General features: G+C 39.5%; 2 protein-coding genes across 7 annotated transcripts; both read right to left on the bottom strand.

Annotated features, from left to right (window-relative positions):
* Positions 1-4,996: 4,996 nt before the first annotated feature.
* On the bottom strand, positions 4,997-116,051 carry TBC1D1 (TBC1 domain family member 1). Of its 6 annotated transcripts, none has more exons than XM_071556647.1 (22): positions 115,825-116,051; positions 107,263-107,778; positions 57,896-58,429; positions 55,109-55,198; positions 52,165-52,269; positions 51,411-51,543; positions 49,457-49,548; positions 47,760-47,870; positions 45,092-45,220; positions 42,970-43,056; positions 40,986-41,275; positions 39,142-39,270; positions 36,708-36,827; positions 35,425-35,564; positions 26,315-26,500; positions 22,848-23,009; positions 20,909-21,067; positions 15,882-16,126; positions 15,279-15,438; positions 11,089-11,258; positions 8,256-8,426; positions 4,997-7,089 (listed from the first exon to the last, which is right to left on the bottom strand). In XM_071556647.1, exons 2-22 carry the CDS (start codon positions 107,677-107,679, stop codon positions 6,889-6,891), a joined length of 3,831 nt encoding a protein of 1,276 aa, XP_071412748.1. In that variant the 5' UTR covers positions 107,680-107,778; positions 115,825-116,051; the 3' UTR covers positions 4,997-6,888. The 6 variants fall into 6 exon arrangements, with proteins under 6 accessions (XP_071412748.1, XP_071412749.1, XP_071412751.1 ...); XM_071556648.1 differs by having other exon boundaries at positions 4,998-7,089; positions 41,025-41,275; XM_071556650.1 differs by lacking the exon at positions 36,708-36,827 and having other exon boundaries at positions 4,998-7,089; positions 115,825-116,050.
* Positions 116,052-123,750: 7,699 nt separating this feature from the next.
* PGM2 (phosphoglucomutase 2) lies at positions 123,751-141,752 on the bottom strand. The gene is made up of 14 exons (XM_071556654.1): positions 141,581-141,752; positions 137,070-137,237; positions 136,201-136,307; positions 135,838-135,922; positions 134,822-134,905; positions 133,864-134,057; positions 132,966-133,155; positions 132,193-132,290; positions 129,552-129,732; positions 129,340-129,433; positions 128,270-128,399; positions 125,654-125,843; positions 124,916-125,049; positions 123,751-124,163 (listed from the first exon to the last, which is right to left on the bottom strand). The coding sequence occupies exons 1-14, from the start codon at positions 141,650-141,652 to the stop codon at positions 124,061-124,063; spliced, it is 1,830 nt and encodes a 609-aa protein (XP_071412755.1). The 5' UTR covers positions 141,653-141,752; the 3' UTR covers positions 123,751-124,060.
* Positions 141,753-144,179: the final 2,427 nt, after the last annotated feature.

The following is a 144,179-nucleotide window of genomic DNA, read 5'->3' on the forward strand; positions in this document are numbered from 1 at the left end:
AGAGTATGGATAATGGCTTAGTATTTGTAATACTAAAAATGGCTATGGCACCTTTTACACCAACAAGCGTATCTAAACTAGCATGCACTAACATTAAAGTCAGTAGTTATATATGACACTCTCACTCTATCCTAATAAATCCTACAGGAGTCGAGTGAGCCACCTGCAGTTTCTGCAGTTATAATTTCTGTACAAGCAGGGTAAAACATCTACGTATGTTCTGTCTTGCCATCCTTGTTTTCCTGCAAAGTCAGTGCATTAAAGCAATCTGTCTACTTTATTGATGTAGTTTAGCAGTTTAATGCCAAATAATGAAATTTAGATCAAACTTGTCAGTCAGACAATAAAATCCAAATTTCTTGAGCAAATAACTTTCTCTTGGTAAAAGTAAGGTAAAGTGGCAGGAATCACCAAAAATGTTCCCAGCAGGAGCCTTATAATAATAGACCAGCATCATGGACTGCCTTCATTTCAGAGTCAGCCAGGTTACATATTGTGAGTGTCTGTGACTGGAAGTGGCTATTTAAATTGTTATTTGATTGACATTTTTAGGTACTACTGGAACTAAAGCTTATTCTTAGCATGATGAAGATGTTAGTGCATCCCAGAGATATGTCAGAAGTTCTTGGAGGACAATTTTGTATTAAAAAGTCTTGCTTTATTTTCCATTCTAGTAGGAAGGAACCTTTTTTGACAAGATGACTTTGAAATCAGGTCTTACTTGACTTTCTCCACTGTTTGAAAAGAACAGTATATTTTCTTTGTCAGAGAAACCTTGTTTGCACTGAACCCTGCCTTTATGAACTCCATCAGGAACCACAAAAAAGTGAGGGTTTTCTGAGGCTTATCGAGATTATTTCACTACACTCAGATTTGTGTTGCCTCGCAGTTAGATGGATATTTGCACTCACATCTCTTCATGGTATGTCAGACTTCTTACTGCAGGCCTTGAAAATGTCATGGCTTTCTCCTGTCTGGCCCTACATATTATCTTCTTAACTTTCCATCTCTCTCCATTTTTAATAAGCATCTTGGTTTTTCCTTCTCTCAAAACAAGCATAATGTCTATTAACGACTTGCTTGACAAGTTTACTGTACAGAATGCACTTCAAAGAGTCTAGAAATATTCCTTACTTACTTACTAATTATGTTGCTATTTGACCAGTTGCAAGGTTCACTGCTCCTCCATATCTGCCTGTTACCTCAGTTTCTAACCACTGAAACCACTATTTGAGATTTCTTACCAAAAAAATACGAGACACAATTGGTGTACCAGGCCATTAGATACTAAACAACCACATTTCAGGTTTTGCAATTTGTTTGTTTTGCAATCAGTTTTTTTGTGATATGCCCTAAGAGAAAACTACAAGTAATGAGCTGGGAAGACATACATGTACCACTAATCCCGTCAAGAACCTATGGCTTCATGAGCTCAAAGTCCCAGACAGTGGCTGACTCTTCAACCTTTTCAGCTCATCCTAACTAGTACATGGAACAAATGCTCTTTAAGTCAACCATTGCCTCAGCAATTCCAAATCCTTGGCATCGTAAGACATTTCACTATCTACGGAACCAACATCCTAAACATCAGATGTTGGAAACAAGGAAAAAAGACAGTATACAAGTGTGGTTTTAGTATTTGCTCATCTTGTAACAGCTAATGAAAAAAAGTAACAAAACAGAACTTGAAACTTCTTATTGCTGTTTAAACAGTCAACCCCTGTCCCCCTGCCCCCACTTCAAGAGAAGTAGAAGGAACAAAATTGTACCAAGAAGACTTTTTTCCTGAGTACCATCTTGATTAGGCTGACTGTTGAGAAAGGGAAACTCACTGTCTCATTAGTAATAGAGAAACAGACAGACACAAAAGGTAATTATCATATTCTGGTTTTAGCTAGAAAATGAAAAATGTATTTCTATGTCCTTTGTGAACAAGCAGTCTAGTGTGAAATGTTAACAAAAGGAAAGGTATTACAGAAGAGTGCTAAAGAGCAACAGAAAGAAGTAGGGTTCTGGTTGAGCCTAGGACCAATGGCTGTCGTCAGAACATCTTTGTCAGTCATTTCATTTCTAATCAAAAGAGAAACAACCTGAAATTTTCCTAAAATCACTTTGGTTCACAAATGGTACATAAGAAAAGTCAGGGATGGGGAGCTAGCACAAGCTTTTCTAGAAACCCTGTTTTAATCATCCTTGTTCTCTCTGCAAGAAGAGTTTCATCATCTTTCAGCATCTATAGCCTCAAAACTTTTCTAACACCATGGAAATATACGAAATAATCAGACAAAAGGAAAAATCTGTTTATCCTAAAGTCTTGTACATAATGAAGCATTAGATTTGCTTTGGGTTATGCTGCAAAGGCTACTGTAAGGCATTGAATTCTTGCAGCCTCAGGTCTGTCTAGATGAAAGGAACATTTTCTGGCAGCTGCATGAGCAAATGAGTACCCAGTGATCCACCCTAATTTAGGTTATGTAAAACTTAGTCGGTGTAAGCCACACATCTGCCTTCTGAAGGCAATGCCTGGGTTGCACCCTGATGGTTAGCCTGGCTGCCAGCATTCTTCTCCCTCCCACACACCTGTTCTTGTACAGCTCTGCTGAAGAAAACTTACTTCACAATACAGGGTGTGACACCATACAAATATTGTGCAATGATTCAAGGTGCCTCAAGCAACCATGGCATGCATCCAGTTGTAGTCAAAATGTATTCTTTTCAGGTGCTTTTTTGGTGTCATCCACACCAAAATTTTGTTTGCAAATATGGTGCACTGTTTGAAGTGGAAAAAAATGTGAATTCATATTTTGAAATAGATGGGAGACTAGTAAGGGTTGCGTTATACAGGGTGACCATCGTGCTAAAGGTCCCTAAGCAAGTGCTAAGAGAACCAGTTGCTTGTTCAGGAAGAGCAGTGGCATGCAGAGACACCTAAACAAGCTCTGACCAGCCCAGCATTGGAATTAGAAGCAGTGTAGACACGTAACCTGAGCTGAACTATGGGGCTGTATGTTGGGGAGCAGCAAGGGCTGGCGCTGCTTCTAAAGAGGACAGTGAGCCAGCAGCTGAGGGTGATAGGCCCCCAGGCAAGGGAGCCAACTTACAGACAGGGCATGTCCCACAACACCCAGAAGAGATGAGCAAGGCAGGTCAACAGTTCAGGTCACCAGTCAAGGCTGAGCTCAAGCCAGAAAGCCACACTCATATGTCCGGATCAACAAGGGTACATGGCCAGATGCAAGTGGGGCTGCAACCCTGCAGGCAAGGACCAAACACAAGAGGCTCAGCTTAAATGCATCTCCTAAAAGATGGTGGCAGGGTGAGAAGCAGCTGGCTTCCTCCAACTTTTCGGTGAGTGGCTGCAAGGCCATCAGGCATTGAGGCCCAAAGCTACTGGAGGCCTGAAGTGCCTCAAAAGTAGATGCATTATCTAATTAAGCAGCCAAATCTCCAGGAGAAGAATGCATTGAGAGCACTGACACTATCCCACCTGATTTGGCTAAGAAGTAGTATGCTCTGCCATGTTGATACACCAAGCTGTTTTACTACAGTGGAATTGCAGCACGTATTGTGGTGGACTTGAAGCAAAAAAAAGTGGATTCAACTCCTTGCTCTGCTGAATGGTGGACTACTAGCTGCAGTTTTGTGACTTAGTCCTAAGTAATGATAACTCTTACCATATTACTACATTTGAAAAAATATCCCAAGAATATTGATTGACTAGTGATGCCATACTGCAGTCCTTGCTTCTCAGTGCTGGCAGTGCATCTACTCCAGCATATCAAGCAAGAGCTGTTGGTTGCAAGGTACCTGCAGAGGAGGTACCTGGTAAGGACATAACATGCTTTAGTAGGACTGTGTGAGTTTCTCTTGGGAGGGAGGAACAGCTGTCAGAAAGGACAAGGTTTCAGTGGCTGCATTTCCCATTTAATATGGCTTCAGCAGAGCATTGCCTGACATACTAAGTACATGTTACAGGCCTTCTGGAGCAATCTATCAGGCAACCACTAAGACAGTTTGACATGACTTAGAAGATCTGAATTTCAGCAATCAGTGAGAAACTGAAATATTTGGTGCAAGTCATTACATCTCTTTGTGACTCAATTCTCACTCTAAACAAGGGAATTTGAGCCTTTACAAAAGCACTTTGATCTTCTTCCCACAATATGCACTGTGTCATCATTCTCAGATTCTGTAATAAGTAACAATTTCTGAAAATAGACAACAGGGCAAAATATAGAAGTACATCAAACATTCAGGACAGGGAGTCACAGGTACCTACCATAAACTACCACTTGCACTGGTTCGAAGAAAACCAAACCAGAACCAGGTGACCACAGGACACCTCATCAGGTCCACCAGCTATGAAGTGCTGTTCACTGCTATGGTTTTCGAGGAGCTGCCTTTTTCTTGTTACACGTTCCAAAATTAGTTCTTTCCACATTTCAGGCTAACCTCTTTGGACTGCTGCATCCATGTCATTCACCAGCACGCTCACACTGCACACCTTGCTGCCTTTGCCATGCACCTTTGGAAGCCTAGTTTGCACATACCAGTGAACTCCTCCTTTCTTCACTACCTTTTCTTTTCTTCAGACTAAACATTACTGCTGGGGATTTTTATCTGCAGAAGTGATACGGAGAAAATGTTGATTATTTCAATTTCAATCTTCCAGGAGTTCATTTGTGATTTATGCTGAGGTATCCAGTGCATGGATTTGGAAGCTTTTTTAAAAAATATTCTCTGAATCAGAAATTACTGTTCAAACAGAAAATGGTATGTAATGACAATTCCTGTACTCAGGCAATAGCAAATCTAATTTTACACATTCTTAAGGATGCTTAGCTATAGTATAATTGGGGTATCAAGTATCTGGGAGTAGCTCTGGGCTCTATTACTTCTTTTTCCTACTTCTGGAGGGGCAAGCCCCAAGCTTTTCCAAAGTTGGGAATGGGGTAAGTGACATTACCTTTCTCCAACACCAAGTCTGAAGCCTTTTATTGAGAATTCGTGTAATTCCAGAAATAAGTGCACTTAGATGAGAACTAGAGTCTCTGTCCTCACAATGCACGGTTTTGTGACTATATAGAAGCAACTGTTTCATTGTGCCGGGGTGTTAAATTTTCTGTTGGTACAAGTGAATTTTCTATCCGTACATATGAAAATTAACAACCACCGTAGATGGTACCACACTTGCAGGGAAAGTTTTATTTTACACAATTCTGAACTCTCACCCCACCAACGGTGCTTTTGGTTTAAAATGTCAAAAAATGTACAAACATAGATGTAGGCATAGATTATTATTTTTTTTATTGCTCTTGTTAAGAAGTCAGTGTATGAATTATGGCACTATGCTGTAAAAATGCAACATTACTCAGTGCTCTAACAGTATGAGGTCCATTATAACAAGATTTTAAACATGAAGCATGAGCTTCAATATGGATTTCCAAATAATAAAACAAGTTTAGGAGTTAAGTGTATTAATAATAACTGATTTATGTGGAATTTCAATACTAAGTGAATACAAAGTTGATTTGCAAGAACCAAACATATAAAAATCACGTTCTGGGTCAATCTCCATGATAACAAAACACTGATACCTATTAAACTCTGTGCTTGGGGACTGAACACAACTATGGCTCTATTCTTAATTCTGAAGCAAACCCAAACAACTGGGTATTCATGGATATTACTGTACAGTGGTGCTTTAACTGGCTTGCAAACTACATTCATTGTATTAAGAAAAGTGAGAATTATTTTTTAATATATGCAATCTTACTTGAAAGATGCATTGCAAAAAAGAATGGTGTCCCAATCAGAAAAACCCTTTATAAAACAGTTTGAGCATATGTGGCACAGCATGAACCTCTTGAAATGCCTCCACTTCTTTAGAAAAAGTCTTAAAGAACATTTCTCAGAGGATGAGTGGGCACAGAGTACCAAATAAATGGAAGAAAAAACAAGTGGGCGTTAGTTTCCCTGCAAAAAAGATGACTTACATCACACAGCAGATCAGAAATAAATAAGATGAAACTTGAAGAGTCTGAATATAAATCCTCAGATGATGCTGCAAGAGTCACAAGCTTCATCAACTCAATGTCAGTATATTTTGTTAAGGATAATGCAGTTACTATATACAGTATGTTTCTCAGATAATGCCAATCAACAATACACTAAATTATTTGTTGTTAAACAAAAAATATACTAAACCAACATACTTATAAAAACAGATGGCAACCCCCCCTGTTATGCATAGTTACATATGATAAAGGTCCAGCTCCCTGGAATCCAATAGATTGACACCTTCAAGCATAAGAAAGCAGTTTTCTGAAGCATAAACAACATCATTAACAGAACTCAGTCAAAGTGTAGGGGAATTACACTGTCAAAAAAATCAAGTCCAATCACAAAACTCTCTGTAAATATTTCCACTGCATAGCTGCAATGGGGCAGTCATCCATTCACAGGTTTTACACTGCCATATTTCTTCAAAGGACCTACTAAAGGATGTATTATATAACACGGTTGTGATTCAGACACAAACAAAAAATGGGACAAACCCAAAGCACTTAGGTTTAGAAGCACTTAAATGAAGAATCCATATTTACAGTGTATTGAGTATGACTGTAAACAATAAAGTTTCTCCTGCTTATTATTTATTACGTGGCATCTTACTCTTCATAGTATTTCTACATACTAAGAAGAAAAGAGTCTTCACCCCAGGGAACCGGCTTCTGTGATACAGGAAGCCACCAAGCCTGTATCTTGCTTTGCTACAGTAAGGCATGTACAATGAACATGACAATCGAATCCCCATGGATCATGACAAAAAGACTCTGTTCTTCCCTTTATTTCTTGCTCATCTTCTCTGCTCCATTACAACTGTGCATATCAGTCAGCATCCATATGCTCTTGTCTAGTGAGTGGAGGCTTTCCATCTGTATCACCAATCTTTTTTTGCATCTCTTCCACTGCTTTCAGCAAAGTTGCTCGCTCCTGCTCAAGAGTGAGAATGGACTGCTTCAGTTTTCCTTCATTGGTCAATAAAAGCTCTACTGTAGCTTCAAGGTTTTGGATTTTCCCATTAGCCACCTTTTGAAGTAAAAGATAGGAGGAGGGGAAGGAAGGATGGGACAGGGGAAAAAAAGTAAATTCATTAATGACTGAAACCATCTTTAAACTATTTTTTGAGTTATGTGAATACTTATAAAATACTTTAGAAATTACAAAAACCTGCAAAGTTAAATGAAAGTATGGAAGTTATTAAATCTGTGAATTTTAAACTACAACTATGATTTTGTCTATAACAAGATACCTTCCTCTCTCAACTTGATTGCTTTGGTTAGTTCACAATTAAATTCAGTAATGAAATTAGAAAGTTACTGAATCTGCAAATTTTATACGAAAGACCTGCAGGTTAAGATAAGCTTCTGTCTGGGTCGGTTGACAGACATTTTTGGACAGTCACATTTGTTGCTTTGCAAAGCAAAGACAACTCAGCCTGTAAGCTGCATTCTCATGGGGAAATAAACTATGAGACAGTTCAAACTCATCACATGTGATCTGTAGCTGAGGTACTTTGAAAACATCATATATCTGTTTAGAAGTTTTAGCACTGGATAACATTTGGAGACAAATGTCCTCTTATAAAACAGCCAGAAAGCTGACTTCTTGCAGAGAAGCAAAGAATAGCCCCTACAGAGAGGAAGTGTACCGCCTCTGAAAAAGCTGCAGACTGAACACATATTGAGCATATATTAGAAATTATCCAGATTGTTTAAACAATTTGTGAAATAGTAACAGTTAAAAAATGGTAGTAAAAAGTATGTCTTTGTAGACAACATATCCTATGTCTAATATATATCTAAATTGTGTCTCTGGAATCAATTTTCCCATTTTTGATAGACTAGTATCCTTGCAGTACAATAAAGCAGTGACTGAAAATGTAAAAATGAAGTTGAAAAAGCACTTGATATATTTTTTGTTATCTTCTGCAGCTCTTATTTTAGTTACAAGAGAAGAGACAGTGTGATGAAGTCAACTTTCCACTACCTACAAGCACATGTTCTATGCATCCCCCTCTTAGAATTTCTTCTGCACATAATCTTTAAGGGCTAAACTAAATAAAACTTTAAAGTGGCTGTGCTTTAAAGTCACTAGACCAAACACTGGTCTTTCCTGTAATGTGGTGTAGAATGGTCTGTTCTGAAAAGGTGTATAAATGAGAATGTTAATTAAAAATGAAATATAAATTGTACCTGCAGTTCTTCCAGGAGATCAAAGTTTTGTTTGCGCAAGCTACTGTTTGCTTTTTCTAATTTATCCAGTCTCTGATTGTCATTCAAAGATGAATCTATAAGCTCATCCTGAAGCACATGATATTCAACTTCATAAGCTTGCAACTGTTTGGCAATATCCATTTCAAACACCTGTTGGATATAAAAATATTATTAGGTGCTGTGCAGATCAAAACCATAGCTCTTTCTGTGCTTTAAAATCTATGGGTCTAAATCTAGACTTAGCTATCTAATCACTGCATACAAAAAAAGGATTTACTTTTTGGCATTCACATTTCCTGCTCTGGAAAGGGCAGGACTGAGGTAGTAGAGTGCAATACATTGGCATTGGATCTACTGGAAAACTTTGCTACTGATTTGCTGCCTGACTTCAGAAAAACTACTACCACTAAAGTTTTCAGGAAGTGTAGATTTTGTAGGGTATTCCCCTTTTCAAATTTAATGTATCTCAGTTTGACATAAGCCCTCCTAGACATACTTGAAATTACTTATCACTTTAGAAAAAGTGTGGCCCAGATCCACGTGCTCAGGTACAAGTGTAAGGCTAATTAGAATAAAAGCTTTAAATGAAAAACAGTAAACTTTGCGAGCTTTATTTATGATTCCACAGTACCTTTACAAACTGAAAGAAAATGAAATTATGTACCCTTACACTAATACTTTTCGTGGAAACATTACTTGATGTCAAAGTAGATTTCTATTATCAACTGCAAATCACTAAAATGAAGGCTCAGTCTTATAAATGACTATTAAATAAACTTTTTATTTTAAAAGCAGATAAATAAATTGACGTGCAGAGTAACCCAGAGGAAAAAAAAATACTATTGTATTTTCCTTTTTCTAAGTTTTGGCAAGCATCTACCTTCAAATAATTCATAATTATGATTCCAATGTATCTGAAGAATTTAACCCCTCTGAAAGCAGTGAAGAAGGTGGTGAATTAAAAGGACAAGTGTGCCAATCACAGAACACAGAAGAAATAAAAGTTGATTTAAAAATGCATCTGAAAAAAAGATGTTCAAGAGTTACTCTTTATTTTTAAACTTCTTGTACTTCATTCTTTTTGGAAATGAGTCAAATGTCAAATCCTATTTTAAATACCTTGAAATAATGATTTCCTATTTAATTTATCTGCTCTGTCAACAAAACTTTACTGTTGGTTAAAGAAAGAATCAGCTTATGCAATGTTTCTGTCACATGTTAGATATGCTATAAAAATTATCTCATAGTTGTATAACGGCAGAAACACATATCCTGAGCATCTAAGCATAGACATATTTCAGCCTTCTGAAATACAGAAAGAAGGCTGAAATACAATTTTAATTTCAGTTTGATTACACATATGGAACTTTCATTTTCTGAAGACACCCTGATGAAATTTCAATAAAACAAGCAGTGCAATTCAGCAGGGCAGAATGCTAGTTCCTCTCATGATCTCTGCCTCTTCTAACCTCTGTGCCCCTGAGGAGGGAGGGAAATCCCTGCTGTCATAACCAGAGTATCAAACCTGAAAGGGGGGAAACATGAGGAAAATCAAGTTTGATTTGAAAACTACCTAACTGAAGGCATATTAAGGCATGTAAAACCAAAGGCCGTGCTACAGAAGGCATGAGGAACATGGGGATTAGCCCAGGAGCTGTGTATGGACTGCAGGGCTGGTCAAACAGCTGCTCTCTTTAGGGGAACTGTTCTACCTTCAACTCTCTTCTACCCATCCACTTTAAATTTAGAGCAGTTAGAGCTGCCTAACAGAGCACCTCTCCTTCCTGCTCAAAACACGTTTTTTTGCAGGTCACCTAAGCACTGCAAGTCTTTCAGTCTGGCAGGTAACATGAGGCCACTGGAAATTGCTTGCTTTCCTTGCCCTCACAGAGGCTTTCTAGTTCTCCCCTCCTTCCTAAGCACTAGGACCAATTTTTCTGATCCTCATGTAAGCATGTGTCCCCTGGAAGCTTTGCTGCCCAGGCTCAGGGGGGAGCCCCTTGCAAGCCTCCTGCGGTGACTGTGCTGCTGCCTGCTTTCTTTGTACAGCCACAGGCTTTGATCTGCCGCAGCCCTGGGTGAGTTGTAGGCATTTGCAGTTCTGCACTGTACAGCCCCTATGTTTTGGACCACAGAAGGTCTTCAGAAAAACAGGCTAAAGCCCATCTTCTATTTGTCTACTGCAGTTCAGATGTCAAGTGTGACAACATTTAGGGTTTTTAAACAAGCAAGTCTTAACTGCAATAATTTGTGATTTTTTTCAAATTCCATAGTTACTGTCTGGAGTATTCTGCTAGCTTGGCAATATTGCATATTTTTCCTTGTCTGCCATAGTAAAAGGATTCCCAATTTTTGCTCTCTAGAGTCACTGCTCACTGCAAGAACCTGCACCTGCCCCATGTACTCCTGGCAGAATTACAAAGGTGCTGTTGTTACACACTGAACCAGCACCATAAAAGCCAGTATAGACAAAGTCAGTGTAGGGAGGCTTCTAATTTCATTAAGTAAGCTCAACATTTATAAGGCTCTTTCAAATCAGTTTTTGCTTCTGAAATGAGACTTGGAGGGCAAGACTCTTTGGTGAAAAAAAATGAAACTAATTTTCATTAAAGGCTTCATAAGTGACCATAACCAGACATAGGAATATAAAGCTACGATACAAGTATTTTGCTTCCAAAAGTTTTCAACATCTTTGTAACTACAATAACAGAATTCCCAGCTAGAAGAAGCAGAGTGTGGTTCTTTTCTGTCAAGCACTTGTTAAAAAGAGCATTCCTTTGCATACCTCTCATATGTTCAGAATATTTCATACCTGACTAATGGTCTTTTCCATCTGTACCAAACCCAAGTTGGGGAGAGTGCTTTTAATAAAGTCAACAATAGTTTCTAGGTTCTCATGCTGCAGAATCAAGGGCTTGTGACTTCCCAAAAGGCTTAGAGAAACTTTAAATATAGCCTCTGATCCTTGAAGAAAGAGCATATCTATGAAAACAAAGAAAAAAAGATTATATCAAGCAAGCACATCTTTTGACAAGAACTTCTCATAGGAGCAACCTGGATGTTAGATACACTGTGCCAGACACATGCTTTGGGCTATGGCTTTAGAAATTTTATAGGATCAAGATTATTACTATGAATAGCACACTTGAATAACACAATCACTTACTAATTTGTTCAGTTAGTTTCCACCAAAAAAATAAATCAAATTCAAATTTAAGCTAAGTACACAATAAACTAGGTAGTCAAGTTTGTCAGTGTTGCACTTTCTGAGCATGCAATAGTTTAGTGGGCTTTTCTGATGTTCACAGGACTATGAATTTGAATAGAAATCTAATCCAAATGCTCTTTAAAAATCCTAATACAACAGGCAAAGCCTATATCTGAAGACATAACTGAAGATCTGAAATTCTTTTCTCATCTGGTGGAGAAAGTCACAAAACCTCAGTTAACACAACACTGAGCACCTGAGACTCAATGCACACTTTCCAGCAGCATCAAGTTTTAGATGTGTTTGGTTTTAGTGTGTGTCTCAACCACTTCTGTTAATATTCTAATAACTATAATAATGGGTACCCTGAAATCTTAGTAATACAGCTTAAGTGTAAATATTGCAGGTGGCCCTGAAATGACAGCACTTGGCATACATTCAAGCACACTGAAACCACAGTATACAGTGACCTTTCAAGGCAACACCATTTCTTTCCTTGTTCTTTATAAAGTGCCTATGTATTTAGAGAGTAAAAAACCAGAAGGCTGCAATGAAAGCATCAGACAAGAAACCTATCTTCACAAAACCAGTGTGTATAAACAGCATTGCCCTCCATTTGACTTTCCTGCTACTGTAATGCAGAATCAGCTCCTGATTTTATTGAGGGACTCACTACAGGCAGAAGCATCTAAAATACAAAACAATACTGATGGAGGTGAAAATAGAAAAGAAGATAATATGGGGTTTTATCATATTTTCTAAATATTTATTTATTTTAAAAAGGGCTTTTCTCCTTTTCTTTCTCTGCTTGCTATTTGAAGCTGTGAATGAAGTCACAATCACATAGAAAGTGGCACAATGACATCAAAAAACCAGTACGTCTTCATGATTGAAAAAAAAGGAAAGAAAGGGAGAGGAAAAAAAATCACCACACAGTAGGGGAAACAGCTTCTAGCAAAACTACAGGTATCTCTTATGTAGTGAAGAACTTATGAAAACGCTGGTTAACTACCTTTTTAAGTAAATGCAAATTCTCTTTCCAAATTTGTATCACAATGAATTCCCCCTTGCACTCTTTGCTTGTAATGTTGAAGTCATAACTCATTTCATTCTCTTTCTCCTCAAGAAAGAAAAGCACAAGTAATAACTAACCATAAATCTTGCATTTTGCTGCTGTTTATTCTCAAAGTAGTGTAACATTTTTCAGCTCTGTGCTGACATGAATGTGAACTCCAAGTGCAGGAATGATTAAAAAGTGGTAACAGTGCAGGCATCTGCCTCAGTTCTCTATTGAAACTCAAAAACTATGGGAAAATGGTTCATAGGAAAGCTCTGTATTAGGACAGGGAATGCTGAAGAACAGCTAGGAAACACAAAGTGAAAAAATCAGAGCTGAAAATAATGTGTATTTATGATTCAGCACCTGCCCCATAATGACATGCAGATTAACTCAAGGTGACCTAAAAGTTGTTAATGAATGTCTGTATGAGCTGAGCTGCTAATACATGGCTGAAATCCCTCTCTCATTAAAACTAGCTAGTACTTAACAAAGACCTGTTTGTTATCCACTCCCCACACTTCCTGTTAAGTGGGCTCCCTGCCAACAACAATACAGTGAAGGTACCCAAACTAATGTCAGCATGACTGGCAGCCTACAGGATTAAAAAAATTAAGTTTTATCTACAATTTTGAAATAAAATAAATACTACTCTATCAAATCTCCTCTATTAATAACTAAGCAAGGGTACTAAAGAATCCATCTTTCTTAACACTGTATTTTCATCAGATCCTGCTGAGAAGTGTTGAAAGTTTGGACAGATAATTAAAAAGTTAAAAGGAGTTTTGCTATTTGACTCTTAAAACAGTCTAACCCACTTCTTTTACATATTGCCTGTAAGATGCTTACAAAAAGAACATTCTAGGGAAATCTAAGGGAAGTGGTCTGTAACAACTGTATTATTAAATAGCAGTGGGCTACCTTCAAATACCAAGGGTTCAGAGAAATACTAGAAAGTGGCAGTGCAATCTTACAGTCTTAGTAACCTATAAATCAGTTACTTCAGCATCAACATTCTTTCATCCCAAGGATCTAATAAGTGAGCAATGAAAATGGATGTTATGTTCTGCAAAAGTGTATGAACACATAGGTTAGAAACAACTGGATCCTAATTTGCCCTGCTGTTAATGACAGCCACTAGTGAAGGGACAGCTTTAGCCTTTTTTAGGTTTAAAGTTACATTTCACAGTCTTTAGCATAGATGAAGATGAGATTTTATTTTGTAATGTAAGAAAATGTCCAATGTTCTCAACCTACACAGTGCCAGCAATCGCTGTTTTAGGGAAATTACTAAATACTTTGAGACATTAAAAACTGCAAGTGCTGGTCATGCTGAACTTTTCCTCCAAAAAATCTGAGTTTTTTAAGAGGCAGCAGTTTCCATCACACATGCTTTTCTCTTCTTGATCTAAAATAAGACCTGTGAAGATCATGTATCTATGCCTTCTATTCTAATGCAAACTCTTTGTTTTCTAAACCCCTACAATCTTCCGATGACAGATAAAATACTAATCTGCATATTAAGGCAGAAATTCAAATATACTGAATACACAAGGCACTTTTATACCCTTACTGCATTCCGTTGTCCAATTCAAAGACTCTTCTTACCATGTACAATACTATGAACGATTAAGAATAATTGAAAGATGAACTGATTATAAACTCAGTGTATCACACTCACATACAGCACTTCATTTAACTCCTACAGATTACTACTGTCAGTTTGTTGATGTATACTAGCTTGCTTTGAACACTTCCAGGAAAAAAACCACGCTGCTTTCCCTGGAGTTCAGATGCTAATCAGAGGATATGTAGTTCTACTTAGATATAAACACCATCCTTTTCACTGTGAGTTTTTCTACTGTAGGGGTGAGTGTAAGTGCATCAGAGTTCTACCTTAAAGAGAAGAGAGCTATCTGGAGTTTGTGTGGGGTCTTGTGACCAATGAAAGGCTTTGGTGTATGTGAGGTGAATCGGTTAACCAATTATGTCATGGCATGTTGGATGTGAGAGGATATAAAAGGTGTGGATGTTACTGAGTGAGAACTAGATCTGACTGGAACTACTAGGTACTACTTCTACTACTACTACTATGAGCTATGAGGAACTGTGTGTGAATCTATCTTGAATAAACTCTTGTAAGCCTTCTGATCAAGCCTTCTGACGGCTGCTGTGACTGAGCCCTTCTGACCGTCATTCATGCTGCCCCCTTGCTGGGAACTAAGGGGCTACCCCTACATTCCAGCACTTTTAGCATGCCCTTAAACAAAAGCACAACAGGCTTCTTGTTGGTTCTTCTTGGGTTCTACATGGTAGGTAAGACTATGCTTTTCTTAAGTCAAGAAATTGTCAATACGTATACCCTAATAGATAAATTCTTCATTGAATCTCTTAAATAAGGCTGACTAAGGAAAATGAAAACAGCCTCTCTTTAGACAAGAGGAACTGGGGAGAAAGCTCCAATCCACCCTGTTCATCATGGACAATCCAGTACTACATAATGAAGTTGAAAAACAAACAACTGAAAAGGAAATCAAACATCTTCTCAAACACCAAACAATCTTTTACTGAAACACTGCACACTCCATAGGATGACCTCTGTTGCCTTTCTTCTGTTCATAGTAAGCAAAATATATCTGGGTGTCTGAAACAGGCTGGATAATAACACTATTCCTAATAACAAGATTCCAAAAGTAAGAGTTCAAAAAGAACAGAAAGAAGTTTTATGAAGAATTACCAAACACTCTGGATACGAATCCAAGGGGAAACTGGGAGGCAAACATGGTGAGAAACCAAGGAGCAGCATAAAGGCTGGGGCCAATCTCGTGCTCCTCTAGGTGGTTATAGAGGTCTCTATGGTAGTCATGAAGAAGTCGAGACAGTTGGTACATCTGTATCTGCATGGAATAAGAACAAAGAGACTAAAGATAAGCACGTTTTAACACTCATAGTAGCAAAGTCAGTGCTTCATATTATTAAAAGCAGAGAAATGTATTTTTCAATTGATGTTTGGACAGCATTGTGTGAAGACAAGAAATACTCAAAGTCACCTAAAAGACACAGGCAGGATGAGTCACTTGTGAGCCTATGACAGGCTCATTTGCAGGGTTATTTGAACCTCATACAACACATCAGAATTCTTCCTATTTATGGTTTCCACAGTTTCCCCTGAAGTCTTTTGATTTGAAACTAGTGCATTTAAGATGATGTATTGTTTTCCCAGATTATCCTTCCCTATTTTTGAGAACTCAATTTAAGTTCATGTTTTGACAATGCTATCTATATTGCATTACTATGGTTTAATATAAGCATCTTTTACTCAAAAAAACTGAAATCATACCTGTAAAATTGTCATATCAGGACGATATTGTTTTCTCAGGCCCACATCAAACATGAGAAACTTTAGCATTTTAAAAGCATCTTCTTCACTCATATGAAGTAGTAGAACTCCTGCTACAAAACTAAGACCCTGGCAATATCCTACTTCCTGGTCCAGAAGTGAATAAGCCTTCAAAATATTGTAGAGTGACAGCTGCCCAGCTCCCAGCTGTGCTGAGAAGTATGGATGTGTTGGAAATGTGCGCCCTGTGAACACAGCTGAAGTTAGCGACTTAAACTGAAAAATAAAAACACACAGCCCCCCCCCAGCCTTGTCATGTTATCAAATTAAACAGTCTTTCAAAAATGTAGATTCTGTTGAAAAGCGGATTCTGAGTCAGCCCACAGGAAGACTGTAAGAAACACAGTAACAATACAAAACAATTGATTCTTATGCGCTACCACTGTTATGTTACAGTCATTGCAAAATTAATTTTGAAATTGTTAGGGGGATGGTGACAATCTGTTGTTTGGAACAGCTGAATACCTGGTTCTTAAGCCTGGCCCTGATCAGTTTGTTAGAGGGCTTATGGAGCCTGATTGCCTGTAATAGTGGGAGCCTTGAAGCAGTGGCTTGATGAGTAACCCAGTTCCACTTTCTTGATTAAAAAGTGTCAGCTTTTAAATGACTTTCAGGACCCAGGCACAGACTTAGAACATCTGAGCTATCTGGGCTGGGGGGGTCTTTCCCTTTCTCTTTTTTTCTTGTCTTTTTCTTGTAAATGTGTCTGTTGTCACATCCCTCCTTGTCTTGGTCCCTCCCAGTCTTATGGGCCAGCCCTTCCTCCCTTCCTGTACCATGAAGCTCAGGCTCTTGCATGGGCTGATCTAGTTCACCAACATGGCAGAAAAATCCCCTTTTAAGTGGGGTTATTTGTTGTGCCCATGAACACCAACACAAGTGATAATTGCTTGGAGAGTGGAAGTCAGATGGCAGAGCAAAACTTTCTCTTGGTAGCAATGGGCTTTGGCTCTACTCCTCATGTCTCTATATCCTAGCCTAAGGCAGATGCCAGACTGGCTTATCAGTAAACTTTCATACAGCACTTGGTGTCCTTAAGCCAAACCAATCCAAACAAGGTAACTTATACAATCCGTTTGATCCACAATATTTACTCCATGAGTAAAAACTCAATTTGTCTTTTTTCTTTTTTTTTTTCTGCAGCCCTTACAATATCAAGAATTGTGTGCTATGATATATGTGCTACGATATGCTATATACATATTATGTGGAGCACAGCTAATGCAGGCAGCCAACAGATAGGGCATTTTGTGCAGCCATTTCTGAGTTTTGTTTCCTTGAGGTCTTGAGCATCTGGATATTTTGTCCAGGATCACCAGGGGCCTCGTGGAAACGTGAGGGTACTGCTGCTGGCAGGTAAGGCTGATGCTGTGGAAAAGTTTCTAACCAACCCTTGTCAGCTGCCCTTGATGACAGGGTGCCTGTAGCCTTTCTTCTACCTGATCCCTGATTAGGGAGGGTCATTAATGACTTGGACAATAGGGCAGAGCCCACTCTCAGCAGGTTTGCAGATGATAGAAAACTGGTTGGAGTGACAGATATACTGCTGCAATTCAGAGGGCAGACAGGAACTTTACAAAGTTCAAAAAATGTAAGTGCAAAAATCCTGCACCTGGGGAGGAACAACCTCATGCACCAGTGTTCTGTGGAGGCTGCCCATCTGGAAAACAGCTTTGCAGAAAAGGACCCGAGGGTCCTGGTGGTCGCCAAGTTGAACAGGAGCCAGCAATCTGCTCTTGCAGCAAAGAAGGTTAATGGCATCCTGGGCTTCATTAGGAGTATTGCCAGCAGTTGGAGGCAGGTGATCCACCCCTTCTGCTCAGCACTGGAGAGAGCACATCTGGAATTCTGTGTCCAATTCTGAGCTACGCAGTACAAGAGAGATATGGCTGTACTGGAGACAGTCCAGCAAAAGGCCACTAAGATGATGAACTGCAGCACTTCTCCTATGAAGAAAGGCTTAGAGAACTGGGACTGTTCAGTCTGAAGGAGAAAAGGCTCAGGGGGATGTTATCAGTGTGCACATACTCAGTGGGAGGGAATGAAGAAGGAACCAAGCTCTTCCTAGTAGTGCTCACTGACAGAACATGAGGCAATGGGCACAAATTGAAATACAGGGCATTCCACCTATCATTACAAAACACTTTTTTTAATTTTAAGGGTGGCCAGACACAGGCTGCCCAAAGAGGTTGTGGAGTCTCAATCTATAGACATATTTAAAGTCTGAGGAAACATGATATTGGGCAGCCTGAGCAGACCTTGGTTTGAGCAGGGGGGTCTGGACTAGATGATCTCAAAAGCTTCCTTCCAATCTCAACCACTCCATGATTCTGTGAACAAAGACATTAAGGACTTCACCTTTATAAAACTTTATAAAGCTTTTCCAAAAGGGAATTTTTCACTTTTAGGAGAAAACCCTCCACCTATCAGACTTTCTCTGTGAAATACCACAACAGAGAAAAATCTGAATACCTCTTTTGTTCTAGTATTAAGTGGAGCTTGATTTTTGTCTGCCCACTTATTAAGTATCACCCCACCCTTTAGCTTCTGGAATGCTGTTGTGCTGCCAGATAATATCAGAGCTCCTGTTTCAAGAAGACAAAGCCTGGGGCAGAGTCCTTCTGCCATTTGGTAGCTGCTTTAGCCTGTCACATGGGACATGGCCTTCAGTTCTGAGGTCTGCCTGGCCAGGGTGTTACAGAAATATTTCTAGCTTTCAAACAAGGAGCTTGTGTTCCTTTGCTTGAATGACAAGTTACTACAGCACAGTCTAAAGGCAGACCTGCCTCACTCACACAGCAAGGCTTCTTTCATATAAGTCATGAAGAAAAGTTACAAGCTGAGCAGGAATAAAAACGTGAAGGAGTTCTAAAAACCAGAAAATGGAGGAGAAGCAGAACTGATTTGTTCCTGAGTGCCCTCGTGTTGACCTAACTAAGAATTTTAGCTTTTATTTTGGAGTAAAATCTCTGTCCTTGCTTAAAAGAGACTCTAAATGAACAGTGATACCTCCAGACTGCAGAATGAGAAAATAAGTACCTAGTACTTTATTTTTTAAAATGTAATAAAACAAAACATTATTTTCTACAGTGTTCAGCAAATACCCAATGATGGGTGGTTTCCTATAGTGATAGTATTTAGAAGTCAGTTTACCATATTGAGAGCAGAAATCATTTACTGAATGTGACTTCAGGACCTGAAATTCCCTGTGACCGCAGTGGTTGTGCAGGTGGGCTCGCAAAATAAATACATATAAAAGTCTTTAGGGAATTGTGGCTTTTTTCTTGGTCCATGTGATGGAATAGCACCATGACATGTAAACTGGGCAGCTGTATCTTACCTCTGCATCCTCAAGCACAGTGCTGGCCTCATTCTCAGGATGCACTACTTACAGCTGAAGATGCAACAGTTCAACTAAGTGTGAGCAACACTATTACAACTTCGGCTCATACTGTGTTAGCAAGACCTGTTTAGCCTAATTTGGCAAAGGTTTTCAAACATGACAATCTTAAAAGATCTAAGAGAAAATGCTTCTGATAGCCTGAAGGAACACAAGTCATAACATGCAAATTCCTTCTGGCTGCCTATATAGTTATGGTGTCTGTTAACATGCAGCACAGCTCTATTTCAATGTGAATCAAAGGGCAGTCCTCAGTTTCCTAACTTCATCTTGCTGTAATGACAGGGCTCAGTCTTTCCCTCAGCTCATGAGGGGCTGGCAAATAGCACGCTGGCAAATTCACTTGCATGAAAACCACCGTGAAGTTACCAATTTGCCGACACATGCACTCATTTGTTTCTACAAGAAGAGCACACGGCTAAGATAGGAAAGTATTTGTGTGCACAGCCAGGGAGAAAATATGAACAGCTTGTTGAGCCAGTAAGCCACAGTTTGCTGTGTGAGACAACCAAGCTCAGACTGACTGTGCCCCTTACTGTTCAGGAGTCATCCCACCCTCTTCTCCTCTGCTGAAGGTGTTCAATTCACCAACCCAGCACAGAACTGTTCACCCCTTACTGAACAATTCAGAACAAAATCCCAACCTTCTGTGGCAGGGCTATCAACACCAGGTATGCTGGACCGATAGGTACTTGCTAGTGAATGATCTCTGGTTGCATATAAATGTCTCTCTCAAAACCAAAAGATTTCACCTGGCACTTGGTATTTTGACTCACTTTACCAAGTGTTGCAAAAAAGGAGAAAACACTCTTTTTACTATATAAATCTTAGGTCCCCATCTAAACTTGACAAATCTTCTCACAGTTCCAGTACCTCCTCAAAACAGCCTGCAGACTAAGTAATTTTTAGCAATTGGGTGCTCCCAGACAGCTCTGGGGATAGGTGATCCCTCAACAGGCAAGAAAGGGGTAGAGTCATTTGCAATGAAAAATGCTCAAATATTGTTTGAGTAGTTATAAAAAGCAGAATTATGATGGGAAAACTCTGTACTACTGGTTTACAGAAAAAACAAAGGTTAAAAAATGCAGTAAGTATTAAGCATTCAGATCAGGCTAAGCACAGTTTTTCCCAAAAACTTTTATCCTTCTATCATGTGAGATTTGGCTACTTGCAGTGCATAACTTCTCTTGATGGAGTTTTTCATGGCAAATTCATTTAATCAAACTTAGTGATTAAAGACTTCTGAAATTGCCCCTCACAACTTTGCAGACCCAAACCACAAACAGTTCTACCATGCTCTGCAAGGCATTATTTATTTTTTGTCTTTATTTGGGAAGAGCATAATGAACACTGAGTTTAGTGTGGAATTATCTCACACACAAGAGCTGGGATCTTCTTGGAAAAACATCAGCTCCTGGTTTCTCAGTTACACCAGATGAAAACCAGATCTTATCAACAACCAATTATTAAATGGTGAAAGGCTTTTTATGTGTTAGCTTCTTTAATTTAAATAGTTTCCAGAGATCTTAAACCCCCTGTTTTAATTTCAGACCATCACTGTACTTACCTAGGTCAATAAGTATTGCATGCTGTTGGGAAGTTAATTGTTTTAGGAGTTCTTTATAAGGTGTGTCCTTTGGTTGTTGTTTACTTGGAAAGTGATGTTTAAGATGGTATTGCTCTGCTAGAAACTTCCATATCTCCCCACGGTGGTGACGGGGTACTCCTACGGGAAGAAAGTAATTAAACCAGTAATTTGTACTCTTACTGTGTTCAGCTATAGTTGAGCTAACAGGATCGAGGAACTGAAGATCCATATCTGCTAGATAGGCAAGCAGATGCCTATCTGCTACCTCCAGTGAACCACAGAAGCAGATCAAACTACAGTGCTTACATTTCTTCAACCAATAAAAGACATCAGCACCTTAACAGGAGAGATTTAAGACAGAGACATTATGAGTTACCTGAGAAGTATTAGAAGAGGCATCAAGAATTGCAACACTTGCCCCTAAAAAGTTATATGCTATTTTCCCATGTAAAGTACACAATAAAGCACTGCAATAGAACTAACTCCCGCTTTTCACTAATACAGCACTGACTCTGTTGTTAGGAGCAAGCTTTAGAAAGGTGGGATGCAGACATACCAAAAGTATAAACAGGGTTAAAGGAGATGTGATCTAGAGACTACAACACAAGGGAGATAATCAGATATCAAGTATTGTACTTCTACTTTTGCTATTGGTTTGCTCAATGACTGGTATGTATAAAAATATTTTAAAGCTGGAATTTATTTCTCCACAAAAAGGGATAATGCTACATAACTTTCATACAGGTAATGATAGCCTTCATTTTTATCTGTATGTAAAGCTCTGAGAGTATAGTTAATTCAGCACAAGACTGGCACTATTAAATAAACTACACAAGGAATCAATACATTGTTCTTCGGCTAAGCATTCTGTCTAATCCATGATATGCTGAAACCAGATATTACAGTTTGAAGTATCTTATGGCTTGAAGGGTTTTGGACTGCTTTTTTCTTTTGGCATACATGTAACATATGGAGGACAGTAAGAATAGGAAAAATCAAAACTCAAGCATATAACTTACATGGAAAGAAAACAAAACATATTCGGATTTAATATTAGAAACAGACTTACCTAGTCATCTTAAATGGACAACTTGGTTTAACTTGCTTGTATAATAGCATATAGTCAGGTGCAATATTTAAGATACTAAACTTCTGATAGTGGTTAATTCTTGACACTTCCTTTACATGTTGGAAAGCTTTGTATAGAACTATAAAAAGCTCCTTGGAGTAGCCATCTTCACCATCAGCTACACACAGTGCTCAGCTATGGTCGTTTGGGACTAACCATGGCACAAATAACAGTGAGCAATAATCCAATTTCTTAGAATATTTAAAAAATATCCTTAGGTTTTATTACTTTTGATGCAGTGGAGAAAGGGGCTGGTTGCTGAGCTCTGCAGTTATGAGGAAGACTGTAAGTGGTGCTTGCTGTTAACAAGTGTTGTTAAACTCAGAGAAAAGGCAGTTCCTCAGAGATACCCATGTATGCTGTTTGTATGCAGACATGGTATCCAGAATGGTACACAGAATTTCCAGATAATAGTGCAGAGAGCTTCTTTGGTTATTCACACAGTCATTTCTTTGGCATTATCCAGGCTTTTTTTTCTTTAACAATAACTTGTTATTTATAAAATCAGACTGCAACAATTGTAATACATTGAGGTACTGTACAACTCTCCTGTAAGGACAAATATTATTAAAAAATGAATATTACAGCTCCAGTAATACAACTGCAGCTACCCTTGGAAGGGATTGGTACTTGCATTCACATAACCGTGATGGTTACCTGTTTAGTCAGCAGCCTGAGGAACAGCATTATTGAGACTCTGGTTATAAGGAGGGGTTAAGTGGTCACCCTGTTCTTTTCTAATGCAATTTACATGCATTTCAACAACTCAGAATAACAAACAGTGCTTACCTTGTGCAACAGCAGAGTGTATTTTTTCCACATCAAATTTAATTTTTGACCTTCCAGGTGTACTCAACATTTTTTCCCAAATCAAAGTTACATCTTTTAAGCATGGTGTGATTTCTTCATAGTCAAGTTTCAGACGTCTATTCTGCAAATTGTTTTCTGAAGCTGGGAAGTGATATCATGAATGTAGCAGTAAGTATTATTTACTATTTGTAAAATGGATTAATTTAACTTACAACTTCTTATGAATATGGTAAAGCTTTTATGTTTTGTTTCTATGGGGGCATTTTAGTACTAAAATGTACCTAGAAAAAATGGCTTAGTAATGGTATTCATGTAAACTAAATAATAAAGCATCTTTTGTGACAGTGGATGAATTTGTGCAGGACATAAGACTGAAAAAAGAGAAGAGGAGAAAAAAAAGTGGAATTCAAATGCAATGAAATAAGTCGGTCATCTATTCCTAAAAGCATAAAATGCTGAAAGAAAATGTTACAAGGAAACTAAGATGAAGCCACAAGGAGAGCACTACAGAGTGACATAAACTGTGGGAAATTTATGGAGAATTTAATAAAATATGTATTTTAATTTTTTAACTAGGCTGTAATGTAGCTGAGGAGTCAACACACAAGACAGGAAAAGAACAGCTCTCAACTTGCAAAAATGAGTAGAACAAAAGTTCAAAAAAGTCTGAAAAGGTTCTAATACTTCAACAAATAACACAATTTGAAACTTTATGAAATAGCATATAATAAAATGATCATATTTTTAAATTAATTTGCCATGATTCATTCACAGCATTTCTTTGTTGTGACAATGCATTACTATAATGCTGACAATATACTCTTATTTTGAGGACATTCAGCCATACATCATAAGCCTGCTGCTACTTTTGATGATTTCACAGTACAAACTCACAAAATGACACTCCTATGCATTTCGCTCTTTAGACAACCTAGGTTAAAATGATGGTATATTATCTTTTGTAAATTTAACTCTCCATTGTTTGCACATTCAACTCCTTTAATATAAATTTACTAAATAGTTAAAGATCACCTGAAATTTACATTGTGCATAATAACGCTATCAACGCACTAAACACAACTTGTTCTGAGATCCAGATCTGCAATTAAGGTTTTTTAGATCATTGAATTCTGAGAGTCACAGAGGGTTATTTTGTCCTGTACTCCTACTGGCTAAACAAGCGTCTAGATTTTAAAAACTGAAAAAGGAAAGAACTGTTTATATTTGGAACTGTATGTCCTCATCCTGTAGTTGCTTTAACATGCAAATGACTTCATTCACTGAGGGCACTCATATGAATTATGAGATTATTTAAGTGTTTGCAAATTCTGGACCTCATACTGTTTCATTTTGAATTCAGTGAGATCCGTGTACGTACAAGCACTCAATGTTATTATAGCTGTGTGTCCACACTGCAAGTGATTCTGTCTATCTAAACTATTTGTTGACTTCACATTTTTGTCAGGTCAAATACAATGTAATTATAAATCAGAATATTAAAAAAAACTTAAAACACAGGTGGTATTATATGAAGATAATTAAAAATTTTACTTAAATTTCATCTTGTATGAAGATAATTAAAAATTGTATTTAAATATAGGAAAAACTCAGATAAATCTTTCAATTTTCATCTTATGCAAACAAGTGTCTTTTGGTTCTTGGCAACTTTGCAGTGTTTTCAAGACTTTTCCGCTTTATTCAATCTTCTTATGCCTTATGCTATATGCAAAAATGTGATAGTGGGAGTGACACATGAGGACTGAGGTGAGAATACACCTTTATCAACAAGATTATTTAGATTATGACACTGAATTCCTCATATCAGACATAAGTCCTACCAGTAAAGATGCTGTGCTCACTGAAGCACAGTCATCTGTTGTTTTCAAGTACTGTCTCACCATCTGAGCTCTTCATGCAGCAGCTACATAGGACAACTTCCTCACTCCACAGGGCGTACTGCCCAGTCTGGGTCTTCAGTCGTGCCAATGCCTCCCTCATTCATTCATTAACTAGCTTTTTAGACATGCTCATCTTTATGTTTCTATGATGGTTTTAATTTTTTTTCTTTTAGGCAGACAAAATTGGAGCAGCTAGTTAAACTTGTTAAAGTGTATGTAGATATTAATGGATATTAATTGACAAAAACTTGACTGTAGGCTGTATGTTCAGATAATTTGAATACAAGAGAAATTAAAAACAATCAGGAGTATAAATACACAAAACAGAGAAAATTTATTTCTACATGCCAGAAAAAAAGCTACAGAAAGTAGTATATTTCCTGGGAACACCTGTGGGGTTCTTAGGAAGCTCAGGTGTCAGGTGTTCTTCAGATAGCAGAGTTGAAACAAGAGCTATACTGCCAGGCTAAGTGTTTTGACAGGCCATATCCAATGTCCGAGAGGGGTTTTCTCTTTCCAGCTAGGAGTCTTAGCCCAAGCGTAAAGTAGGATTTCATGTTTAGTGTACTGACCTTTTCATGCAGCTGGGCCCTCTCTCTACATAGTTGTTCTTGAAAGTCAATCCTTCCTCAAGTTTACACAAAGGCAAAGAAAAATTGGCATTTTCATGCCAGGTACCTTGCACGCTGAGCCTCACCTAAAATCCACTGTGCAGGCTGGAAGGGCACACCCACGTGGGGACAGCCCTTCCCAAATCTTCGTTCGCGAAGCCGAGCCACACACACACATACACACCTCCCCTTCTGAGGGTCCAGGTGCCCACTCTTCCTGAACATCTAAAATCAGCCAGATAAACATTTCTGTCCTCATCATGCATCTCTTCAAAACAGAAGATCTCAAGGGCAATCACTTGTGATTCTGTATGCAGCTGCTTTTATGTGTAAAAACTGCCACCAAAACAGATTTGTTGCAGCTAATTCATCTACAGAAAACTTGTGGTTAAGAACAACTGCAAATTATGGTTTCTAAAATGCTTTTTCCCTGCCCTTTGGACTGATCTAAGTCAGAACTACTCTATGCAAACGTTGCCTGCACAGTGCGGGCACTACTGTAAGCACCCACAGGTTCAAGTCCACAGCCTGAACTTCCATTCAGCCTCAAGACTGGCTACACACAACATCACAAGGATGTTGTACTTAACAAGGACCTATGGACATGAATGTAGAAAAGAATTCAGTTCATGATAGTGATTGTGCTGAATTCCTTGTGAGATCTGCTAGATACCAGCCTAAAAGCCCTCAGCCATGACAAAAAAAAGAGTATCACTTTAAGATCAAGTAAACAAGTAATATGGTGCAGTGATAAAAACCAGTAAGTGTCAATTTTCACCTACATTAATGAGTGCCAAGGGAGATGTTGCTGATCTGATTTACTCGGATGCTCCTAAAATGTTTCATTAAAGTTTGGTGCAGTCCACTGCCAAGGCCACAGAGCAAACCAAAAGGTGAACTTGTATTGCAGTAGAGTGTAATCAAGAACTTCACCAACCTTGTAACTTTTGGTTTTCTTTCTCCATTCTGAGGAGCAGTATCTGCTGAATAATCGCTTTCTTCCAGAGCTCACGAAGCTCGTGGGGTGTCCGTTTCCTTTCTTCTTTCACTGGCCCAAAGGGGCCATCTTCACACACTGGTTCCAATGGGGATCTTGGTGGAAGTTCTCCCAGTTCACAATAATCTTTAAAAAAGAGAAGCTGTTGTGAACTATGTGAACTACTTAGTTGTCATGACCAGGTGAATGAAAGGACACAATATGAAAGACTGAATACATCTACATATATACATAAACTCATACACACACACACACACACACACACACACACATATATAACAGGTAGCAATACCAAGCAAGGTTACCCAAGAGACAGTTTCAAGCAGATTTAAAAGAATTATATGGGCCAAAGCCTAGAAAAGTTTTTCTATAACTTGATAAATCATTGATAAACTACATACCATGACCACAGCAAACAGTTTTCAAGCAGAAAACCAAAAGAAAAAGGCAAGTCTGAGAAATTACAAAAACTTAACCTACAGCTGAAACCTGGCATGACTCAATTAGCAGACAAAAATCAAATCTAACACCCACATAATTTGAAGAATAATCTCTAAAATGTGTTTAACAAAGAAAGCACACACCCTTAGCTGCACAAACACACCACCACCTACAGCCATACAATGGAATGATTACCAGTTCTTAAAGTAAATAGGTGGAAAGGGAGACAGGCACTTAAGACATATTTGTTTTCACTTCTCCTTTTAACCATATCATAACCTTCTGTACTTTTTCTTTTAGCATCAGCTGGTCTACCACAAAATGTATAGTTTTGTCAAGCGTGCAAGGGAACTTTAAAAAGACTGAAAACACTACTAAAGAAAGTGAATATTAAATAAATTTCAGGCAAATTGAAAAATAATTTCTTTATAGGGAAAGGGTATACAACATTGTTTTAAATCAAGTAATCAATGTAAGAAGCATAAGGTGTTATACTTTGTTTTTTTAATACCTGCTGTAGCATCACTTACTTTTATTGTTTTATACAATTTCTCTGAAAGCTAAGTAATCTTTGATATAACCTACATCTATAAAAAAAATTACTTAATTCACCAACTCTAAAATGAATGGTCAAAACAACTGATCTCTTCCTACCAAATCCCAAATGGAAGGGCATTGCAACAGCACTTCTTCACCCAAATAGAGTGGCTGTGAAACAGTTCCCTGAGGTATATATGTAAGGAAAGACTTTAAAGTTAGTGCAACAAAAACCATTCCCCAGCCTCTCGAGCCAAGGACAAGTACATCTGTGTGCGCTATTTCAAACAGCTCCTAAAGAGGAGGAATCCCTGAAGCAATTATTCTGATGGTAGCTTAGTACTCCATTTCTTTACCACTGCACAGCATAGTGATAAAGATTTTGAAATAAAGACACACACATTATCTCACCTATTCAGAACTAAGAAAATAGGAAGACTTTCACCTCTTCAAATTCTGCTCAGAATGACACTATATATTGACTCACATGGTTCATATGCAGCTATTCTTTTCTTGTTTGTTTGAAGGCACTCACACTGAGCTCAGATGACTAAGAATGGAAATGTTCACAGCTGTCGGCTTCTGCATTTTTATGTTTTGTCACTGTCAATCTTTTCCTCTCAAAGAGTTACAGAGAAGTAGGGTGGGTCCACATACCATCTGTTTCCTTATACAACCTTTATTTGCTTGTCACCACAGTAAAGTCAAGAGCTAAAACATATATATATATATAAATAAATGCAACATTTTCAACTAGCAGAACAATTTAAACATTTACAAATTTGCACTCTGGATATAAGTGTGGATACTTATACTTCTTGTATCTATAGCATTTCAAAGAACATCATGTGAATGAGAATTAGGCAAAGGTCAAATATTTGACACTTCAGTGGTGATCACCATTTGTTGTAAAGAAAGTAGGAAAACCTGACAGATGCACTCAGAAATACAGCTGGTTATGAACAATATCAATACAATGAGGAACTGGATTATATCCCTTAAGAGAAATGGGGAAACAAATCTTTTTCTTTACAGGTAAATTGAAAGACTTCTCTGGGTTAAGATCTGCAATTATAAAAGAGATTTAGGTAAAGGTCAGCAGGTAGAGAAGGTACACACACTCAGTAATTCTCAACTTTTATTGACAATGAAAGGAAAATTATTTTGATTTGATTGCTGGTTTTGATGCACATATTATACTGTCAACAATGTTCGGTACATTTTTATGTAGAATTTCTACATATAGTAGCTTTGATCCCAATTTTCCTTAGTGCATATTAAGTAACATTATAAGGGAAATGCTTTTAAAGATAATGCTGGTAGAACTCCCTTAATTTGCTTGAATAAAATAATAAGCATAAAGAAATCAAAAGACAGTCCTTGAGCAAATTTTCATTTCCTCTAAGGCTGCATAAAATAATGATGCCATAAGAAAGAGCAATCAACAAAAATAGTCACCAAACATCAGTGCAAAACCTAAAAGTGATCCAGATAGGAAAACCCTTATCTATTGTAGACTATCCATGGTCTATTCGTGCCTTATATTCATATTCTCATAACATCCAATATAGAAAGCATGTATATCTTGGGGGGGGGGGGGAGGGGGGGAACAAATCTTTTCTCATCCTCACACATCTAGATATCGCTGAGAGGATGTGATTCTTTTTTTATGTATATGTTAGAAAATAACAGACTATGTAAAGATATAGTTTATGGCTATTTACATGCAAAAAAAAAAAAAGACCCAAACTCCAAAAAAACTGGCTGGCAAAACACATGCATGGAAAGGGATTAAACACACCTAAAATATTTCTGCCTTTAATGGATGCATCCTGCTTCCTCAGTACCAATTTTATGGAATGGTCTCAAAGTACCAAATTAAGAAGTTTATCAGTGATGTTACTCACTTATCGTCCTGCAGTGATCAACCAGTGGCAACACCTGAACTGCTGTAAAGCATTAATTACTGAAGACTATGGTTCGGCTTCCATTTAGGCTGAAAATTTCTCATCTGTTACTGACTAATCTGATAAGATCAGTATTCAATAAAAGAAATAATAATTAAGGCTACAAAAGAAAACAGAGAAGTCACAAAATTCTATAACCCGAACAATTATGATTACCAACGCTACCTCTGATTCCTCTGTGAAGAGTATTACGCTTGATTTTGCTTTCCAAATGGCAGCTCCTTTTCTATCTTTTCTTCTTCTTCTCACATGTGGACATTTAACAGGAAGTCTAAAGTCTACTCTGATAAAGTGCAACCCACTGAAAACCTGCCTTCCCTCCTGTCTGCAGGCAGCAAGAGGCAGGATTTACAGAGTGCAGAATGAACCTGTTTAACTGCTCAGGTGGCCTGTAGGAAGTCTGCAGAGTTGCATCAGCTGTTTGGCCAGTAGAGGAGGGGGAGAAGGTGGAATGTGAAGGTAATCCCTCAAAGCAAAGTAAAACAATTTGGTAAGTCAACACTAATGCATGTCCATGAATACACTCAGCTTCCAGATCCAGAACAGAGAAGAGCAGAACCACTGTAACAACAAACTGAATATTACATTGTTATGCACAAGTGATCTGGAGGATAGCAGAGAAGGCAAAGATAAATAGCAGAGCAATTCAACTGAACCTAACTAGGAGCTCACATTCCACTGAACCAAACAGCCACGTGTTAAAATCCAAGCAATGCGCAGCCTTCAGAACTTTCATGAGATTAGTAAGTGCACTTAAACAGGATCTGAACACTTCAGCGCACACTGAAAGACTGATTCTCTGCTCATCTGCCAGCCTAGTCAGCATTTGTTGCCTCCTATTCCATGTTTGACCTGTACCTCTTTCAAATATATTACCTCCTTTCCTGCAGCTTTCATATAAAATTCTACTATTGTAGGTACTCCTATACAAGCCACCACACTTATTCTTTATGGTTCAGGATTTGGCAAGTTGACTCTATAACTATTAATATATTTTATCAATATGCAGGTTATTTTCCACTTGAGGTTCATACTTGGACTACCATTCAGAACTCCTCTTCTGCACAATGCAATTCTACAAGTCTGCAGGTCCAAACTAATATTCCTTAAGAAATACTTATTTGGAAGAGTCACCAGCTTTCCTGGGCTTGTGAGAACTTCTCCAAGATAATGAACAGCAGATGACACTGCTCATGAACCAGGTGGAAACATTGCACAAATACCTCAGAAGCACTCCTCTTATGCTTCAACCGCTTATAATACCCCCAAAAATTAACAAGGCCAATAGGAACAATGGACTGAGATGTAATTTTGACAGGAGATTCATTCATTTATATCCAATCATTTATTTATGAAGCTGTTGGCTTCCATGCCAGTGCTTCAATCCTAAGGTCCAGAGTACCCCAACACTCCACTAGGATCAACAAATGCATTATACAAAACTCTTATGTGCAAAGATAACACACAAAACAAAGTACAAAAGGTTAGGAAGAAAGTGTATTACTACCAGGGACCACACTAAAGCAGGTTGGTACATGGAAAATTGATGACTGATTGCAGTAGGAATTAAAAGAGATATCTGACCAGTAGTCATATGAATAGGGAAATTTCATTTGTAATTTACTAGGGAAAAATAATTTATCAATTTATTTTCAACCTCAGTATTAAACAAGGCTTTCCAAAAACAAGAAAGAAAAAAGGAAACCCACTAAGAGAAACCACACACACAAAGTAAAAAAATAACAGAAGTGACAAACCCACCTAAAAGCCTGAATTTTAAAAACATTCTTTCAGAAGTGCTTAGTCTAACCAACCTCAACTACCAAAAGTTAGATAATAAGAATCATCTTTGACGAGAAACTGCAGGACTTCAAATAGAAAGGACAGGCTAATAGGGAGGAGGCTCAATAGTGATGCATTACCACCACCCTCACTATAGAGTTGTTTACACATGGCTCTCTGCATGCTGGGCTTACGAGTCACATCTGCTCTTCACAGTTAAGAAACCAGACAAGATATGGTAAGAGTGTGGACAGAAGAATTCATTAACCATTTTATTTACTGCATTAAATTATTTTCCTTTGTTGCATTTCAAACCTTACACCATTCAGCTTGGTAAACTAACAAGAGAATCCTCACAGTCATGTAAGATGCAACTGCCAAAAGAAAAGACATCAACATCCTTAGTTCTCTTCAGATCTTCCATTTAGGTAGTGCAAAGCCTTATTTCATACATGGTACAGAATTAGAGAGGAACTGCAAACTTCTACAACCAATGATATAATAGTCCTATTATTTTACACAGATGTCTGAAATATTTAACTTCATAACCAAATGTGGTAATACGACCAGGAGCCTTCTATTACCAGAAAGCTTCAAATACAGAATCACAAGAAGCAACAAGTTCTTCTAGTCTGACGTACAACTTAAAGCAATGACTGAATGAGGAATTCTTGAAAAACTGTGTATTTCAATACTGTTGATTAAAACCAGCTCTGAAAGATGGACTTCTTAAAAAGTTATCACTACCTCCAAATTAATCTCATTTACTAACATTATCAAGGCCTGAGAAACAAATGTCCTGATATCAAATGGGCACAGAGGCCATCAAACATGAAATGTATACTTACTAGTTATAGCCAAGCTCCTGTTCTGCAAATCAAGATTATGAGCACATATTTGCTTTGAAAGGAACAGAACTGAGTAATCAATTCTAACCAACGTGATTTATTACGGGATTAGAAAAACTAGTAATTAGTTAATTAATAATTATTTTGTTGCTTAAAAAGCACTATTAAAACAGTATTGGCAAATACATTACAAATAATTTACACACCATAAATATTCTAAGCACAGAATGCTAAAGCAACAGTTACAATACTTGCAACTCTATTACAAAATTATTTTTTAAAAATTTGCCTGAAGAACCAATAGATAAGACCCTCACCATAAGCACATAATCAGACAGGTAGGTGCTAACTACAGCTGGTTTCAAGAATAAGAGTTCTTCAAATCCACACTTTCCTTAGGCACTTAGGATTTAACGGCTTGCTACCCCTATCTGTCAGAGACCGAAACCCAATTAATTTTAATTAATGAATCAAGTTCATTTTCCTGCACAGAGATACTTGTATGCTATAAAAGTATTTTTTTTTCTGCTGTGAAATACTATGTAGTTCTTTTGGCTAAAGTTCCTTTTTTTTTTTTTTTTGTCTGAATCTATTTTCGGAGTACTGCTCTAAGTAATGCCAAGCATCTCATTCTTCTGAACTGCAATTTCTTTCCCTGTTCAACAGGTAACTCCTACACACAGCAGCCCACCTCAAAACAAATCATCCATTCTCCAATCTAAAACTGGCACCGCTGCTACACATATCTTGCTGCCTACTTCCAACACACATCCCTCAACAAGAAAGCTCCACCATTTACTTTACAAACTATTCACACACACCCTCTTCAAATGTAGCACGTGACTACTGGGAGTTTCTGACAATCTGCAAAACAGTTCTCCTACTATGACCAATTCTAAACAGTCAGTATGTGAAAACTGTAGTGAAAATTGTCCACTACACAGAAATTTGTAAATGCCGAATAAACGTATGTGAATATCTTGCTGCACTGCAGTGCAAGGTGAAGTTTCCTAATCAGTCTACAGTGATTTAAGTGTGTCCTGTTCTCAAGCAGGGTAAGAGCACTCACCTTCTTCCAGACACCTGCCCCTTCCTGCTTGTGTAATACTCTGAGTAGGGCTAGAAAATTCAATCCAATTGAAAATCATGGGGCTTGAGTGTGTCTGCTTTAGCTGGTTTAAAATGATGACTGAGCTGTTCTCTTCACCTTTTTAGCAGTGAACAAAGAACTAAAAAGTCTTAGACCCTTTTCATAGCCAAAGAACGTGGCTCTTGTTAAAGTGATGCTACAGAAGCAGGAACATCTGCCTGAAAGTGGAGTGGGGAGGTATAAAGGCAAAAATCAAATAACTGAAGAAACACGTTCATTAGTTAGAATGTTTAAGACAGTGAGAAAGAGAGACAGAGATTTAGAAAAAGAGAATAACAAAAATCTTATTTCAAAAGAAATGTAATATTGTAACAGATCGAAGTGTGATTCATTTTGTGAGTGAACTCTGCTCCCCTTTTTCCATCTTTCCACTCTGCAGGACTAAACAGTCATTATACAATATATACAAAAGAAAAATATCCGACGACGAGACACTGTGCCTCGAGGTTGCGGTGGGAGAAACTGCTGCCCCCTGGTGCTCCACACCACCCGCAGCATCACAGCCATTCCACGGGAGTGGCTAACGGCAGAAGAGGTTGGGTAATGTGAGCTGTGGCTTGCCGCAATAGAGTTAGCATAATTTAGCACTCCATTCTCCAGCTTCCGGCTGTAAAGAATTAAAAGTCTCTACAGACCATCTCACCCATGCAGAAAATCCTTTTCAGATCTTCAAACTGGAGATCAGCCTCACCTTCAGGCTCACCAGAAATCACCTGGCTGTCCTGCCAGGCAGCAAATTGTGTAATAGCTCTCTGATGGGCTTAATTTTAAAGTTATATACAGAAGCAGAGAAAAACAGTGGGGGAAGGAAAAGTGGCAGCACCAACAAGAAGGAGGTGGACAGAGAAGGGCCTGTACATGGGACAGTATTTGTTATAATTTGAAAAAGCCCAACATCCTAACACTGAGTTTTTTCCTTCTGTTCATAAATTGAATATGTGTACTGAAACGAACACAGAAAAAGAAAATAACTGAAGAAAAAGACCGAATGTTTTAAATTACTCCTCCTATTTATAGCACATCCTGTTTTCCATTTTGGACACACTTGTTTCTCTAACTATTCTGCTTACCCAGCTGTAGGTTGTTAAGATTTTATCTTGCTGCTATTATGTCCCAGAGGAAATGCTTGGATAGGCAATTTAGGTGTGTTTTTTTTTCCTATTTAATATGGGAAGGTTTTGTGGCTTTCAAAAATAAGTAAGGCTATTTCCAGTCACAAAGGGATGCATCAAACCTGTAAAAACAGTAGTTTCAGCCAGTAGCTGAGGTTGAACAGGCCCTTCACATGCCTGTAAGTACATGAGAGCATTTCACATGTAAGTTTACACACCAAGCTCTTGAAATCACTTCACTTTGAAGTACACTGAATTTGAGAGGCACCTGTGTCCATATACAGCTTACCTCACTGTCAGTCAAACTCTTTTGCAAGCAGTGCATTAATAACAGAAACAATTCTGTTATGTGCTGTGTCCAGTTAAGCAACGTCTCACTTGAAGATGCAAGAAGAGCATCTCAGTGAAATTAGGATGGCTACGTTTTACTGCATTTACTATAATGTACTATTCCTTCCTGTTCAGTTACACTTTTTATTTCTTACACAATGACCTTAGAGATCAGTCAGAAGTTAGAGCTTGCAGAGCTCATGCTATGAAATTCAAACTTCAGTGGGACAGATGTCATTACCTACAAGCTTTTCTCAGGCAATCTTGGTCTCAGCATATGATGTACTATCTGTCTTACATGAAGTGGGATGCATAAAATGATGCATCTGCATGCTCATGTGCAGTGATTTTCCTCTAGTCTGTGATTCTTCATCACTATAGAATTTCAGGAAATAAATATGAGAACAGTGGATAACTATGACTCACGTGGCCAGTGTCATAGACTGGAGCAGCACACATGAGGACAAATTCAGTCTGCAATACAGAACTCAGTGGAGGTCATAAAAGAAATCTAATTCCTTCTGTGAGGCTTAGGTTTTTCTACTACATAGTTCTATACTCCAGCATGGAAAGATGAAATAGAAGCATCATCTTTTCTTCACAGCAGTACTGGTGATACATTTTCTTTCCCATATCTCATTAAAATAGTACACATAAAAACTTCTCCGGCTAGTTAATGTGACACAATAGGAACAATGTTACATATGAAGCTGAAAAGTAAAGAGCTGATGAGGTTGACATGACAAAAAAGCAAGTGGGAAACTGCAGTGACAGTTCAGACAGGACACCAGGCAAATACGTCCATTCAGTAGACAAAATGATTCCCCCTTCACAGACTACATACACTAACAAGTTCATGGAAGCAAATAAATATAGACTTTACCATCATATCGGCTGGGAGAATCACATGCTTTCTGAGGGGTTGCCACTCGCAGGAATATCTGCTGCCTCCACGAATGCCTTCGAGTCCTTACAGGGCTGTCTGCATCAATGGCCTGCTGGCTGTGTTTGGATTCATAGTCACTAAAATTGCAGAACATAGGGCAGCTTGTGAGTAGGTTACCTGAATCTGGTAGTAATAGTGATACAGCTTTCAGTGAAAACAGTAAGAGGAACCACCAGCTAAGGAGTGCAGTGTGCTGTGCACATGCTGGGGCAAGCTCTTGGTGTTAAGTAGGTGAAGCCTGCTTTGTGGCAACAAGCTTATACAAGGCTGCAAACATCAATGAGGTTCATAAATGGGCTGGCAGCTCTGTGCAATTTGCTTTCTGCAGTTTTAATTAATTTTCACTTTTCTTTGCAGCATTGTAGTAATCACAGCATATTAAAGACATACAAAATGATGTGGCTTTACTGCTATACTATTTATGTGCCATCCACAAAATCTATCAAATATTCACAGGAAACACAAAGACTTGCAGATGACTTTTATCAGCACACATGAAGGAGCTTTATAAACACGAACTATACTTCCAACCTTCTGTGAACTGGGTATGCAATGCATTTCTTCCCAACACAGATTTGGACCAAAACTTTTAACCTCTGTGTTCACAAGTCTACCTCTGAAATACTCAACAAACTTGTTAACAGTGTTCAGGAGCCTTGGATATTACTCCTTTGATGTAATTCACAAACTCCATACAGAGGTTTTTATTCAGAAGGTTAAATGAAATAGTGAAGAGCAATGTTGTTTACCTATTAAAAATCCTACTAATAACTTTCACCTGTTACAACTCTAAGCTATTCATTGCTTTATTCCAGTCATTGGCTAAATGGTTGTGTGAGTCTTTGATGAAGCTGAAAGGGAAAAATGAAATTCAAATAGCTCTGGCAGGCAACAGGCAGGAGCATCTTACAGGTCATCCTCTCCACCCAGTTTGAGGACACTAACATTGCTCAGGATGAATCCTGTATATTCTCTTAACTGAAAACTGTCCTTTGTCAGGAATAATCACAGGAGTACATAGGTGGAAGTTGCATGGCCATTGCAACATCAAAAATGGCTAAGTTCTGCTTCATCCTTTTGACAGCAATTACATGCAGAATACACACAAGTGAACAGTTGCATACATCACATTTACAAATGCAAGAAGCATTTGAAATATTTCAGACAAAGAAACCTTTGAAAATACAGTTTTACCTCCAGGCTTTAAGAAAGAACCCTACCTTGTTGTGCTCCTAAAGTCAGAGGTGTTATTTTCATCTACAGGAGCCAGAAATTTTAAGAAATTTGGCACAGAAGAGGAAGAATGAAGCTTTTTCCTTAAGGCAGTACGGTAGGAGATGCTGAGAGTGCAGTTGGGAAAAGTATAGTTTAGAATAAAGAAGTGTAAAATCCACAGAATAAAAATAATACACATTTCTAAGTTTCAAATAAAAAGCAGCTAAATTCCTGATGGCCTGAATATCAGCCAAAGTAAAAACTGAAACTGGTAACAAAGTGCTACTTTGAAATACATATTTGTTTGGGCAAACTAAAATGTTCCAATATATATAATGTACTTCCAGTTAAGTAATTATTCTTTGCTATATCCCAAGATTTTTAGTGCATGTTTCAAATAAATTCCTTTAATCTAATAATAACTGATGCCAACTTTACCATTGCACATTTACTTAAATATCAGTTCCCATTACTTTCCATGAAGTTTGGTGGAAAAGGTTAGTAAAAGCTGACACTAATTACCTTTTGCTGGCAAATGAGAGATAAGACTTTGGCAAAAAAAAATTTGTAAAGCATTAACAGGGTTTTATTCAGACAAGCTTGGAACTTTTCAGTTAAAAGCTGAGGCTTCTGACTAATCATTCAAGATTGTGGCTTTATTTATGCAACAGACAGGAGCGCTAATCAAATTTCACCAACCGTCTTCTGGTCTTTTAAAATAACAAGTCGCAAACATATTCAGAAGAAGGTTAATAGAAGGAAATAAGAACAACTCAGATAGTGAAAAGTTTTTGTATGGAATGAAAATACAGAAAACTATTTGGTTGATAATACTAGAAGACCTTTCCTCCGAAGAGTACACAAAACCATGCAAGTAGGAGAATTTACTCCTGAAAAAGTAAGTTTAAGAAACAATTGCTTCTGATAAACCATAACAATATATCTGGATGGCATTTAGATCTGTTTCCTGAATATGTGAATCGGATGGTGGGGGGATACTCTGGGATAATCACCAGTACAAAGTGAAGTAGGTTCTTTAGTAGCTGGTATGGAGATAAAGAAGTTAAAGCTGTAGCATGGGGTGCCCTGCAAAAGGGTTCACTTACAATCACATTGTAGATCCATCACAATTACATGGTAATTCCATGTGCAGAATACAGTCAACTTGGGAACCTTGACTTTATTGATTTAAGCTCATTAACCCATTTGATATCCCTATCGATTTCCATTTTCAGTCTTGTTGCTTAGATATTCAATATGATATATCCTTAAAGAACAGGGAAAGGGAAGGAGAAGGTACAACTGTGTGTACAGAATCATTAGCCAATCTACCTGGAAAAATTTACTTTTGAGAAGTAAACCTTTAGGATTCAAGTAGGTCTTAATAAACTGAAGAGTGAAGAAGACACTGTAGAGTTATATATCCTGGCCTGACCTACGCCACACTCCTGAGGTGAAGTTAAAGTAAGGGATGCTAGTTAGTACTCAGCAAATACAACTGAAGAAACTAGTGATACAAGGTTCTTAATTGACTATTTTCTCAAGTTGAGAAAAATCAGCATCTTGGAGAAACAGGAAACTTTCACCCAAGAGAACAATAAAGAACAATAAACAGCAAGAGCAGTAAAAATTGTTTGCCAATGGCCAGTGACTCTTGACTTCCAAGGACATTTGGTTTCATTAGCCTTTTCAGCTAAAATAAGCAGCTTAAGCTCAAGGGGTTAAGAAGGGGGTTCACAGTTCAAGATTTTTAGGCAGCTACTTTCAGTTTCAGATTCTCAGGGAAAAAAAGAGTTAATGTCCTTTTCTCAATGTTCTCTTCATATATTTAGTTCTAGGAAAGGAGTTATGTAAAAGTATAATTTGATATTGCTGAAAGTAACCAAGACAAACACATAAGCTGATGGGTTAGGAATTTTTGGTTGTTCTTGGGTTTTTGTTTTGTGAGGAGTGGGGTGGGAGGGGGTGTTGTTTGGGCGGGGTGGTTTGTATGGCTCTCCATAGTCCTGCTACTTCTTGCCTCAGTTAACTTGGTCAACTTGCCTTTAGTTTCAGGCACTAAAGAATATTCATACATTGCTGTGTTACCATGAACAAAGCAGAATAGAAGCAAATGATTCAGGAAGGACAGAGTGATCTCAGGTTTTTGGCAACTTATCCTTCACACAACTTAAGAAGTGCTGCTGTCTGCTGCATAATAACAAATTGCTTTGGAGCAACTGGCACTAGAGAAAGAGCCAGTGTTTGGAAGAATTTTATTGATTAAAACAACAAATTATGTAATTAGCTACTACATTCAGTTAAAGACTTCCCTCTCCCATAAAAATCTATCACTTTTGGTCTATATTAAATTATTTTAATTATTTACACTATAGAGCTTCATATTTACGACATGGTGAAAGAAAGCCTACTCCAAACCATTTGCAGGTGCTAGCTCACCTTTTTTGTGCAAAATGCCCACTTTGTTCTCCACTTGAATTATGCCTTAGATATTTAAAAAAGTTGGGTGAAGAGGCTGAGGGATTAAGATGAGCTAGAGTAGGAGAATGTCCAAGTTGACCAGAAGAACTTTTAGGTTCGCCAACAGGTTCATTCAAACCATAGAGTGGGATTCCAACCAGAGTGATGGAGTTGAGACAGCACAAAGAGCAAAAGAGTAAGAACAGAAAGAAGGAGAAAAAAAATTAAATTCCTTCTCTAATCTTTGAAAAAGACCTGGCATATATAAATGAGACATTTCCCATGTTTTTCACAGTTAATGCAGTAACTTAAGAACATGAACTTTTAACCCAATCAGCAAATCCCAAATACATATTTACAGGCTTCAGCAAGGCATTTCAGCACATAACTAAATTAAAACTCACAAAAAATGGCAGTAACACCCCCATTTCTTTTTCCTTATATATGCTTCCCCTTGGTTTCTCTGATAAAGTCAGGCTTATGATCAAGAGTTCCGATGGATAAGAAGTGAAATGTTACAGGAAGAACCAAATTTATATCTACTTTAAAAAAACATTTGAATTGAGGTAAGCTGTTCAAAAACACTCATAAAGCAGTCAAGACTTCTTAGAAATCTATAATTCCAGTGATTTTTTGAGAACTTTAAGCATACTTGTCTTGTAAGTTTACCATTTTCTCTGTTTCTGTATATTTGCTGTGAAATGGAAGCAATAGGGATTTCTTTTGGGTTTAAGTTATGTGAGGGAGCAGGCACACTCAGGTCTTACCAAAAATCACATGACCAAACCCAAATAGAAATAACCAAGGAAATGAAAAATATATTTAATTTCTAGCTGCATTCTTATAATAAGTTTATCACTGACTGAACAAGCAGCTACAAGCATCAGGGCAGCTCTTGTGAAGATAACAGACCAACATGAAGTCCTAAACTGCACTATAAAAATACTCTATTACTTTAGAATTATAAAGGTTCAAAAAAGGGACACAGAGGCAACCCAGGTTATGTTTTCTTTCAAATACTGTCAGTCTGGTTTTTTCACTGTCATCACCCATTTCATGCATGTTCATTTACTGCCCTGCCTTCTGCAGGAAAAAAATGAGGTGGAACACACAGAGGATTTCCTACTAACTTGTGTAAATGAGCAGTGTGGGCAGTAAAACAGAAGCCTACAGATTGAAATGTTTCCACAGTAATTGGAAAAGGCAGAGAGAAGGATGGGAGAAAACTGACATGAAGTTAAGAGCAGACTAAGAGACGCAGGGGCATCCATTGAAGAACAGCTTGAAGAACATTAGCATTAAGGCAAGCAGTAGCTTATTTTTGTGAGTACACTCTATATAGTGAGTACGCTCATTGAAAAGCCAGACAGGAACCTCATCTCTAATAATAACTAGGCAATTTATGTCAGTTTTGTGTGCTATCTCAAAGTCACATATGAATTCACTAATTAGTAAGGTTTTCAGGAACACAAAAGGCTGCTGGATTTTTCTCTCTAAATAGATCACTAGAAGTAGCACTTATATATACTGTTCACAGCTCAAACCCCCAAAAATTAATGCTTGCATGAATGTAACCAAACCGCTTAGGAGCAATCCTGTGTTGAGCTTACAAGTAGTTTTGTGACATGTACTGTGGAACCCCACATTTCATGTCTTCTCTCGGGGCTAAAATTGTGTTTAAATAGAATGCCTCCAAACCTCCAAAGAGGGTCACACCACTCTGACACGTCTTATCCATTAAGAGGACATACCTGGTATGAAATTATCATCCCCAAATATGTCCTCAACAAATGAAATCATAGCCTGATTTTAATAAGTCTTACTTTCTTTTGTGAGGAGTCTCTGTGCTCACTGAGTGATACCTCATAAGTTTCCTCTGAGGAACAGATGGCGATGTTTCAACAGGTCCCAGAGACTCCTGGCTTTCTGTTGGCAAATGACTTAGTGTGTTTGCTCGCCTCCGAAAGCTTTGCTGTGGCAACGTAACATACTGTTCAACAGGAGAATCATCTGTGTTGTTGGAGAGGTCACCCACTGATCCACTGGTCTTGACAGCTCTTTCAGTAGGAAGTGTAGGAAGTCTCTCTTTCTCCTTTTCACACAATGGTGCTTCCTAGCAGTGCAAGAAATAAGGTTGTCAATATGTGGGTATACAATCCAGCTTGGGCATTGCAGTACCATGTCACTATAACATCCCACAGAGACCTGCTTCAAACATGCACATTTTTTATCAACATAGCTCAAAGAAAGATGCTTGATGTTTTATGTCTCTGTAATTCATCACTTAGGTCAACAAAGAGTCTTTATTTTGCATAGAAAAAGTAATTTTGAGAGTAATTGTATTTTATAGTATGTTGAATACAACTCAGAAGAAATGAGGTCAGAACAAAAGGGACAGGTCTGGGTTACAGTGAAAAGGGTGGCATGGCAGAGTACTGTATATTTAGCATCCCACCTAACAATTCCTATTGTTTATCTGAAGATTCACACAAAGAACTTAATCCTAACACTAGATGCTTGTTTCAGTCTGAAACCAAGTATTTTCTTCATTCTCCATTTTGAGTGTTTCTGGCAATCATCCATCATTCAAAAACATAAGCAGAAAGAGCAGACTCTTGACTACACGAAGTCAGGAGTCTGGAGGTGGTCAGGCATCACAGGAGAATCAATAGCTGTGTATCCCCAGGTCTGCTATCTAGAGGGCTATGCTGCCTCCAGAGAAGACAACTGGCTTCTTCTATGCTGTTTGCTTATAGTGTTTCATACTGACTAAAAGCTTTCTAACCACACAAAAGGGAAAAGTACTCCACTTCTTATGTTTCTTATGAATGCAATCCTGCATTCACAGTATGTATTTCAGGGCTAAACCCAGCCAGATTAGGATCAGCAGGATGGTAATGATAGCATTTGTTTTGATGCAGATTGTTGCAATATCCAGATGATGTTATACAATATTTTATTTCATATATATCGACTCACACATTCATACAAAATATATATTATACACAGTACTACGCATTTCTAATTCAAGTGAAAACTCAGTTGCACCTTGTTTACAGCCTGGGGAACAGAATGAAAAGCCCAAAAGCAACTTGAAACCATTGGAAAACAGAAACAGATTTATTATGAGTCCTATCTTGCCAGAAAGTATGGAAATCTCCAGTGAAACTCTACAGATACCAGCATATTACACATTGCTATTGTACTGACATGTGACTACTATTTTTAGCCTGAATCTCTGTTATCAAAGTGGTAATTCATTCAAGTTGTTCCTCAAGAGGACTCAGACACACTCTAACATTACATATATGGAAAATTATTTGAGTAACCAACTTGCAAATTCTAAAAAACTTGAATATTGCTTCAGGCTGGGGGAAAAACAAACAGAGAAAAGAAAGGAAGGGCAGTGGCTGATCCAAGAAGCTGCCTGCAATGAATGCAGCCCTGTCATTCTCAGAGGGATTCAGCACAGGTATAAGTGTGTGTAAAGATACACACTTTGGATCAGCAAGCAGAAGCAGGATTCTTACAGATAGGAAGAACAGGACATACCTATCCTCCCTACTCTGTGACATTGTTTTTATCATACTGCTTGGCTATCTGGGGTTTATTTCTTTTCATACACAATCAGGTAACTTGTCTACTGGGAAAACTCAATTGAAACAAAATGCAAGATGTTAGAAGAAAACACCTATATGAGCATTTCCCATCTAATCAATTGTTTCAGCACAACTAATATTATAGATTATTATTTAGATTATTATCTGAAGTTTCTAAATACGTACAATTACCCCAGGCTTTACTTACTTTATTTGTGGTGCTTAAGGTACTGGACATGGAGCTGTCCAAATCCACAGAACCAGAACTGTCCAGTGGGCCTCTGGCTTTACTGCCCTGAAGAGATAAAGCACACCAGCAGTTAAGATTATGATATATGGGGCATACCAAAAAGAGATTTGTGTAGCAGTCAGAATCTGTAATGTTTAAAGACAGTATGAAAATTAATTTTCTCAAATGCCTAAGAATATTCTTTGCCCTTATGGGAAACAGAAGTTTCATTCAGGACAGTCTTTGACAATTTAAAGGATGCTGTGGAATTAAGGAATTCTCTCTCATTGGGAATTATGTGTTTTCCATGATATGTATGTAATCACATATTGCACACACATATTATAACTATTGTTAAAGTACCTTCTGTATTATGTACTTCTTACACAGATACAAAGAAATAAAAAGGACATCTAGTATGAAGGACTAACCCCATATGAATTCAATACACAGCAAAGCATAGTTTCTGGTATTATCATTTCAGTGCCTACAATCAGAAAGCATAAATATTTCTGTGTAGTATGTTCAACAATATTTTTGAAAAATTTATTTGGCTAATGCTTTCAAGGTAACCAAGAGAAACATCAAGAAACCTACTGAAGGATTCTTATGTGCTGACACAATTATGGAACTTGCATCTGCCTAACCTTAAATGGTATAATTTCTTAATGTTCTGAAGTTAGGGCTTATGTTCTCTGTGAACTGTTATTCCAGGTAAAACATAAAATGTTATTATTATTCACAACAGTGACTATTTTCTCTTCGAAGTTCAGTCAAAACTTCTGGCTTCAAATCTGGTAATAATCAAGAATTTTCATCAAAAACAGCAACAAGAGTGAAAATGCAACCAACATAAAGCCATGCTTATGTGCAGACAGCTTATGCCAGTCAGGACAAACTGGCAAAATTTAGAATGGTACAGTTAAAGTGACAGCACTAACATTATGTTTCATGATGGAACACACCTGCAACAGGGTTTTGTGGGTGTGAATTCTAGAAATGCTGTCTGGGAAGTAATGAGGGGAGATAATAAACAAAAAATCCTCTCTATATGCATAATTATGATAGGGAGACCACGCTTTTGCCATTATGTGTTTTAAGGGAACAGGTTAGAGATGTCTGAAATAAGCTTTGAAAACCTCATTTCTTCACTACAAGTTACAGGTCTATGAGCCAATAAATTGTACTTCAATGTAACTTTTTCCTGATTACAAAAGAGAATGTCCAGTTTCTGTTCCTGAATATTTCTTGTTTGGCATTCCATCACAATTTTTTTTTAAAGGAAAAGATCTGATTTTTTTAATCCTTTGTCAGGCAGAAGTCTTTCCAAGTCTCCTATTATCTGCCTCAGACTTTTCCCATGAGGTGCAAAACAAAGAATATTTGAATGAGAAGACATTCTTAGGTTTATAAAGTGTTTGAACAGGACATCTAATTTAATTTCATAACTGCTGCCATGTACTTTCAGCAGATAATTTCAGTGATCTGTTTATGATTAGTATTTTCCCAACAGGATTTCTTGGGAATCACAATCATACAGAAGCTCAAGTTTTTCCCATGCATTAGCATTTCCAGACACTGTTTACACAGAGTTTTAGCTGATGCAATATTTTGCAAATGCCTTCATATTCTCAATGCCATCTTAAGTTCTTTACATTCCTTGCCTTCAAATAATCTATGGCATTTAACTGTGTCATTAAATACTATCTCATTAGGAATGCTCAGCCAGTTGCTTAATAATTTCCTTCTATATAAAGAATAATGTACAATTGTAATTATTTTTTAAATTTCCTAAATCCAAAAGAGAAATAAAACACTCACTGTTTTTTGGTAAGTCCTCATGTTCAACTTTATATTAATTTTTTAAATGCCTATATACACTATTTCTTATCTAAGAATTAGTTTGCTTCATCCAGGACTTGGTATTCTCTCCATCAAAGCCCTGCTTTGTTTTGCCTTCTGAAATATACACTCAGATAATTTTTGCCTTTAATAACTTCTGTGCTATAGCCTGGAAGAATAACAACTATAACTTCTCTATCATTCAAATAAATGAAGCAATAACATTATGTTCAAAGACAATAAACATGAAGATACTTACACGTGATAAAATACTTTCAAATGATTCTGTCAGAGACCTTTTTGCTTTGTTCTTTAACATATCTAATCTGAATCTTGGAGCACTGCTGGACACCTCATTTACAGCATTCTCAGCAGGAAGTTGTGAGGTCTGCAAACAGAAATGCAAAAGGCTCAACAGCATGGAGCACCATCTCAGTGAACAGTCTGAAGACTTGGATAACATGAAGCAATACTTTCTCCTGGTGTCGTTGGCTTTTCATGTCTTTTTCTCTATTGATGCTTGTACTATAGTTTAACAAACTATCCTAACATAAGACCAGGAAATCCCTTAAAGGAAATGCATTGAGTGCACTAGCATGCTTCAGAACTGGCATTTTGATAGGAATTTATGGCTCTTGACAAATATTCTTTAATGTCAATGTACAGTTGGACAAATTCTAACTGTTCAAATGTCACAGATTAGAGATGGATTTCCTTTTCTCCAACCAAGAAATTAATCAGAATTGATGAAGCTCATAATTAATTGGAACCCTCAATCATCTCCATTATATTAAAATGGCGCTTTCTAAGCACGGGGAAGATGTGCAACAATCTAACTCTTCTATATATTTCACTGGTACAAACATTTTCACCTCAAAGCCAACAATCAATTGAGAGTTTTACTTCTTATTCTTAAATAAATATTTCAGTTAATGTTTAGTTCTGGTGAAGTTCTAATGTAGCAAATAGAAAAATGATACTATATTGCAAACATTACCATCCAGACTCAACACGTGTAGTAGAAAATCAGAGCTCGATTTTCAGTGATATTTTTGGGCAGTCATCTTCAGGCTGCCAGGCACTGTAGCTCTCTCTACTTGTCTCTAATTTCAGAGATCTGAGTGCCTGATCTATGCAATTACTTGTACTAGGGCAGCTGAATAGCATGTTATCACCATCACCAAATAGTCCTGCTTACGTAAAATTTTAAAGCATCCTATTTCCAGTATGACAGTTATAGGTTTCTGTATTTTCTTTTTAACTTTTCTCATCTTATCCTCAAAGGGTAAATCAGATGCTGCTTGCAATTATGTTCTTATGAAAAAACACTTATTTTGAAACATTTTTGTAAAACAAGACCCATGTACTAGCATAATTTATTTTCTTCTCTCCTGATTTAAATATCAAAAACAAATAAAAAAGTGATTATGAAAAGAATGAAAGTAAATACCTATGAAGAAAAGAAGGGGACAGGGACAGCAGAGTGTGATGGGTTAATGATTGCTGAGACAAGTAACATGCCAGAGTATGCGTTCAAAGGTATGTGCTACTACATAGCTCTGGAGATAAATTTTCAGAGTAAATATAAAATGTTATGCTGAGACAAATGATGGACTGATGGCAAGTCAACTCTGTTCTGAGAACACGGGCATCTTTGTAAGTGTCAGATTAACTGATTTTGGTTACAGGAACTGAACAAACAGACTGCAGCAGGCCTTGGGAATTTTCAAATCACACTGAAGACACACTAAGATCTTATCTTCCTCTGCATATCCCTAGTTACAAGCTGGTTGTGTGACAACTATGTAATAATTAGCTGTCATTAGATGAAATAAAAATATTTCAGGTATGATGATGGAGGACCTCAGGCAATGTTTCTTCCTCTTATGCCATAACTGCAATGGTTTTTTCTTAAAAGCTTATTTCTGGTAAGATGCTCAAGGCAATAAATCAGAGAATGAAACATGCAAAATTTTCTTCCTGTTTACTCGGGGAGGTCAATAATTAAGCCAGTAAAACATAAAAGAAGAAGAGCTTAACAAAGTGAACAAATAGTAAATGAAGATCTGCTGCTAATTCCCTAATTTCCTCACACATATAATTACTCTCCATATATTAATTTGCTGGTTTATATCACAAATGGCCAACAGCAGTCATCACAATAGAATTACCAGCCAGCAGTAGAGGGACAGCCAATATTTTTAAAAGGGTCAAAGAGTGGCAAGTTAAAGTTTTCATAGAATGGATGTCAATCCTTTTTTTAAATAGAGACCACTCTGAGGTGTCTCAAGTCAGTTAGTCACAAACCAATGCACCTAAAATGACTAATCCTTTTTGGAAAATCTTAACTGTACTGTCTAAATAGCCTTAAACAGCACTGATGGAACCTGATGCAGAATAAGAGGCAGCTCAGCTTTTTGGAAATGAATGAGAATCTTTCCTGCAGTTTTTGCAGCAATCCTCCTCAGCTACTCCTCCTTGAGGCCACTTCGTTAGCTTCTAGCTCTTGAGTAAATGTAATAGGCTTTTTATCCAATATGTTGTCAGTACACTGATTCACATTGACAGTGGGATGGTAAATGCTACAGATCAGCTCAGAGCAATTACTAATTCCTTATATGTTCTCTCAGATATGTTGAATTTTCATTGCAGTGAGAAGAAAGAAACAAATTCGTAGGCTATCTTGTCTGCATCTCTCTCTCCTAGGCCTGAAATCAGACTGTACCAGGGACCTCAAAATGTGAGATATCTTTTTTGGTGCATGACAACAGCCTTTGAATCATAAGCAAACTCAGTGTTCACGACTGCTTACACTTTTCAGTTTCAAAATGCCAGTGATGGAAATTTACTTTTGAAAATACAAAGATGAAATGGAAAGGTTTTTTCTGCCCCCTCCGTATATGAACTCAACCCAAATGTTTACTCACCTGTTTTGCTTCTCCAACATGAACATGGTCCTTCTGTTTTTCTTCATACATATTTCTCAAAACAGAGATAACCAACTCATTCTCTTTTTGATCATTTCTTGGTCTTAATTTCTGTAATTGAAAACACCGCAAGCACAGTAATTACATATTTGTGTAACAGTAAATATTTAGTCTTTTCATTTTATCACTATCTATACATCATCAATGTAAGAACAAGTTTGGTCTGGTTAATGCTACTACTCCAGTCCACCAGAGGACACCAGCGTCCCAGGCAAAGCACTAATACAGCCAGAGAAACACTTCACTTCATACATGACAAGATTTACATGTAAGACAAAAGACAACTGTAGATGTATCAAATGGCCACAGGCAAATAAAGGCTTAAAAAATGTTTTTGACAATTTGTTTTTGATACGAAGAAAACCAGATCACTGTAATCCTGAGTTTGTAGCACATATGAAGTACTGTCCTAGAGTTAGGAGGCACAACTCTCCTAGAAATCACTCTCATTGGACATTTAAATTTGGGGCAATGACATAGCTATTTTAAAAATTAGTGCTCAAGGTAAAAATATTTGTCTCTGCTGCATTCTATTTAGACCAAATTATTCTGAGAGAAAATGTTTTTAAAACAATTTATTAAAGAATTTAGTCCCAGAAACCTAACTTTGAAAAGCATAAGCTGTTTTAAGCCTATTGATGTAATGCAGAGGATACCGTGTGAATTAGCTGCTGCCAAGCACGTTAGATTAATAAAAACACCATGGGAAGACAGTTATCTAGAAATGCAAACCATGGTTACAATATATGGATCTGTAAGAATGCAAAAACTACAATATCAGGCAGTTCAACTGAAAAAGATGGGCAGGAGAGATGTACTTTACCCTTTGGTTTTACCCAGTTAATAGTTTCCAGACCCTCACCAGAAGTAATTAACAGCTTCCTGTGACTACAAGAAGCTTTAGACTGTGTGCAGAACACTAAAAGGCAACAGTGCTGTTAACTGCTCTATACCAAGAAATTACTTAGCTCATGGAATCAGTCTCACAGAGTAACTTCCAAATTTGGTACTGAGTGATAAACTGCCACATGGAAACACACAAAGAGATTGAAATGACTCAAGAGAGGAAGGAAACAGCATTTTAAAAGAAGTTTGAAATTTCCTAATATTCAATAGTGTGGCAATCCCAGTGACGTTTCCTACAATACACATCATCTGTCTTGAATCCAGCTGTGCTTTCCTCAGTCCTAAAATAGGTTCAACTAGGAAGACAGAGAGTTTAACTTTTTTAGTTAGTTTGACAAGTATTAAGATCTAGGATAAATTCTAGGCAGGAAATTTTCTGATCTGGGAATGTTACAGTAATTTATTTTTGTCAAAGTAATAGTATGAATGTCCTCACGGTACAAGCAGTCATTCACAAAAAAATGTGTGCAGTTTTACTCAGTGAGAAGGCAGCATCTTCATGGAAAGCAAGTAGTATTAGCAGAAGAAAAATTAGTAAAATAGTCATTTTCATTGAAAGACAAGTTTTTAATAGCTCTAGAAAAACTATATTGAAATTAAAGCTTAAGGTGTTTAACAGTCTATTCAATAATGAATAGTTCACAAAAAATGAAAGTAACCTTTGTGTTTCACACTGATATTAGCAAAAACCATCAATTGCTTTAAAATCTTGTAGGAAACAAAATGCTTACCTGAACCTCCTCAAAAACAGAGGCTTGCTCCTGATTATTTAGTGTTGTTAGATGCTTTTGTAGTTCTAGTTTAGTCTTAGAAGGGTGCATCCCTACCAAGAGGAACAAAAAAGAACAAATTACAGGGTCAGTTTTGTCAGAATTAATCAATCACATAAATATGCCCACAATTTAAGACAAAACTTGTCAGTTATTTGAGTTGATCCATTCCATGATTTCATAACAGGGCATTAGAAAGAACTCTAGGTTCATTTAAAGCTACTACTGAACTCATGCCTTTAAAATGAGGGACATGAACTCTGCAACAAGGAGATTTACTAAGCACAGGCCAGGATTATACTCTTAGCTGAAGATTCCACTATCATACAAGATAAAATAAACCCACAATCTACTTCATTTTAGCAGACTGCTTTGTTGGTGTTTTATGCAGTGCTGCTTGGATTTTTTTAAGGTATAAATATAACTCCCTTTTATTTTCTCCAATTTGTATGCTTTGGTCTCTACTGAAAAAGAGTAAATTTATTGCATGCTATTGAAGCTCTTGCTTTGCCTCTTGCTGAAAACATGTACTGACAGTCTAAAGCAGGCTACTCTTTCATTCAGATTACTTTTTCTGCTCTCATCCTGGATTAAATTCCTTTCTACTATTTTCTGTGGAAAAACAGCAAACAGTGTACTTCAGTTTCTGATCATGGCATATCTCCTTCAGAATCAGACCAGATTATATGACTGAAGGCATTAAGAATCATTTGCCTTTAAGAAACTTCCCAAAAATCATAGCTAGCTGAAAACCAAAATAGAGTGAAAGTAGTTTTGGAAGTTCTCCAGTTCCATCAAATTAATACTACATAGGTTTTAGTCCAACAAGCTACTGTCATGTGATCTGACAAGCTGCTGTTGCCCTTTAGTTACCCCAGACATCACTTACATAAACAAAATCTAACTGTAAAATTTGCTGAAATGCAAAGAGGTTTTTTTATGGCATGAACTTGTGTTCTGGGCAGCAACTATAATTCTAATTGCTGCATTTTCATGAAGGGACATACATCAACACCACAAACAAACATATTGAAAGCATACTGTTCAGTTCATGTTTCATGGTAGCATAATGCCAGTATCTAAGCAGGTCATAGCTATTGCAGCAGCTATCTGATGCCTAAGGTTTTCAATGTATATTTTGTAGATTTTTGGGATTATATAGGTTACGTGGATTTTCCTGGGTTGCTCACATTAGAAGTTCCTAAAACGTTTTCTCATACATTCTTAAGCTCTCTCAAGGACATGCTGTTTTGAAGAAGCCACCTGCAAGACAGCTTGGAGATAAAACACAAGAAGAAGGCCTAGAGGTCCTGAGCTTCTCCAAGCGGCAATTCTGAAGACCTCTATGGGTGGGGCACCAGGGGAAATGAGAATCATGGTTGGTTCATGGATATCTCATATGTTAATTGCTGGAGAAGTTATAAAAACTGAAACATCCCTGGTCACGGGTGTGCATGTGTGGGCCTGTGCATGTGTGTGCAGACCTCGGGTGTGCACCTTGAAAACTTTCAATAAAGGTATACCATCGATCTTTCTCCATTAATATTGTTTCTGAGTTCCACAGGAATTTAGGCAACGGCAATATATCCTTCAGAGGTTCATTATCTAAAATCTTCTGCATTTATAGGGCTAGTAGAGCCTAACAAGCTGCAAGTAACTAATATTTAGACTCTTAATTAGTTTTCAAAAATTCAACTAAAACAGAAGAAAGAAGCTTAACTTTTGTTAGAAAATTCTTATTACCTTACAGAAAACCTGACATTACAGTTCTCTAAATAAAAAGACTGGCTTTCAACATTCCATCCCAAGTGCCAAGCTCTTTTTAATCATTAATTTCCTTAGTTTCACATGTAAGACTCTCCCCCAAAGAAATTGTCAGAAAAGATATTCCACCAGAAAGCTCTTTAAACCTCACCTTCTATCTTTTCACAGAGTTTATGCAAGCTCTGCATAGGACAACCTTCACAGAGCTGGGGCTGTGCCCTGGAATTTTGTTGCACAGCAGCTACGGTGAAAGCCTGCTTCAGTGTCATCATGATTTCATCAACCTGAAAAGAATGACACCCAAAAAGAACAAAATTTCACTCTTCCACTGAGCTTCTGTTTCACTTAACACAAACAGTCTTTGAAAATGGTACTACCCCTTGTTTGGGTATGTGCTTATGATTGAAAAGACAAGTTGTTTACACGCAGTTTCTGTGTACAAACACACAAGCAAGACAAAACTCATCATGAAGAAATCTCTCTTCCAGGCCACCCAACTTCACTACTGTAGTCTAACAAAAGATACTGCCTCTATCTCAAAACCTTTTCTTGTCCATGACAAAAAAGCTTATTGCAGGTGTAACACAGTGACCTGACTTAGAGCACAGTTGTGCAGTCCTGATTTGCAGAACAGGTGCACTATGAAAAATCTCCTTTTGAAAAATATGGTAAATGGTTTAACTTTGTGCAGTAAATAGAAGAATTACTGGATTTTAAAGGGGATTTTAACTTCTGCCCTCAAAAAAATGGAAAGTTCATTTGCAGATTGCTTTGGTAGTTACATTTTGGAAATAATTATATTTCTGAGTGGAATAGGATTTGAAGACATTCAGCAAAATACAGAGCACAGAGTGACAAAAGACTTTTAAGGTCTAATACTCTTATTTGGCTCTTCTTTCACTTACCAGTGCTTCATCTGTACACTGAAACACATAGCAAACAAAGTGGAAGCCTCCATTTTCTGAAGACTCTCTGCAGATGAACCCAAAATGATCCACATGTCTAATTCCCTAGCAAAGAAACAACAGCAATGAAGCAGTCATACCTATTTTCAGTGGTTTGTGCCTGTATTTCTTTCAGTAAGAAAAGAACAAAAAGCCCAGTAACATTACATTTAGGTCAATTATCTCTATACACTGAAGTTATCTGGACACTAAAATTCTCTTCTATTATAGAACCAATTACTTCATTAATCTTTGAATTTAAATGAAATTAGACGCTGTTTGATTTGGGCTTGGTTTGGTTTTTTGTTTGTTTGGGGGTTTTGTTTTGTTTGCTTGTTTGGTGGGTTGTTTTGTCTTTTTTGTTTGTTTGTTTGTTTGTTTGTTTGTTTTAATGAAGTATAATAGACCCTTGTAATAGACTGAGGGATAATAAATTCTACTCAAAATGTATTTTACTCAATATTGGAAATAGCAGTGGAAAAAAGCTCACTTTGTTTTTCTTCTCTTTTCCTTAATTGGTCAACAATTGGTTGCTTATTGATTGTAAGAGCAAATCAAAGAAATAGTGAGAAAAGGATAAACATATTTATTTTTTATCTAAACAAAAGCTTGTCTAGCTAAAAAAATTAGATTTTTAAATATATTACTTAAAGATTACGCACATAGAAACATTTATTTCTCCTAAAAGACATGCAAATTCAAGCTTGCCACACCAGATAAACAGCACATCCTGGTAAAATGCTAATAAGGTTGTTTTGATTACTGGGATTTTTTTTCTTTCTATTACGAAAAGAGTTTCAGATGGGTAGAGTTGGCTGATCCCAGTGCAGGTCTCCTCAGCTCATCATTCTCAGTTACAAAAAAAACCCAAACAACAAACCAACTTATGATGATGAATTACACACACAGTGGTAGAACCTCTTTATAAAAAGTCAATGACACTCAGCTCTATTTTAATACCTTCTACAAGTCATGGTACAATATTAAAGTCAGGGAAAGAAAGGCAATAAAGTGTTGTATCAAAAATCATAATAATGAATCTCATTAAATCAGGTATTTCAGTGAATTAAAAAATCTGAAGATGTCAAGCAGGACTTTTTTTTTTTAAATTTTCCTTGTTACTACAGAAAGAATCACTGAATATTCTCTTTGCCTTATTATTATGAAGAAAACATTTTAGAAAGAATTTAAAGTGTAAAAAGGGCATACTTCTATTAAACAGAATGGCCACATGTCCCAAAAAAGGAACACATTGTAGCATCAGATATCCTTAAGCCATCTGAATGTTTTATTATCATTCATAATGCAAATATTAAATGTTCAGAGCATGCCAGCTGAATGAAGGAAAATAATTTAACTATATGGAGATGCCCGTTTTGTTGGAGTGTGACAATAACACATAGACAACAAAGGCTTTGTTATACAAACATCAGGCACTAATACACCATGAGAACAAAAAGACAAGAAGGACATTCTAATGACCTAAAGCCTACAACTTCTCGTACTCTAGCTCCATTGGATGTCCAGGCTAAGCATTTTCGGAGGCAGCTATGTGATAAAGCAAGAACAGGCTGATGCGCTGTGCAGACTCTCTCCCTCCCATCATTCACATCAGAGACATGGACAGAACATGTCGAGTCCTCACTCTAACATTCCAGCCTATCTTTCTTCTCCTGAAAACCCAAATGCTGTGGTGTAAGGAGCTCAGCCAGGTCATGGCCCTGCCTGCAAAACTGCAAGGTCCCAGGAGCTGGCAAATGCTCATTGCTGTTTCAGATACTGCCCCAGGACCACATATTTCCTTCTGCCATTGTAATATCTCATGGATGGATTGGGCATTCTGGAAATGATTCTTATCTACCTTATAATTTAACTCCAGTGCCTTCAAGAAAAATTATTAAAGTTCTTGTATGATCAAGATAAGATTGTTCACTCAAGTGTTCTGGAATGTACATATTTGGAGAAGAAGCCTTCGGTACCCCAATATCAATATTTGCCCAACTTACATACCCTTTGGCCACCAGCATGTTCTTCAGACAGGAGGAGAGAATTCTATCAGAATCTCACTCCTACTGATCTGAGTAGCACAACCATCTGCCACCCTTCAGCGCAAGTCACAAAGTCTACCTAACTAGCTCCTGCCTAAGGAAATGGCCTAAGGGAAGATGGGGATGAAGATTTTTCTGTGATCAAGGACTTTTCTTTAAAGCTCTTGATCTGATAGTATGCAAACTACTTATGTTTACTTTGAAATTTTCAGAATAGGCACCTCTGTGTTTAGTGATGAAAACCAAAGTAATTTATGTAAAACAAAACTAAGAAGAAATCCAAAAAAGCCAGCGGCAAAAGGACAAGGAGGCAAACTAATAGCAGTGAATGAAGAGCCTCTGAAACACATTCACCCTTAGTGCATCACATAATCTCTGCATGGCAGAGGATTGTCCTCTTTTACATACATGCAACTTATATCTTGAAAAAAAATGTATTTTTGAAGTATTTTTCAGATAACTGTTACATATAGCTTTCCACTTCTTGACAAACATGGCTCTCAGAGCCCCAGATTTGCAGAACTGTGACTCACTCTCAATGCTATCTCAAATCAGACCTGATGAATGTGTTCCTTCTAGTTCATATTATTTGCCCACTGCACAGAGAAGTGAGTCTTTATCTCAGAAATCACAATGCAAAGCATGAAAGAAGAATGACAGTTTTAAAATATTACTGATTAACTAGAAACTTTCCAATAGCAATTCCTGAAACTGCTCTTGAGACAATCCATTTGGAATGCTAGGAGAGAGGAGTACAAGAGCATTGACAAATACAAAATACTTAAACATAAAATCCCCCAAACCCAACAACAACGAGAAAAAAAAAAAGGGAGAGAAAGAATACACTGCAATCTTACCTGAGAACAAAAGGATATTTCTTTAAAGCTTTTTTCAATTGCTACTTTTTTTGTGTCAGGACTGATAAGGTAAACTTCAGACTGGCCAATCTAAAGAGATCAAAATAAACAGCAAGATGATAACAAGTAACATTTACACTTCCTTTTGTCTCACTATAAAAATCTTTCCTGAACATGAATCTCAAATATTTTCTACCTATGTATTTAGACCAATTAGTGTATTATTACCAGAGAGAATACTGAATCAACAGTGATTTGGCATTGAGAGCTCTGCAAATTACTGCACTGAGATTTAGTTTCACATTTGAGACAAGAGACTGAGAATAGTGTTTAAACAGGAGAACAATGTAATACCACAAGTAACGTACTTTGCACTGAGAGAAATACACTCATGCTCCCTTTTCTTATTTTCTGCAGTCTTGGCACGTACCACAGTCATGAAAGCCACTTCATGAAATTGGTCTAAAGTTTAAATCCAAGTGTGTACCTCTCCCTATATTCAACCTAACTACTTTTAGGGATATATTTATTTATTTAAGACACACATAACATCTAAATTACAGCCTTAAACTCAAACTGTACAAATGATTTTACTGAAGTATATTTTCAAACTTTGTTTAATCTGTAGGCCATTTGTACAGCAGTGACTTAAGAGAAATCTACTTCAACCACTACCACATCCCAAAAGATGCACACAAAAACAGCAGCAGCAGCAGCAGCAGCAATATAACTGTAATTTCTTAAAAAAGGGGGAAGGGGGCAGTCCTGTACGTGAATGAATCTAGTCAGATTTGCCACCTCTATGTGTCTACAAATGGCCCTGTGCATTCACCTTCCACCTCTTCTTTTACTTCAACCAGTCACAATGTTTTTCCACAGCTCCTTGCTTGTTTCCTTGCATTGTCCCTGGGGCTGACCTCTCATGTGTTCATGGGGTTATTCCTTTCAACACCTACTCAGCAGCCTCCTCCTGCTCACTGCTGCCTTCCCCTCACTGCAGCAAGAAGGTCCTTCTTCTAGCTCAGTCCCACATACTCCTTTCACACCTGGTCTCAGGGCAGCAGCGAACACTTGAAGTCAACTGAACAAGGGAAAAAACCCCAAGCCAACGAACCTCTTCCTCCTCCCTGCCTCAACACACAGCCAGGCAAAAAGCCTAAAAATAACCCCACCCCCAAATCCTAAGACATTTGCTGATTTTGCTAAGAAATCAGTTCTTCAGGAAGAGATACCAAAATCAGAACTGTTTGAACCAGGTGAGGAGAACTGGCAGATAACTAATCTGAGTATTTTTCACATCTCATCCACCAACCAACCTTTCCTGCAGTCCTGGGAAACATTCAAGAACCTTAAATGAGAACATACCAACACTTTCCTCTGGGTATAAAGTTACTTGTAAGTGTTTAATATGTAGCCACACAAAAACTGATGAACAAAGAGCTGTGCAAGCTGCTGCTATTCAGAACCCGCTGAACATGGGGGACAGCTAAACAACAAACTCAGCTCTGTTGTGAGGTGATAGCTTGTGGATACTGAAGGCACAAACTACAGTTACTTCACTTCCTTATACTGAGCTGAATTTAGACTGGCTGAACAGCAAAAGAATACAGAAGTGCATACTAAACAATATTTTCACAGGCAAAAAGCAATCCAGGAGAGCAAGTCAGATCAGCAGAGCCCCACAATTTAGAAATGTGCCTGTCAGCAGGTGATTGATGTTATATTCAGACTGCAGCTGCATGTGCCTTTGAGAACTATTGCATTTATTTAATATCAATTAAAAATGCACTCACTGGAGTAAGAGGATCTGAACTTAAGCAGTGCATCTATAATCTCTCTCTAAAATATGTGCCATGAGCTAATTTGCTTAAAAAGTAGGCATGACTACAAAGGGAATCTACATTTTCTGTATGAAATACGTGTCAGGGGAAGAAGGCAAACATAGATTTCTTTTTACTGGGGAAGAAGATTTCTCTCCATCTTCTTCCACTTCTCTGTCTGATGCCAGCCTGCCACAACCAAACAGAAGCGTTAAATCAGGTATAGCTAACTACAACTTTTTCTGCATGTTATTTTTTACAGACATAACACTATGGCAATTCTTTATAAAACAGCACTTCTCTTTCCCTCCTTCAAAAAACTTGTAACTGCACACAATCCACTCTGTTACTGTCCTTAAAAACATCCAGTCTCAACAGAAGCTGAGAGATCCAGGATGACCTCAGGACAGTCAGCCATTGCAATGTCAGCTCCAGGTTTGCATTACAAGACACAAGATATATAAAATATATTATAGGAAGCTATTATACTACTCTATCATTACACAGACATGTTTGGCAGCAGGAGTGCCTTCATGAATTACACTGCTTACATGGGACATAAAGTCTACTAGCTCTCAGTCATGGTTTGGTCCTTCTGCTCTAGTTACTTATAACCCATTCATCTGGAAATTTACTTCTGCTGTTACTAGTTAGTGTAACTAACAATTGCAATTGGATAACTACCTACTAACTTGCAGTAGCTTTCTAAAAGCTATCATTAGAAGGCCAATGTTTCAGGTAGTGCTGTTTTAAACTACTTAATATAAACTTCTTTTGAATATGTAAACCAATTTGCACTGACAAGTAATGTTCTCCAGAGAAACAGGCAAGTTTAAGTTAAGCTTTGGTAATTGCAAATTGATTATCAAAGAAGTAACTGCCATCTGTCAAAACATCTGCTTTGGTTTTTGCCACTCTAAACTCCAAAATGTGAAAACGCCACTGGGAGCTGCAAATTTTGCTTTACCGTAAACAGCATTGTCCGGTTTTCTGCAATGTCAGTTGGCTGCACAACACTGTGTCCATAGATAAGTTGACTTTTTAGGTTCAGTGAAATTGCATCTTCTTCAAAAGACCTGACAAAGCTGTTACTCCTATGGCTTCCCTCTTGGAAATCCTTCTTAAAAGCAAAGGAACGAAGCCCGGGCTGAGAAAAAGATTTCCTAATTGGCCTTTTCTCCTCCTCTTCACTGACCAAGGGCTGGAAGACAGACCGAAATTTGCTGCTGAAAGAAAAGCCTCCAAAGTTATTGGCAGTTTCATGTTGTTGGGATGATGAGTTGAAATCTGAATTTTTTGTACAACTTGCACGATTAAATTTCTCAATGCATTCATCTATGAGAGCTGGAGGTGCATTTTTATGTGCTACTGTCACACGTCCACAGAACAGCACCTCAAACTTTTTTGCAAAAGGGTCTTCGACGTCTGAGAGATTATTCTGAAACTCTTCTTGACGAGCAATTTTTCCAGCTTGTCGAATAGAGCTTATAATTTCAGGCACCTATGGAGAAAAAAATCACACAACATTAGCATCTGGTGCTCTATGATAAACAAGCTGCAAAATTAAGAAGCACTCTCTGTTGTGATTTTTCTGGAATGGCTTATTTGATTTTGTTTTCAAAAACAAAAGACCAGATGAAGTGATTTTGTATTTGTTCAACAGACACATTATAGCAGCTAAACACTGACAAGAGGAATCACTGATTTGTCTCCCTGCCAGAAGTTCACCATCACCAACACACTGTCAAAAGAGCTTCCTCTCTCCTAATGCGCTGTGTTTTCTTTTGCCACTGAAGCAATCAGTATAACATGAAAAATGCCAACTCAAAATGAAACATAAAACTACTTCAGAAAGCATAGAAGTTATGGACTAATTAATTGGTAAAGACAGGTAATCTCTGATATTTTTCACTCTCTTCTCTTACTCAAGCACTGGTGTCATGTAGATTAATGAGTGTTTTGCAAATTATTTTCCCCTTCATAACAGCATATTGCATTGTTATGGTGATTTGGTGTTTGTGTTTGGGGGTTTTTTAATTGTTGATCACTATGTTTTTTAAAGAAATATAATCCTCATTTTAGATGTTAATTTTTATTCTACTATCCTAGATGAAACTTGACAATAACATTACTTCCACATACAGTATGACTTGCAGGGCATCTGTGTGAGAGAGCAGTCTGCTACAGACCACAGATGTTGTAATTAGAACTCAAACTGCCATCTGACACATTTTTTGTGACAGTAAACTGTCACAGTTGCTGCTACAGTTGTAAGGTACTGGTATGCATATGCTATCTGCTAAGCTGCTGCGAGGCTGGTGCTTGGTTACATCACACTGCTTTGGCTGACCTAGGATTTAAAGTTCTCTTGCAGTCTGTGCTGTTGCCACAACAAAAATGTAGGCCCACCATCTATGCTTACAGTTGCTAATTCTGACAGCTTTTTTATTTACCACAATTACTTTGAGAAAAATCCATGTGAAGTGTGCTTATTTCTTGACAAAACTAATTTCCTCTGTCAAGCATCAACCAGAACTTGATTTACTTACAAGTATTTCATTGCAGATAGTATGGAAAGAAGTATGGGAGCAGCAGACTAAAACTGCAGCCCAAAAGAACCATCTTCCTTATGAGAAAAGGCACCCCTAAACCTAATGAATATTTCAAAGAATGGCCTCTGTTTTTTTCAGACATTTTCATGCTTATTTATGGCTTAATCATAATGAAGTAATGTCCATAAACCAACCTTGGAAACAGCAAAGGACTTAGAGGAAACAATTTGTCATCAGTGAAAACCAAATGGTTATATTTTGGGTGCTCATAAAAACATCAATAGGATTCCTTTTTATAGACCAGGAAACTCAGATAGAGATGGATGGATAGGTAGGCAGGCTGATAGACAGGCAGACAGAAAAAAATGCACACTTACAGTTAGTGGATTTAAAACGAAAAGGAAATGAGGAACAGATTACAAAATAAGAGGACTCAGGAAGCATGACTTCACCCTTGAGTGTAAGGCATGAGTCATCAGCTAATCATTCAGCAAAGAGAATGGGGGACAATGGCTAAGAAAAGCAGGGTCAGCAATTCATAAGTCCATTCTCTTATGTCACAAACCAGTCAGAAAACCTTGGGCTCAGGGAACTTTGTGCTTAACTTCTTAATCAGATACAAGAAGAACATAAGGGTTTAACAAATCTTTAGTACCTCAAACAATATGCATTGAGCATACAGTGACCTCAAGGTTTACCTCAGTGTTATTTACCTAATACTCTTTCAAACAACTAATTTTTAGTGGGTTTTAGGACGACAGTAAAACATACAACTTTATTATACCCATATTTAAAGCTGCAACTGCTTTAGCACTTTTAATAAACATGTTCAGCTCTTGTGGAAGTATCTGGATTCACTAGCCATAGGCAATTTTACTTCCAAGTTGCCCAGGATACACACAAAGACGTGTGATCCCACCTAACCGCTTTTGCAGAGGTGACAATAAAGGACTGAGGTATTTTTGGGACTATGCTTACTTCATTAAGATCAGGAACATCAGCTCTCACTCAGGCAAAGACTGATGTTATCTCACCCAGGGTTAAGCCCTGTGCCACATCACACATGCTGAGGACTATAAGGAGAGTTTCCAGCAGTGCAGGCAATGCAAGAGTTACAGCTGAGCTAAAGCCCTGAGAAGGCATTAGGGATCCACCACAGATGTGCGGTTACTGAATTTGATTTCTTCAATGTTTTTTGTTATCAAACACATTACTCATTGACAATTTGCTATTTAGCAGTGGCTGTACTTTACATACAGTTGTTAAGAAAAAACAATACATCACAGAGAAGTACTCTGCAGTAACTAATAAACTTTATGCCTGAGAAGACTCAGCAAGCCTGTTGATGAAAAATCAAGGGGAGTATTTATTTATTTATTTTCACGCATGCTAAGGCTTGAATCATGTCATTGATAACTAACAGTTGGCTTCCGTGCTACATTTACGGAAAAACACTGACTCTTCTGTTCCCACTTATAACCCCCAGAATAATTCACAGCCTGCTAATATAATTTTATTGCTGCTGATTAGGTAATTGATGCAGCAGCAGCAGAAGCAGCAAATCACTACCTCAACTTCCTGTGACCCATATGTATGTTCAACATTTACTTATTTTCATTAGTAAAGAAAAGATCCACAATGAATGAGAAGAAAACCAAAATATGTATTTCCCTGGAACTGTTCTTGGCCTGATCAAGATTTGTGCTCTTTTTATCTACCTGTACCATTCCAAGCCTTTTATATAAGTATCAAAAAATTAACAATCCTGTGTGTTCCCTGACCCTGGCTCCCTCAGCAAACAGACCTGGATGCTGAGTACATAAAAACAAAGTAAACACTAGTGAAAAATCAATATAATTATTTCAGATTATTAAAATACAGATGTAGGCTCTATCTTGGGAAACATTTATTAACTACAGATGAATGTATTCAGATATAAGCTGCATGCCACTAGGTATCAATAACCACATCTCTTGCAAACCTCCATGAATTAATTAAGATATAAACGATTCAGGCTTTATGGCTCTTCATTTTGCATCAAAAATTAGCAGGGATAAAGTTGCTTGCTAATTAACCTAATGTTACTTCATCTCTTTTAAAGGTTGTGGTTTTTCTCTGAACATAAGAAAAAGATCTTTTTTTATTGTAAGGATGGCCACAAGCTTGCACAGGTTGCCCAGAGAGGCTGCAGTCTCCACTCTTGTAGATATGCAAACTCTGGCTGGACATTGGCCTGAGCAACCTGCTCTAGATGACAGTGCCTTGAGAAGGGGGTTGAACTAGATGACCTCCCAAGGTCCCACCCTATGTCACCTTAGTGACTGAGGCATCAACTGCTCTTTATACACAGCTATAGGCAATTGTGTCTGCCAGTCTCTGCTTGCTAAGACAGCGAGGGAAGACTGTTGAACACATGTATGATTTCTTCCTGCCATAAAAATTCTTTTTCTACCATAGTTCTATTCTTACGTGTTTTCTGACTTGTTTCTCAATATAAATATGTAATTAGTGGATAAAGATTATTTCTGTAATAAGAAAAAACCACTGCTGCTGACCTAAAATTATTTCCCTAAAACTACAAAACTAAATATAGAACAACAGTGTAAGCAATGATGAAACTTTACTAAACACAGAACATTACCTTCTTATCACTCAGTTCATGCCAGGTTTGCTGAACAGAAAACACAAATGAAATGTACTAAGCAAAGTTTTTATATATAGAGTGTCTGAACTAGATACAGACAAAAATCATGTATCTATAACCATTAAAACTAACTCTGGACTGTTGTAATTTTTTTTTAGGTATATCCATGTTATTTCTCCTATAACAAGAATGTTTATTTTGAAGAGACAAAGCAGAGAGCTGAAATGCTGAGTAATCTTGTGACTTGACTCTTGGGTATTCAAGTGAAATACCAACCAACACCTAAAACTTCCTAGTGCACATTACTCAGTTACAAGATACAAAGCTGTAGCTTCTATACCACACACCAAATCATGACAGAAGGCAACAATTTTTAACCATGCACAGATTTGCTGCATCTGCAGATCAAGGAACAGAAACTGCAGTTGCATTTTTTACCTCATGCAAACACAAGTTAGTTTACAAACAATCATGTAAGAACTCAATGCCTTTATCCTGTCAGTAGATTTAGGAAGGAGTTAGAAACTATTCTAATTTAAAAAGCCCAGTAACAGCTGAATGCAACAGCTGCCTGTTGGTAGATAAGACAAGACTAAAAAAAGATTCCCCATTTCTTTTATACATAGTAGATAAGAAAGCAAAGTGTGTCACAGAAAAAGAACTGTTAACACATCAGCTGGCAGGACTAGGAAGAAAAAAGTGGGATAATTTATTATTTTAGATGTTATGCAATATTTATACCTAGAGTGTAAATCTCCTAGTTTATACCTATCAGTCTCTTCATAAGGCATCAGGTCAGTGAAGGGCTCAAGCACAGGCTTAACTATTTCAAGACTATAGGTGGTTTTGTTTAATATAAGACAGACCTGTGCTGTCAGGAACTGGTTTTACACAACAGACTCCACAAATTGTTGGAGATTGAAAAGCATTAGGGTCAGATCTTAGGCTGAATCTCAGAAAGTCACACCACTCTGGCTAGAACAAAGGCTTAATTTTTTTTTCACAAACAAGTAGATGCTTTGACTGAATTTTGCCACTTATTCAGGTGTAAGAGGACATCTAAATGGTTTTTAAGCATTTTTACTTGCCTTTTTTTCTGACCATAGCAGGCTCAATAAAGTACGTCAAGAAGTCTAATATACTGTTTGCTGTTAATACCTTTCCTTCTCTCTTTTACTAGAGGAGTGCTACAGAAAAAATAGGGTCCACAGCAACATAACAGTGAGAGAAGCTATCTAGTTGTATCAGGACAGACAAATATTTTGGTCACCCAAAAGGTATTTACAGTCATGGGATACTTTGTAAAAGTAGTGCAGCAGAAGAAAGGAAAATATTTTTTAAGCATACACAACATATTTAAAAGATGATGCAGCAAAGAGTTTATTTCCATTTTTAAAAAGACTGCATAAAATCTTTGATTTCAGTAGTTTGATATGTAGCAAAAAGCAGTTGGTCTGTTTTCAGCACACTTCTAGCAAAACAGCTGTGCAGTAATGAGCACAGATCAACACTTTCTGTCCTTATCACTCCTTAAACACGAACTAGTGGTCAGCTGGTTTCTTGGACACTTATTTCCACTCAATAGATTTAAAGTTCGGCATTTTTAAACCCAAAGCATTTTACTGAATATATTCTACTGGGATTATTTTTCTTTTAAATTGAAATACTACACAATTTCCCGTTTCAGAATCACAGAATAATTGCATCTGGAAGGGACCTCTGATGGTACAGACTACCACATAAAGTAAGGCAAACTTTCTAGTTAGATCCAACTTCAAACTTAAATGAAGCACTGGGGTCACAGCCAGCACAGTTCCAAATACAAATTCAAAATGAGAATTTCCTTATTCCCAGGCATTAGCAGAAATTCAAGACAGAAGAGGGTTACAAACTTATGCAGTTTAATTCCACTTAAGTGAAAGGCCTTTTATATTCAGATCTTATCTCACGTGTCTTTACAGAGGTTTTTTTTCTTCTATTATCTTGCTTGGAGACCGCTGTACAGCCTCCTTTACCTTGCTGACTCCTTCCAGTCATTAACTTCAGTTCTTGTTTTAAAAATTTTCACCCTCTTGACCCTTAATCAACAGTTCTATGGAATACTTTAATTATGAGCTTTCTTCCTTTGGTATTTGTTTACTTTTATTCCTCCCACAAAGCCACTTTCAAATCCAGATTTAATTCAGAGCAGCAGAAAGTTTATAATTCTTACAGTTCTTGGTGTTGACCATCTTTGCAAGCTCCTGTCAGTTTTCCTGTGCGCCATGAATGCACCACAAGTAGAACTAAAGTGACATTCTTACCAAGAGCTCCCTAAGTACTTAGGATTGGCAGGTGCACAGAAAGACAGTTCACCTTTCATGACTTCACTCTTAAACACATATGATTCAAAATTTTGCTGCTGTAGGCTCACTGCTCATTAAACAACAATGTACTGTGCTACTTTTGGCAGCTTCACCATCCACACACATTGGTCTAGTTCATTTCTCTCTACAGTACATAATATGCACTGAGTCTCATTTAACCAGGGAACTCATGAATGTCTTTTGAAAAGGAGAATAAGTTGGGCACAACCAGAGGGCCAGGAGGGGTGGCCAGGGTAGCAGCCAGCAGGACTAACCATAGTGCAGGTGTTCAGCTTAGGAAGGACTGTGAAATCAGACCTGCAAAGGCAAGACAGAGGTGTTTCAGCCCTGATAAGGGGGAGCTTATTGGCTCAATATTGCCATGGACCTATGAAAGGAAAAACAATCATACATGTGTCTGCTTGTGGGCGTGGTTAGCTTAGTAAGGTTTGATTGGCATTATAGAGAGAAAGGGATGTGAGAGTGATAAAGCTAAGACTAAAATTTTGCAGGAATGTGTTAAGAGGCTGATAACAGTATGAATCTGACTGCACCAAAATTCAAAGGATATTCTATGTGGGACAGAAGAAAGTAATCTGTATAAATACAGCTCTTTTTGACTTGGAGTATGGTGGATAAGTGCCACTACTCCTCTGTGATGACTTTGACACACAGAGTGTCAAAGAGTGGAGCTCCATGAAGCCAATACATACTCTTACAGTTTACATAATAGTGTAAAAAGCTGTAAAGGGGACTAGTCTTTCCACACATGTCAAGTGCTGCCTCCAGAAGATTGCTAAGTACTGCAGGCTGATGTAATGCATACTGTATGCCACTTTCACAGTATCACATTCCTTTTACTATTACAGACAAATCTCAGCTCGAGAACCTTCCTCATGACTCCCCAGCCTTTACAAAGTCATGTGAGTGTGAGAGCATCCATGCAATTTTAAGAGGCACAAAAAGGTTTCTTTCCTTTTGAAAAACAAAAGAATATTTGCAGAATCTGTTTATAGAGTATTGTAAACAAGCTCAGAAATAGAACATAATTGTACTCAGTGTTCTAGTGAAATTAGACTTGTCTATTTTGTGGTGGTGCTTCCTCCCCAGTAGAGATGCAATATGTTGCAGATACATTTTGAGAGTTTCTTTCACATGGTCTCATGACATATGTTACTTGAAGCCTGAAATACAACAAAACCTGGCTACTCTCCATAAATAAACCACCATGTCCCAGATTGCTGCTTACTTTTGGACCCCTGTCCATGTAAATGCACAATCCAAAACCAAACTGCAGTTGACAAAGTCTCCATAGGCTTTTAGTACACCTCCAAATGCAAGAACACCTGACTGGCTCTGCTTTTGGGAGGAACATCAGTATACTCTGCCCTATATGTGATGGGCTTATTATATGGTGTTCACTAATTTGTACTTCCCCCGCCCCTTCCTTTCCTTAAAAAACTACAAAACTCTCCCAAAAACAAAGAAACCCCCATCATTTATTTTCATCTTGTAAAGCTTTATCTGCTTTTCCATTCAGTATCATAAACTTATAAACAACAACTGTGGAATAAGTCAAAAGATACTTGAAATAATGCATCCTCATAGTGTTATCTTCTCCATATTTTGTTTCAAAGCTTTCTTTTGACACAATTTCTCAAATAAAAGCGGTACTTCAAGATGTAAAAGTAGTTGCTGGCCATACCTACAGGGTTCCTGGCTCACATTTTACAAGGTAACTACTCAACAAGGAGTTGTCAAATAATAACTAGAAATATCTGTGCTCACTCATTATTCACAGAGGTTAAATCCTTTTTTTCTGGGAGGGGTGTAGGATGGAAATGCAAGCAATTCCCTTCAAAGGATTGAGACAGGCCTGAGACTTGCTGAAGGCTATGGGTGGGAAATAGAAGGAAGCCTATTCTTAGACAGTTATAAATGGAAAAAGACAGCAATAATGTTTGAAAGCTTTCAGGGCAAGAGTTCGTTTTTGGTTTGGTTTTATATTGAAGGTGGGAAATACGTTGTGTTTTGTTGTCTTTTATAACTGAAAGGTAATAATATGATTTAAAATAGCAAATTAGTTACTAAGAACAGGTTTTTGGGGAAAAAATATTCATCAGTTAATTTCATTTGTAAATTAGGATACAGGCTCTCTCCTTTGCTCTCAGGCTTCTGACACAGTTACCAAAATTGTTGTCAAAATATCACAACTGACAAAATAGGGGCTAGCAAAACAGACAGAAATTAATACAATTTCCTTTCAAATTACATAAAGCCTGAAGTTCTTCTGTCCTTTTTATCAATATCCAACTCCAAACAAGAAAGGAGGAAAACTCCATTTGTGATATGTGTCCTCATTACAACTGAGGTTATTTCTGACATGACCTTCTTGACAGCTAACCCAAATGTGTGTCAAAATCCCACTCCCCACAAAATTTATTTTGAGGTTTTCATGGGGGAAGGTAGAGGGGGAAGTCAATCTATAAATGCTTTTTGTTGATGTGATGTGTAACTTAGCTTTACCTGTAAGAGAATAAAACACCATTTCTTTTACTTTGACAACACAACGGACGGACATCCTGAGCAAATGGACAGCCCCATGGCCCTTCTTCCTAGAGCTGCTGTGGGAGGCACAGTGTCCTAGTTGCATCGTCTAGGACAAGTTTACCGCTGTGTGGGTATAACCAAAATTGTGTATTCCACACCCTCTCTGTGATTTCTGATGAACTGTTAATAATGGATCGTGTGCAGCAGCTGCCCAGGGCACACCTGGCACCTCAGGCTACAAGCTGGGTGTTAAATAATCCTGTGAAGCATGGGAATGTTTCTATCTTCACACCAGTGACTCAGCCAGGAGAACTCCCCTCCAGGAAGGCATTAGTAACTTCACACCCAGCCTGAGGGGTCATGTCTACTAATGAGCCACTAGGGACTGGCACAACAGGCAGTTGCAATGACCTAGGCCATCAAAGATTCCAAAAGTATCTCATGACTTACAGAGTTAAATCACCCATTGTGGAACTCCCCACCTTGGGGGAGGTACGGGGCATTCCCATCTGAACCTGAGCATATATAATCTTGGAGGTTTGGGTCTTCTGGTACCCCTTGTGGGATCCAGAGGAGGACCAGAACCACAGCAGGACTGCAACTGCCACTCTCAAGAAGACTGTGACCATCATCCTCACCAAGAGGTTTTCCTTTCCTTTTACTTTAGACTCAGGGGGACCACGAGGCACTCAGCACAGGGACTAACGAACACCATTCTGTTCATGCCCCAGTGTGCCAGGTTATACTTCTGGGGGTTTTTGTGGGTTAAAACCAATTTTTCTCTGTATCATTGTATTTATTGTAATCTGTCTTGAGTTGGGTTCATTTCTCCCACTGGTTTACAAACCAGCACACACAGGGACAGACAATGTTTTTAATGGGAAGAATCTTACTTGAACAGTAAAATGCTGAAGGCCCCAATGGACCTGGAGTGCAGAAGCTCATCAGTTTTTTCCAGCATTCTGCTTGACTGGTATGAAATCCTGGTGAACTAATTTGCTTGTGGATGAGCACATTTGCTACTTTGTCAAGTAGTAGTAGATTACACCTGCCTCAAGCCAACTAACAGAAAAGGATGCAATAGTAATGGCTAAACATCCCCTGACACCTACTCTGCCTTTTACTTAAAAAAACCAGTTATTTAGTTCACTAGCTTTTGTTCTTTTCAGGTGTAAAACAAATGCTTTCTTATGTCTAGGGCTTTTTGAGTTATGGTGGCTTTTGTCTAAGATATGTCTCTTAGTGAAGGCTTCTCATCAGAAGGTCTAAAAGGATTATTCAAATCTGTCAAATAACTACATACTTGAATGAAATTACATCTGTAGTTGATACTACTTTTTCTCTTTTTTTTCCCTAAAATACACTGTAGAGCACTCAAGATAACAATATATTTATTTCTGAAAATTAACTTTCAACATAGTGTATTTGTCAGCCTTTGATTCCTACATGAACAGTCATTTTAGAAATACCTACACATCTTAAGATACTGACATAGAATAATTTAGAGTTTTATTAAGTTCAAGTTTCGAGCTACTGATTTCTATCAGGCATTCTTAATGTACAGTGTACTCAATATCATGGAAGAGAAGGAAGAACAATACACCTAGAGAGCCTTAAACTTCTAGCATGACCCTTATTACATAAGAAGCAAATGGAGGAAACCTACAGAATTAGACTGAATTTTGAAACTAATTACTCTGAGGAAGCTTACTGACCTCCTACGATTCACTAAGGACTATTCACATGAAAACATTGATCATGTAATTTGAATTAAAATTATTCATCTTTTTGTGAAGAAATCTAGCTACAATAGGATAGGTCATGTTTAACTCTGTTGGAATACTTGCTGAACTGTTACCGATGTTAGTGCAAAACACATTACATTGATAGCTTCCAGTAAATGCAAAATATCCTAAGGAAAGTAATGGTGTTGAGCAGAATAGGGAAGAGCAAGCTGTTTACTCAAGATCCTTTCCATTAAGTAGGCAAGTTGCCAATTTTACCTCCAAAGAGTCAAGGATCCAATATTGTCCTAAAAGCTCAGTGTTTCCAGTTTCTGATGACAGATGAACTAGACATGCTTTCCTCCTGTTAGAAGATAAAACTGTCTTAAAATTTTACAGTAGGTGAAAAGTTCAACCTCACTGTTTTCTATTATTCCTCTCAGATCCAGATTTGACAAAAAACTTGCATGAAAAAAAGCAAAAGTTTGGAAAAAAGATGCTTTTGTAGAATAGTTGTTCCACAAATCTTTTTATCAGGTGTCTCTAAAAGTCACTCATGATGTCTGCATTAGGTACTTAGCATGCCATAAAAGTGAGGTAAGAAAGAAAAAACAGATGGGATACTAGATATATGAAAATATTATTTAACAGTGTATTGAAAGGAAGTCAATCAGTGTGGAAAACATGCTGTTCACTTCCAGACTGCCTGAAGGCCAGTATTTCACTGCAAATGCCATCATGGATGGTAGGAATGGATCAGCTGCAAAAAAGGATTATGGAATAGCTATCCTGTGGCTGGCAGCCCTGCGATACCATCCTTCACAATACTACTCACTTATTCATGATTCTGGGCATCTTAATGAGATCTCATTTCTTAACTTAAATGGTGGCATTGCATTGGCTGTTCTGTCCCCAGGTTAACTGTCACTGAGCAGCCAAGCATGCTCCTTGTGTTGACAGTCAATAGGAACTTGCATGCCCCTACACAAAACCCAGATACTACACTGGCCTTTTTAAATAAAGCTGCACATTCAGTCCTAAATGAGGAAAAGTTGTCAAAACACAGATAAAAGGTGTCATCAAGACAAATGAAGCTATGAGATCGCTACTGAAAGCCATCTGAGAGCCAAGCCAAGGTGCCACTCCAGAAGTACCTAAGAAGAAGCAAGAAGAGATGTCAGCAGTGCCTCCAGACTATGAAAACGTCATGATGGTTCTCCCTGCTGAAGAACTCTCATATTTATGTCCTGCATCAAATTCACTACAGACCTACAGTATCAGATCTATAGACCTGTAGGCTGTGCAGACTTTGTTTTGGTCAGCTCAGTTTAGCACTACGCAGTTCACCTGTCCTAAGCAGGCACTCCTATCTGATTGGAACCTGTGCTCTTCTAGGACAACACTAGTAACTAAACCGTAACAACTGAAATTCATCCTTCTGTTCCTTCTCCATTAGCCATAGTACAGTATTACAACATTTCTCTAAAGCTGCAGTCAGATCTTTTACCTGCATGATCTTGTTTATTTAAATAAATGTCATAATAACAGTAACCAGTACCATGATGCTTGACAGGAGTTTAGAATTACTAATGATGCAACTGATGAATAACAAGAGAAGAAATTCAGGGAACTTCATTAACTTGAGTCTCATTCTCAAAATTGTTTTTATTCCTCTGTAAGAAAGCAATGCCAAAAAAATCACCCATCATTGAAAAGATACAGTAAGAAGTTGCAAATAGTAATGACGTGTTGTAGTTTGGGATTATTATGTAAATTCTCTCCCCTGCCACTTAACTGCCCAGGCCAGCGGTTGACAAAAGAAGTAGTTAACTGGGATCGCTGGGGTGGGGGCAGGTTTGTCTCTTTTGGTTTTTTTTGGATATTCTGCTCAGTCTTGGCTCGGCGGAACGGGGGAGTGGGGGCTCCAAGGAGGCAGGCTGCCCTGCTGGTTACTGCTGGGGTTTTCCCTGGCTGTCTTGCCGCTGCCTACTTCGGATTACTTTTTCCTGCCGTGCTGCTACCTGCCTTGGATTTGCTGCTGGTCGCTCGTACCTTTTCTGCTTCTTGGACGGGGAACACAAGGGGAAAGAGACTGAGTCCATCTGAAAGCCCACTGCTCGTCTGTTTCGCTGGAGAGGGACTGAAACTCACTCTGCAGCCAGCGGGCTGTGACAAGGACACTTAAGTATAACCTTTTCTCCCGGAGGAAAACCTGCTGGGTTTTGTTGTTGTTGTTTTTTTTTTTTTTTTTCCTCTTATGGTGTTGGGGAAGTGGGTTGCACTAGTCTGTTTACATATATATATATATATATAGCAGTTATCCTTCTTGTATTAAAATTCCTTTTCTTAAATTTGATAAAGAGTGGTGTGATTATTGAGGAGGAGGCCCCTCCCCTGCTTGTGGGTAAAACATTTTGGTTTTTCCCCTCAAACCGAGACATTTCTTGGCGCCCAACGTGTGGGGCTTGTAAACAAAGAAGGATAACTGCTATTTTGTGGCACCATGTGGGTCTTGAGCTTAGAGTTCATCAGGACCATCCTGTATAATATATTGGCTTTTTGTTGGTACAAATTCATGCCAAAAGGAGCGGCAGGTTTAAGTCTTATCAACAAATCAATGAGCAAAACTCAAATAGCCGCAATTATTATTGAGTTCTTACTCTGGATTTATGGTGCCATGAATTCGATGCCTTTGGATGTCATGTGGGTGGTGTTCTCCAGGCTGTTTTCCTGCCGCAACCTAAGCTGCTACCTCTGGGGATTCAGTGATAATAGTACGGACCCTTGGGAAGGAACAAAGGGGAATCTCTTCTCCCAACCCTTTGTCCATTCCCCATTCAAGTCTGCTACAACAGCTTTTGAGATGTTTAAATTCTCCCTGGATGCCAGAGATATCTTGCTCTTTATGGTTTTTCTGCAGGGTTGTATCCCTGCAGCTTACAGAATGTTTGAAGGTAGGGCCAGGGTTTTTCCAGAATGCATTCAGAAACCTAGCCCAGTGAAGGGGGAAAAGCGAGAGAATAAAACCCCTGATGCCACAGTGAAGGGAGAAAAGGATGAGGCTAAACCAGGAGGACAGGCCAAGCCTATGGAAGTTGCCCCTATTCAGAAAAGGAAATATAAGACCAAATTAGACCATCCAGCAGACGATGAGGGGGCTGCTGCACCTCCACAGCAAGCAGACCCAGAGCCTGAGATTATCACTGAGTCATTGTCATTTGATAATCTCCGTAGTTTGCGGAAAGACATTGCTCGACACCCGGGTGAGCCCATCCTGACTTGGTTGATCCGAGTTTGGGACCTTATGGGTGAAACCTTACAACTGGATGGTGCTGAAGCCAGGTTTTTGGGGGCTCTGGCCCAGGACGTGGCTATTGAACAGGTGTTCGTGAGGGAATCAAAGCCCCTTTCACTCTGGGCACGACTTCTAACGAGTGTAAGAGAGAAGTTTGTTTATAGAGAAATCCTGCAGGAACATCATATTAGGAAGACTTGGAAGACGATGGAAGAAGGAATTTTACGTCTGAGGGAGATGGCAATGATGGACGTGCTTTTTGGAAGAGGTGGGCAAGCCAATAATGACCCTGACAAGGTCAGATGCACACCACATATGTGGTGGGACCTTTCACGCTCGGGGCCAGCTGAATACACCGATTTCCTGGCATCCATGTATAGGGAAGAGAACCATGAAACAGTGGGCGCAGTAGCAAATAAGCTCCGGATATATGAAAGCATGACCCACAGCCCAATGCAGGCCCGTATTTCTGCTGTAGAGACATTGGTTGAGAGTCTCAAGACGCTGCCTGCAGAGGTAAAAGCGATCAGAGAGGAAATTAGGGAAAGTCTCCAAGTGGCACCAGTGCGAATGAGAACCTCTGAAGTCAGAGCCAGACGCCCCCCAGCCAGAGGAAGTGGACAGACCTCACGAACTGAGATGTGGTACTTCCTGGCCAAACATGGAGAAGACATGGGACGGTGGGATGGGAAACCCACCCGTGCCCTTGCAGCCCGAGTACAAGAACTGAAGGAGAATGGAAGAAGGTCAGTGAGAGTAAGTGCAGTCCCAGTTTCCCACGGGCAAGAATCTGACCCACAGGAGGGCACCTCCCAGGTGTACTCATCGAGAAAAGGTTCTGACCGCTATGACCAGGATCAGTGTTAGAGGGGCCCTGCCTCTAGCCAGGTAGAGGCACGGGACAACCGTGTCTATTGGACTGTGTGGATTCGATGGCCTGGTACATCAGACCCACAAAAGTATAAGGCTTTGGTTGATACTGGCGCTCAATGCACATTAATGCCATCAGGACATGTGGGCTCAGAAACTATTTCTATTTCTGGGGTGACAGGGGGATCTCAAGAGTTGACTGTGCTAGAAGCTGAAGTGAGCTTGACAGGGAGAGATTGGCAGAAACACCCCATTGTGACTGGTCCAGCCGCCCCATGTATCCTGGGCATTGACTACCTCAGGAATGGATATTTTAAGGACCCAAAGGGGCATAGATGGGCTTTTGGAATAGCCACTGTACAGACAGAAGGGATTGAACAATTGAACTCATTGCCAGGTCTCTCAGAAAGTCCTTCTGCTGTTGGACTGTTGAAAGTTGAGGAACAGCAAGTGCCAATTGCCACCACGACAGTGCACCGTCGGCAATACCGAACGAACCGTGATGCTGTGATCCCCATCCATAAGATGATCCGTGAACTGGAGAGCCAAGGGGTGGTCAGCAAAACCCACTCACCCTTCAACAGCCCCATCTGGCCTGTGCATAAGTCTGATGGAGAATGGAGATTGACTGTGGACTATCGTGGCTTGAATGAAGTTACCCCACCGCTGAGTGCCGCTGTGCCGGACATGCTGGAGCTCCAGTATGAACTGGAGTCCAGGGCAGCAAAGTGGTATGCCACTATTGACATTGCTAATGCGTTCTTCTCCATTCCTCTGGCACCAGAGTGCAGGCCACAGTTTGCTTTCACCTGGAGGGGCGTGCAGTACACCTGGAACCGACTACCCCAGGGGTGGAAACACAGTCCCACCATCTGTCATGGACTGATCCAGACTGCACTGGAGAAGGGTGAGGCTCCAGAACACCTGCAATACATTGATGACATCATTGTGTGGGGGGACACAGCAGAAGAGGTTTTTCAGAAAGGAGAGAAAATCATCCAGATCCTTTTGGGAGCTGGCTTTGCCATCAAACGGAGTAAGGTTAAGGGACCAGCCCAAGAGATCCAGTTCCTGGGAGTGAAGTGGCAGGATGGACGCCGTCAGATTCCAACAGAAGTCATCAATAAGATCACAGCAATGTCTCCACCTACCAGCAAAAAGGAAACACAAGCCTTCCTGGGTGCCATAGGGTTCTGGAGGATGCATATCCCAGCATACAGTCAGATCGTAAGCCCTCTCTACTTGGTAACCCGTAAGAAGAATGATTTCCACTGGGGCCCTGAGCAGCAACAAGCCTTTGACCAGATCAAGCATGAGATTGCTCAGGCTGTAGCCCTTGGACCAGTCAGGACAGGACCAGACGTACAGAACATGCTCTACTCCGCCGCCGGGAATAATGGCCTGTCTTGGAGCCTTTGGCAGAAGGTGCCTGGTGAGACTCGAGGCCGACCACTTGGATTCTGGAGCCGAGGCTACAGAGGATCTGAAGCCAACTATACCCCCACAGAGAAAGAGATCCTAGCCGCCTATGAAGGAGTCCAAGCCGCCTCAGAGGTGATTGGCACAGAAGCACAGCTGTTTCTGGCACCTCGACTACCAGTGCTGAAGTGGATGTTGTCAGGACAGGCTGCCTCTACACATCACGCCACTGATGCTACCTGGAGCAAGTGGATTGCCCTGATTACGCAGCGCGCCCGTATAGGAAAATCAAATCGCCCTGGGATCCTGGAAATCATCACAAACTGGCCTGAAGGTGAAAATTTTGGTCTAGCAGATGAAGAGGAAGAGCAGGTGACACGTGCGGAAGAAGCTCCACCATACAATCAATTGCCAAAAGAGGAAATACGCTACGCCCTCTTCACTGATGGCTCCTGTCGCATTGTAGGGACTAATCGCAAATGGAAAGCAGCTGTATGGAGTCCCACACGACAAGTTGCAGAAGCTACTGAAGGAGAAGGTGGGTCGAGTCAGTTTGCAGAGCTTAAAGCCGTGCAGTTGGCCCTGGACATTGCTGAACGAGAGAAATGGCCAAAGCTTTACCTCTACACCGACTCATGGATGGTGGCCAATGCTCTCTGGGGATGGTTAGACCGATGGAAGAAAACCAATTGGAAACGCAGAGGGAAACCCATCTGGGCTGCCGATATATGGCAAGATATTGCCACCCGAGTAGAGAAGCTGATTGTGAGAGTCCGCCACGTAGACGCACACGTGCCCAAAAATCGGGCCAATGAGGAACATCTCAACAACCAACAGGCAGACCGAGCTGCGCAAGTGAAAGTATCACAGACAGATCTGGACTGGCAGCACAAGGGAGAGCTGTTCTTGGCTCGATGGGCCCATGATGCCTCGGGCCATCAGGGCAGAGATGCCACTTATAAATGGGCACGAGACCGAGGGGTGGATTTAACCATGGACATTATCTCTCAGGTTATCCACGACTGTGAGACATGTGCTGCCATTAAGCAGGCTAAGAGAGTGAAGCCCCTGTGGTATGGTGGACGCTGGGATAAGTATAAGTACGGGGAGGCCTGGCAGGTTGACTACATCACACTGCCACAGACCCGCCAAGGCAAGCGCTATGTGCTCACCATGGTGGAAGCAACCACAGGGTGGCTGGAGACACACCCAGTGCCTCACGCCACTGCTCGGAACACCATCCTAGGCCTGGAAAAACAAGTGCTGTGGCGACATGGCACCCCAGAACGAATTGAGTCAGATAATGGAACTCATTTCAAAAACAGCTTAGTTGCTACCTGGGCGAGAGAACATGGCATTGAGTGGGTGTATCATATCCCCTACCATGCACCAGCTGCCGGGAAAGTTGAGCGGTGTAATGGACTGTTGAAAACCACTTTAAAGGCGTTGGGTGGAGGGACTTTCAAACACTGGGATCAACACTTAGCAAAGGCTACATGGCTAGTCAACACTAGAGGCTCTGTCAATCGAGCCGGCCCTGCCCAATCAGAACCCCTTCACACTGTAGATGGAGACAAAGTCCCTGTAATACACCTGAGAGGTATGCTAGGGAAAACAGTCTGGATCAACCCTGCCTCAGGCAAAGGCAAACCCATTCGTGGGGTTGTCTTTGCTCAAGGATCTGGTTCCACCTGGTGGGTGATGCAGGAAGATGGAGAGACACGATGTGTACCTCAAGGGGAACTTATCTCTGGGTAAACGACTCATATTACTGTATTTGTAAACACTTAATTATTTGAAAGAAAATTTAAGTTTAATGTAGAGTATCGGCATGGAAGAGAATTTAGGGGTGGATAATGTTGTAGTTTGGGATTATTATGTAAATTCTCTCCCCTGCCACTTAACTGCCCAGGCCAGCGGTTGACAAAAGAAGTAGTTAACTGGGATCGCTGGGGTGGGGGCAGGTTTGTCTCTTTTGGTTTTTTTTGGATATTCTGCTCAGTCTTGGCTCGGCGGAACGGGGGAGTGGGGGCTCCAAGGAGGCAGGCTGCCCTGCTGGTTACTGCTGGGGTTTTCCCTGGCTGTCTTGCCGCTGCCTACTTCGGATTACTTTTTCCTGCCGTGCTGCTACCTGCCTTGGATTTGCTGCTGGTCGCTCGTACCTTTTCTGCTTCTTGGACGGGGAACACAAGGGGAAAGAGACTGAGTCCATCTGAAAGCCCACTGCTCGTCTGTTTCGCTGGAGAGGGACTGAAACTCACTCTGCAGCCAGCGGGCTGTGACAAGGACACTTAAGTATAACCTTTTCTCCCGGAGGAAAACCTGCTGGGTTTTGTTGTTGTTGTTTTTTTTTTTTTTTTTCCTCTTATGGTGTTGGGGAAGTGGGTTGCACTAGTCTGTTTACATATATATATATATATATAGCAGTTATCCTTCTTGTATTAAAATTCCTTTTCTTAAATTTGATAAAGAGTGGTGTGATTATTGAGGAGGAGGCCCCTCCCCTGCTTGTGGGTAAAACATTTTGGTTTTTCCCCTCAAACCGAGACATGACGCTATTCCATCACAACAATACAAACACATAAATTCTGAATCTGTTCTCTTTTCTGGGTTATGAAATTGCTATTTTAAGCCTACCCAGTCTCTTTCAAGAGTAAATTTTCCATTATTCTTTTCTGTTCTTCCACTCCCCTGAAACTAAAGCTGTGTTTCCTTAGAAACATATAAATCAGCCTGACCAAACAGTGAATTGCAGCTAAGCTGGACAGTTCACATTGTCACGCTACTTTCAAAGCAACTGAATTCTGACCTTCACAATATTTCCAAAACATTCTATAATTAAACATTCAGTGATGAAACCCAAAAGAAGGTGGTGTTTGTTCAACCTTTCTAAAACACAGATGCACAGACCTACAGAATCTCCATGAGAAGCTGGAATGGCATACCTGAATGATGCTCTATGTGGTACACTAAGAGAGTAGCTGAAGGAAAGCAAGTAAGAAGGGAACAAAAAATACTTCTAGGAAAGGCTCCTTTTTATGCCAACTTCTTCACCCTGCAAATTATGTCAGCACCGGGGACTGCTGTTATTGCAGCCACACCTAAGATACAAGCGGACTGGGCCTGTTTTGTTGTTTCTTAAACATTCGTGGAAGTATTACTGAATCCTTAGAAATACCAGAGGGAAAAAAGCTGACTGAATTGTAACAACCTACAATAAATATTTTTCATATGATTCTGCAGTTCATAAACAAAATACCACCACCTGCACGAACTGTGTTCACATATAAATAAACATATTTCTCAAGTCTACAGAAGTTCACCTTTGATGACTGCATGTCAAGCAGAAATGTTGCTTCCACAGAATGATAAATTCTATGGGTTATATTCCTGTGGAACTTACCCAAAATCTGAAATTCCCGCACATATTTTTGGTTCATGTTCTGGGTAACTACCACCAGAGTTTTAAAGGCCTCTTGTATACAATGGTCTAAAACTCCAAAGCACTTCTACAAATCCCCCTTTCCATGACTTAGGGGATTGGAAAGCTATAAAAGTTGAAAAGAAACAAAACCAGCATGAAACATTTAGTGCTAACCATCCAAATTTCCATGACAACGGCTTCAGTGGGTCTACCTCATTGGTACTACAGTAGCAGACCAATGGTTCAGTAAATATAGAGAGGCAGCTGTTAAGAACTAGGACAATACTGAGGTACAGAGCTCCTTGAAATAAATACACAAACCCCCCAAAATGTTTGATTGAAAAAGAGCTGTTTAGTTTAGCTCAGCTTTGCCATTTTCATTAGCTGGGAGTATGCCTGTGTAACTAGGCACAAGCAGTCTCTTCTCCCTAAACCTGCAATTTCACAGAATATCTGTACCTGAAAATCCTGTTTGGGTGCTGCATATTCAAGATTCCCCCTGGAAAAAAACCTGTGTTTTTGATTATAGTGATGGCGATGTAAAGGTATAAAGAGAAATATTCACATGTCCAAAGCCAGCAACTTTTGAATTGGGAAGAATACTTCATCATGAATAATTTTGTTTTGTTTTTAAAATGTGACCATCAACATGTGCTTACATGCACACTGACCTGAGAATGGACTACAATAAACGTTTTTACTCTCTTCAGTTAGTGACAGACAGAAGTCTAGTCAACAGAAATTTCGGATAATCTCAGGCCCGAAATTCTCACTAAGCAGTAAACAAAAGGCTAACATTCCAATAAAACAAAATTCCTCTGATGGACCCCATTTTTTGTATCAGGGCCATCCACTCTAAAGCTGTTTATATGCTGTATGTCCTGCTTCTCTAACTGGATTCTCAAGTATAACATAGGTATGACTACAGCATGATTTTATTTTGAACCAGAAATGGGTTTGAGTGGATTCTCCCAATCCACTTGTGTGACAGACTGCATTGTGGAGCTGTCTTCAAGCACTAGAATTGTCATCCATTTAAATAGAACTAAACTCTAACCTTCATTTTCTGATGCATTTCACTGCAAACAGGCATTTGGTTCATGGCAGCAAATTAGGGCCAGTTCAAAGTAAAAATTGGTTCCCTGGGTGAGAAACAACACCTGTCCTCAGCATCAGCAGTTCCCCTTGAACAACCTGATGCTGTATGTCGCTTATGAATGTGGATGCAACTTACAGGGGATTTCACCCAGGCTAATAACTGCAGATTTCAGACACCTAGCCAGCTAATCTGTGTGAAGGTCAAAAAACTACAGGATCCCAGCTTATGGGGAAGAAAACTGGAATACTTTATTGAACACTTGACCACTTTTTAAGGTTTCAGGGAGACATATGCTAATAGGTAGGAAGGGTTATGGTAATTTCAAGAATTTATGGAGGGAAGATAGCAGGGGATTACAACATGTCTGATAACATTCATTCTAGACTCTTTTCTTATGCTAAGGCACGAAACAGCTCAAGTTGAGCATTACCAAGCCTCCTCTGTTCTTGGTGATGGATTTTCTCTCAGCCTTTGTTGACCAAGGTTTGCTGTTTAAGATTTCTAGCTCTTTTTGCTGTAAACTGGATTTCAGATTCCTACAAATCTGAGAATACTGGCCTGGCCTTTTGGGAACTTGGAGGCAGGCACAAGAGAAAAGAGGGGGCAGAAACCCTGTTGTTATGCTCTAGCCCACTGCAACAGGGTAAAGGTGCCTGAACCTCCCTCTTGCTTCTCACTAAGCAAATCGTGCCTTCCAGAAAGGTCCTACTTTAAAACTTTCCTATTAAAATTTTGTACTTTTGCATTAATTCATATCAGGATTTGTTATTATAACTTGATTAAAAAGTAAGGATAACTGAAAACAATTCAGACAACTCAGTAATAAAACCACACACAGTAGCTAATGTCATTCCTTGCCTCAGCTTCTGCTCTTTGAGTTCCAGCTGCCCTTTCCAGCTCTATTGCCTCACCTCCCCATACAAACTAGTATTTCTTGACAGATTTTGTATATCCTTATTGATACATAAAATACTAACAAAATGGAAGCTGAGACTTTTTTACTCTCAGTCATTGCCACCCATACGTATTTCAGCTTGAACAGGTGAGCAGTAAAGGTTTCTAATGTAAAAAAAAAATAGCCAAGCTATAATTCAATTAACAGTGGGTTTTTTTGAGGATTTAGTCTTAAGTCATTTGTCAATCTCTGTACACCATACACAACTGAGCTTCTTCAACTCAAAGAAGTCTTTTGAATATTTTTATTTTAAAATATTTAAAACATTTATTAGTTTGCACAGTAAAAAAGTCTCAACATCCCTTTAACAGCAGAGGTTTCTCAGAAATGCTGCAGCTTCTATATTGAGCACAATGGAAATTACAAATTTTTCTGCAGTTCTGTAATTTGATCTCTGAAGAAAGATGTGCTTTGCTTGACTTTTCCCTAAAGATATTTCTACTTAGGGAATCCAGAGCCAAACTGCTGCTTTTGTGTACTCAGAAACATCTCTAGTGCATGTAAAAGACTGTTTCATTGCAGTAGCCTTTCAAAAAAGCAGGATATGATGTGAAACTGAAATTTAGATTATCAAATGTAAAGCAAATAAAGTTAGACTGTGGTGCTGCAGACACATGTATATATATAGCAAAAAATCCAGAAAAAACCCTTTAGCTGTACTGTCCATCTCTGACAGGACCTGGATTTTAACCTGATCCTGCAGGATTTACTGGTATTTTCCCTACTGGTTGGGCCAAAACATGTTAACCACATGAAGACAGCTAGCACCAATTTCCAAAGAGCTTTTCAGCAAAGGAAAGCAAACAGTTTTTGACCAGAGGCTGAAAGTTCTGTTTTGAATTGCAGAGAGCAGAACCTGTACAAAAGAGCAAGCTCAGCTACCTTATCGGGCTTGGCTTCTTAAATCTGAAGGTCAACATGCACCTGAAAGAAGATACTCATGAGAAATTAATTCAGAAAGGCATAAATGATTCAAGAGAAAAGCCTTGGTAAATTGCAATCTACATGGCCTGGAATTTCTCCATGCAATGCTCTACTCCTTACTAAGCACCCCGAATGTACCTTACAAATGCAGAGGACACTGCCCTACTATACCTGTCCGCCCACAAAGAAGCTGTGTGAGCCAGACTGTATTCTGACCCTCTCCTGCCAAACAGGGAACATCTAAGCAGAGCAGGTGCAGTTCAGGCCTGGCATGCAGAAAAAGAAATGGAAGGATGGTGAAAAAAGTGAACAGCTCCAAAGGGAACTTAACTGCTGAGTAACAGAAGGGTTTTACCACAGGACTGACTTAATTTCAAATGCTGAGTGCATATTCCTCAGTCATCACCAGGCCCCCGCAGGGGAAGGTGGTGAGTGACTGGCATACAGAAAACAGTACACTTAAACTGCTTGGCATTTTGTGATAATCTGCATTTATCTGAAAGCTGTCCATTGGTAACAACATTTCACCCCAACATAAACTGACCTAGAGAATCACACTGAGCAGCAATGTAGTGTTCTCTGACAGAGGCATTATGCAAACTTGGGCACCAAAACCGAGCTCTGGCAGAAATCTGCACTTTCTCTTTGCTGTATTGCTGGCATCCAGCCTGGGAGACAAGTGAGGGTCTGTCCCTTCAACCCTACCCACAGCATCCATGTCTTCAACGAGATTCTTCCACAAATGAAACTGCAGAATTTGAGCCTTCCCCCCTCAGTGATTCCCAACTCTTTCCTGGTGCTAGCTCTTTATTAACACCTTGATTCTTGATACAGTGTCCAAGTTTCAAATTTCTTTACAAAAAGGACTATCAGGGTAAACGTACTAACACAGACGAGGGTTGTACCCCATAGGATACCGCCACCATTTATTCACCTACCCAAATAATTTGTCATCATATGAGTAATATGGGCTTAAAAGTAAAATAGGTTTAAAAACATCTAAGTTTTTTGTCTTTAGCCAGTGTTAAAATGCCTGGTTATGAAGGCTCCTTAAGAGACCAAACCTTGATTTATTTGGCATAAATGTAAGTCATTCACTAAAGGACTAAAGATGTCCAAAAGTCTTTGCTAGGAGCTCTGGTGAATAAAGCAAAGAGGCATATGACTTTAGCCAGAGAAAAACATTCTCATAAATAAGTCTGATACACCCCAAAACTGACCAGCAAAAAAGCCAACAACATCCATTCAGAACAGTCTTTAAAAGGAAAGCAGGAGGTGATTTCTTGGCCCTCTTGATTTTCAGTCTCCCACTCCATTTCATTCTCTTGCAGAAGGGAAATTAATTTCATTTATAGCTTCTGACCTAAACTAAGTAAAGTGTATTGTTACTCCCATTCATGCTCCCGCAGAGGTCTACTAGGCACTCTGTTATACAGCAAATAGTAGGAATAATGGCAAAACATCAGCAATATCAATTCTAACACAATATGTAAAGCTATATTAGGATTATAAGAAATATAAGTGGTATTTCCAATATTTTTATAATTACTTCTTCAGTAGTGTTTCATGGCACAAATCAAGTAACCAAGCCCTGCTGTGCTGAATAGCATAGAAACTTTCTTTGTGAACTTGAGTGCTTCTCAAACTGAATAAAGCTCACAGGCCATTCCAACTCAGCTATCCTTGGTGAAAAAAATGAACAAAAACTTACTTCTTGTTTTGCTATTGGGAATTTCAGAACATCTATTGTGAATACACCCTAAAATCTGATTTTCATAGCAGAAATCCACATTATCAGCTTCTCAACCCAAGGTCCAAGATTAGTCAAGCCAGCTGCAGACAGCTACACTGCAAACCCACCCTTTTCTGCCAGTGCTGGTGGCACATTCTTGGAGGTTCCTCAGGCCATTGCTCTCAGTTCCCCTCAGGAGGGAACTGGGAGTGTCTCCTTCCCACCTACTGTCCTGCAGATTTTAGGCAGCTGACCAGGGTGGATATATCCCTACCAGTAAAACCATAATAGAAGAAACCTTGATTCAATAATGTAACCTTGCTTTGCATTTTACCTTAGTTATTTTCTATACTGGTTCCTTGTTGGCTTCTAATCCTTTAGACAAAACAACCTGAAGCAAAACACAGCCGTTAAACTATACATTGTACTCTTTTCGTTTATCTAGAAAGACACACTGTGTATAAGTTGCATTACTAGCTGAAAATCTGAGGACACATTTACTCAAATTCTCTATTGATACAATTTATTATGCTAAGAACTGTTTCTATTTCTTCAGCATCGAATTTTTTAACTGTGGTTTCAGTCAAGTTGCTTCTGAATAGTAACTTGCATTATAAAATTAAGTAATTTGTAAACCACTAATACTAATCTTTTTTTAAAAAAACTAAAGCAGTATTAAATATGATGAAAACAGAAATAAAATTACTCTTAACACTTATAACTATTATCTCCTACTAATGAATTAATGATGTGCAAGTTCACCACGAATCTAAAAATCTACATCTTATCTTTTTTTTTTGAAACTGAAAGCTTTGGTATTTTTTGACTCCACAATAATTACTTTTCTTTTAGTAACAGTTACTTCAGTGATCTATGCTGAATATAAATAGTCTTTGTGTATCTGCAAGCATGACTGTACTTTCTACTCACAACAGTGCAAACTTAGTATACACTTTCAGGCAACTGCTTTTAGGTGCTTAATCAAAGATTTCCCTTAAGTCAGTTGTCTGACTTTGTATTAAACTGTGCAAGAAAAACAGGTATAACTATTATTTTTATTTTAAATATTTTTAGGAGACTAAACCAAGTCATTACTTTAGAATTATCTGCAGAGTCACCATTCAGTCTTTTAGCCAGCATCCTTAAGGCCAATGGGGGCAACACCCGCCCATGTAATACTCAAGCAGGGCTTTATCCACCAGCCCAGAATGGGCCCCATGACCCAGCCTGGCAGCCCTGCAAAACTCATCCCCAAGGAGCCTGCATGTAGACAGGAGACAAGCTGGGGAAAACTGGATGTAAAAATCTGTAACAAAGACATATTAAAAGGTAATGTCTATACAAACACTAGGGACCAATTTTATAGCACATGGGGGTACATTACTTCACATGTAACTATCTGCAGGCCTGGGGACTTGCACGGTGAGACTAAACACTGACATTACTTAAAGGGTTATTCATTTTTAAGAAACAGATGCAAGGGGGCAGCTTTGTTTTGAGGGGGTCAGTTTCCTCCCCACCCCATCCCACAGTCAACCCGGATTTTGGAAGGGGCCACCGTCTTACAAAAACTGGAAAGGATTACATTTGTGTTGAAAGCCCACAGCAGTAGTTCCTACATTTTTACTGTTCAGATTTTGGCAGGCAGGAAAGCTTTCTCTGTTAGCAAGCCTCATTTTATATTTCTAAGTACGCTGCTTTGCTTTTCCTCTCAAATTAGTGCTGACAATTAACGGCCATTAAAAGAATAAAACTAAACACTTGTGAGGAACCAGCATTGAAGTAATTAGTTCTGAAAGCCCAGAAAGCACTCCTGAAAGCAGTCATAGGTGTGTTTCTGCAAGAGCTTCTGTTTCCCTAAAAATGCAGCCAACTCCCTGTGCTACAAGTTCTGACTGCCTCCAAGACTAACTCCTCTCTGCCCAGCTGCTTTGTCCAGTTGACAAGAGAACAAGGAGGGGGAAATGGGCCACCCCGTGGTGGCATCCTTGAGGTATGTACTCAATGGCATCACACATCTTTTGACAGCAGACACCTGTACAGGAGACTGGCACATTTATAAGACTCGACACAGAACATTCCCTCAGATAACATGTCAAATCAGGTTTTATGTCATGCACAAGACAGAGCCAGAGTGATGACAAGAGAGTAACTACTTTAACAACAGCTACTTTGACAGCTGTTTAAACAGAGAAAAAAAGACAAGTGGAAAGAAGAAGATTTTCCAGGGTATGTCTAAAATTCAGCAGACTCCTTTCAAGATAGAATAGAGGAAATCTTTCTATCTGAGATTCTGAAGAAAGGCTACACAGTCACAAATCAGGCATTTCCTCTTACTATCTTCAGTCTAGCAGTATTATGATAAAGTGTTTTTTCCCTATCTAATTCCTCCAAGGAACCCCCAGGTCTCTCTGGTCAACATAGTGCTTCACACACTTGTCCTCTTCTACACTTTCTATTGTGACAGAATATCATTTACAGCTTATTTTAAATTTAAAGTGACTGTTACTTTGAATTTTTTTTTAAACATCAGTTCAAAACTATATTCAAGATTTCTTCAACCATCTCTGCTGCTTTGCATCCATACGTAGTTTCACAGTTACGGTACAAAGTCCTACTGAAGCCCTAGACACACAGGTGAAGAACCCAACACGACACATGCGTTGTCATACAAGTATGTCTCCCACTAAAAGATAACTTATTCTTCTTCATAAATTCAGAGTATGACGAAAACCACGAAAAAAGTCCAAAACAAACAGTGGGAGTGCTGTTGCACATCCTCCAGAGTACACAAGTAGCGTTAGACTTCAACAGGCAGCAAGATCAGGCCTTCTGTGCCGTTTTAGTTACAGCTCTCCCCTTTTGTAGATCCGCAATAAGGTAGAACTAGTCGGTCAGACCCGCAGCTTCGTTTCTAACCCCTCAACCAAAGCCACATCTGATAGCAGTTTGATTTCACTGTTCACTTTCAGTGCTTCTCCTTTTCCCTGACTGATCATTGCAGCAGGGCTCTGTTCCCTTCTCAGAGATGATTGACTTGCCTTGAAATTACACGCGAACATCTGCAAACTCATAAGACTGGACTTTACTTCCCGAGCTCGGACGGCGGCGGGCGCCGCGCCGCCTACCTTGGCCACCCAGCTGAACAATGGTGACATCCTACGGGCTCCGGCGATTCCCGGCTCCGGCCGCTCCTCTCCGCCGCTCCCGCCGCCTCATGGGCCGGGAGGGGAGCCAGCCAGCCAGCTCGCCCGGCCTCCCAAAGGCTCCCCGCGGCCCCCACCGAGCACCAGCCGGCGGGACTGCGAGCTCGCCGCGCCGGGGACGCTGCCCGTGGCGGCGCCAGCTGAGCCGCGGTACTGCGGCGCGGGAAGGGAAGCAAAGGAAAGGAAGGGCCGGGGCCGGGACCGGGGCCGCGTCCCGCCCCCGCCGCGCTCCGCCTCCGCCGGGGCACTCATTCCCGGCGGGCGGGAAGGGAGCGGGCTCGGGAAGGGAGTGGGCTCGCCCTCCGGCAGCGCGCCCGGGAACGCAGACAACCGCCCGCGGCCGCGACGCCTTGTCTGTCCACGTAATTCAGCCCTGACGACAGGATTCGTAACTAAAACTTTCTGGGAACATCCTGGCATCGAAGTCATGCCTAACATTAAAGGATCGCGCAAAAAATCATCTTAAACCACTGTGAAATGCTGCTCTTCCAGTCAGGCTCGTCATTCGTGTTAGCTAATGGCATTTGACATCATACACTAGCAGCTCTACTTCCAGAAATCAGACCGTCGTAGAAAATTAAAACACTTGTACGACAGATGCCTGTTTCCAGCACGCCAAGGGATGTTACTTGCCACTCAGCCGGGAAAGGTATTCGTTCCCCTTGTTGCTCCAGCTGAACTGCCTGTGAACGCACTGCCCTACTCAGTGGCTGTAGGGCTGCCTTCAAACAAGTAATTTTCCTCAGTTTGGAGGAAGGGCACAGAAGAAGGAAAGAAAAAAAAGGTTTGAATTTCACAGGATATAATCCACTGGGCCCAAAACAAAAAGCCCTTTATTTTCCACCTCCTCATAGAAACAATATGAAGAACTAGATTTGCAAAATTGTAACAGGAAAGCATACATTCTGTTCTGTACTTCTTCCCAATAAAATTCAGCTGCTCAAAGTTAGATGCTGAAGTGCCAAATGCAACTCTTTGCTTGGCCCAAAGACACTCTCAACCAAGACAGCTACTCTGCTGGGAGAGTGCCCTGCATATACTTGCACACTTAGAGCCAACAGAATCATCTTGGGGTTTAGAGCTGACACTGCTCCGCTCATCTGTTATTAAATGAAAACAGGAGGAAAAGAGGGACATCGATACATGTGGGCTGGGGAGAAGCAGAGCCAATCTCACAGCTCACTGAGGCAGAAAAGGCGGTTTTGGTCCCTGCCCCAGGCTGCGTGATCCTGCAGCCCTGGGTTTGGTACAAACAAAGCAAACAAGGCAGCGAGGGGCCAGAGGGCTCTATCACCTCCTAATGCTGCGCTGATAAGTGTCTGAGTGCTGGCTCTGTATCTGTAAAGGGCTGCAGAAGGCTGAGGGGCCAACAAAAAAGCAGATGTTCTCAGGTTGTACCTAAGCTACAATTTCTGAAATTAAACCCATAACAAATACATTTCATGTTTTCATGAAAGGAGAACAGAGTTTAATTTTCTTATAATTCTACAGATTAAAGTAGAGATAATTCACAAGGATGGCCAATGATGTGCTCTGTCATTATGAGAGTAGCCATGGACATTTTGATAACACATGTTCTTAGCCATAAGCCCAGTAAATTATGACCAACAGCCATACTGGTATTGGTCTCTAAAGACTAACTGGCATGATAGAAGGAGAAATTTTGACTGCTGCTACTATTTATGATGTACAGAGCACGCACATGAATAAATGACTTCTGTTTCAGGGCTTTAAACTTGGAACCTTACAAGAACACTAAAAGTATTACAATCTGAAGTACAGAACTGGGTCTGCTTTTATTTCATAGAGCTACTGAGGACAAGAGCAAGGCAGAATGATCCTCCTTATGTGCTGCTCATAGTTTTACAGTGTATCTGCTACTTGGTGGCAGTATGAGAGTCGTATTTCTCTGAATGTGAACAATATTATTTCTAAATAATTATTTCTTCTCCTTTCCTGAGGCAACCCTGCCCCCTTGGGAGTTTTTCCATTTGCCCCTTCCTCACTGGTGTCCTTCCACAGCTTTAAAATAACAATGCACACCTCGCCCTGAGTCTACATTAAATACTGATGTCAGCCAGGAGATCTGACTTCTCACCCTGATTTGCAACAGGCCCGAAGAGCCATCACCAGTGTATCACTTCACACTACCTAACTTGCAAACCTGTTGCATGCAGTTGTTATAGTGACTTTTGCATGACTTTAGATGCACTCTGAAACCTTCTACATGCTTCAGTGGGACTGGGAGGAAGAGTGGGCTTGTGGTGAAGACACTGAATTAGGAGATAGAGTAAAAGTTAATGAATTCCAGATTCTGCTGTTTACATGACTTTCAGGCATGCTTCACATCTGTTCTCTCCCTGCTTTAGTTCATTTCTAATATGGATATTATAGCTGCCAGCCTTGAGGGAAGGAGGGATGGGCACTCTTTGGCTTTTGGGAAACAGTTGGCAGTGAGGCTTAAGTGTTCAAATATAAAAACATTTGGTAATGCATAAAATTCTTCAGTGTAAATGAAAAGGTCACTGTGTTGCTCACTTTGCAAAAAAATATGTATTTAGTAGGAACAATAGCTGCATTTATTCTTCAGGATGTTCAACTTTCTAAAAACAGAGCCTCTGTATTTTAGTATTTTAAGTTTGGCTTGCATAGATAACTGTCTCTCCAAAAATACTATATATCCATTTTGGGTAAATGGAAAAATTCAAGGACAGGGAATAACATCTGTACTGCATAAATAGTAAGTAGCACTTGACACAATCTTATCTAAGTGTATGATCTTTTAAAAATCAAAACAAAACCCTCATTCCTATGAACTGTTCCATATTATTATGGAAAATATTAGCAAGATATTTGTGGCTGTTTTTAAATAGTAGCAATTAAAATACTTCAAAGCCACAACTTAAAGTTTACATCGTCAGAAAGATGATCTTTCCATTTTACAGATGTCCTATGTATATTTACACATACACAAATACCCCAATGATTTTTCCTCCAACAAATTCTCTCCATTAAAAGAAGTTATTTGGAGATAAAAGAGATAAGAGACATAAGGAAATATTAAGAAAAAAGGAGGGTGCAGTGTTAACTCAAAAGAGGACTATTTCTGACTCTCCTATGTTTTCAGCTTTCTTTATGTTTAATGGCTGTAAGTATTTTTTGAGTCTTTACAAATGTGTCATCACTAAATTATTTCTCACAAGAATTTGCATTAAGGGTATAGCCACAACTGTATTAGCTGAGAACTGGTCTCTCCTCTTGCTTTTGTGTTAACTCTGGTGGTGGTTGGTTTTAAAGCAGATCCCATTTAAAGCTTTTCCCTCTGAATTGTACTTAGACATGTTTTGGCAGTTCTTCTCATTAATTATCCCCTCTGTCCACATTCACAGTTACAAGTTTCATTTCTCTCTTTCCTCTCTGTACACAACAAGGTCTTCATAAATTCAGGTGAAAAAATGCAAGAAAAAATATATCTGACAGTAATTACCACTTTCCATTATTTGGCCTTTGTTTAAAAATGCCCACAAGTTTAACCTTTATTACTTAGTTTTCACTCTTAGGAATGCCTGAAGTATTTGTCTCATCCTTTCTCATTCCAGGTTAGATGGTTTCTACAGTGTATTATAGGAAAAAAGTAGAAAGTAACTACTGTGAGAGCATTGTTTGTGATGTGAATTCAAAAAGTAATGATGTTTTTGTTCTTAGATACAGCTGTAACAAAACATAGCAAAACAAAGGTGTCTATTGAAACAGCAGACTGTTATGGCACCTCCACATGATACAAGATTCAACAAATGATTCATCTGGATCAATCAAAGCAAAATACTAAAGAATCCTCTGGATTTCATCCTATCTAAAGACTCAGTCAAGCCTGTCTAGGTGGCTTCTGAAAAGATATTGTGGTGAAGAAGAGGTCACTTATTTTGGCTAAATTATAGGGAAACTTTTTTCTGAATACAAAATACATAGATTAGTCACAAAACCAAACTACTTCACCAAACTAGCTCTGCACCAGTCCTTTGATGAAAGACAACAGCAAGACCTAACACCACAGGCTGGCAGTGGCTGTCCCATTCATGCAAACTGCATAGGAGCCCACTGCCTATGCTAAAGATTAAATCTGGCTTTCAACAAAGCAAATGAGATGACTTTCTCAGTGGTTTCCAGAGATTCAGTGGAAGCAGAAATGGCAATGTTTTGGATAACATCCTTATTACTGTTAGTGAGTGAAGTCTTTTGGCTATCTGCTAATCAGTAGCAAATATGCAAAATGCTGACATTGGGCCAGTGCTCAGAGATAACATGCAATTCACTCACCATGTGGCAAAAGAAGAGAACATTTCCTCACTGGACTGCTGATCACTGCCTCAGCAGCAGAGCCCTTCCCAACATCTCCTGTAGGTTTAGCTCATTTTGTGTTTTTCTGTATTTTTGGCTAAGTCATAGTGTCTTTTATTTACAGCAAAAGCCACAAAATGGCAATAAACCATCTTTAAAACCAAGCTTCAAACACTACCTCTACCAATCTGAAAAAAACACATTTTTTTTCCGCAATTCACTTGGCTTTCCATTCAGAAGTTTTGCAGCTCCAGGTTTCATTACAAACAACATTCCATATTATTTTAAGCCAATTCTGTTTTGATTCCTACAAACACACTAAAAACATTTGTGAAACATAACATGCAACTTGAGACTTTTAAAATACAGCAGCAGCATTTGTCCTTATGGCTCTTTTGTGGTTTTCAAAAAGCTGCATTGCTTCAAAGGGCTCAGGATATACTACTGTAAGTCACCACTGCACATTTCAGCCACATGTGCTGACTGCGCTTCCGCTCCTCTGCCAGAACAATGGAAGCCTTTACATGCTGAGTCAGCTATCCACAAACACAGATCCACTCAGACCAAATGCAGTCCCTCACCACAGGTTTTGTTGACTATGTCTTATCACAAAGAATGCGATATAGCTGCATCATTTCATGCAAGACTCGTGGAGTAGGTAAAATTCAGAAATGCATGCATATTTGCAGGAATAAAGCCCAAAATACTGTCTGACGTGAGGTAAATTCTGAAATACATAAATAAATTTAAAATAGTTACAGCAAAATAATTATGGATCAATTCTGCCATTTCCTCCACCCTGTATATCTTAATACCAATAGGGAATGCTGGCATTTCAAGAGAAACCTGCACACGGCTAAACATCTGAACTCTTACTGAACTGATCTGGTAAGTTCAGATACCACTGCAACTTGTGAGCCTGAGCTCACGTATTCGCATACATTCACAGGCACAAAGACCCAAAAGAACAAGCAAATCTCAGAAGTCAGCTGAGCAGGTCTCTTAGAATCATAGAATCACCTAGGTTGGAAAAGACCTTTAAGACCATCAAGTCCAACCACTAACCCAACACTGCCATGTTCACCACTAAACCAATTTTCCAGATGCCAACATGCGCACATTTTTTGCAGGCTTCCGAGGATGGTCATTCCACCACTTCCCTAGGCAGACTGTTTCAATGCCTGACAACCCATTCAGTGAAGAATTTTTTCCTAATATCCAAACTAAACCCCCCCTCGTGCAATTGAGGTAATTGCCTCTCAGCCTGCCACTTGTCAACTGGGAGAAGAGACTGACCTCCACCTTGCTACAACTTTGCACTTGTACAGAGTGATAAGGTCTCTCCTGAACCTCCTTTTCTCCAGTCTAAACAACCCCAGCTCTCTTGGCCAGTCTCATAAGAGGGCTAAATACCATTCACCAACCCTGTTGCCCTTCTCTGGACATGCTCCAGCATCTCAATGTCTTCCTCAAAAAAGGGGCCTAAAACTGAAGAAAGTACTTGAGGTGCAGCTTCACCAGTGCCAAGTAAAATGGTAGGACAATCACTGTCCTGGTCCTGCTGGCCACACTACTGCTGATACAAGCCAGATGCCATTGGTCTTCTGGGCCACCTTGGCACACTGCTGGCTCATGTTCAGCCAGCTGTTGACCAACACTCCCAGGTCCTTTTCTGCTGGGCAGTTTTCCAGCCTCTTTTCCCCAGGCCTGTAGCATGGAGTTATTGTGACCCACGTGCAGGTCCCAGCACTTGGCCTTGTTGAGCATCATACAACTGACCCATTGATCCAGACCACCTGGATCTCTCTTCAGATCTTCCTACCCTCCAGCAGATCAACTTCCCTACCCAACTTGGTGTCATTTGAAAATTTACCGAGGGTGCACTTGATCCCCTCATCCAGATCATCAATAAAGATATCAGTAAGGATTGTAAATCCAGGATGTATTAAATTCTCAAATGTCCCATTGGTTTCAGTTATAATTTATGAGTAGAACATAGGCCAGCTTTAATTAATTTTCCCATTTTTTCCTCTAATATGCAAAAAGCTGTAATATGCAGCCAAACCACAAGAGCTTAAAAAATAAGAATCAATCACTACATTCTCTCATTAGAGGTTCACAATGTCATCTCCATCTAAGTGCTTTGATTTCACTTACAGCTCCAGTCAAGACAATGACTTGGAAGACTAATTCAGCTGATGTCTCAGGCCGGCATCAAGACTTCCAGAAGAGGCTGCCATGCCCATGCAAATGTACATGTGTAAAAGTCAGCTCACTGAGGGTTATCTGGCTAAGGAAAATTTGTCATATATGCAGTTTTCCTATGGCTTGTTGGAAGTGCATAGTCTCAACTTGTGTGAAAGAATTTATCCCAAGACCTTGACAGTCTGTGTTCTGTACCTTTAACTAGAAATGTAATTAGAAATCTGTGTTTTGTCTGAGATTCCTGGGAACTTTTCTGACTCTTCCAATCCTAGCTGGCATATGGATAGTCTATTAAATACAAAAACTGAAATAGAAGATAAAAAAAGACAACCTCATTTTAAAGAAAAACTTGAAGCATGCCTGAATAATCCCCACTGAAAATCTCCTAGTAAAGAGGAAGTCTGCACACAGGCAATGCCTCTGAGGTTTGTTGTCCCCTGCATGTATCTAGTTCAGTATGGACTTAGTAACATACATGTAAAGAACATTCATAAGCCCAACAAGTTTCTAAAGAGAAACTTTTGTCCTTAGGCACATACAAGCATGTTATAAAAAAGCTCACAATGTGACTGAGAACTAGTGTTTCCACATCTATCAGATACTCTGCTCAGGGCAACTGAAGCTGATGTCAAACACTAACCCCAGTTAAGTACATCTTGGTTTGGGAATTTTAATATCTAAGAAGAAACTCCAGAAACACTTCTACAGACTTTACTTACTGTTGTTTCTTGTACTGTATAGTAAAACATCAACATGTTCTGACATTTTTACAGGCATTTATTACAAAAACATTTGAAAAAAAAAACAATCAGCAAAACAAACCTCCACAAAACCATTAGGAGAACCCAAACAGAACTTCAACAGGACAATTCGGAAAAAGAAGTAACATGAGAATGACAGTACTGAAATTCTTATTGAAAGCTCTTCAGGGTCTTTCAATTTATTTCAACCAATTTTAGAATCTCCATGTTAGGGTGAGGAATTCTACTGCTAATGGAAAGCTGTGAGTACCTTACACTTGCTCTGGACAGCCACTAAGTGGCACTTAAACACCTCATCTTAAACCCTGGTCAATCTGCAAACTTGTGAAGGGAATGGGGAAAAAAAGGGACAGACTGGGGACTAATTCCTTTTAAGAACAATGAAGTTCTCTTCCTGCAATTAGAAAAAATTCCTAAAGGTCTGACTATGTAGGAAAATGTTACTGGTAGGAATGCTGTACAGTGCTCCACAAAAGCAGAAATACTGCAGAGAGCTCTGCAGAAGCAACTGCTTTCTTTCCTAAATCCCAAGTCCTGCTTTGGGAATCAGAGTGCCTACATTCCAGTGTGTCATCACCCATTATTGTGCCGTTTTGAAATACATATTTAAATCAGGAAAATTACAGCATCTCATTGCTGCTGGACTGCAGGTCAAACTAAGGTGGCCTGAACGTCACAACACAACCAGAAATGTTGCCCAAGATACAGCTTCAATTAGAGATCTCTGCAGGGACCAACACTATTTGTACTTGGAGATGCACATAAGAACATAGTTTTCATAGTCTGTGGAGAATCAAAAGTCATGAATCATGCTTTGTTCTTCTTAAGACTTTAGTACACTATTGCTTCATAGGCCTATGTCATACTTCTATTTGCATTTTTAATGAAGGAAAGAAACCCAATTTTCCTAATAATGGTGTTTAACCAACTATGTTAACAGTCTTGAATGCTAATCTAAGTATAATTTTTCTTGCTGTCTGGTTTTAAAAGTGGTTCTGTTTCATTAAAAATCTTCCTCAACTAATTCATTACAGATAGTGGAAACTGTTTTTCCCTATATGAATAACATAATGGTCATTGAAAAAAATCTGAGGATAAAACAAGCAAAATAAAGTATCTGGTATTTTAGGTGCTAACCAAGCATGGGAAGAAGACAGAAATTCTGCTTCCCACCATAGGGAGAAAATTCAACTGGATTTGAGGCTGGCCAGAAACATGGGGGATAATAAAAAGAGTTTTTACAAATAGATGAATGGCAAAAGGCAGTACAGAAATATCATCATCCCATCAGAGGATGAGGACAGGGACAGAGATAAGGCAGAGGTGTTTGATGCTTTCTTTGCCTCCATCTTCAACATGGATGATGGACCCAGGGAGTTTCAGTGCCCTCAGCTGCAGGACCATGACTGTGAGAATGACCAACTCCTTATCAACCCTGAAATCATGCAGGATCTACTGCTTGAGCTGATCCCTACAAATCCATGGGGCATGATGGGATTCATCCCAAAATCCTCAAAGAGCTAACTCATGTCATCACAAAACCTCTCTTGATGATTTTTGAGCAGTCTTGGGAATCCGGAATAGTCCCAGCTGGGTGTGTGCAGGCAAACACTGTCCCAGTTTTCCAGAAGGGCAAGAAGGAGGACTCCAGAAACTACAGGCCTGTCAGTCTCACTTCAGTGCCTGGCAAACTTATGGAGAAGATTGCTCTGCAAAGTACTGGAAAACACCTGAAAGTCAACACAGTCATTGGTCACAGCCAGCATGGCTTCATGAGAGGGAAGTCCTACTTATTTAACCTGATTTCCTTCTATGACAAGGTAACCCACCTAGCTGATCAATGAAAGCCAATTGATGTAATCTTTTTGGATTTTAGTAAGGCTTTTGATACTGTCTCTCACAGTATCCTTCTGACAAACTGTCCAGCACAGCTGGATAAACACATCATGGGGTGGGTGAGCAATTGGCTCATGGGTCGAGCACAGAGGGTAATAGTGAGTGGAGTGACTTCAGGCTGCAGACATCACTAGTGGGGTCCAAGCACAGCTCCATCTTGGGCCCTGTGCTCTTCAACATCTTCATAAATGACTTGGACACAGGACTGGAAGGATACTAAGTTTCTAGATGACACAAAACTGGGAGGAGCTGTTTACTCCCCCAAAGACAGGGAGGCCCTGCAGAGAGACCTTGACAAATTAGAGGACTGGGCAATCATCAACCATAGGAAGTTCAACACGAGGAAGTGCTGGATTCTGCACCTGGGATGGGGCAACACTGGATTTACGGATAGACTGGGGAATGAGATACTGGAAAGCAGTGTTGTGGAAAAGGACCTGGGGGTCTTGTTTGATGGCAAATTGAATATGAGTCAGTAGTGCCCAAGAAGGCCAACCATGTCCTGGGGGACATCAGGCACAGCATCGCCAGCCAGTCAAGGGAGGGGATTGACCCACTCTGCTCTGCACTGGTGTGGCCTCACCTTGAATATTGTGTGTAGTTTTGGGAATCACAAGATGAGAAAGTTATTCAGCTATTAGAAAGGGTCCAAATCAGGGCAACAATGATGGTGAAGGGCCTTGAGGGGAAGCAATATGAGGAGCAGCTGAGGGCACCTGGTCTGTTCAGTCTGGAGAAGAGGAGAGTGAGGAGAGACCTCATTGCAGTTACAAATTCCCTGTGAGGGGAAGAAGAGGGGCAGACACTGATCTCTTCTCCATAGTGACCAGTGACTGGACCCAAAGGTATGGCCTGAAGCCAGATGAGGTTTAGGTTGGATAGCAGAAAAACATTCTTCCCCCTGAGGATGTTTGGGTGCTGGAACAGGCTCTCCAGGGAAGTGGTCACAGCATCAAGCCTGACAAGAGTTCAAGAAGTGTTCAAGAAGTTTGGATGATACTCTCAGGTATATGGTGTGACTCTTGAGAATGGTCCTATGCAGGCCTAAGAGTTGGACTTGATGATCCTTATGGGTCCCTTCAAACTCAGCATATTCTGTGATTCTGTAACTTGAAGTGCATACACGTTTTCAGAACCAATGACTCAGAAATAAGATTTATGTAAAATTTGCTTTCTGGGCTCTCAAAGAAACATCTCCATTTCAGTTAGCCACAGGTTCGGGTATAAAACATACCACCAGCTATTAGCTGCAAGCTGTATTTTACACCTTTGTACTGAATGAAGCTTCCAGAAATACCAGATTAAGACTTAAAAAAATTTAACTTTTATTCTCTCTTCCTGTGCAAGTTCTTTATGTTATGATTAGAAGTACAGCATACAGGCAACAAAGCAACTCAACAAGCCCCAGTACATCAGTATTAGGAACAATACAATTTTTAAGTATATTCTGTATGTGTGAAATTAGTTTTGTGAGGTTGTTTTAAAGGTTGAAATAAGAAGCTTGCAAATTAAAAGTATTTAATCAGTTATGCAGAAGGATCGAACTTAACCCAATGCATGAGGAATCACCAGGGCAAAGCTGTTTTTATGACCAGCAATAGATCTCAGTTACTGTCACTCTGGGAAAAGTGGGGGGAGGGTGGGAATGAAAGGAGAAGTCCACATGAACCAGCAATTTCATACCAAAGGACAGACCAAGTATAAACTGGCATTATCCACTCAATCCTTGTATCAGATCCTCAATGATCAACCTTTAGGGCAGACACACATATCCATTTAAGCCTGTATTTGTCCAGCCACACAAATCATTCTTTAGGGAAATATTTCCCACAGCCATTCCCATAACTTGATGTCCACAGAGAGGGTAAAAAAAAACAGAAATACAGAACAACTGTGTCTACATCAGGCAAGGGAAAGCACTGATCTTACGACAGTGATTTTCTACCATTATTCACTTTGACATATAACAGCATGAGATTGTGCTGCTAAAGTAAATACATCAGTTATATATGCCTCTTCTGCTCCACTACTGTCAAAGAGCCCCCATCTGATGACCTTGGGGGCACAGCATAACTGTAAGCCCAGGGAAGGCAAAGCTCTAAAAGAAAAGCCAACTGCCTGAGAAAATAAGGAGCTATTTCAGGAAGGTGATTTACTCAGTATCATAATTTTTGAATTCACACTTTCATATTTTAATGTGGATGGCTTGCATTTGTGCTTTAGAGACATTTTAGAATCCGAAAAGAAGAAAATACAAGTGCCTAAACATGAATGTCCATGTCTAAGTAGGTCCAAGTACATTAAAACCAAAGCTTTCAAAATAAACTTGCAAAGCACAGAAAATAGAAAGGTTTTGGTTTTACAAGTCCTGAAGAAAGAAGACTGATGTAAGACCCAGTCCTACAATGTGATTTGTGCCAGAACTGTTCTTAAGTCTGTCTGCAGAGATTGTAGTAACCTACATAACAGATACAGCCTTTGTTTATCCATGTATTTGTCAAAAGCTATCTTCCCACATTCACTAACTAAATTACACTGTTCTCAACATGCTGTTGTACAATGTGCTACAAAAGCTAGCACTGTATTAGGTAGGACTGAGTTTTTAATAAAAACTGTTCTCTTTCAGAGCAAGTTTGGGTTTTTCCCCCCTCTAATATGTACTTTCTGGCTTCAAATTGCATACAACTATCATTGCACCATGTATCCGCAAAATTAATTTTAAAACATTACAACTGCACATACTTCATATTACTTAGGAGCATTAATTCAATAAACAAAAAGAAAACCCATCTATTAAATCTAGATTAGACTTTCCAACATGTGTTTGGAGATCAATAAGGCACATTCAAACTTCCAGATGTCCTCTAGTCTGAAATTAACTCCAGCAAGCCACAGCAATGGGTAACTCCAGAAAATATATTGGAGTTCCTTTATAATTAATTATTTTTCTTTATAGTACTGTGCATTCAGCTTATATGCAATGTTGCTATAAATAAAATCGTATTTTCTGAACTCTTAATTCTGTATATGCAACTGGGTTTCTACACTCGTTCTTTTTCTCTCTCAGACCTTTTTCACAGGCACAACACCTTTTTTTCCATTTGGTATTTTTGTTTTACTTACTCAGAACTTTCTGCTGGCTGCACCTTTGTTTGAAGCTGTAGGACTGACTAGGCTGCAAGGCGATGAGGGGACCCACTCAGTTTGTGTGTCTTGAATTCAACACATTTGCAGAGGTCAGACTTTACTAAACTACTGTATGGTGAGCTGAGTAACTTTGCTGTAACCTATTTTGTTACTGTTACACTTGTGAAGCTGGGGAATTTAATATTAGTGCTCCGGTGATGCATGGTCTCTCAATTGAAGGCCTGTTTTGTACTTTGAGAACTGTGTGGTGTCAAAGGTTCAAAGAAAGAAAGGTGTGTGGGGGGGAGGGTTCCTTCAGGGAATTTTTCTCACACTACCAACACAAAGGTTTTGGGAGTTGAAGTGCCAGGATTGAGAACAAAGGAGTGGTTGACAACTTTAGATTCCAACTTAATGGAGGGGCAGAGGTGAGGAACAGACTACCAGTACCTGGGAAAGCAAAAGGCTTTTCCTGTGTGCTGGCTTCACTTTGATTTGGGCAGCTGCTGGGAAGAAGCCACTGTTTGCTGAGCTGGTGAGAGCTTCTTCTGGCTCTACTCTTTGCCTTCCCCCCCCCCTCCATCTCTGGGCATCCTGAGCTTCAGAGAGAGAGAAAGAGAAGAGAGAGAAGGGTCACAACTGCTTCAGAATACGCTGCAGTCCCATTTCCTGGGGACTGACTTTGACTGCAAGGAGATTTCTGGGAAAGACCACCACTCCTCAACTCCCAGTGTTTCCTTCTTTGAACAAAGGACAAGGAGAGAGTCTGCTCTTCCCCACGAAAAAGGCTCCATCCTGTCTCATGTGAGTCATACACCCCCTTGTCTCTGCCTCGCTGAGAATAGACTGAGAGTTCACCTCACAGCCAGCCAAGGTGCGACACTGCCACTGTCCATAAATATAATTGCACCACGAAGAACCCACTGTTTCTGGGGGTTGGTTTTTTTGGTGGTGGGGTAGTAGTTTGCTCTGGTCTGTTTATGGTTTTATATATAGAGAGAGTTAAGAACAGCTATCCTTCTTATGTACATTTTCTAATTATAGTGATGTTTGTTGGGTTTTTTTAAGCCTGTTAAAGGGTGATGTGGTTATTGAGGAGGAATCTTCTCCTCTGGTCTTGGTAACTCTTTGGTTTCCCTTAAACTAGGACATGTGGATTTACCAAACACAAATGTTCACATTCATCTTTCACACTAAGTTACCTTTGAGTTTTTCAATCAAATTTGAAGAATGCAGCACCACCAAACTCCTGCAAAATTTAAGCAATTGGTCACGGAAGGTTAACTTACTTCTTGGTGAAGGTATTGCTCAGCAAAGCAGAAAAAAATCATTCCAGCTGTGAAAATGAAATAAATAAAGCACAGGATGAGTACCAGAAAGTTAGTGCCATAGTGTGGTTGAAACCACAGAAATAGAGAATTAAAACTCCACTGCAGTTTAAGATTGAATGAATCAGGGATCTGAGGCCCAGTTTCAGATGTTCTAAATGGCATGGCCTTGCTTCTCCCTGACTTGCACAAAGGTGCATGTGAAACTATTCTCTGATCACATCAGAATGCTGATTTCATTGAAACTCTATCGCTTTTCCTTTGGACTACTTAAATTGCCCTGAAATACCAGTGTAAAGAATAGGGGGAAAGGTGGGAATGTGCAAATCAGCAATCAGAGTAGAAGTACTTATGCTTACTCAGACTAGGTTAAGATGTTGAGAGTGAGCTTTTCTCTTTGGAGATATGTGAGGAAGCTCATCTCCATGTGATCAGTAGGTTTTTGAAGAAAACTCTACTAAAACTCTGGAAGATACTTAGATATTTGTGGCTCAAATTACCTGTGCTAGACCACAAGCATCAGACCTTGCAAGACAAAAGGAATGGTTAGTTTTCAGATGGGAAGCCATCAGAAAACTGCTAATCATGTTTTAGCCTCAGTTCCACTTTTTATATTTCTGCTACAGTCCTCAACAGAAAAAGTCAAGAACAATAAATAACCTTGACCCTAAAATAAAGCTCATGTGACATCACAAGTAACACAGTTACTTTCAGTATTATTTAAGCAAAAACAAACAATGTCATTTGATACAGATGCTTATACTGTGGAAGTCACAGTGACAAAAGAAACACAAGAAAATGTAATTCTTATGTTGCTGCTGCTGTAAGAGTGGGAATGGGCAACTCTTTTTACAAACTCTGTGATTAATTTCATCATGCTTGATCAGACATTATCTCTGACTTTAAGTCAAGAAATGGCATCGGTATTACACAAACTACTTCCTCCATGTGGAAATCACACATGCAGTTGAGGGAAATCACACAATATTTCTTATAAAATGAAGGTGAACACAGGAGCACTTAGATGATTCAGGATGTCACAAAGTCACCCTAGGGTCTGACAAATGTCCCATGAAGGCTTGGATTCACGCTGCTAGGGAGAGGGTCATTGGCCATTAAAGTCCCCTAAGAAAAGAGTTCACATACATGAATCCTTTGAACAGATCCCAGGATAGAGTTGGAGTCATCACACTTACACTCAAGGCTCAAGATGCCCATAAAGCTTGATTAATTGCGAGAGTATCCAAAGCACAGCTGGTTGTTTGCATTACACAGGATACTCTATTAATATGTACACAGCTGAACTTTGACCTACTTTATAAACCAGACTATCTATGTGCACATATATGTATTTGGTTTTTCATTTGTTCTGTTGGATTTTTTCCCTTCCATTTTTTACATTAATTTCTTCAGTTAGCATTTGGGAGACAGGAGGTATGTCCTAAAACGAAAAGTAGTGCTAGCAGTTTACAATTACATAGATTCAATCAAAAAGACCAAAGGTACATAACAACAGGTGTCAGAAAACAGCCAAATCAAGCTCTCTCTTGCACTGACATTAGTCCAGTTACTTAATTTTTTTTCAGCATTTTATGCTTTTTGCAAAAGAAGAATTGTGTTTTAATCTTCCTAAGCTCATCAAACAGTAAAATACAGTAGAAAACAATCACCTCTATCTTTAAAATTATCTTCCCTGAATTTTAAGAAAGGGAAATGGTGCCATTAAAAATGAGATACTTAGTGAGGCGGTATCTTTGAGTCTATTGTGAAAACATGTTGTGTAAGAATCGTCAGTTATGAAGCTAAGCCCTACAACAACTGCTTTGGAGTTCACTGGGCCTCTGTCATTCCTTTTATAGATGAATAATGTGAAGTTCACTTGCAAGATCAGCTCTGTGCAGCCTCACAGAAAGCTAAGTGTTGATTATCTGAAACCAGCTTCTTCAGCACATAATCAGATCATAAACAACATGTAATAGAGTGTTGCATTCCAGGTAATACAGCATGATCTACTTAAGTGCATAAGCTATTTTAACTCATGAAAGTAGGTGAAGGTTGTTTAAAAGCATAGTAACTGTTAAAGCAATTGGTGGGCCAAAAAATCTTGAAGACCTCTGACAAAAGAAGACATCACTGCTGTAACTGAACAGCTCAACAACAGGGCAAGTGCTGCATTTCAGAAAGTGCCTCAGTGTAAGGAGGTGAGGGTTATCTGTGTCTGCTGTGGGGCAGATTTGGCACAAGCAAAGTCAATCAGCAGACTGAGGCCTTGAGCAGGTGTCCTGGTCTGCTGCAACCATACAAGCACTGCAATTCTCATGGTAACATTCCTGCAGCTGCTTGGGCCAGAAGCTGTCCCTGATTGATGACTACACAGAGAAGATTCAGAAACATCACATAGACTTGAGCATGTCTTGAGCAGCTGTGATCCTTTTTAAATCACAGGCAATATTTCTCTATTAAGCAGAAAAGAACAGTTCTATCCAGTGTTTTGCCATTACAGCATTAACTGCTCATGTAAACACAAGTATATATTACAGGCTGTTATGACAACTTGTGTCCAGACTCTTGTGGGGGAAAAAAGACCACCAAAACCCACACAAACAACCCAATGAAATGTAACCCTTTCAAAATCTGAACTCAACGATTTTTCATACTCTACTTCTACATTCGTAATTGACAATGCCACAGAAATATTTTCCTTATAAGACATCAGGCTTAAGTTTCTAGGCTTTCCCTCAAATCCTTTAATCTTCCAGTTCACATCACAGAATAAAAAAGGGGAAACTTTCAAGCATTCTGACCATCTGCCTCACTACAAAAAAAAAGGGGTGACAGTGTTGTTTGCTGACTTAACCGTGCATATAGGAACTTATTTTACCCTGTGACCACAAAGAACAGATAGACAAGGCACTCTACAGACAGCTCAAAGTAGCCTCACATTAGTAGATCCTGATGAGGGAATTCAACCACCCAAATATCTGCTGGAGGCAAAACACAGCAAGGCATAGTCATTCCAGCAAGTTCTCAGGGAGTCTCGATATCAACTTGTTGACCCAAATGACAGAGGAGGTGATCAATGAGGTGCTGTGCTGGACCTCATACCTATCAGCATGGAAGGACTTGTTGGGATCCAGCATAGCCTTGGCTGCAGTGACCATACGATGGCAGGTTTCAGGATTCTGAGAAGCAGGGCAAAAAGCAAGATCACGGCCCTGGACTTCAGATCATATTTTGGTCCTCTTCAGTGACCAACTTGAAAAAGTACCATCAAATAAAGGCCCTGAAGGGAAGAGGATTCAAGAAAACTGGTTATTATTCAAAGATCACCTTGTTCAAGCTCAAGAGCAGTCCATCCAAATGAACAAGAAAAAAATGCCTGCAGATGAACAGGAAGCTCTTGGCAAAACTCAGACATTAAAAGGTGGAAGCAGAGACAGGTAACCTGAGATGAAGACACTGTCAGGCACACAAAGTTAAGAAAGCTGAAGTCCACCTGGTGTTGAATCTAGCAAGAGATGTCAAAGGCAACAAAAAAGGTTTTTATAGCTATGTAGGTGACAAAACACAGACTAGGGAAAATGTGGGCCTGCTGCTGAATGGAGCGCAGGATGTGGAAAAGGCTGAGGTACTGAATGTCCTCTTTGCTTCAGACTTCTGTAAAACCATTAAATTTAGAACTGTTATTATTTATTTACAAAAAAAATAAAAGTATAATAAAGGACAGTATAACCTTAACTTGCCTTAAATCTAAACTAGCTCAGAGCATTAATCAGATAAACTAGTGACCAGTGTTCCATTTGCCAGCCAAAACATACATCAAGTAAGATTAAACATACCTAAGTAAAACAAATAATTAGATACACCAAGGAAAGATCAACATAATGACGCCTTGAATTACTTTTCCAAACTGAAAATAAGAACAGAAGTTACTCTTCCTCTGTAATGTTTTGGCTACTTCACATCTGCTGGAGAGGGATACTCTGTGACAGTATGCCATTAGCTTCTCATTATTTAACTCTTTCATTTCTTGGAGTGAACAATGTGCAAGGCATCCTACAGAAGGAAAGCAGTGCTGTGTTTGGGCAGAATGAGCTTAGGATGAAAATGGCACATTTCACCTACAGTTTCAAACAGTTTAGAACAACCACTTCTCAAGTGTGGGACATATACCAATAATTTTTAAAGTCTATAGTTTTCAACAACAGTGATGTCAATAGCATCACATTTTTGTAGAACATCAGACCAGGTCACTGGGGAGATATGGAGGCTGGTAGCATGTATGTTTTCATTTAAGCCATCACACTCCTACATTACCCAAGCACTCTTGTCAAGATGTTCAACAAAGCTGCACTGTTATGACAAAGGAACTGTCTTGTAAGCAGATTTAGTGGAGAGTTAATTTTTCCTCAGCTTTCACCACCATTACTCACCACAGCATATATAAGCCCCATCTATGACCTACGAGTAGCCTTCATAAACTCCCTGCAGGCAGTATCATTGAATCCTGCTCCATTCCTGAGCACCTATAAAGAGTATGCATCAATGCTTCAGCCCCCCCCTCAGGCAGAAATTACTCAATCATGAGGTCCCATCAGAACCTCCTCAGAATGAGGGTAAAGGGATAAGAAACTCCACTACCTGTAACTAATGGAAACTTACTGAGGTTATGCGTGAAGAAGAAAGGAAGGCTCCAGATCCTTTGTCTGACAAATCTGCTTAGAAAGGAGATTCTAATCCAAAGAGAAGATATTCCTAGGCAGTGTAAAGCCATCTTTTTAGCACTGAGTGGAATGATCTCCTGTGTTCACATGCTTGTTTGCCAGTAATGTCATCTATCCATCCCTACTTACTGCCACACATCAAGGAAAGTGAGCCGTACATTGCATTGATGATACAATGGAAATAATTATATAAGATCCTAGAGTGAAGGCAAAGACCACAGTGGGGCACTGCCTTTTCTTCCACTGCTAACAAGGAGCAGAACAAAGAATTCCTTGCAAAGCACCCTGACATTACTTAGTATTAAGTACCTATCTACCGATTTCTTCTCCAAAGTGGGTATGTTGGTAATGCAGCAATGATGAATCCAACAGCCCTATATTCACCTCAAGGAAAGATAATGCATGCATTCCCACACCTCCATCAACTCTAGAGCTGAGCTAAGTATTACCCAACAAAAAATACCACCCATTAACAAAATTCCTTCATATTAACGAGTAAAATAATCCCTCACTAATCAGGCATATGTTCTCACTCAATTTGTATAAATAAAGAAATACAACTATTGTTAATGGACTGCAGTCTACCTGCAATGCTGATGCTAAAAGCCTGACCATTCCTGGTTTCCTGTACTTTCTACCACCTCTAGTGCTATTCCTCTGTCTGCAAGACATTCAAGTTTCTTGTCCTCTTCTTCAAAGGCCTTCACTGTTTAACCTTCTACTCACCTGCTTTTGGCTTAACAGACTCTACTTCTCCCACAGACATACTTCTGCCCTCTTTTTTTCTACTTATCCTAAGGTGAGGATATACTCAGAACTTATTTGCAAAGTCACGAAGTACATTCTACTTCTAATCCTCAGTCAGACCTTACTTCCTCTGAGATCTCTTTGTCAAATATAGCCCTGCTATAGATTTCTATATGTAGATACAAAGAATTGTGGTTCTTGCAGATTACAGTATTATTGTAATTGTTATTCAGTTGTTTGTTGGGGTTTTTTGAAATAAAAATAGATGAAGTGCAACTATCATGCATGTCTGGATATCCAAGATTGCTGGGCAAAGAGCTGTTATGAACATGCAAATTCTGTGACTAAACCTATCTGTACTGCTGTGTCTCTTTCACAGAGCTGAAGCAAATAGGAAAAAAAAAAAGAGTACTCAGAAAGAAGAGTAGTAGCACAAGAGTCACAGAGGCTGTGAAAGTGCAATTTCGAAAATTTGTTTCTTCTGAAGTTGAACATAAGCTGCAGCAACCTAATGCTAAATTTTCATGCCAACTCACTGGCTTTTAACAAACAGCTTCTTCAATTTGTAACAAAATATACAGTGCACTCTGCTTTCAAGCTGGGTGTCCACAAAACAGGTAACATCATTTCACTCCTCCTGATAAACACACAAACATCAATTAGCTAAAAGGCATTATATGACAATATTCAGGGCAGAGTAACAAACCCCTATAACCCCTATAAGCATAAGGGACTGACTGAAAAGGTGGAAATGATACTGAATTTAAGTAAAAGAGGCAGGGCTTCATTTCCAAGGTAAGAACACATGGCATTTCTATTATCCTTTTGTTAAAATATAGGTCCACAAATGCTGATTAGATGTCTACCTAGCCTTCAAAAAAGTCAAGAGAGTCAATCCTTGCAATCAAGGCAAGTTAAGAGAGCAGGTGGAGGGTAGATTTTGAAAGGACAGATAGCTGTGTGAATCTAAAACAGGCATTCAAAAATTCCGGGTGTTGTCTCTAAAAACATGTAGACACAGCTGCAAATTTAACTTGAGATTTATTTTGTTCTCATTCATTTTAAATATGTTCAGGAATTTAATCAAACATGAAGAAAAAGTACTTGAATCCTTTGTTGCAAAAGAAAATGCAGAAGAAAATGTACTGGAAGTGATCACACTATGTACTCACCATAATTCTGGAAAATCACAAGTGAAATTAAGTGCATAAACAAACTGCAAAATGCTATTTGAATAGCAACTGCTATTCAATGCCAAGTTTTGAAACATCTATTCCTTATTTCTGCTCTTAGATACATAAACTTGGTATTCTACATTTAACTTTACAGCATTTCTCACTTGAACACTTATGATTTACAACATATTTGCCTTCTAATTTACCAGAACTGCCGTTTTATCTGAGGGGATTTAACTAAAGCTGTTTCCATATGTTTTGAGCCCTAAGCTTGAAACCGTGGATTTGGAACTCTATAGTGTTTTGCTATTGGGCAGGTTGGCATAAATCCCATGTGTGGTGTATATTCACATAATACCCCCAGGGTGCTTTAGCAGGACATCTCCTGTGAGTCAGGCGAGCATGCTGTTTTCCAACACCATAACGAGAGTCAGCACTCAAGAGGTGAAGGATACATCACCATTTTGTCCACAGTAGATCACAGTAAACGTGCATCAAATCCTACTCATTTTACTCATTCACAAGCATTATTGTCTCCCATTACTGTCAAACAGAAGAGACTGACAATTTTAATCCTTCCACCTTTTCAGAAAGGACACAACTGGTTCTTATGAAATACAGACTGAGACAAATACCACCTAGTGTGAGACATGCACACCCAGCTCCTCTCTCACACCACACAGCAGCAAGCTTCCATGTCACAGAGTCACAGAGACTGTGCCTCTCTCCCATTCTCCAACCCCATCTGCCAGGCTTTGTGGATTATAGAACTAGGAAGAGGTTTCCACAGTGTCCTGTGGTTGGAGATATGCTACATACGGAGGTTCCACCCCAGACCCTCCTCTTTCTCAGAAAGGAGATATCTCTGTTTCCCAGTCAGATAGATCTCAATTCAGGAAAACAGAAATTTGAGAGGTCTGAGTACAGGATTAGATAAAGTTCACAGTGACTCAAGAGTGAAATCCTATCCCTAGTGACATCAACAGAAAAACTCTCACTGCCTTGAGCGCCAAGATTTCAGCCCATATCCCAAACTAAAGTGCTTTTTAAGCTGATGAAATTTAGGCCCCGATCCTGTAGGAAACTTACCTTTCGCTTCACATACTGAGCATTTCAAATTCAACTGAACTATTAACATCAAGTAGAGTGACACTTGTCAGTAAGTGAGATTCAGACTCTAACTGTAATTACAAGCTTAAGATCTTACAATGTAGTGAAAGGATTCGAAAGCACAAAAGTAATTCCGGGGATGCTTCCTTTGGTTTTGTTTGTTTTTGTTTTTTTTTTTTACTTACTTTTGTCTGATCATCAGCTTTAAATACATAGCAGATACTTTGCTGATTTGCTGCTCCATCCTTTATCAGACAAGCAAAGTAGCTTGGATCATGGCTGTTGTGAATCAGTTTGTGGACATGCTGTGGCTTGTATTCAAACAAACTCGAGTAAATCAAAGGATCCCACTGCTGGATTTTCCCTGTGTCTGGTTCACATCGCAAACTCGCTGGTGAAACATAAAGTCGGATTTGGCTGACGCCAGGTTCTTCTTTGGAAGATTTTGTACTGAGCATCCGGATCTCTGCCACAATCCAAGGCAGCATTGACATGGTGGTTAGGGAATGCACTGGGAGAGAACCAACCAGCTGGAGGCTGAAACTTGCTGAGAAATCACTAGGTGTTTGGCATTTTTTAACTTTGAATGTTATTGGCTCCATTTTACTGCCCTTTAGGGAACTTGGACTAATTCACTAGTACTTCAGTTCCATGGAGTGACATTATCTGGATGGTTCCTTTGGTTAAAGAACAGAAGAGTTCTGAAAGGAAAAGAAATGGTTATGTAGGTGCTGGAACCCTATTAAAAACAAACTGTCAATAACACAAATAATTAATAGCTTAACATCAGAAGAAGAGAACTGATCAGAAGAGACAAACTGATCATCTGCCATGATCTATCTAGTAAGTTCCCTCTCTCTACATTGCGCATTACTATTTCACGTCCAACAAACATAAGTGCAATAAATATATTGCTTGGAAAATATGTAGTCCTGATTTAGTTGCTTTATGACCCTAGCTAAACATATAATGACTAACTAAACTTTAAAATGCACACTCTTTCTAGCCTGTATCTGTTTCATGGCAGGGACATGTGGATCACACCAGCCTATTTCAATCCTGTTATCACAGAAGGAACTCAGTTGAGCTATTCTGACCTTCATGACAGTTGAAGTCAGTGCTTGCTAAGACACCTTCACATCTGAAAAAACACAAACAAAATGATCAAAGGAAAAAACAAACCAAACAAAAAACCCCACCCAACCAACAAAAACCAAAAAGAAACCAAAACAACCCCCCAAAACTTAACTTTCCTGTTCACAGGTGGATGTCTTTGAATTTGGCTACTACCATGGAGTTGTTTCCTTGGGTATAGTTTGCCAAGTGATTATTGGTTATAACCAACCAGAGTTTTGCAATAAATAACACCCCAAAAATCACTGTCATCTGAAAAAGCTGACTGCTGATACCTCTGTCAGATAGCAGTCATGAGTAACAATCCTTACAGTGTCCCATGAAAAAACAGATGATTCATGATTGCATGTTAATACTGGTCAGCCAGATAGATATCCTTAAATGTTTGCCACACTGATATTGTATCATTTCCATTTCTTAAAATATCAAATGTAACCATGTCACACACATCCATATTGTAACCCTGTTATACCCAGCATCTACTACCACTACTGTTATTATATATTAGTAGTTTTAATAACAAAATCCAATAATTGCATCTATTTATAAATTTCACTTTGCAAAATACAGCCTATGAAAACACATAGATAGGCATTTGTTATACTACCCTGTTTGAACTCCTCATTAACTGAGCCTGTTTCAGCTGTTACATTACATTGTGTGAGACTGATGAGAAGTTGACAGGCCTGTAATCGCCTACGTTTAAACACCAGGACACTACCCTCAGTCTTATGAGAGTTTCTTATGAAAAGACCTATTAAAAGCAACATGAACAGTACCAAGAACTCCTGACAAAACATTTTAATTACATTTGAACAAGTATTTAGTCAGTGGCATCTATTTACTGTGGCAACAGTATTTCTTGTCTTTGTTCATCTACAAATAAGACCAACCAAAAATAGCAGTATTTTTCTCGTAAGTTTTTGCCCTTCATTTGTCCTTGTAATAATAATCTCAAACTGAGTTTCTAACACTTTTGTTGAAAGTGAAAGGAAACTTTAGGATTAAAAAAAAACCCAAAACTTCAAAAAAATTTCAGAATGGAAATCAATTTTAAGCTGAACAACTATTTAAAATGCAACCAATCTGTAAATGTTTGAGTGGAGAAAAATGTTTCAGCAGTAACTGCCAACTGCAAAAACCATATTTGGGTACATTTATTTTTTTGAAATTTTTGTATCTTTTAACAAATGAACTCTGTGGCAATGTTGCTAGTTCCAATGATGCCAAATTTAGTAAGAGATTCAAACAGTGCATGACTGCTTGTTTTACAGACACTCTTCAAAGGAATAATCATAAGCAGCATTCTAGATGTGTAGAACAATTTTTTTAAAAGCCTTTTCATAAAGCTCTGTGTGTGCCTGCACGTGGGAGCTGTGGGAAAAGGACCATGAAAATCCAGAATTTGTATGCCTCATTTCAATTATATTGCAACTGTTTTTATTTTTGTTTGTTTGTTTGTTTCACAAACAAGCAAGAAAACACATCTTTTATATTAATACAAATGTATTACATCATAAAAGGAAACGGCCTCAAACTATTGCAGGGGAGGTTCAGGTTGGACATTGGAAAGAATTTCTTCACTGAAAGGATGGCAATGATTGGAATAGGCTGCCCATAGAAGTTGTGGAGTCACCATCCCTGGAAGTCTGCAGGAAATTACCAGATGTGGCACTTTGTGCTGTGGTTTAGTTGACATGGTGGTGTTCAGTTAGTCTGGACTTGATGATCTTGGAGGTCTCTTCCATCATCAATGACTCTGTGATTCTGTATGGGATAGTAGCTTCAGGAAGCATTTTTGCACCTCATCAACAGACTGATAAATGCAATTGTCATTATCGTTTGGCATCTGCCAGTAATCAAAATGGTCTCTTCTCTGTTTGACAAACTATTACAAATTCTTTCCCCTTAACTGCAACAATGAAAAGCAACTGCAGGGAAGATTGGATTCATTCATTACTACAATGGTGAGTCTTCTGAAACAAATAAAAATAGAGTTTTTAGCTTTCAGTGTTCTTGTCACTTCATGGCATATATAATAATCTCAGGATGAGAAAGCCTAAGAAAACTCCACTCTTAGCTGAAAACAGGAGAACTGAGGTACAACACAGATGATGGCCTATTAGCCACATACTTTCTAATTGGTGTTTTCTCAGAACTTTTTAAAAAACCCTTTTTTTTATGAAAAGGCATATAAAAATACAAAAAGTCACCCTCATTTTAATCAGCTTTTGAAGGAAAGGAAATTTTGGTTTGATTACCACCATCTACCACGCTCTTTTACCCCAGACCTACAAGGCACTGCAGCCTTAAAAAGAAATAAATATCACAATATGATACATTATTTTGCATGTTAACTCTAAGGACTGAACAGTATATAAAAAACCTGATGTTGATACTCTGTCATACTTAAACACAGTACTGCTAGAATGTATTTCATATAAATGCAAAGTTTCTTGGCACTCATACCTTTTTTTAAATAAATAAACACCTTGCAAAGTCAGCAGCATAAATACTCCAGTGCCTGCATTTGTTATTCTAAAGAAAAACAGTCATTACTAAGTCAAAACAGTTAGGTAGAAGTCAGAATGCTAGGGTTATTTTTCTCCAGTGTTAGGAGGGCCTGAAGTGCAGTTCCTCAGAACACAAATTTAGAAGCAGAAGGTTTCCTCATCTAACTCGTATTGTTTTGCATGTTACTGTTCTGCATGTTTTCGTCTCCCTTTCCCAGCCATTCTTTCTTTGTTTCCTCCTTCTGTCACTTATCTTAAGCAAATCACATCAGAAATGATGCCAGTGTCATGCTGCTGGTGTTAATGTTCTTCAAGTTTACACCAAAGACTAGATTTTACTTCAAGACCATGAAGTATTTCTGTAGATGGGTAATTTGGACCTAAAAAATAGTTTTGTTTTTCTCAACAGACCTATTTCCCAGACATAAAATTAAGCACACATTACGGCCCAAGAGTATGCATGCTCTGAGCCCATTCATGACTGACTCCACCATTTGTAACCACGGCACCTTTACCCATCTGTAGTTGCCACCATTCAGTTCATCCCCTCTCAAATTTGGCTCTGCAGGTGCCACAGAAGTTTACCACACATATTAATAAAGTAGGACAAACAAACTTGCCTTTCCTCCCAAATGTCTGATTAACTTACAAACAGCTTATTTAAATGCTTATTACACCTTTAATCAAGAGACAATAGAAAAGATATAAAAATAAAGCTGTCCACTTGTTTTCTTCCACCTCACCTTTGATCTTCCTTTGACAGCTCTAAGTGCCATTTAGTTTGGTTACTCTGGGCTGGGAGAGGACTGCCAGGTTTTGCTGCACACGCTGGCTAAGCGTCTCTGGATATTCTCCCAGTGCTCACAGACATAACTGGGACAGTTCCTCTTTCTCCTCCTTTGAAGGATCTTGTTTGCCCTTGCACTCACAGCTGAGGAGAGCTTGAGTGTCACCCTTCAGTAGACAGCTTTTCTGCTGTCTAAGAAAGGATCATAGTCTTTAAACTGTATCTTCATGTTGCCACTGTTTAACCTGCTTTGATTTAGCTGTATTTGCTCCATCAGCATAAAAACAGCCAGTCAAACTGTAACCCACAGGACATTTACACAAACCACATTAATGTATCTAACCCTGCCTTCTATACTAGGGGACACCAGACTGACTCACTAATGTGGAAGATACATGGGAATATACACGTGCTCTCTGTTCTCAACTTCTCTTTCGCTCTGATCAACCCAGCCACTTTTCACAAGTGGAGAGCAGGCTTAGAAAGCACACAACACTATGCAAACCGTTCTGTTCTAACAAAATCTGATATTGTGGTGTTTTTTTTAAAAAATATATTAAGTTCTTATTCTCCCAAATTCAGTTGGATTCTCACCATGTTATGTCTAAAAGGGATGTCCTCAGAGAGAAGTCAGGGGCACAGCAGGACAGCATGAAAAGAGACAACTACAAAAATTACTACATCTGCCATCCTGGACTCCAGGTTCTCCCTGTATGAAAGCACATGTCTAAGCAGCTGTGCATCATGCAGGATATCATTCCTCAAAACTCACCTTCTCAAGAGAGGGCAAAGACTGCATCATGAGGTCAAGGTATAGGATCTGGGTGCCAGTCAGTTAGATGGGGGCAGCCAAGCTTTGAGGTTCTGAAGTAGAGTCTTGTGAGGTTATTGTGTTATTAACCTAGGAAGGTGGGGCACTGAAAATCAGGTTCAGGCAGCCAGGGGAACATCAGACAGATTTGGGATAGACTGAAACTATAGTAAAAAAGGCAGAGAGGGGAGAGAGACTATAAAATAGCGTGACCAGCAGGACCAGGGAAGTGATCCTTCCCCTGTACTCTGCATTGGTGAGGCCACACCTTGAGTACTGTGTTCAGTTCTGGGCCCCTCAGTTCAGAAAGGATGTTGAGGTGCTGGAGCGGGTCCAGAGAAGAGCAACAAGGCTGGTGAAGGGACTGGAGCACAAGTCCTGTGGGGAGAGGCTGAGGGAGCTGGGGTTGTTTAGCCTGGAGAAGAGGAGGCTCAGAGGTGACCTCATCACTGTCTATAACTACCTGAAGGGAAGTTATAGCCAGGTGGGGGCTGGTCTCTTTTCCCAGGCACTCAGCAATAGAACAAGGGGGCACGGGCTTAAGCTCTGGCAGGGGAAATTTAAGTTGGATATCAGAAAAAAATTTTTTACAGAGAGAGTAATCAGGCATTGGAATGGGCTGCCCAGAGAGGTGGTGGATTCACCATCCCTAGAGATTTTTAAACACAGATTGGACGTGGCGCTGGGTGCCATGATCTAGTAAATGAACTAGAGTTGGACCAAGGGTTGGACTCGATGATCTTGGAGGTCTTTTCCAACCCAATCGATTCTATGATTCTATGATTCTATGAAACCAAAAGAACGTGTGCAAATAAAAAAAAAAAAATAAAAAAAAGAGGGAGAAAAAGAAAAAATGCAGAAACTATGACAGTGGTAAAGAGTTATTCTTTTGTTCTTTCTTCTTAACTGGACTAAATTCAATACAGACATGCAGCCAAAAGTTTTAAGCTCTTGTTCAAAATGTAAGTAACTGCAGACCTAAGCAATCCTTCACTCTCCTCCAGCTCTTTCCCTCATTTGGTAGCAATAGGAATGCTGGGACTCATAGCAGAACTGAGTTTAGAAGATGCATCAAGCAAGGAAGCAGTCAGAGCTTTCATACAGCAATGATTAAATGAGTTTGACCTGGGAGTTGTTGAAAAGAAAGATGCCAGCTTCCTCAACCTTTGCAGTTCTTCCGAGAGACAACCGTGCAGTTACTCCATACCACGTTGCTGACGTGACAACAGGTTTTTTTTCTCTAAGCTTTCTCCCCTTCAAGAAGTAAAGCAAAAATTCCAACCGTATAGCAGGGTCTTGTGAAAAACAGCTGGTCTTAAAGAGCACAAATTTGTTCAGTTCTTCTCTGCACTGAATCCTGACAACAAATGGAACCAGAGGCACTGGTACTGACCGCACTTCACCGCTGATTATTTTAGCAGAAATTACTACGACTTAAGGATTATGAGGAGCCCTGGTCTACAGCCAGAGCTCTGGAACACAAGCCAGGACTAAATACCACTTCTCTCCCTCTCTGTCTCATCCTTAACTGAGATTCACATTGTCTTTGCTCATGCTGACAGATTTCTTTGACCACCTGGCAGGATATATAGGAAAACACAAATGCAAATAAATATGTATTAGGTATGTCGTGACACAGTTACTGCTTAAAAGTCCTTTTATGTTTCCATCAATATGCATAAAATTACTTTCTTCTCTGGTATCACAATACAGTATCCATAAGACTGGTGTATGGGGCAGTTAGTTGCAAATTCTTTCAAATGCTGTCAGCAGCTTCAGACAGAGTCCTGAATAACATTCCACCATATACTCTGGTACCAGTTTTCCAGTAATAACCACACTTAAAGTATTTACCAATACAGCTAGCACTTAAATCACTGTTCAATTAGGTTAAAAATAGACTATTAATAAAAAAATGCAACAAAATGGTAGTATGTTCTTGATTATAAACATACACATTTATAATCAACTATCAAACGAAGAAAATAGCTGACTGTTCTTGCCCTTGATGCCTGTTGCTATTTCCTTAAGAGAGTTTATAGAAATTAATATGCTGATGACAGAAATGTTCTGAGTCAGCCTCACACAGACCTGAACAAAATACTGGGCTGTTCTACCCCTGTAATGCACTAAAAAAACCCAACTTCTAAAAGAACACTTACTAGGTAAATTACATTATGAATGCCATTCCTTTCTATTCAGTTGCATATCCATGGTCAAAATTCCTGCATCCAACATTTTAGTTAACCAAATTAAAGTGAAAAAAGTGTTAAGTCATCCACACATCACTGAATGAGCTTCACATTCCTTTCCAGCATGTCACTTTTCTCACCTGCAAGAATTTCTGCTTTTGCCTATTACCTATGTTTTTCAGCATTTCTGTAAAACAACCTGTGACAAATTTCTATTTCAGCACTTAGAAGTGTTAAAAGTATAGTCATCAGTTCAGAGATATTTGCTATTCAGGATTTATATTTTATTCATTTTGTCCCACGATGTTCCATTCAATCTCTGGGCTTAACGCAGGCACAAATCCCACCATCTGCACTGCTGAGGGTTCCTACAGCAGATCTGCCATGTTAGCCTCTCTGCCAAATACAACATAGCACACAAAGGTCTCAATCTTTTCAAAGGCACTATAAATAACCACATTCGTTTCATACCTCTCGTGAACGCTGTTTCAAGCGATCATTCCCTTGTTGACTTAGTTCGTGAATTTAAAGGGCTATAAAAGCACTGCGCCGTTGTGGGGGAACTGAAGGTTACCCCTCGGCTGTGCTGCGCTAGCAAAGGTCCGTTTTACTCCAGGGAAGAGCCGCCTTGCTGCTCTGAGAAGGAGCGGGGTCTGGAAGGAGTTACACCCACCGAATTTGCATTGATGGGTGAGGAAGCAGCAGATAAGAGAGAGAAAGAACTAAAAGGCAGACCGTGGCACATCAGGTCACTGGTAGATTAAATTCAAGCAGGTATTTTGGTTATTCTGCGGAAGAGACAGCTCTCCCAGAACCCGAGTAACTGAGAAGGGCGGCACCGGCGCCCCCGTCCCCGCCCCGTCCCACGGCAATACCGTCCCCGCAGCAAGCGCTGCGTCTTCGACCGACGGCGCGACTCTGCCGCGGGAGCAGGGAGGGCTGCAGCCCGTCCTTCCCCGCCGCGGGCACGGAGCGGGACCCCGGCCGGACCCTCCGCACTCTCACGGTCGGACCAGCCCGGCAGCTTCTGCCGCCTCGGAGCGCGGGTGCGACACGAGGCCGCCCCGCCAGCCCGCAGCCGCCCAGCGGCGGGCGCCTCATTCCTCGCCTCAACTCTGTCACTTCCTCAACGCCAAGAGCCGCTCTTCCTCTTTCTCCCCACCCTCCCAAAACGCAACTCGGCCCCGCCACGCCGCTCGTCTGGGCCGGCCCGCATCGGGGGCACAGAGGTCCCCCCTGCTGCTCCATACCAGCCCTCGGGGTGGAGCGGGAGTTGGAACTGGAGCTGGGGCTGACCGGCCAGCACTTACCGCCGCAGGATGTGCTCGCTGCAACGAAGTGCCGTCGGCGGGCAGGAGCAGGAGCAGCGACCGCGGGTTGCCAGGCGCCGCCGGGCACCTCCCGCGCTGGGCGGTGGGCACAGCCCGTAGCGGCGACGGACCCGCCCCGCCCCTACCTGCCCGGGGCGGGAGGAAGAGGCACCCGAGCTGCGCACCCCGCGGTGGCGCTCGCCCTCTCCCTCCTCACTCCGCCAGCGCGGGCGAAAATAGCAACAGGCGCTGGGTCCCGGCCCGGGGCGGGCGGAGCGAGACAGGCGCCTGCCAGAGGCGGCGGGCAGCCGGCGACAGGCAGGCGTCCATGTCGCGACAGCGGGCAGCTGAGGTCCCCTCCCTGGGCTCGTGTCATCCCTCTTGACGAGCATTTCGGCGACGCTGCCCTGCGTGTCTGGCACAGCCTCCGTTCTCTCGCGGAAAACGTGTCACAGTGAGCCTGAGCGGACCGCGAGGTTGGCTGAAATTGCGAGCAAAGTTTGCTCACAAAACTGGGGCTAACCCTGCCCCTGGACTCTGAAGCGGCCAAGTCGCCCCACGGGTGTGGGCCCAACATAGAACACAAAGGTCTCAACCGGGACCTCAAACTCAAGGCGGGGCAGTGTTCTGCGGGCTCACCTTCGCTGAGCCACCCTCACGCTTTCCGTGCACGAGACACAACATGCATAAAATCATTCTGAGAGCTGGTATTACTTGGTCTTTCAGTTGCCAGAGAGGATAAGGAACGAATGGCTCTGGAGACTTACATTCTGGAAGGGCAGATGATTAAGGCAGCCTGTGTCTTCGTTCTGCGAGCCGCTTTCACACTCAATCAAGTCGTCTTGGCAGTAAAGACTGCCGATGTATTTGCTTTTAAGCCTTTGTGCATTTGTAGAATCAAAGCTTTCTAAAGAAAATCTGCTCTGTTCCTATGAGGAAACAGTTAAATGCAAGCAGAATGGTGCCCCAGATTATGAAAAACAAGTCAGATTTTGATATGTAAGCAAATCCCCTAGTTGCAAAGTGTAGATACCCAAGTGGGTTGTATCTCTATGGCCTTTAGCTGCTAGGTGTACTTTCATAGGATTGCTGATCCTTGAATCAAAGCATGTAAGCAGCAGTTCCCTCAGAGTGCTTGTTCCCTATCTGTACTCAGTTCATGGTTTGCTGCTGCTTCTTCAGACACAGGTGTAGGTATGAATGACTCTTGTTTTTCAGTAACATCCTTTGCATTCCTTTGGAAGAGGAGCACCATCTCCTTGCAAAACAAGCCTTAGTTTTCAAACCATCACAGCAAAGGACAATGCCCTTACTCCAGTTATCACCCACCAACCTGAGACAAATTTGCCCTTTTGCTCACTTTAAGACAGCTGCCTGAGCACTGCATGCCTCTGATAACTGTTCCAGCAGAAGGTGAACTGCAATTCCCCCCCAGACAGCTCCACCACTTCATCTAATGCTCATGCATTGCCAAATTACCAACCAATGATTTTAGGAAGACTTTTTTACTGCTTCATTGTTGCCTTTCAGATGGTAATGAAACATATGTGGATCCTAGAAAACTATTTCTTGCTGTTGGAAAATCCTTGAACAACAACAGAAGTCAATACTAGAGCATTACAGTTACAAATCCTTCTTGATAGCTGGGAAAGAAATCAGCCTCAGAGTGTTCAGCCCACCTCCCATGAAAGTTACCTAATCATCAGCTTTCAGACTACACTGGACAGAATTTCTTCTCTGCTTCCTGATGAAACTGTTACTTAAGTAGGGTTAAAAAAATCATTTGTGGAACAAGAAAAGAACTAGAATTGGCATTGTACATTCCAGTCCATAAATACTCTATGTGTTCCAGGGACTGGTACCCCCATATTCAGGTGAAAGCCCTGTGCATCAGGCTTCCTAATAGTTTTTGATTTTCTCAAACAGCAAAACTCTGTTATTTTTCTTCACAGGTTATATTTTCTTTACGGTAGTCTATTAACTAAAACATACTACCATCATATTAACTTCTTCAGACTGAGGAGGAAAATCAATCTGTGCTTTCCACATCCTGCAAACATGATGTATAAAAGAACACTAGTTTAACCATTTTCTGTTTGTCCAGTCACATTCTGAAAAATTGCAGAGAAAACCCCTCCACTGCCTTTTGTGCAGAACTTGAATGTACAGGCTTGTATGAGGCACACTGTGAGAGTGTGTAAGCAATGAAGCCTCCTTTGTAGGCTAAGGAGTAGAGGCATCTACTCACTTGATCCCAGTTGGGGTAAGATTGTAGATCAGTATAAATTTGGGCTCAAAGTGCCTGGCCATAAGGGAGGGCAGAGGCTGGGGCTGCTGTAACAGTGGATTCACCCTCTGAAGTACCACAAGGTAAACAGGAAATTTTAAGTTTCCACCCAAGTTGATTTCAGAGTTGAAGTTGCTCCAGAGATGGGCAGCAGCTGAGCAGTAACAGTTTGGGATTGTGAATTTGAGTGCAGGCGCTTACACTGTGCTTCAGTTCCATTATAAATCTCTGTGCTTTTTTCTCTGGATTACCCATAATGATGAATTTCTATTGCTGTTACATAAAACAATCTAAATCTTTGTGACTTCTTTCATGTAAATCTGTTTAGTACCTTATTAAGCCCATGCTACTAACTTTTCGCAGTGCTTTGGCTTAAGAGAGCTCTGGAGAAAGTTCTACATTCTTATCCAATGACATTGTATCTCCAGATGCTATTTATATATAGTGCCAGATACTCCATAAACAAAATTTGTATGCTGTTACTATAGCACATTTGCCTACTGCATATGCTGTAGGAATGCATACCAGTGACATTAATTAGTGATTATCTTTGTAGGCAAGAGGCTATTATCACCAGTAATGAATAAAGAGTCAAGAAAGAATTGAGCTACTGTTACAGATTCTGCCTGCTGCTGTTTTTGTGTTTTGAGCATTTCTGAGGTCATGATTAATCCCCTCTCCCCTTCATTCCTATGAATTCATTTGAAAATGACTTGTCAGTGATTGTGTATTTTAAGCTTTTCCTTTTGTTTGGAAGCTGCTGTTGCAATACCATCATCTTTATTACAGTTTATTTAGGTGGGTGTTAAGATACAATTGAAGAATTTAGCAGGCTCATCCCATTGTGCACAGTGTTCTGATGGTGCATGACCTCATTTCAGTTACCTGGCAATCGCAATACAAAAGAGTAATGTTGGCTTTCACTTGGAAGTCAAGCAGAAATACTCTCCTTGATGAATGTGTGACTTATATAGTGCAAATAAGTACTGGGAAGGAAAGCAATTCAGCTTAATTATCTTTGATTAGTTTTATAGTTATGGGTAGAGAACAGTTTCAGTGGTAATTATTTTCATTTACAATTAATTTTTAGATTTATGTATGGCGTCCAGATGCCTTCAGCTAAAGAATCCAAGTCTCCAAATAAAAGGCTCCAAACTACATTGTAAAGACTGATGCTGGTGGTTAATAAATGTTAATACCATTTAACTGTTGCTATTCACAGAGGCTGTTAATCAAGGATATAGGATTTGCTTGTTGGTAGTGTGTCAAAATAAAACCCATGACCACTGGAACTTTGAAAAGCAATAGTGAGGAGGAAATTTTATTTACAGAACCTTTGTAGGCAAATTAACAAATTTAAGAACATACTTGTAGAATATGAAAATAATTGCTTATATAGTAAGTCTTTTATAGAGAACTCCAGTTATCCTTGTATGATTTGTTGTATACAGCTAAATTCTCAAATAAAGCCTTCTGCAACTCAAGTACAAGACTTGAGTGTTACACAATACTTTTTTGTAATATGCTGTGGACTAAGGAAGTGGAAATGTATTTACTTCCTTCCAGCCAAAGTGTTTCATAAAGTTTACTGAATAAAATAAAATTAAAGGATGAATTGAAACTGTGACTAGTAAACAAACTAATAACTTTCAAGGTAAGTCTGTCAGTCTACTCTTAAAGCACCACTATATTTTGGGGTTTTTTTTGGCAGTTTTGAGTACTATGCTGATTCTTCTCAGTCTTCCCCCCCTAGCCCCACAGGCATGATCCCCTATAGGATCAAATGTTTACAACTCCCAGTAGAATTATAAGTCTTCATCTGTTATAAAAAATTCAGGCTCATTTTACGTGATTTTGGTAACTTAGTGATCCGTGTTTCTCTAGGATTTTCTGGATATTCCTTTATATTTGAGTTCAGTCAATGCAAGCATTCTTTATTCCAGTCATGGCAATTCCTATTTCTGAATAAAATACTAGTGCTTCTGCCTGTAGTTCAAGGCTGCTTATTCACAAATTACATTTGTCTGATTTTTTAATATATGTTCTAGGACTAATAATTTCTAAATGGGTGTCATTATCTTACAGAATACCTTGGTGGAGGAATTAGACCAGCTGTGAAGAAGCTGAGTTTAACACTCATTCCAGCTTGCAATAATAACTTCTCACTGCCTTTGTTTCGATTCTTTATTTCAGTCCTAGATCCTCTTTCTCTGATGCAAGGCAAGGTTAGTAAAGACTCTGGTAATATGAAGTTTCATCTTGTAATGTTGTAGTTTGTTGTAATTGTTCAAGCAGCTTCATAAAGCACTGTTGTTTTGGGGGTTTTTTGTCCCTCCTTGCTCCTGGCCTGAAGCCAAGAACTTCTGTTTGGAACAGAGTAGGGAGTGGAGCAAGTAAATTCTTTGACCCTACAAAGACAGAATATGATAAAGATTGGGTTATCATCCTGACCACATCTGTACTGTTTCTGAGGATGCTCTAAAGCTGCCTTAAGGATGCCTCAGTATACATCAGCCCATTGCTGGTCCTGCTGCCAGACTTCTAAGACATTTGCAGAGTTCTCCAAATGCATCCACTCAGTAGCCAGCACACGATCTCTCGTAGGCTGTTCTGGGATGGCTGTGGAGGTCCTTCTGTCTTGCCTCATACCATATACACATGCTCCGTAAGACCTTCCATGTAACCTAAAAAAGGGTTCTTAGCCTGAAGACAATAAATCACAGTCTTGCTGTACCAGTACCTGCTAGAAGTAATCAGTTTGGGACATCATTTAGGTGGAAGATGGAAGAGGGATGAAAAAGTTTCCCCTAAATGTCTAGACAAGCAGAATAGACAGTGACAATAGGGGCAGCAGCAGCATCATGACCCTTCCGTGAACCCATCAGCAGAACAAGCAAGGTGGCCACCCATCCACCCAGCACTACCAGCAACTGCCTGCTTCTCAGAGAGATGACAACCCCAGCAGATCTCCAGGCAGGACAGAAGTAGGAATTAGCACATGTAGATGATCCACAAATAACAGTAACAGCTCAGCAGAAACCCAGCCTGTCAGAGGAACCTGAGGGTTAGACCAGGCCAACCAGTACTCCTTGCACCCCTTCAGAGGTAAAGCACCTTGACAGACTCTGACCAAGATGGAAGACAGATGGCTTTCCTAGGGAGCGGAAGCATTAGCAAAATCCAAATCCAGGCTTGCCATGTAGAGGCAGATGTAAAATAAATATGCCTTTCTGGCATGTACAGATGTTAAGATAAATGCATAAAAAAATTCAAGACCCATAATCCTCTGTCTTTAGACCTTCCCCATGAATTCAGTAAAGCATCCTTCATCGTGATCAGTAAGAAAAGACATGTGAGACCTCCCATATGAAATATGAAAATGAAAAAAATCATGGAATAGTTTGGGTCTGAAGGACCCTTTAAAAGATCATCCAGTCCAACTTCCCTGCTTTCTCCAAGCCATATCCAACCTAGCCTTGAATGCTTCCAGTTGGGCAACTTATTCCAGTGTCTCACCATTCTCAGTATAAAAAATTTCCTCCTTATATCCAATTTAAATCTATCTTATTTCACTTTAAAACTGTTAAACCTTGTCCTGTCACTACATTCCCTGGTAGAAAGTGTCTTTCTTAAGCCCCCTTTGTATACTGAAAGGAGGTCTTCTCACAGCTGCCTTTTCTACAGACTGAGCAACCCCCAGCTCTCTCAGCCTTTATGCACAGCACATGTGTTCTGGCCCTCTGAACATTTTCATGGCCCTCTCCTCTGGGCCTGCTTTAACAGGTCCATGTTCTTCTTGTGCAGGGGACTCTAGAGCTGGATGCAGCACTCCAAGTAGGGTCCTCACAAAAGCAGAGTGGAGGGAATTACCTCCCAAGTGGAAGCCCAGGGCTGCCACAAGGCTCCCTAGCCATGTGTATGGCTCACCAATGCCCAAATTGAAGACAATGCCCAAGGCCTGCCTCCTGCAGAACCATTCCTGTGTCTCTGCCCTCTAGCTTGGGACCCCAGACACCTGGGGATCTCACCAGCTGGGTAGCACAGCTGACCTGGCCAGCTGCAATGCATTTATTCACACTACATTTTAAGGTCAAATAGAACTGGCACCACAGGTGGGGGCTGTGCAGTCCACCCCATGTGCCACAGGTTTTTAGCACTACTTGCTCTCAGCCTACTTATCCTGCTGAGGGAGTGTTTTACAGCTCTTGCTTCAGCCTTTTTCTTTCAAGAAGCTTCTGTCTTTAGCATGCTGGAAGATGCTGCACACCCCAGCATGGTATGACCCTACTCCCACATGCCCTGGCAAAGGTGCTGCTGCTGAGTGGCCTGTCTTAATCTTGACCCTCAGTCCTCAGCGATCCAACAAACAAGGTAGTCTTGCAAGCACTGGCCAATATAATACAACTAGGCATGGCGCAGTCTGGGTTGAGAGCTTGTGAAGAGCCATTTGCTTTGGAGGTCAGGCTGCAATGCAGTTCAGGATACCATGTTTTGCAAGGGTGGCCTGTGAGTTAAGTCACAAACAGCATTTTCAACTCTGCTAAGACTGAAATTCAGCTATAGGCCAAACATTCACCCTTCTACTTCTCATGCAGCCAGCACCTTGAAATAGGTCCCTTATGCTGTTCTGTGAACCATGTGCCTGTGCCTTCTCCTCCTCCCAATCTGACATGTGATAGAGACAGGCACAGACATTCAGGAGCATAGGGGCCAGGTAGGCAGTGATAGACTGGCACCAGGCTGCAGTAACCGACTACCCAGAAGCCAAAAAACCCATGGCCACCAGGTAAAAATTGCTTTCTCCCTGAACAACCAATTGCACCTGCACACAGGGTGAAACAGGTGATTGTTGAATACTAACGGCACATGCATCCCTCCCACCATAATGCTGAGAAATTTCTTCAGCTTTCCAAAAGGTTTCTCCCTGTACCCAGCTGCACAACTGCTGCAATCTTCAAGTTGCATTGAAAATAACAAGGATAGAGAACTTTGCTTCTGTGAGGATAATAAAGCTTAGAAGTTTTCCATGTCTAAGGATGTACATTGTGAATCTTACACTGATATCCAAAACAAGTACTGAAAGTGCAGAAAAGCCCTGTACTAAAGTCAACTGGTAACCTCTAAATAACCCTCTTGGGCTCTGCAAGTGCAGACAACAGCATGCAATAAAATGGAAACTTCTGCTGTAAATTAGACATGCAGAGCTGTGCACCAAGTCATGGAAGCAAACAGTATACGCCAGGCCTTCCAAAAACTGGGGTATGCATTGAAATAATTATGCTTAGTTCAGTGAGGCAACAGAAAGGTGCTGTATGTAGATGTACTATCTTAATATGTTTATAGTATTAAAAGATAGTTTAGTACACTTAGTATCTGTGGCCTGGGATATGATGTACAGTCCACAGCAAATATTTCTTTAGCAACTTTGCTGTGAGTTTCCCTTTTATTTGGGCCAAAATCCTCAAGACAGAGCACTACTTCTGAAACATCTGCCCCAAGTTTGTCAAAGTCTCACCACAGGCTTTCAGTACTTCCTGTTAACAATAGAACTTGCTTTGCAAATCTAAACCAGGACAAAGTTGCAGAGTGTTATCAGATTATATACACACAAAAGAAATTAAAGTACCCACAAAACAGGCTGTGTTTCAGAAATTAGAATATTACTTATAATATTTAATTAAAACAAGTTTTTATTGAAATACATTTGCAGTCAACTTTTAGTGCATAAAACTTAGTTCAATTGACTGGGGTTTTTTGGTCCTTTAAGGATAAAGGTACTTTCCTTGCAAAATATGATATTGGATCCAAGAGTACCCAAAATAACTCCTAGTAAAAGCAGAAGTCTTTTTAGTCTGAGTTCTCAGCTGTTTGGTCCTAAAAATCCTTAACATCTTAAACAATGTACTTCTAATGCTGCAAAAACCAATTAAGGTACTAAATTTTGCTATTTTACTCAGTTTTTCGTTGAAGTTTATTTTTTTCTGGTTGAAAGAAGTGTTTTTCAAGAGCGTTGACCAATTCATCTAGTTCCTTCTTCAGTTGCTCAACATCACTGTGAAAAAAAAGAACACACAAACACGGAAAAGTGTCACAGTGGAGAAGCTAAAAGCACATTCTCAGTCTGAAGAATTTTTAAGTCTGATGCATTGTTTTAGATGAATATTTTCTATTAATGCTAAAAGTGTATAGACTTGATATCTTTAGGTAATGCCCTGATATTCACTTCCAACTGATGTGCATGAAGACTATGGAGAAACACAAACTCACAATTCCGCCTGACCTAGAACAATTTGAGTTCAGAAGATCTTTTATTACTAAATGTATGCAATTAGAAGTGTACATTTTATATTTTTAACAGTATTTTTAGATGAATTTTCATCTGTGAGAAAGTGTTATTTTCATTACATAAGTTAATAATTACTAATCTTTAGGCCTAATTGATTTCAAGGCTATCAGTCAAGGATATAATTACTAAACATAAAAGGGTTTGAAATATATTAGAACAGTTTGTATATGGTTATATAATTTTAAAGCAACTATGTGTGTGGAAAGAGGGTATAAATACTTTCATTTAAGGCAGAATGGTTTTTCTGATACTGTTACTGAATGCTGAGTTCAAAGGAATTTCAGTGACAACAAGAATGCATCAACAAATTTTGCAGAATTGAAGCTTTATGCAAATACATTCAATCAAATAATTACTTTAGTTATATTTAATCATGGAGAGCCCCTATTCTACTGAAACAATACCAAGAATCCACACAGCCTCTATAACACCCAATTTACTGCTGTAAGTGACAGTACCTGTTTCCAGGAGGTGCACAAAGTTCCGAATAGTATTTGATCTTTGGTTCTGTCCCACTGGTCCTCATTGTGGCCACTCCTCCATTAGCAAAAGTGAATGTTATCATTTGGCTACTTTTACTAGTAGGAAGTATCTAGAAATATTAAGAATATTTTTTTAGAAGCGTGGAAAGAGACTATATATAAACCCATGACAGAATGTCATATCATGTAACAAAAAGATCAGCTCAACTAAAGTTTAGTTCTGTTTTCTTCATCATTGTGGTCTTGAGATCAAAATGATAGCCTTGTCCTCAACCTGCAATCTAGTAGCAGTACATCACTGCTAGGTAGCCCATTTAAAGTCTAGTCAACATTTTTACTGTGAATAGAAATTGCTCTCTGATGGCATTTCCCAGGAGAAAAAGAAACAGATATTGTGGAAACCTAAAGAACCCAAAGCCACATCTCACTAGGCAGTTTAGCTCACACTCACAAGATGATAATGCAAAATTACTGTAGCAAGACAGCAGGATCCTCCTACCACCCTTTACAGGCTGTCATCTTGGAGAGAAAAACACAAAACCAAACAAAAAACCCCAAACACCACCCCCACTTCATTTCCTCTCACCAAGGCAAAACAATCACCCCCAATCTAACTTATTTTATGACTCAGTACAGTGTTTCTGCATAGAATTTTTTAAGGTATGTGCATATACATATGCATATGATTTATATGTAATTTAGAAAGATACTTACAGCCTTTTGGTCTGGCTGGCTGCTATCATACCCCGTAGTTAGATCCCTTATTCCAGAAACTTTGAATCTACCACAAGATTTTGGGTATGTGTTTTTCCCATCAAAATTTCTAAGGTTGTCGAAAAGCTGCTGAATAACTTTAGGATCGTGGCAGATGAAATACGAAGCTTTGGTAATATGGAAGCCATATCTGTGAAGACAGTATTAGTGAACCAAAGAAGCAATGTTCTTCTTGGAGGTGTACACCATAAACATTATACAACCTTCCATAAAGCAAGTCTCTATACCCATAGTCACCCAACTGTAGTAGCAGTTACAATTTTAAGAAGGCCTCAACAGCTTAATTGACCTAATTTACATACTTTAAAGAGAAACTTCTGTGCAGATGCCTTTTCCTTTTAATGACTAAAACTGAGAAACTTGACTGCAAAATCAGAAGAAAAAAGATACCATTGCCTTGAAGAGCTTTAAATACCATAGGAAGAGATTACATCTAAATAGCTTCTTTGACTAGATTCTAGCTGATCTTGTCTAAGTAAAACAAATTCTAGGCTGTTTTTTTCCAATCAAACTTCAATAAAGTGTTTCCATTAAACCAAACTGTTCTGAATGTCGCCTCTTTACCTCACCTATTTGATGCCAGGTAATGTGATGCAGAAACTGCATCACAGACAAATGACCCGCTAACACTGACTTTTCAAAATATTATGTTGTTGAAAAACATACAAGCCTGGACTGGATGTTTAAGTGAGCTCTTGCTACAGATCAAGACTTGATAAATACCCTTGATGCCAGTGAAAATCTGAGGGGCAGAATCTTTTGTTAGTGCTGGGATGTTCACACTAGAAACCTGTAAGACTCCTTAAACAACCTCACGTTTGTACCTAAATGGACATCTGGAAGGTTAATAGTAGTTAAATCAATCTTGAGAATTCAGCGAGGGAATGAACAAAACCTAACCTGTAGCTGAAAGAATTGATAAGCCTACTAGGACTGTGTCCTTTTCCTGATCTGCATTTACTTCTTTGAGAAGTGCATGAGTAGAGTTTCTTCTGCTTCAACAGTAACTCACAAAGTAAATCTGACAAAGAATAAAGTAGTAAGAAGTAGAAAACTGCAACTTGATACTAGCCACAAACAAACTAAAATCACAGACAAACCCCTCAAAACAAAACAAGAACCTTCCTTCCAGTTACAGCTATCAAGCAGCAGTTTAATAGGGCAGATTTGTATCCTTTTCTGTATCTCTAGCTTTCTCACAGAGTGGACTATGTGCAGTGACAACTTACAGAGTGCTTTAATGCTAAAGAAGCTCTGACTCAGAGTCCTCTTCAGTGGCTCTGTACTACAGCACTGTTGCACAACTCAATTCCGCCCAGTTACATTTTCTGAGGGCAACCTGAAGCAGGTGTTTACTGAATTGGTATTTTAAAAAAGTAAAATTAAAAAGCCCAAGCCACAGAAGGATAATTCTTTGAATATGAACTTCCAGCTACTAGTAATAAGGGAATTCTCATGTGAAATGCTCTGTTTGCAGCTCTAGGCATGAATTCCTCTTCCATGCTTTTATAGTACCTTTTGTTAAACCCACCTAAACTTCTGCTATGTACAATAGCTGTGTTGGTGCTGCACACAAATGAGAACTCTGAGGATTGGTAGAACAAGCAGCAGCAAGGCTGGAGTTTTTCATGAGTCTCTTTTCAGGTTTCACCACTCCTTTGGTAGTGTTTGAGAGACATGAAGAGGTGGAGAGTATCAGCCAGCCTGTCTTACTCCCTCTTTTAAAACAAACAACCCAAAACCTCCACAAAACCCACTTCCTTCCCCATGAAATCCAGTAGCCATCATCGCTATTAAACAAGAGCAAAAGAAAAGTAGTGCCTCATATTAAAAGCTCACAGACGGGACACCCAGCTGTAAACAGGCAAGAGTTGTGCAAACAATCACAGCACTTCTAAATAATCAGCTCAATCTCAGTAATCAGAAGCAGAAAGTACAGCCAAAATCAACAACATAAGCTATCCATCAAAAAAACCCAAACCCAACAACACAGAATAATATCATAAAAAAGCCTAACTTAGAGCCAGCTAGAATTAATTTAATCACAAGTAGCCCTGCAAGGACAGAAGAAAGCTGGCTTCTATGAGTAGCATAAATATGCCAGACCTACTTAGACCCATTCTGCCATCACCCTTTTTGTGCCTCCCGCTCATTAAAGCAGGAAGAAGTATTATTATCTCTACAATACAGCAATACTGCTGGCCAAAACACCATCCAATCTTCTGTAAAAGGACCCAAGTGCCCAACTTTCCAAAATGGAAAAAACCTTCCAGACAAGCAAATAAAAACAAAATTCTCATTAACCAATAGGGAATTACTAAAGCAGTATTAGTTTTAAAATACCTTAAAAAGACACAAACCAAAGTCATAAATATATTCATGCCCATGAGGCAGGAACACTTTCTGGAAGGTTATTATTAGCACAGAATCGCGATAAGAGTACAATTAACCTACATTTTATTTCTTCATATACTATGGGTTGCTATTGAATCCTTATTAACCCCAGTATATGAAATGGAGAAAATCTGAAGATTAAACAATTATAATTGAACTCACTCATCATAGACAGCTTTCAGCTGCTGAGACAAAGACAAATTTCTGGTTGCCAAAAAGCTAGCCATCTCCGCAGTTATAACAGCAGCACTGACACCATCTTTGTCCAGAACAGCAGGACAGCACATATACCCTAAACAAAGAACATTAGATATAATGTTTTGACATATTTTGGCATATTTTGAAGATGAAATATAATAAAATGAGGGGGGTGGGGTGGTAAAATCAAACTAACATCTTTTAAGGAAGAAATGCACATTATCATAGTACGAACATTTTAGAGATAAAACAAAAGGAGAAAAAATTATCTTCTAATCAGTGTTAATTTTGATAAGCAAGGTATTTAATGGAATTTCAAGACAGAGAGATACTTAAGAAATGGCTTTACAATTTCCTGCTCACAAATTCATTGCTTTTATTGATGGCTTTCATTCATGGCTTTACAGTTTGCAAATAAATTTGAATACATTTTTACTTTATTTTATTCACGTTTAAACTTAGCTTAAAATTGTCAGGTAAACAAACAACTTCAAGTCTGCAAAATGCATTTGTTTCTTTTTAAAACAGCTTATACAGAACTTGCAGTCCAAGTCCACATAGTCATGCTACTGAAGATACATTTACTTAGCTCACATCAAACTTTGTGCTAGGCAGAGATACAAAAGATTAAACCCAGTAGTGTCAATCGATTTAGCTGATTATTATCTGTTTCTCACTGGAAATACACCCATTGAGTTGAGGGCACCCTTATGTTGCCAGTTTTACTTTTGTTTTTACTTTTTTTTTTTTTAACATTTCACTTCTTTCCTGTACAAGTGACAGAGCACCAGCACAGGCTGCCCAGAGAGGTTGTGGAGTATCATTCCCTGGGGATATTCAAGAACCAGCCAGACGCAATGCAGAGTAACGTGCTCTAGGGGACCCTGCTTGAGTGTGGAGGTTGGATAAGACGACCTCCAGTGGTCCCTTCCAACCTGACCCATTCTGTGATTCTGTGTAATTCTGTCACTTTTTGCAGTAGTTCTACTTTCACTATTTTGCAGGATATGAAAATACAATATTCTGTTTCTCACCAATAGCCTCTTCAAATGCAAAAAGAACAGCTTTTCCCTGGTCCATGAGCTGTTTGGCACGGTTGCCCATCCACTTGAAACCTGTCAGTGTTTCCTACAGCAGTGAGGAGAAATAGAAGGCAATTAAAAGAAAAGCAATGTTTTACAAAGATATGACACTGTGTAGGAAAGTAAATAAAAGAATATGGAATATCATGTAACATGTTGCTTACCTCAAAGTGAAAACCTTCCTTTAATGCAATTGCTCTCAGAATTTTGGAAGAAACAGTACTAGATAACATGTAGATATCTTTAATGGCATGATTATCCCTATTGTTATTTTTCCAGCAAGTGAAGATCCACCAGCCCAAAAGAGCTCCCAGCTCATTTCCAGAAAACACCTTCCATTCACCACTAGAGGGGGAAAAATAATAGAAAGTACATGATTTCAAAGGATAATACTGGAGGGAAAAAATTGGTTCTTCTATACATGCATATTAAGAAATAAATCACTGCCTCTGAATTCCAAATAACAGTAACAAGATATCATATGTTCATTATGAACAAAAAAAAATTCCTCCCTCCTCCCAAATATTCTGAAATGATTACCTTTCTCCTCCATCATATGTACAAACTTGAGTTTATCCAAAGATGAAACAGTGATATTTCCAGTACATTTTAAGTAAAACAAAAGTACTCAGCAGATAGAATATAAATCAGTGATTAAGACAAGCAAAGAGACACAAAAATACAATTCTCAATTGGTCAGTATTTTTAGTTGATCCCGTGAAAAATACTTCTTATTTAATCACAAATACGTCAGTTGGTGATTAAGAAGGTTGGAAAAAAAATCTCAAATGTGTAAAAAAAAGATTAATATTCATGTGTTGCTAGAACAGAAAAGCTGAGGAAAAAAGGGAAAGGCAAATGTGAAAATTCTCCAAAAATTCCCAGTCATAAAAGGGGACAAAGACACTACCAAACAGACAAAACCATGACCTACAGAAACAGTACCTGTTGTGAAAGAGAAGCAGACTCAGTCTCCTGCATTTATTGATACCAACATGCACAAAGCAATGCACAGCGGCAACTTAGTGTAAGAGCGCTGAGAGAGTGTGCTCTAGCAGGAGTTTCTGTCAAAGAAGAAGTACAGATACTGTAGAAGCCTATATCAATATTTGATTAGTGTATGAACAGCTACAGCAGGAGTCTGAGAGGACACAGGACTGAAAGTTAGGAGACAACTAAGACTGACTAAACAATGAGCAAAGAGGTAGGAGAATGACAGTACCAAGCCCTCGTTGCTGAAAAATATGACAAACTAACACCTCCCTCTTCAAGCTTATGCTAGCTCTAAGTTTTCAGACAAAAACCAAGGGTGATTTTGCATTCTTGCTTTAACCCATCATAACTCACACAAAGTGAAGATTTTTATGCCTTTTCCTCAATGCTGAATTGCCAACTGAGGCTGACACAGACCAAAACTATTAAAATATGGATATTCCAGATAATACTGCCCAAGATACTGCAGGGAGTACCAACGAGTCCATTCTTCTTCTAAAGACAGAGAAGCCTGTTTAATGCATGCTAGGAGGTTAATGAGCTTAAAAGCACTTCAAAACCCCAAAGAAAATACTGGCACCTTTGGAGCTCCACCAAACCCCAAAGAGATTACCTGGTGAGCAAAACAGCTACTTGCATTGTCTCCTTGTAATGGGTTTTTGGAATTTGTCTGACTGATACAGATTGAACTGCTTGCATCATCCACAATCACTGAGGACATCTAGCAGGTTCCCATCTCATCTCTTGGGTACCAAAGACTGTTGCCATTATTTTATATCCTTCTTCTGGCTCTCATGCATAGGGAATTCATTCTCCTCCTGGCCTAGCAGAAGATTTTTTTTCTGCTCCCCTCTGAGCTGAAAACCTTAAACTTACTTTTATTAAAGATTTATGGTTTCTAACTGCTCAGATTAGTTTCTGCTTTACCAATGTAGATGTAGGAGAAACACCATTATTTGTAGAAATGATACCAAGTGCAGAGCTTAAGCTTATTCTCATTCATCAAATAAACCACAACACAGAAAGGCGAACCATTGTAAAAGTACAGGATATCAGGGGGCATGAAATAAGGGGATGGCCATAGTGAGGCAGAACTATAGGTTACATTCCATGAATATGAAAAATTCATGATAAGTTCTGATTGAGCAAGTTTACCTTTTGTGATACCATTCCTTGACAGGGTATACACAGATAAATAATGCATGCATAGTTGGTTCTTGAAGGGGAGAGTACAAATAACTACACTAAGATGTACCAAACAGTGACAAACCTGAAGGTGAAATGCAGGTATGTAACATTATGCAAAGTGGGAAACAGAGCAAGAGAGGCACAAATCATCTAATGATTAGTAAAATGTCTGGTTTAACAGTATTTGAGAAAGAAGGAACTCCTATTAAAGAACAGAGATTATCGGGGCAGTGTAAGGATTCTCCTGAATATCCAAGTTACTATTTAATAAACATAGTACAAAAGAATCTTTGTCAGTCTTACATGAAAAAGTTCTAACCAAAAACCTACCTTTAAAAATGTACAGCACAATCACAACATTTCACATGGTTCTGTGCATGCCTCAAGGACAGCAAGTGTCAAGTATTTATCCAGGGTTTTGTACAGTGTTTAATATTAATCATTATTTCACGTCCTGCCCCCAACTGTAGTCTGCTTCATACAGTCCTGTCACATTTCTATTTCAATCCAAAAAACTACTATTATGATTATTCTTTCTCTGCAATACAGGTAGCAAGAATTTTCCAAATAAGCCTAGCCTTTGAGTAGAAAATATCTATGGATTGCATTTCTTCATTATCATACCTCTCTTGTTTCTCTGCCACTGCAAGTCGATCAGCATCAGGATCATTTGCTAAAATGATTCTTGCCCCATCTTTTTCAGCCAAAGCAAAAGACAATGTCTGGAAAAATGGCAAGCAAGACCAGATGAGTGTTAATAGTACTGAATAATAGTTTCACTTTCTTTACAGATTTTAAATAATTTTCCTGATTTATTTAATTTCATACACCCCAAATCATTATGTGTTTTTCAAAACCCATAGCCCTAGCCTGGCAATAGTAGAACACAGTCAGGACATTTGACTTTACCTACATCATTTCACTTCTACAGCTTGAGCTAAAAGCTACTTAGATTCATGAGATCCTTCAAAAACAATGTGTAGCAGAAAAAGCAACAGAAATTCTAACTATCTGCCAGGACTTCTCCTGCCCCCTCGTGGTGTATCAGAACAAATTAGTCCTTGTATTTCAGACCTAAATTGTACAAATCTTCCAAAACTCAGACAATTTTTAAATTATTATTATTTTTTAAAAATTAACTACCACTTTGTTCTATGTGCAGATGCTGCTCATTCTGTTAGAGCACAGAACAAAGCAGTTGAAAGTTATAGCTAATTACTACCTCACTGGTTCAAATAGTTATGTCAATGAAAGGGGACCAGCTAACTCTTCAGAAATGTAAGGCTATAAAAACTGAAACAAAGTAAAACCTCCAACCAATATCTATAGCTGTGACTTCTGTCAAAAAGGAAAGACAGTGAAAGACATTGCAACTACTTAAAAATAAATCTATTTACCAGAACACCTTTGCCTTCTTCAGGATTTGGATACTTCACTGTGGGAAAGTCTGGATCAGGATCTTTCTGCTCCGGCACGGCAAAAGGAGGGCTAAGGTCAAATGCCTTGAAGGCCAACTGCACAAATTTATGACCCACACCATGCACAGCAGTATGAACAAATTTCAGGTTTGTTTCCTTGTTTATATTCCTGAAACAAAACACACTAACAGTAAACTTGGATACTGAAGAATGTTCTGCACAAAAATGATTATGTTTGGAAACAGAGTCAACACAGTATTCTGTATCACTGTTAAAACTATAAATTAAAGGAGGTCAGATTTTAAAGGTAATGGCTTGAAAATTGGCTTATCCTAATTTTTCAACAATACCAGTCACTCTTGATATCCACCATCCTTGCATGTGCAAATCACTGGAATGAGAAAGATGGTACAGTCTACACATCCCAAAGGAGGTGAGTGGAAAACAAATACAACTGACTAAAGAGACCCAGCTCTAGCATTTAAACCAGCTCCAAAGACTGTGAACACAGCAGGTCTAAAAAGGTTGCTGCTCATCTAATACATAAACCACTTCTAAATATTAATCACAAAGAGAGGCATCCACTCCATTTTGTTGAGGAAAGATTTTACTGAGCGAAGGACAGGAATAGGCTGTTGCAAGGCACTCAAGGCCACCAGGAGCACAAGCAAGGCTAGAACGACAGAGTGAGACCACCTTTCTGCCAGGCCAGCTTTATGAATTGTCTTGCTACAGTGCCACACAGCAGCCAGTGCTACCACAGATGATTATGAGAAGGCAAAGCAGAACTGGGCATGGCAGGATCGTGGCCACCCTCACTTCCATCAATTTAAACTGCCCTGCTGACATACTAGAATAAGGAATTAAAACCAGTCACCTGTAAAAGCACTGCTTTTGTATGTCTTTGAAATACTCCTTATTGACTGTGGCATATGGATCATGAAGTAGCAGGCTGCTGTCAATCAGTTTGTCATCCCAAGCCTGAGGCCACGGTTCTTGATTCTCCTCAATGGCCTGAGAAATTCCCTTGTCATGAGGTGAAATGATCTGAGCACCATTCTCCCAGTAAACCTAAATAATAAATAGAGTGGGTATTTGATCATTAATATTATAAGACAGTTTTGTTACTTTGTTAAGGTGCACTACATTCAGTAGAGTATTACAGTAAATCAGGCTTAGGTATATCCAGAGCATTCTCCTGTTTATATTTTCGATGTTTCTTCTCACATCCCATTTTTGCTCTATAAAAAACAGCTGGTTTATTTTATCAAAAGATATCAAGATCCATAATGGAATACAAAACAAGAGCCAGTCATTTATTGAGAAAAATTCCATTTTTGTGTTTTGGAAACTGCATATGACTACCCCATCTGTGAAATGACTGGTGGATATGTAAATCAGACATGGGGTTTTTTTTCCAGTGGAAAGCAGATTTCTTTCATAGAAAAAAACCTTAGACTGATAACTCTGTCACTCAGTAAAAGAAAAATATACTACAAAAAAGTTAATGGAACTCATTAAGCTGTACATGTTTTGAATTTTCTAGTTTTGCAAAACTTTTTAAATTCATGAACTAGAGAAATAATTAATGCTTTTGAAAAGAGGCTAATATTTTAAAGAGTTCCAAAGTATGCAACGATATTACTTACAGCTTTCTGGAGCAAAAATTTTAATTATGGTATTAGTATAACATGCTACTAGCTTTAACTACATACATCTGGTAGAGATCAGACTAGCAATTAATTTAGTCTATACCATGATAGGAACTATATACAATAGCATTAGTCTCTCTACATGGAAAAAAAAAGTTTGAAAAAAGTCAGAAATAGGAATACCTTGTAACCATTGTCTTGTTTTGGATTATGTGAAGCTGTAACCATAATTCCAGCACAAAGCTTCAGATGAGTTACTGTATATGGCTGTAAAAAGAGATAGTTATCTGAAGTGGAATGCGCAACATAATATTTATTCTTATACGTATGTAATACTTCCATACTGCTGAACTAAAAGAAAGCCAGGATGTGATTTCTGCACATTGACTCCCCAAAGCAAAGCTAAGTAGTACTTGCACCACTAGACCCCATGTGGCACAACTTTAGTCCTTGCTTTTACTTGTGCATTTTTACATTTATATGTTCTTAGTGTTGTTTCAGATGCTTTGTGAATCTCTAGAGTGGTGTTTTTACAGAAGGAAGCAGATGCACGTGTTGCCAACTGTAGAATGACTTGAGGTACTGAAGGTCTTACAGGGTGCCAGGTCTGTTGGGGTAATGACAGAGAACTACAACTTGAGCAGTCACTGTCTTTTGAGAGCAGCCTGTGGAGCAACTACTCCATCATGGTTCAGAAGAGAATTTCTGTAGAGAGCTCTTATAAATTAGCCCAAAACAGATGGAGTGAATTAAAAATAAAGCATTCTTTGTGACCACAGGTCCAACTTGTGTTTACTCCTGGCTCTTTATTTACTAGTGAAATGCAATCCACTGCAGTTCTTACAACACTGCTTACACTACACTATGAAGAATTTGACCCCAAATCTACAACAATCATAAAACTAAATGTGGGTGCATGTTTCAGACTTCAGACTTCACAGCAACAATGTCTACTACAAGACAAGTTTGCCTGAGAGCAGGAATGAACAGTAATGCATCTCACTGTGACTGACATTCCGCATTCTCCCTTCCCTTGCTATGGATGTTGTAAAGTAAACATAGCTAAAAAAGCAGAAGACTAACTGCAGGAAAAGTGATTTATCCAGTTATCCTTACTGTAAGTAATGCAAAGTATCTGACAGACTTTGTGTATATATAAAAAGATCCAGTATATAAGAAGATGTAATAGAAAAACCTACCACGAAGGGAGTTGGTATTATATCAGAGAACAGATAAACTGGAACTCCTTGACTGATGAAGGTATTGGCAGCAAGTCTTGCAAATCTAAACAGGAAGAAAAGATGCCAAGGGAATATATTTATTTTCTCACCTATTAGTAACCTAGAATTCACAGCTTTCTCTCCCACCCCAGTCATACAGATCCAATTTAAATGTGTTCCCTCACTATTCTCAATAGACAAAGAACAACTCTAAGAACTACTTTGGCATTACCAGAATGTAAAAGTACTGTAAATCCCTTAATTCACTCTACAGAAAAAAGATACAGTTGAAGTGTGCAATAAGCATAATGGATCACAAAATACCTAGAACCTAAAAATTACCTTTTGCTACTACCTCCGCTGGAAAGATGAGCACGAGCATCAAACCCAATCACAACTCCTCTCTTTCTCAGGTCACTGAAATTCTTCTCAAGGTATCTGCAAAATCCCTGAAGACAACATCAAATCCACCTCATTAACCCAATCTTAATATTTAATTTATCATTGCATTAAGCTGATTGCTAAGATGCTGACGCCTTAGAAAGCTGAGTGCACACAGCATCTCAAGAAACTGCTCTGGGATTCAGCTTGTCCAGGACCAATAAACATCAAGAAATATCAGAAATCTTCAAATCAATATTGCAAACCCAGACAGTATTTAAGTACTTTTCAAAATATCAGACCCAACTTCAAAAAGGAACAGGTAATGTGATCAGTCTGAATTGCAGATTTTGAGAAATGATTTAGCTGTCTTAATTCTCACCCTTAATAATGACACCTATTTAGGACATGATACACCACCCCTCCAGGTTGCAGTAATTTAAGGTTCTGGGCATTTTTAAGCTCTCCCCAAGTAGATCTACTTTAGGATCTATGTATATATGACTTCACTGCCTTTATGTAAATTTATGTCCAACACACACAAAGCTTGGCCAAATGTTGGCTACCTTGGGGTTTTTTTTGGAGTTGTTACATCAGGACTAACTGCTATGTTTGAGCTTAATTGTAGCTGTGTATAAATTAAATTGGAAATTAAATACGGAAAATCACTTCTTTTAGTGGTTTAATAGTTTCATTTACATTACTTCTGAAAACTGGGGGAGTAGTAGAAAACTTACCTTTTCACAGAATACTTGTTTGCTTTACATAAATGAGGCTCTTCCATTTATATCTAAAACCAGTGAAGTACGATACAGTGCTGAACACAATACCTGGGTTGTCTGGATAATAGTCAAGTCATTCATGTGGGAAATCCCTGGTCCCATGGCAGCTCTGAGCCCTGCTGTGCCAAACTCCATTCGTGAGCCAAAGTATTTCTGCAGTTCTCCAGCATTTCCTTCCACAAGCAGTTGCTTCACGATCGCATAAGTTTTTGGATTCTGTAGATACAAAATATCACATTTTGGAAGTTAAAAGATTTTCAAGATGTCTATTTTAATGTTTTCTGTTTTTAAAAACAAAACAAACATAAAAAGCACACTTTTACAGTTCAGAGAATTTTTGTCATCACAACACAAGAACTATTCTAAACATTTAAGAAAGTAGGTTAAGCTGATGATTAAGAATTAATTGTTACTTCCATAGCACTCTATGTAGAGTTTAAAAAAAAATCATGACCTTGTCCCAAGACTGGCTAACACCAGAAGCATCAGCAAAACTAAGCAGACTGTTCAGAAGATAAAGATGAGAATTTCCAACATATCTGCACATAATGCTTGTAAAAATAAGCACAACCATCAGGAAGAAAGCCTAGCAACTACAGACAATTTCTTAAATAAAGTGACTCCAGAGTGGCAATGTAAGGGCCATGCCAGACAGCTTGTGAACAGTGAAGATTTTCTAATTTCCACTGCTTTTCTTGGTATATTGCTTCTGTAGACTCTATACGGTTACAAACTCTTTGTTTCCAAACTTCGGGAATTAGTAAAGTCCTGTATGCCCCACCTTCTCAATCCTGATAACATTTGTGAAGTGCAGTATTTGATTTCTTGAGAACTGATGAGCCACAAGGACAGATGGCAGGTGGCACACACCTGGCAACAGGGCTGTCTGGAGAGGCGGTAGGGCACTCACCGTGTGAGTACACACACTTTACACTGGAGTACAAAGATTATAATTTCCAAAGGGACACAAGCTTTGTTTTCCAGGCAATCAAATGAGTTCATAAAAGTCATAGACTACTGCCTGGATGACCTAGGTAGGCTTCCAGCAAGGGAAGGCATATCACTCTTGGCAAAAGGAAAAAACAATCTAAATGCAGAAATGTATTTTCTGCAGCTTCAGAAAGTGCTGCAGAACACACAGAGTAGTAGATATCTGAGTGAGCTTGCATATAGTGGTGTAAGCATTCTGCACATCAAACTGAGACCAGAGTCAGGATGCCCTAATCACTGACCTGTGCACCCCTGCTGCAGGACAAACAACAAAGTTTAAATAAATACTTAAAAAGTTAAAGAGCCTTTGGTGCTAATAAGCAAACTACATAATGCAGAATAAGCTAAAGAATTAAAAAAATCCAGTTTCTTGAGTACAATAAGCAATTAGGTACCCCAGAATTACTGATTTCCAGTTTAAGAATTATCAGTTTACTAGTCCAAGAGTGTCATAACTGACATTTTCTTGTAGAAGGCTCAACATAATTATCTATTATTATTGAGTAATTACATTCTGTAAGAATAAATATAATTTTATGCTATTACGGAATATATAGGGCGGCATTCTGAGTTTAGGCTGTTTACAAGTTGACCTCAACCTTTTGCTGCAACATTAGGCCTATGTCTCATAGGTAAGGCCTGACTGATGCTGTTTGCACCAGGCTTTGTACACTGCCTAGTCACCTTTTATTCCCCTGCATGGACTTCGTGCACTCAAGTTGTCCCTTAGCATTGAAACGAGCATCTCTTTATGTAGATACTGCATTCATCTGTATAAATGTTTGACAGACTAAAAGTTGTAATGCCAAAACAGAAGGACACTAGGAAGATCCTGCAATTCTCACAGACAAGAAGGTTTTTGGTTGTTGTTATTAGAGGAATTTCCCAGGTTTGGTATCTGCTGTGAAACTAGAGGGATCCTCCAGTTTTTTAAGTCTGGTAGACAGCTGTACATGTCCAGGTGGCTGCCTCAATCTTAAGAGTTTCAATTCATATCATTTGCTAGAGAAAACCAGATTGCATTAATTTAGTGATTTGGGTTGTTCCCCCTGCCTGTCTTCATGCCCCACCAAGTGATGATTAAAGCCAAGCTCAAGTCTGTTCAATAGAGCAGAAGGATTTTTTCAGAGTTACCGTTGTAATTGCTTATGGCTATATTCTCCTTAGAAATCTGCCTGGTTTTTGGTGGAGAATGTTATGATGCCATCATATGAAGCTAAGTAAAAAAATAAACTTAGTTTTGGCTTAAAACAAACTATACAGCATCTCTACTAAAGAAGGATCAAATTGTATCTGAAGAATAAAGTGCTTGGTTTCTTCTTTCTTATTGGTTCTCTCAAGTTACACTTTTTCTACTCTGAGACTATACCAGATGTGAGTACAGGAATACCAAGCTCTGTGAATACAGTGGCAGATGATTTAATACTGAGTTAATATCCACTAGCGCAATAAGCTTGAACATCACCTGGTAACACTCAAGTTATTTACTTTAATCGACACTACAGGAAGGCCCAGAGAGGTATAATCAGTACAGAAGTCCTCACAAGGTTTTAGAGTAGAGGGAAAACTTCTGATGAAATAGATTTTACAGAAGCTACTTCTGTTCATAATTTTATGATTTATAATAGAAAAAATGAAAAATATGCTATTACTTTAATGAATGCTATGACGAAAACAGTCTGTTAACAAGCACAGTAATTGCCATCTAGGTAGAAACTTCCTGTTAGGTCAGCAGGACTGCCCTCAGACATAAGGGCTTGCTCTTGCAAACTTGAATTATTTTGTAAGAAACATGCTGCTTATCATCATTAAATATTAACCTATCTCTGCATGTCAAAAAGAACCTTTTTTTTGTTTATATCAGAGTAAATGGACAAGGGTTATATCTGATTCTTCTGTTGCTCAATACAAACACGTAACAGGTTCCTGAGAAATTAAAATACCTCATCATTTTTGAGCAATCAGCAATGGATATTGTACACCAGTCAATTATTAAAGAGTCAAAGATACAAGCACTAACAAAGAGCTAACCTTTCAAAAGTAAAGATGCTATAATGGATATTGCATTAGATTTCCAGAGGGAAAATAATATAATCAAAATAATCAGAATAACCAGCTGAAAACTAAATCATTACACAGAAGATAGAAATATAACTAATGTTAGTCAGGGGAGTTATGCAAATAAGAGGCCCTTTAAAACCAAACTGTTTTCTCAAAATCAATTCAATTAGGGGGGAAAAAGACACAAAAGCTTATTGTCATTTGATGTGATTAGCCTTTCTGAAAGGAGGACTAGTTTGGCACTGAACTATCATTAAGAAAACCAGAGCTGGCTAACTGATCAGTTAAATACCTGAATGATCTTTAATGAGGAATCACAACAACCCTGAGGTACTTCTAACGATGTCTTTAGAATTATTGTATGTTTTCACTGATAATCTTGAAATAAGCAGCAGTTGCCTTACCAAACAAGTATACAGGCTGCACAAAATGCTGGAGCATTGTACAGTGCTGAGTCCCAGGCAGTCACTTAAGTGACTGAAGTGGGGCAATGGCCAATGTGTTCCCATACAGCCAAATTAACACATTTTGTGAATAGGGACATAAAAAATGCAAACCAAACACCCCAATAGAGGCCTGCATCTCAGTGAGAACTGCAGCAGAAAGCAACTATGTGAGCATTTCCAGAACACCGCTATGGCAAGACATTTCTTTGGATATGGGGAAAATAGAAATACACATGTGATTTTACTTCTGCATATAGTGCTGTCAAGACTGAAACAGAAGACAAAGATAAGCCTTAACAGAAGGGAAACAACACATGCTAAATTATTCCCAAGCAACAGCAGAAAAAGGGAGAAAGAACATGAAGCCAAACAATACTGAAGATTCAAGAGTTATTTTATTAACAGTGAGAATCACTAAGCACTGCATAACTTGCAACTTTTTGGATAACCTGAAAAAAACCCCCAGAGGATGGGCAAATTCTGCATTTCCTTTTGGTTTTGAAGCTAGTCCACCTGTCTTTGGGAATCAGTATTTTAGTTAACAAAAATTTGGAGGTACCAGGAGGTTTTTAACACTGCGAGACAGACAATACTGCAATGTATGCTGGCCTTTAATAACTTAAGTCTATCGACTGTCCGTGCAGTACAAGCGGTTCGGAACAATACAGGGCCTTTTGGAAAAGGTATTCAAGACAACTGAAAGCCAGAGAGTGTCGATATTGAAAGACCAGCTGGGGGGACTTCCAGATGAAAGCGGGGCTGCTTCTAAAGGTGACAGAGCCGCGGGGGCGGCACCGGGTGGGGCGGCCGGCAGACCCGCATCCCGACCCTCGCTGCGAGGCGGGAGCGCTGGAGGGAGGGCACCCCGCGGCCAGAGAACTCTGGAAGCAGAGCAAGTGCCTTCACCGCACCCAGCACCGGCACAAGACAACAGCTGGGAGTTACCCCGTGCCTCCTGAGCCTTCTCCAGCCTGCGTCCCCACCATCGCCCCACCAAGTCCCTGCCTTGACCGGGAGCCCCCGCCACTCCCGCGGGGAAGGGAAGTGCCCTCCGCCCCTTACCTTATCCCAGAGCAACCACTGCTCGGCCGCGCGGCGGAGCGCCGCATCCCCGGCAGAGTCCCGCGCTGCCATCCCGATCCCGATCGCGCCGCCAACACCACCCAAGCCGCCGCCGCCGCTCCGCTCCTTCCCTCTTCCGGAGCGCCCGCTCCGCTCCGCCCGCGGGGCCGCGCCGGGCCGCCCCACCTCCGCCCCGCCCGCCTGCCCGGGCACGGGTCGGGTCAGGGTCAGGGCCGTGCCGGGCCGCCCCGCCTCCGCCCCGCCCGCCGGGGCCGCCCTCCGGCCCTCGGGCAGAGAGGGGCATTAGTGATGTACCTGCTGAGCCGTGTCTATGCGTGTCCGCGGGGCGCCCGGGGGTGCTGCCTGGAGAGGCAAGTGCCCCGCCACCGGGGGAGCCCCGAGCAGGGGCGTTCCCAAATACCAGCGGCAACTCTGCGGTGAACAGCCGAGCCGCCTGCGCAGCATGCCTGGCAGAAGGAAACAACGCAGTTGTTAAATTGTAACTTTTCACGGGCATTGGACTAAGGCTACCGAGATTCCTTTTTGAAGTCAGTAAAAATGAGCGATACCTCGGGAGAACTCTAATTTGCGATAAAGATTATAAGCAAAATACAAATGTAATCTTCTTTAGCTTTAAGCATGAAATACATATGTGCTATCTGTATTTAATCTTTACTGTCTGCAATGGGATAGTATGGAAAGGACAAAACAAAGGACCCCAAAAAGTTTTTAGCCATGTCTGGGTTTTGACATCTTAAAAATATCCTTCCCATAACAAAAATACGAACACATTATATTCACCTGGAGGCAAAGAGGGAAACTGCCTGGAGTCCAAGTTCCAGCTTTTCTGCTGTGCTGTGCCATACACTCCAGAACACCTGGAATTCTCCACAAGCCAAGGGCATGCAAGAGGGACTATTACATGAATTTTTTTAGTGCTAGTCTCAAACTTCAGAACTTAACATGACTTCTATTTTTCTTTTCATTGCCAACCAGTCAACCATAGAAAGTTCTTTATGAAAGTCACAGTTACAGTGCTCTACTTTTTCTTATTCTGGGTAAGCACACTGCAGCCTGGCCTCACATCATGGGCCATTCATAAAGCTTACCCAGATGAACCCTGGATGGATCGTAGTCAGTGCTGTGGAAAGTTGGCAAACTCCATTCTGATTTTTGGAGGCTAAAATGATCTTGTTCTATGTTGTAAATATGTTATTCATGTTGAAGAATTCTTTTTATTTGTGAAGAAATTTTCTCTCTATTACCCTCTTTCAAGTTGAAGCTGCTCATTGTTATCAGCTGAAATGTCTTATTTCTAAGTGTTATACACTAAACCCACATATTGATGGCATGTGTGATGGATTACAATGAATACTAATTGGGTAAATTAGTACCTTGGTAAGTTTTTACCTTGAAGGAAGTGATTCTCTCCATCTACTCTGCTCTGGTGAGACCTGACCTGGAGTACTGCATCCAGCTCTGGGGTCCCCAACTTAAGGTGGAAATGGACCTGCTGGAGTGTGTCCAGAGGATGGTCACGAAGATGACTAGAAGGGTGAGGCACTTTTCCTATGAGGAACGGCTGAGAGAGTTGGGGTTGTTCAGCATGGAGAAGACTCTGGGAAGAATTTAGAGCATCCATCCTTCCAGTACCTAAAGGGGACTACAAGAAAGCCAGAGAGGTACTTTTCAGAAGGGTGTGTAGTGATGGGACAAGGAGTGATGGCTTTAAACTGGAAGAGGGTAGGTCTAGATTAGGTATTAGGAAGATATTCTGTACTGTGAGAGTGGGGAGGCACTGGAACAAGTTGCCCAGAGAAGGACCAGGTAGCATGGGGCTTTTAGCCACCTGGTTTAGTGGAAGGTGTCCCTGCACATGGCAGGGTGTTTGAATTTAGTGATCATTAGGGTGTCCCTTATGATCCAAACCATTCTAGGATTCTAGGATAAATTTTCACATAAATAATGACTTGTACAGATACTTGGAAACCTTTCAAAGTTAATTAGTACATTACTAAAATGCATGTGAACAAGAGAAATGCATTCACAAGGGAAATTCATCACTTGCAAGGATGTTAATGAATATCCTTCTGATATTCATTACTGATCAGTAAAATAACTGTTAAGACACCCTTCTGGAAAAACTTTGAGAGGAAACATCCATGGAACTGAAGAGTAAGAAAATCAGACAAAAATATGTTGTTTGGCTGCTTTTGGAATAATCTGTCTTCTCTATCACTTTGTTAATGATAATTCAGCCCAGCTCCTCTGCCTCTGCCCCTCTCTGGCTTCTCACAAATCTGCCCTCAGCTGCAAAATTGAAAATAAAAGAGGTGACTGAATTTCATTCAGGAGAATTGATTGTGGTCCTTCTGCCAGAATTAAAGAACAAGTTAATATGGCTTTCATTGAATAATTATTATAGCTTATAGCATAGTGTCTTTGAGAGAAGCCTGAGCTGCCAAGCTGTTGCTCTGTCTAAACAGTTCCTGTAACTTAGCTTGGGTTTTGACAGGAATCCCCTGAAGATGTTATTACAAGCCCTTTCAGCCAGGTTAATTTCTTGCAGTTTTGTGGGGGGTGGGGGGGTGGGGTGGGG

The sequence above is a fragment of the Pithys albifrons genome, chromosome 5, assembly GCF_047495875.1.
Source record: "Pithys albifrons albifrons isolate INPA30051 chromosome 5, PitAlb_v1, whole genome shotgun sequence".
Classification (NCBI taxonomy): domain Eukaryota; kingdom Metazoa; phylum Chordata; class Aves; order Passeriformes; family Thamnophilidae; genus Pithys; species Pithys albifrons.

Bases quoted from the DNA above. Each gene is read 5' to 3' on its own strand.
- PGM2 (XM_071556654.1), bottom strand. From the start codon at position 141,652: ATGGCAGCGCGGGACTCTGCCGGGGATGCGGCGCTCCGCCGCGCGGCC. The intron at 133,156-133,863 runs GTGACTGGTTTT...GTTTTGTTTCAG, and splicing joins CAAAAGCAGTGCTTTTACAG to GAATATAAACAAGGAAACAA. The intron at 129,733-132,192 runs GTATGATAATGA...TTCCCCCTCTAG, and splicing joins GTGGCAGAGAAACAAGAGAG to TGGTGAATGGAAGGTGTTTT.
- TBC1D1 (XM_071556647.1), bottom strand. From the start codon at position 107,679: ATGGAGCCAATAACATTCAAAGTTAAAAAATGCCAAACACCTAGTGAT. The intron at 36,828-39,141 runs GTGAGCTAGCAC...CTGCACTCTCAG, and splicing joins GGGCATTTTGCACAAAAAAG to CATCTCCTACCGTACTGCCT. The intron at 11,259-15,278 runs GTAATTCTTCAT...TTGTTTTCATAG, and splicing joins ATTCGTATCCAGAGTGTTTG to ATATGCTCTTTCTTCAAGGA.